We start from the raw sequence: 123,092 nt of genomic DNA, 5'->3' as shown, positions 1-123,092 counted from the left end.
ATAGAAAAAAACATTTGCTAAAACAAAAATTCGTTATTAAGCTTTTGTTCTTAAAAGAGAGAATTTTTATAAATTCCAACAGTTGTAAACAAAGACAGAGTTGTATCAGAGGAATGTCTCCTTCTAAACAGCATTCCTGTGTTCAGCTGGTCATTCGTGATGAAACACATTTAAGTATTAAGAAATTTTGATGAAGATTGGCAGGTGATGGTACGGAGAGAGAGAGAGAAAGAGAGAGAGAGAGAGAGAGAGAGAGAGAGAGATAGAGAGAGAGAGAGGAGAGAGAGAGAGAGAGAGAGGTAAAAAACATATATCTTCATTACTCTCCAGTTTTACCTTCGATGTAACTTAACCAAAATGATAGCTATACACATAAACAGGGAACAGAGAGAGAGAGAGAGAGAGAGAGAGAGAGAGAGAGAGACGGCGTTGGGAAGTTGGGTATTATTAAAATTTCATATAAAACTAATAATACCGGAAATATATATATTTCTCTCTCTCTCTCTCTCCTCTCTCTCTCTCTCTCTCTCTCTCTTCTTAGTAGTAATTAGGATCTTTTTATTGTGCCCCCAGAGAGAGAGAGAGAGAGAGAGAGAGAGACGGGGTTGGGAAGTTGGGTATTATTAAAATTTCATATAAAACTAATAATACCGGAAATATATATATTTCTCTCTCTCTCTCTCTCTCTCTCTCTCTCTCTCTCTCTCTCTCTCTTCTTAGTAGTAATTAAGATCTTTTTATTGTGCCCCCAGAGAGAGAGAGAGAGAGAGAGAGAGAGAGACGGGATGGGGAATGATTAGAATTCCTATGAAACTAACAAGACAGAAAGCATAAACTCTCTCTCTCTCTCTCTCTCTCTCTCTCTCTCTCTCTCTTCTTAGTAGTAATTAAGATCTTTTTATTGTGCCCCCAGAGAGAGAGAGAGAGAGAGAGAGAGAGAGAGACGGGATGGGGAATGATTAGAATTCCTATGAAACTAACAAGACAGAAAGCATAAACTCTCTCTCTCTCTCTCTCTCTCTCTCTCTCTCTCTCTCGTAGTTTGTGTACTTTAACTGCTTATGGAGTTCCGTGCCCTCTTTATGCAACATTAATCTTTCACATGGAAAGTGCCATAGCCTCTGTACCATGGTCTTCCACTGTCTTGGGTTAGAGTTCTCTTGCTTGAGGGTACACTCGTGCACACTATTCTATCTTATTTCTCTTCCTCTTATCTTTTTTTAATTCTTTATAGTTTATATATGAAATATCTATTTTGATGTTGTAACTGTTCTTAAAATAGTATATTTAAATTGTTCATTACATCTCTTGTAGTTTATTTATTTCCTTGTTTCTTTTCCTCACTGAGATATTTCCCCTGTTGGAATCTTTGGGCTTATAGAATCCTGCTTTCCAAATAGGGTTATAGTTTAGCTAGTAATAATAATAATAATAATAATAATAATAATAATAATAATAATAATAATAATAATCTAATTTATACAATGAGTACGTGTATGACATTATATATATATATATATATATATGTATATTTATACAAATATATATATATACATATATATATATATATATATATGTATATATATACATATATATACATACATATATATATATATATATATATGTAGTATATATATATATATATATAATATATATATATATATATATATAATGTCCCGCTCTGGGGAGAGAGATAGTAGTCATACCCTTTTGAGAAGGAGTACCCTGAGAAGTACACTCGGACACTATTAAGACTAATAATAATAATTTGTATTAATAATTAAATTAAAGTATTTTTTTCATTTTTTGACAGGTGTTGACCCAAAACGTTGGAGTGTTACTCAAAGTTGATCGTAGAGTTGAAAATTGCATCGAGGATTACCTGAGCTCCAAGCAACTCACATTCGAACAGTATCTCTATTTCTTGACGCATGAGGTAAGGGATTTCTAACGAGTTCATTTTCTATGTACTTAATTCATTTATAACTTGAAAACTAGTAGGATCATAGGATCAGCACTGGTGATGTTTTCTATAGTATTCTTTAGTCTAATTGATTTACTAGATGGCAATAGTTACTAATTATTTAATTAGTTTATAAGTTAAAAGCTAGTTCGTCATAGAATGGCAATAGTTTCTATTTATTTAATTCATTTATAAGTGAAAACCTACTATTATCATAGGATCAGCTCTGGACATATTTATAATATTCTTTATAGTTTATTTGACTCAAGATATGGCAATATTTACCATTCATTTAATTCACGGAGATATTATCTACGATACCATACTCACGATATGGCAGTAGTTGCTATCTATTTAATTCATTTATAAATAAAAAAACGAGCTATTCATAGGATCAGTGCAAGATATTATCTACAATATTTATTATCATTATTATTATTATTATTATTATTATCATTATTAAATGCTAAGCTACAACCCTAGTTGGAAGAGCAAGATGCTATAAGCCCAGGGGCCCCAAAAGGGAAAATAGCCCAGTGATGAAAGGAAACATGGAAAAATTAAATATTCTATGAACAGTAACAACATTAAAATAAATATAGACTATAAATACTTTAACAAAACAAGAGGAAGAGAAATTAGATAGAATAGTGTGCCCGAGTGTACCCTCAAGCAAGAGAACTCTAACCTAAGACAGCGGAAGACCATGGTACAGAGGCTATGGCACTACCCAATATTAGAGAACAATGGTTTGATTTTGGAGTGGCCTCCTAGAAGAGCTGCTTACCATAGCTAAAGAGTCTCTTCTACCCTTACCAAGAGGAAAGTACACTGAACAAATTGCAGTACCAAAGTTAAAGGGTCTCTTTATTTAGTTTAGTTGACTCAGAGCACGACAATAGCTCATAATTTAAGTATAATAATAAAAAAAAAAGTTTCTGGGGATATTTTTATAACATTCTTTAGTTTGATTTATTTTTAAAATGACATTGGTTCATATTTAAAATGTAATGGTAAAAAAACTTTTTTAATAAGAATTTTGTTTTTTAATTGATTCATAACATAAGATTGTCCATAAACTCAAGAGTGATAGTTATTATTATTATTATTATTATCATTATTATTATCATTATTATTATTATTATTATTATCTTGTTGTCCAGTCCTTCAAACTTTTAGAACTCTCTTGCTTGAGGGTACACTCGGGCACACAATTCTATCTTGTTTCTCTTCCTCTTGTTTGGTTAAGTATTTATAGTTTATGTAGAAAATATTTATTTTAACGATGTTACTGATCTTGAAATATCTTATTTTTCCTTGTTTCCTTTCCTCACAGGGCTTTTTTCCCTGTTGGGGACCTCTGGGTTTATAGCATCCTGCTTTTCTAACTCGAGTTGTAGCTTAGCAAATAACAACAACAACAACAACAACAATAATAATAATAATAATAATAATAATGATAATAATAATAATAATAATAATAATAATAATAATAATAATAATAATAATGATAATAATATAGAAAATATTTATTTTAATGATGTTACTGTTTTTTAAATATTTTATTTTTCCTTATTTCCTTTCCTCACTGGGCTATTTTCCCTGTTAGGGCCCTTGGCCTTATAGCATCCTGCTTTTCCAAGTAGGGGTTGTAGCTTAGCAAATAATAATAATAATAATAATAATAATAATAATAATATAACATATTTATTTTAATGTTGTTACTGTTCTTTAAATATTTTATTTTTCCTTATTTCCTTTCCTCACTGGGCTATTTTCCAATTTGGGGCTCCTGTGCTAATAGCATCCTGCTTTTCCACCTAGGGTTGTAGCTTAGCAAATAATAATAATAATAATAATAATAATAATAATAATAATAATAATAATAATAATAATAATAATAATTATTATTATTATTATTATTATTATTATTATTATTATCATTATTATTATTATTATTATTATTATTATTTTAATGTTGTTTCTGTTCTTGAAAAATTTTATTTTTCCTTGTTTCCTCTCCTCACTGGGCTATTTTCCTTGTTGAGGTCCCTGGGCTTATAGCATCCTGCTTTTCCAAATAGGGGTTGTAGCTTAGCAAATAATAATGATAATAATAAAAATAATAATAATAATGATAATAATAATAATAATAATAATAATAATAATAATAATTATTATTATTGTTTTAATGTTGTTACTGTTCTTGAAAAGATTTTTTTTTTTTTTGTTTCCTCTCCTCACTGGGCTATTTTCCTTGTTGGGGTCCCTGGGCTTATAGCATCCTGCTTTTCTAACTAGGGGCTGTAGCTTAGCAAATAATAATAATAATAATAATAGTAATAATAATAATAATAATAATAATAATAATAATAATAATAATAATAATAATTATTATTATTATTATTATTATTATTATTATTATTATTATTATTGTAATGTTGTTACTGTTCTTGAAAAAATTTATTTTTCCTTGTTTCCTCTTCTCACTTCGCTATTTTCCTTGTTGGGGTCCCTGGGCTTATAGCATCCTGCTTTTATAACTCGGGTTGTAACTTAGCAAATAACAACAACAACAACAACAACAATAATAATAATAATAATAATAATAATAATAATAATAATAATAATAATAATAATAATAATAATAATACTGTAACTGCAGAATTACCCAAATTGTCTTGGACATTGACTGGCCTTACAGACCCCACCGCCGGGCTATATAGCCCAAATTTATCAATAAACCTCAAATAATATTTCCAGGTGCTATTTCAAATACAAACCCACATCTAATATTTCCAGGTGCTAGCTGAAGTGGACGATGGCTCAACCCCTTACAAGGACCTCAAGCCACACCATGACATCCTGGAAAACACATTCTGGCTCCTGGGCAGGACCACTTTCCTGCAGAGAGACACTCCAGTGTTTTGTGAGGATTCCGTCTATAAGTTATTCCGCATCTTCTGTCTCCTCGCGGACAGATCCCCGTCTAGGAAGGGCCTCTTGCAGGTGGGTCTAGATGCTAGTATATAGGATTACTTATCATCATAATCATCATCATCATCACCTCCTTCTACGACTATTGACGCAAAGTGCCTCGGTTTGATTTCGACAGTCGTTTCTATCTTGAGCTTTTAATTCAATACTTATCCATGCATCATCTCCCACTTCACGCTTCATAGTCCTCAGTCATGTAGGACTGGTTCTTCCAACTCTTCTAGTGCCTTGTGGAGCCCAGTTGAAAGTTTGGTGGACTAATCTCTCTTGGGGAGTGCGAAATGCATGTTCAAACCATCTCCATCTGCCCCTCACCATGATCTCATCAACATTTGGCACTCGAGTAATCTCTCATATAGTTTTATTTCTAATCCTGTCCTGCCATTTAACTCCCAATATTCTTCTGAGGGCTTTGTTCTCGAATATACAAAATCTGTTGGAGGTTACTTATAGATACTGGGTTTTTTTTCAAGCTATGAGTGACAGACAGCAACTGATCTGTGTTGGTGGCTAGGTGGTGTTTGACTCAAGTGTTTCATTGACCTGTAATGGATCATTTAACAGGCTACATGTGCCTGAATGAGGCTATGAAATCCAACATGGAAAAGATGATCGTGATGCATTTATTCCTTACAAGCATCCATCTAATGACATGTTTTTGCATTTAAAAAGTGGATAACAGAGTAAAATTAGATAAATGAATATATAAATTAGTAAATAAATGAATAAAGAAACGCAAACCACTGATTAAATGTTATGGCAAGACCCAAGGATTAAGAACACTGATTGATTAGCCTCTACAATGTTTATAACGCCTCTGAAAGGCTGAAATCACTGGCTACACCACCCCTTGCACTTACTGCACTGGCATAGACAACAAAATGTCGGAACCCATCCGTCACTAGGGTTGTGGCAGCCTATTGGAAACGTCCAATAGGCTCGATAGTTTCTTGTAGTGTCTGCAACCTCACCATCCTTGTGAGCTAAGGAAGAGGAACGTCCCTGCTTGGCACTCTATTAGACGTGAGTTCGAGTCCTGCTCAAACTCGATAGTTTTAATTAGTGTCTGCAAACCTCACCATCCTTATGAGCTAAGGAAGAGGTTTGGAGGAGTCTATAGGTCTGCCTGCTGAGTCATCAGCAGCCATTGCCTGGCCATCCCTGGTCCTAGCTTGACTGAGAGGGGGTTTTGGATGCTGATCATATTGATATATGGTTAGTCTCTATAACTCAATTATTTTTAATGAGGCACATTTGCACTGACTCCCATGGGTGCCCTTTTAGCTCGGAAAGGTTTTCTACTAGCTGATTGGTTGGGCAAGATAATTCTAACCTATCAGCTAGTAGGAAACTTTTCCGAGCTAAAAGGATGCTGGACTTTTGCCAGCATATAAAAAAGTGCATTTCATAAAAGCATATCCATAAGAATAAACATCAAAATGATTTTTTTTTCATAGATACCTACCATACCTAAATTAAACAATTTAGTAAAAGGTATAGAAAATTGAATTCGTAAACGCATAATTATAAGAAGGAACATCAAAGTTACTTTCTCATAATTGTGAACTGCCTAAATTAAACACCTCAGTAAAAAAAAAAAAAAAAAAAAAAACATACATTTTGTTTTCTGAAGAGGAAGGGAGATTGTCCCTTCGAAAGCTCAATAAATTTCATGTTTCATAAATTGTTGGTTATTTTATTTATTTATTTATTCATTCATTTATAATTCTTTAATAAAAAAAAGTTACAATTTGTTTTCTGAAGAGGAAGGGAGATTGTCCCTTCGAAAGCTCAATATATTCAATTTTTCATAAATTGTGGGTTATTTCATTTATTTAATTATTTATTTTGTTTATTTATTTATTTATTTATTGATTTATTAACTTATTTATTTATTTATTTATTTATTAATAAACACATTTCTTTACATTCTACAGGTGACACTTAACATACAAGAAATGAGCGAAGTTACGAGATTTCTAGTGACCGCGCTAGGCAGAGAGTGGGACAGTCTGGACTTCCATCAACTAGCTTCCATAATCTCCTGCTTCACCTTTCCAGTCTTCCTCACTTTCCTGGAAGGTCGCTACGCCCAGGACACGGAAGCTCCAGCTCTCCAACAGGCCGTGAACAGCATCTACCGCGCCTTCATTGAACAAGTTTTGAAAAGGGTAAGATATTTCCAGTCTGATTCTGACGTTGGTAACCCTTGTTCTCTAGGCATACTGTCAAAGAGCCCCTGTCCGGAGAGAAGCTACGGGCAATCTGAAGCAAGCAAGGTGTGTGTGTGTGTGTGTGTGTGTCCTTAAAAAATAACGCATACCAATGAAGGAACCTAGATAAATCCTCCCTTTCTTTTGAATGAAATGCAAATGATTAATTAAATTCTATCTTATTTATTTCATAAAAATGTCTTATTTAAAATATTGAGTCCTTGATAGATCCTCCCTTTATTTATTCATTTATTCCATAAAAATTTCTTATTTAAAAAAGGAGTCCTAGATAGATCCTCCTTTTCTTTTCAATGAAATTCCACTGATTAATCAAATTCTATCTTATTTATTTCATAAAAAAAATTTGATTTAAAGAAAATTGAGTCCTTGATAGATCCTCCCTTTATTTATTCATTTATTTCATAAAAATTTCTTATTTAAAAAGGAGTCCTAGATAGATCCTCCCTTTCTTTTCAATGAAATTCCACTGATTAATCAAATTCTATCTTATTTATTTCATAAAAAATTTTGATTTAAAGAAAATTGAGTCCTTGATAGATCCTCCCTTTATTTATTCATTTATTTCATAAAAATTTCTTATTTAAAAAGGAGTCCTAGATAGATCCTCCCTTTCTTTTCAATGAAATTCCACTGATTAATCAAATTCTATCTTATTTATTTCATAAAAAATTTTGATTTAAAGAAAATTGAGTCCTTGATAGATCCTCCCTTTATTTATTCATTTATTTCATAAAAATTTCTTATTTAAAAAGGAGTCCTAGATAGATCCTCCCTTTCTTTTCAATGAAATTCCACTGATTAATCAAATTCTATCTTATTTATTTCATAAAAAATTTTGATTTAAAGAAAATTGAGTCCTTGATAGATCCTCCCTTTATTTATTCATTTATTTCATAAAAATTTCTTATTTAAAAAAGGAGTCCTAGATAGAACCTTCCTTTCTTTTCAATAAAATGCAAATGATTAATTAAATTCTATCTTATTTATTTCATGAAAATGTCTAATTTAGAGAAAATTGAGTCCTTGATAGATCCTCCCTTTCTTTTCAATGAAATTCCACTGATTAATTAAATTCTATCTTATTTATTTCATAAAAATTTCTTTGATTCAAAAAAAAAAAAAAAAAAAAAGACCCATGCCAATGACATGCCAATGATTAATCAAAATCTATCTTATTTGATGGCCAATCAGGGAAAGGTATACCAACGTGCATGGTGGGCACCTGTGTGGATAAGCAGAGAGCTGGAAATCTTACCTTGGGCAGTAATGGCGCCCTCCCAGAAGCTCTCCCCAAGAGCCGCAGCGATAGCCATTGTTGCAGGCAAAGCTCAAGTCCCCCTCACCCCTTCGGCGACTGTTCACAGTATTCCAGATGAACCTGATGCCAGGAGTTGCAGATTCACGATCTGCCTAGAGTCAAACAAACTAGTCCAGCTTGCAGCAGCAGACCATAGGTGAGAGTATTCCACAGTTTGCTTTGTTTAATAGCTTATGTACCATGTTCTTCCACTGTCTTGGGCTAGAGTTCTCTTCTTTGATGGTACATTCAGGCACACTATTCTATCTGTTTTCTTATTTCTTTTACATTGGTCTTCCGCAGTCTTGGGTTGGTCTAGACTTCCCTTGCTTAAAGGTACATTCAGGCACACTATTCTATGTTTCCTTAATTCCTTTACCATGGTCTTCCACACTTGGGTTGGGCTACAGTTCTCTTGCTTGATGGTACACTCAAACACACTATTCTATCTCTTTCCTTATTTCCTTTCCTCATTGAGTTATTTTCCCTGTTGGAGCTCTTGTGCTTATAAACATTCTGCTTTTCCAACTAGGGCTGTAGCTTAGCTAGTAGAAATGATAATAAGACTAGTCTTGGGTAGTGCCATAGCCTCTGTATCATGTTCTTCCACTGACTTGGACTTGAGTTCTCCTGTTTGATGGTACATTAAGGCACACTATTCTATCTGTTTCCTTATTTACTTTACCGTGGTCTTCCACAGTCTTAGGTTGGATTAGAGCCCTCTTGCTTGAGGGTACATTCAGGCACACTATTCTATCTGTTTCCTTATTTCTTTGACCAAGGTCTTCCACAATCTTGGATTGGGTTAGAGTTCGCTTGCTTGAGGGTACATTCAAGCACACTATTCTATGTCTCCTTATTTCTTTGATCATGGTCTTCCACAATCTTGGGTTGGGTTAGAGTTCGCTTGCTTGATGGTATGTTCAGGCACACTATTCTATCTCTTTCCTTATTTCTTTTCCTTACAGGGTTATGATCCATGCTGAAGCTCTTTGGCTTATAACATTCTGCTTTTCCAACTAGGGTTGTAACTTAGCTTGTTGTATTCATAATAATAATAGTCTTGAGTCGTGCCAAGGTCTCCGTACCATGTTCTTCCACTGTCTTGAGTTAGAGTTGTCTGGCTTGAGAATACTCTCAGGCACACTATTCTATCTGTTTCTTATTTTCTTTCCACATTGGTTATTATCCCTGTTGGAGCTCTTGGCCTAACATTCTGCTTTTCCAATTAGACTTGTAACTTAGCTAGTAGTAATGATAATGATAACAGTTTTGGGTAGTGCCATAGCCTCTGTACCATGTTCTTCCACTGTCTTGGGCTAGAGTTCTCTTGCTTGAGGGTACACTCAGACACACTATTCTATTTGTTTCCTTATTTCCTTTCCTCTGGGTTATTTCCCTGTTGGGGCCCTTGGGCTTATAGCATTCTGCTTTTCTAACTAGAGTTGTAGCTTAGCAAATAATAATAATAATAATAATAATAATAATAATAATAATAATAATAATAATAATAATAATAATAATAATAATAATAATAATAATCTGTCTCTCAGGAGTAAAAGCGAATGGCTGCGAGCTCTGGATACTGCCATCCAGTATTCCACAGATCCTATGCCCTACCAGTCCATCCTGAGCGCCATCAGAAAGAGCGAACACGCCGAAGAGGAGGCGAGGGAAACGGCCGAAAGGATACGAAGGGCGTCCCAGGCAGATATCATTGAAAACACGCAGGCGGAACTTATGGCCGAGAAACTGGTGAGTTTTGGTGTACGTTGGTGTGTTTGAGATTAGACTATTCCCAAACTGGTGAATATTAGTGAATATTGACTTGCCGAAGTTTATGATTCCGAAGCTGGTGAGTAGGCCTATTGGTGTATATTGATGTTGTTAAGTTTAGATTATTCCCAAACTGGTGAATATTAGTGAATATTGACTTGCCTAAGTTTAGATGATTCTGAAGCTGGTGAGTAGGCCTATTGGTGTATATTGAAATGCTTAGGTTTAGATTATTCCAAAACTAGCGGATATAAATATACATTGAGTTGTTTAAGTTCAGATGATTCTGAATCTGGTGAATATTGGTGTACATTGAGATGCTTGAGCTTAGATTATTCCCAAACTGGTAAATATGAATATACATCAACGTGTCTAAGTTTAGCTAATTCCTAAGCCAGTGAGTGGCCTATTGGTGTATATTGACGTGCTTGAGCTTAGATTAATCCCAAACTGGTGAATATTGACTTGCCTAAGTTTAGATGATTCTGAAGCTGGTGAATATTGGTGTATATTGACGTGTTTAGATTTAGATCACTCAGAAAATGGTGATTGTTGATGTATAATGACGTGTTAGGGTTTAGATAACTCCAAAACTGGTGAGTATTAGTGCTTATTGACACGTTTAAGTAGTTTAGGCCATTCATAAAATTGTGATTATTTGTGAATAATGACATGTTTAGGAGTCGATCATTCCGAAAATGGTGATTATTGCTGTATAATGGCGTATTTAGGCTTGGGTCATTCCAAAACTGGTGAATATTTGTGCTTATTGACATGCTTAAGAAGTTTAGGTTTTTTTTCAAAATGGCGATTATTGGTGTATATTGAATTCTTCATGTTTAAATGATTCCCAAATCGGATAGTATTGGTGGATATTAACTTGTTCAGGTTTAGATAATTCCGAAATTGGGGATTATTGGTGTATATTTCCGTGTTTAGGCTTAGATAATTCCGAAAATTATATTCCTTGGTGTATATTGGAGTGTTCAGGGTGTATATTGACGTGATTAGGTTTAAACAATTCCGAAAATGGTGATTATTGGTGTATATTGACGTGTTCAGGGTTTATATTAACGTGTTTAGGTTCAGATAATTCCGAAAATGGTGAATATTGGTGTATATTGACGTGTTTAGGGTGTATATTGACGTGATTAGGTTTACATAATTCCGAAAATGGTGATTATTGGTTTATATTGACGTGTTCAGGGTGTATATTGACGTGTTCAGGGTGTATATTGACATGATTAGGTTTAGATAATTCCGAAAATGGTGATTATTGGTGTATATTGACGTGTTCAGGGCGTATATTAACGTGTCCAGGGTGTATATTGACGTGATTAGGTTTAGATCATTCCAAAAATAGTGATTATTGGTTTATATTGACGTGTTCAGGATGTATATTGATGTGATTAGGTTTAGATCAATCCGAAAATGCTGATTATTGGTGTATATTGACATGTTCAGGGTGTATAATAACGTGTCCAGAGTGTATATTGACGTGATTAGGTTTAGATCCTTTCAAAAATAGTGATTATTGGTGTATATTGGCTTATTCAGGTCTAGATACCTCCCAAATCGGTGAATATTGATGATATATTAACCTCTTTCAACCAAGACAATACCCAGACAGCAAAACAAGATCAAACCATTGGACTCACAGTGATGCATCTCAACACATAAACACATTAAACGAATGAGTTATCCTGCCAGTGTTGCCAGATGGGTTAGTCTAAAAATCCCTAAAACTCGTGATAAAAAAATTCCCAGAACCACCCAAAAATCCCCATTTCCAGAAATATATTTTCTTCTAATATAGAAATTACTCACTATACTTCGTGTAATTGTAAGTAAACTAATTGCAACAATATAAAGGTTTACTCATCTGTTTCTTCTTCATAGAAATATGTACAAAACATCGTCACAAGTCATCCAAAATCCCCAAATCTAAGGATATATTCCCAAATATAGGAATTAATCCCAAAATCTAGGGATAAATCCCCATATCTGGCACCACTGTATAATCCTACTATTTCTGCTTTTTGTTACACCTCAGGCGAGAGCAGAAGCTGAAGCTGCCGCGAAGCAGGAAGCCGCTGCTCGCCAGGAAGAGGAGAAGAGGGTGACAGAGCTTCAGAAAATGAGGCTTCAGTTAGAGACGCTTCTGGAAGAGGAGACACAGGCGAAGAGGGACGAGGAGATAGTCAGGTAAGTTAGGAGAGAGAGAGAGAGAGAGAGAGAGAGAGAGAGAGAGAGAGAGAGAGAGAGAGAGAGAGAGAGAGATGTTTATAATCAGGTAAGGAATGTTAAAATATACCAGAAATTGTAAAATACACATCTCTAAATCTCTGGTAGAATTGCCTAGTGAAGAGAGAGAGAGAGAGAGAGAGAGAGAGAGAGAGAGAGAGAGAGAGAGAGAGAGAGAGAGAAATCTTTAATCAGGTAAGGAATGTTAAAATATACCAGAAATTGTAAAATACACATCTCCAAAACTCTGGTAGAATTGCCTAGTGGAGAGAGAGAGAGAGAGAGAGAGAGAGAGAGAGAGAGAGAGAGAGAGAGATAAAATGTATAATCAGGTAAGGAATGTTAAAATATATCAGAAATTGGGAAGATCATTCCACAACTGAACATCCTTTTTTTCTGTCTCTCAGGAACCTACAAGCTAGAGTCCTAAGCGAGGAATGGGAGAAGCGTGAGGAGCTGGAACGCCTTCAGGCGGAGCAGAGGAGGATGCTGGATGAGGAGAAGAAGAAGCGACAAGCCTTCGAAGTCCTACAGGAGGAGAAGGATAGCCAGCTCAGAGGTAAGGAAAAATGAGGCGGGTTTTCATAGGATTGGTTGATGAGACGTATGAAACTATTGTTCTCTAGTCTTTGGTAGTGTCATAGCCTCTGTACCATGGTCTCCCACTTTCTTAGGTTAGAGTTCTCTTGCTTGAGGGTACACTCGGGTACACTATTCTTTGGTTTCCCTTTCCTCAATGGGCTTTTTTCTCTGTTGGAGCCCTTGTGGTTGTAGCATCCTGCTTATCCAACTAGGATTGTACCTTATCTAATAATAATAATAATAATAATAATAATAATAATAATAATAATAATAATAATAATAATAATAATTCCTTAGCTCTGCACTGACACAAGATTAAACAGTTTATCAAAACTTTTGGACAATTGTCCTCCTCTTTAATATATTCATAATTAATAACATAAAACCAGGAAAAAAAACTCTAACAGAGTAGTTGTACATTATGGTATTGATTTTTCTTAGCAAATTCAACCTTTAAAAAAAATAGTAGGCCTACGCAATTTTATAGTGACAAATGGGTCCTTTCCAAAAACAGTATTCTACAGTAAAGTGACAATTGTTGACTTAATAGCAAATGTGCCCTTGCCAAAAGCAGCACACTACAGTACAGTCTATTTTTTGGGCTCAAGCTATGTCGTCCTGATGGAAGGTTCCTATAGGTAGCTTTCTAAGGGATATTTGGAAAGCTACCCATAGGAACCTTTCATCAGGACGACATGGCTATCTCACCCAAAAATAGATTTTTCGCTTCGCTCAAAATCCATTTTCTACACACGATCACTCAGGGTTTGGTCAATTTCTTGACATTTTTTTTTCAACAGAGGCTGAAAAACGATTACGAAAATTAGAAGCAGACAGATTACGATTGGACAGAGAGCTAAGGAGTGCTCGGGAGAAGATCGTCATGTCAGAGAGGGGGAAGGAGTTACTGGAAGCCAAAATGAAGGTTGGTTCTCTTCGAAACAATGTTTCATTTTCTATCATTTTATTTACTATTAGACTTACCGGTATTTGCTGTCTAATAGTCTTTAATAACCTTTTCTCTTAATGTTTTTCGATTTCATGTACAATTTTCATAAACATTCTAGTATTGTGAGTTTGTTAAAACTAAAGAATCTCTTCTCTGCAAAAGAACATTTGGCGAGAAACATTAGTAATGGAAACACAATAGACAATTTTTAATCATTGTTACAAATACTGTCATTTAAAATTAATAAAAAGAAAAATAACTAGAAAACTATAAATCCCCTTTAGCAATACATTCAACACTTTTACTATATTTCCTGTTCGTTACATCATGAAAAAGTTTAACTGTGTGTGTGTCATTTAAGCAAAGACACATCCTGCAAGGTAGAACTCAACCCTCAAGCCTTTATGAGCCTTTAACCCTTTCTATCTAAGGTCAAATTATTGAAAAACTGAACCCTCGACCCTTTCTAAACCTTTGACCCTTTCTCATTTTAGGTCAAAGAAAGTAAAAGACACATCCTGCAAGGTAGAACTGAACCCTTAGCTTAAGCCTTTGAGAACCTTTAACCCTTTCTATCTAAGGTCGAATTATTGTAAAACTGAACCCTTAATCCTTTCTGAACCTTTGACCCTTTCTCGTTTCAGGTCAAAGAGAGGACACCGCCTGTCAGAACATATTCCCTTCGACCTATCCGCAAAGAGAGAGGCAATACGCCAACTAGATCCTCTTCCTTCAATGCTCACGCTGCGCGCTTATTCAAATTCCGGTCCAAGGCGGAAGACAGTAACGGAAACGAAAACAGCAATGGGACGGTGGAGAGTGTGTGAAATATGCCTGCTTCAAATTATTAAAGAAAAACTTATTAATATATTGACAATAAAGACTTATCCGTATGCTGATTACTAGTTTTATTTCATTTAATTATTCTCATTCCTAGATTTTCATAAACATGTAGGCCTATAGCTTGCATTTACTTATGGGTCATGCGCTATTCAAGTCATGTTAGTAATTTAGTTTCAGTGATTATATACCCTAATTATCTTAGATATACCGTTAGTATTTTGTTAGCAATGGGCTGTTGCTTTCTCTACTCCCATAACCTTTTTAAACCTTAAAACAATTGATAAACGCTAACAAGATGATGCCAGACAATGTGATGATGCAAAATTTAATTCAAAATTTCGATTTATGAGATTTGGCCTTTAACCCAGCGTGGGGGAAGAAATGTAGTGAAAACAACAGTAAAGTCGATGATGGAAAAGTAAGTATAGGCCTACATCAGGAGGCCGAAAAGACACATAGAGTTTTAGGTAATGCTTTCAGTATACCATGTGAAATGTCCTAGGTAACTCTCATCAGAATGTAACTTGAAAACTAAAGAGGGAATTTACAAGCCCAAATTGAATGAAAGAAGATACATGTGTGTTTGTGAGCGTGTAGGCCTAAAGACACATAATATGTCCTCGTTGGAAGATGAAGTGGGCAAAACAATAGCAACGAATTGTTCTTAAACTACAATGAAGAGTTGTTGGTCGTGAGGTTAAAGAATAGTTTGTAAACATTATTCAATTATTAACTTCTTATTGCCAGATCTAGCTTGAGTTCCATGGACCAAACATCATGTCCGACGGACCAAACCTATATTCGGGACACAATTTCAAATTTAACTGATCCAACATTGAGTCCCATGGACCAATCTTAAAGTCCAAATGGACCTAACTTTTAAGTTCCATGAACCAAACTTCAATTCACACTGATTTATTTGTTTTGGCAAAGGTCTTATAATTAAAAGGTTTTAACTTCGTCGAAAAAAGTCTTCTTATTTATTTAGCTATTTTTTTTTTATTCAAGGCTATAAAAATCAACATAGTATCATTTTAATCATTTGTGGTCAGGGATCTATTTATAATAGTGCAACAAATTCAAGGAACCGCCTTCGACTTAAATATAGACTCAGACTCTATGAGATTAGGCCCATTAGATTGTTAAATTCTGTGTGATTAAGCAAGCCATTCTTCAGAATTACAAGCTTTGTCACATTTGTAAGCTTGTTAATTTGTTTTAGACTGTCCTACATTATATAAAACACAGGCTCTTGCGTTGGCAGTCCGTAAAGAAAAAAAAAAGAAAAAAAATGTTGGTTTCGGGAAACACTCGAGTTTCAGTATAGATATTTATTAGGATTTCATAAGACTATTTTAGATTTTAGGTTGGAATTAGTAAGTGAAAATGGTGACTAGATTTTAGAATAACTTTTTTTTCTTTTTAATTTGTCCTATAATACCTCAATGGTTTTAAACAAATGGATCTTGAACTCTTACTGAGTTTTTCAAAGAAGAAGTCAAGATTTGTTTTGGTTTCAAAGAAGTCAAGATTTTAGTTTTGTGTTGGTCTTGGTGGTCTGAGAACCTGTCAGCAAGTGCTCTCTCTCTCTCTCTCTCTCTCTCTCTCTCTCTCTCTCTCAGTGAAATCAGAAATAAGTGGTAGTTAACCTGCATTATATTTTAGCTAGAACATATGATATATTAATCCTGCGTTTCTCTCTCTCTCTCTCTCTCTCTCTCTCTCTCTCTCTCTCAGTGAAATCAGAAATAAGTGGTAGTTAACCTGCATTATATTTTAGCTAGAACATATGATATATTAATCCTGCGTCTCTCTCTCTCTCTCTCTCTCTCTCTCTCTCTCTCTCTCTCTGAAATAAGTGGTAATTAACCTGCGTTATAGCTAGAACATTTGATATATTAATCCTGCGTGTGAATTTGTAAAACGCGAAAAGATAGAAATTAAACTAAAAGTGATTGTGATAATAATCTAAAACAATTCTGCTGAATTGCTGAAGTTGCAAAAATTGGAAATATAGGTGAAACAGAAAAAAAATTGATCTGCAATGCTTAAATAGTATTTGTAGTTGGCATAAATGATCTATTACAACTCAAGTTTAAATACGTAGTGTTATTTCGTTAACCCAAGTCTCTTCTACGGATTTTACCAGATACGCAGACCACAACGAAAGTAAAAGTAGGTAAATACTTAAATACTTAGTTAAAACACTGAAATATATCCATTTGTTAAGTGATTATATTTTATATATTAAAGAGAAATCAGTAAGTACTTTTTAGAGAGTTTTAGGGAAGAAATTTAGAGTTGAATGTCTGATAGGACCAAGGCAATAGCCCTTGAACTTAAAAAAAAAAAAATAATAATTAATTAATGTTATTAAGTAAAAAATATCAAAAGGTTTTAGATAGCGAGAAAATTACGTGAAAGATTAATTATATAAATCACGAAATATTGAAAGTGCTTAGTAAAGAAAATATTCTAGTTCAAACTATTATTTAATGGAAGCTAAATAAGACTTTTTTTTAAGATTATTGAAAAGGTAAAATAAATAACTGATTTAATAGTTCAGGTAGTTGAAAGAACTGTAAGATAGATGAAAAAACATTTCAGTAGACAACACAAAACTTAAATTAAGGTGAATAGATAGAACGAAGTGTCAAATCAAGCCCGGTTGTGCACCCACTTTTATGCTTTCTAGTATGCCTTTGTTAATGCCTCCTTTCTTCCATCCCACTTCTTTTTCTTCCAACCCACTTCTTTTTTTCATCCCACTTCCTTTCTTCCGTCCCACTTACTTTCTTCCATCCCTGTTCCTTTCTTCCATCCCTGTTCCTTTCTTCCATACCACTTACTTTCTTCCATCCCTCTTCCTTTCTTCTATCTCACTTCCTTTCTTCCATCTCACTTCCTTTCTTACATCCCACTTCATTTCACCCCATCCCCCTTCTGGTATTCCATCCCACTTCATTTATTCCATCCCACTTCATTTATTCCATCCCACTTCCTTTCTTCCATCCCACTTCTTTTTTCCATCCTACTTCCTATGTTCCATCCCACTTACTTTCTTCCATCCCACTTACTTTCTTCCATCCCACTTCCTTTCATTCCATCTCACTTCCTTTTTCCCATCCCACTTACTTTCTTCCATCCCTCTTCCTTTCTTCCATCCCACTTACTTTCTTCCATCCCTCTTCCTTTCTTCCATCCCACTTACTTTCTTCCATCTCTCTTCCTTTCTTCCATCCCACTTACTTTCTTCCATCCCACTTCCTTTCATTCCATCTCACTTCCTTTCTAACATCCCACTTCATTTCACCCCATCTCCCTTCTGGTATTCCATCTCTCTTCTTTTTATTGTTCCCACTTCCTTTCTTCCACCCCACTTCCTTTCTTCCATCCCACTTCCTTTCTTCCATCCCACTTCCTTTTTTCCATCCTACTTCCTATGTTCCATCCCACTTACTTTCTTCCATCCCACTTTTTTATTCTATTTAATTTTATTCCATCTCACTTCTTTTTATTCCATCCCACTTCATTTTACTCCATCCCACTTCATTTTACTCCACCCCCCCTTCCTTTATTCCATCTCTCTTTTTTTTATTCAATCCAACTTCCTTTATTCCATCTCACTTCCTTCCTTCCATCCCACTTCTTTTATTCCATCCCACTTCCTTTTATTCCACCCCCCTTTCTTCATTCCATCTCTCTTTTTTTTTATTTAATCCAACTTCCGTTATTCCATCTCACTTCCTTTCTTCCACCCCACTTCATTTATTCCATCCCACTTCCTTTATTCCATCTCACTTCCTTTCTTCCATCTCACTTCCTTTCATTCCATCTCATTTCCTTTCTTACATCCCACTTTATTTCACCCCATCCCCCTTCTGGTATTCCATCTCTCTTCTTTTTATTCCATCCCACTTCCTTTCTTCCATCCCACTTCATTTATTCCATCCCACTTCCTTTCTTCCATCCCACTTCCTTTCTTCCATCCCACTTCCTTTTTTTCCATCCTACTTCCTATGTTCCATCCCACTTCCTTTCTTCCATCCCACTTTTTTTATTCTATTTCATTTTATTCCATCTCACTTCTTTTTATTCCATCCCACTTCATTTTACTCCACCCCCCTTTCTTTATCCCATCTCTCTTTTTTTTTTATTCAATCCAACTTCCTTTATTCCATCCCACTTCCTTTCTTACATCCCACTTCATTTCTTACATCCCACTTCATTTATTCCATCCCACTTCCTTTTATTCCACCCCCTTCCTTCATTCCATCTCTCTTTTTTTATTCAATCCAACTTCCTTTATTCCATCTCACTTCCTTTCTTCCACCCCACTTCATTTATTCCATCCCACTTCCTTTATTCCATCTCACTTCCTTTCTTCCATCTCACTTCCTTTCATTCCATCTCATTTCCTTTCTTACATCCCACTTCATTTCACCCCATCCCCCTTCTGGTATTCCACCTTTCTTCTTTTTATTCCATCCCACTTCCTTTCTTCCATCCCACTTCCTTTCTTCCATCCCACTTCCTTTCTTCCATACCACTTCCTTTTTTTCCATCCTACTTCCTATGTTCCATCCCACTTCCTTTTTTCCATCCCACTTTTTTATTCTATTTCATTTTATTCCATCTCACTTCCTTTTTCCATCCCACTTCCTTTTTTCCATCCCACTTTTTTATTCTATTTCATTTTATTCCATCTCACTTCATTTTATTCCATCCCACTTCATTTTATTCCACCCCCCTTCCTTTATTCCATCTCTCTTTTTTTTATTCAATCCAACTTCCTTTTTTCCATCCCACTTCCTTTCTTCCATTCCACTTCATTTATTCCATCCCACTTCCTTTTTTCCATCCTACTTCCTATGTTCCATCCCACTTCCTTTCTTCCATCCCACTTTTTTATTCTATTTAATCTTATTCCATCTCACTTCTTTTTATTCCATCCCACTTCATTTTATTCCACCCCCCTTCCTTTATTCCATCTCTCTTTTTTTATTCAATCCAACTTCCTTTATTCCATCCCACTTCCTTTTTTCCATCCCACTTCCTTTTTTCCATCCCACTTTCTTTTTTTCATCTGACTCTCTTTATTCCATCCCACTTCCTTTCTTCCATCCCACTTCTTTATATTCCATCTCACTGCCTTCATTTCATCCCGCTTCCTTTCTTCCATCCTGCTTCATTTCTATCATCCCACTTCCTTGCTTTCATACCATTTTCTTTCTCCAATCTGTTTCCTTTCTTCCATTTGGCTTTCTTTACTCCACCCGCTTCCTTTCTGCCATCCCACTTATTTTGCTCCACCCCGCTTCCTTACTTTCCTCCCATTTTCTTACTTCGATCCTTTTCATTTCTTCCATTTGGCTTTCTTTATTCCATCCTGCTTCCTTTCTTCCATCTCCCCTTCCTTTCCTCCATCCCATTCCCTTTCTTCCATCTCCCCTTCCTTTCCTCCATCCCATTCCCTTTCTTCCATCCCGTATCCTTTCTTCCATCCCGTTTCCTTTCTCCCATCCTGCTTCCTTTCCTCCATCCCTCTTCCTTTCTTCCATCCTGCTTCCTTTCCTCCATCCCTCTTCCTTTCTTCCCTCCTGCTTCCTTTCCTCCATCCCTCTTCTTTTCTTCCATTCTGCTTCCTTTCTTCCATCCTGCTTCCTTTCCTCCATCCCTCTTCCTTTCTTCCCTCCTGCTTCCTTTCCTCCATCCCTCTTCTTTTCTTCCATCCTGCTTCCTTTTTTCCACCCCCTTCCTTTCTTCCCTTCCGCTTCCTTTTTTCCACCCACCTTCCTTTATTACATCTTGCTAATGAACCTCTCGGCTTCTCCCTCATGCTGGGATTGAGGTGTTTCCCTGTTATACAGAGTGTTCTCCCTGGCCACAGTCCCGGGGCTTATGGCCCAAATTCATAGATTCGCTTCTGAAATAAGTGATAGGAACTTCCTTTTTGAACTTTTAACCTCAAAATGCAACTCGGAGGATTTCCCCCCAACTGTGTCTTGGCACTAAATGTCATCCCAACCCTAGAGCTTAACCAAATGCCCCATATGAAATAATCACCATCACTAAAAGGAAAAATGGTTGAATTATGGGGGTGCAAGAGATTTAGTCGCTAGTGGCACTTGCAACAGTTAACGATGAACGAAGGCTAATATGATTAAAAAGTATCCAGAGTGAGAGAGACCCAAAGTGGGGTCACGAGATTTTAAGAGAAACGTTGGATCAAGAATAAACAAATAGCGTATGCGATTATAACAGAATTAGTAGAATATTATGAGAATCCTCCCTAATATTACTCAAGACAGTAATGCATTGTACAGGAATAAATCAGAAAGGGATTATTTAGATTTCTCACTGTGAAAGCTACTCCCACCCCATCGCCCTACTCTCGTTCGACCAGTAGCAGGGAAAGCCGATGTGGGAGTATTGAAACCATGAGGATCTCATATATGTTTACTGTATTATATCAAGTCGTCTTTGTGTATTACAGCGAAGGGTTCAAGGTGATGAACTATTTTGCAATCATCTAACTATTTGTTAGCTTTCCATTCAGATCTATCAAAAAACCTGGAAGTTCAGAATGTTGAGTCAGCCAATGTAAAGGCGTAGGTTAGTTTTAGAAAAGCACTTGTTTCAGTCAAGATTTCTTCTCTAGTTGTAGGTTTCAAGTTGTACTCTGCAGTTTATTTTTTCCTCTGCTTTTATTACATTTAGTGTACATATACTACACAGTACTGATTACTGGTTTTAGTAGTTGATCCTACAGCCTTCCTAGTACAATATACACGAAATAGCTTATATTGTGATAAAAAGTTTTATATCGGGCCATCCAGTAAAGAAAGTACTACCAAGTAGGCTAAAAGCAATGAGGTTGTATGGGAAATTGGAAAAAAGGAAATGGAGTTATTGTAAAAAAATGTGCTGGGAATCTGCTACCATCAAGTAATGCCAACAGTGAACTGCACTTTCATCATTATTCCCCCATATACTGTGAATAATAGGTCTTGATTGTAATGGACTAGTAGCAGCTTTTACTATCTTGTACAGATAGATGGGAGTATGTAAAGTACAGTAGAATACCATATGGTTACTGTATTGAGCCCATTCATTATTTCAGTACCATTTTTCCTTAGATAGTTTATATCAACTGCATTTACGTAGGTTCGGCTAAAAAAACTGCAAGGATAGACTCGGGTAGAGTAGGGTAATATAGGCTAAAATTATGCCACGCCCTTTATCCATTAGTCGTTTACTTCCATTGTGATTATGGTGTATTAGCGATCACAAGTATTAGATTCTATTGTCAATAGCCTTCCGATGGATTAGTTCATACATATTTAGGCTTAAGACCAAGAACATTAAGGTTTTTAAGCTCCAACACATCTGATGTTGTAGTTCAAATATTTAGTTTAGGGAAGATTTCATTTTGAGATTTTTTTTTTAGCTGATGAATGCAAGAGTTGATGGGAGAAGTTTAAGAGGAAGGCCAAGGTTTAGATGGATGGATGGAGTGAAGAAAGCTCTGGGTGACGGGAGGATAGATGCAAGCGAGGCAAGAGAGCGTGCTAGAAATAGGAGTGAATGGCGAGGGATTGTGACGCAGTTCTGGTAGGCCTTGCTGCTTCCTCTGGTGCATTGAATGACCACGCAGGTAGCAGCAGTAGGTGATTCAGCGTTATGAAGCTTCATCCGAGGGGGATAACGGGGGAGGGTGGGCTGTGGCACCCCTAGCAGTACCAGACGAACTCGGTCGAGTCCCTTGTCAGGGCGGGAGGAACGTAGAAAGGAGAGGTCCCCTTTTCCGTTTCATTTGTTTGATGTCAGCTACCCCCCAAAATTGGGGGTTAGTGCCTTGGTATATGTATGTATGTATTTATTGCTCTTATTACCTTAGTTTTTATTTTTTTCCACACTTTATATTCTGTATTTCATAAGCTTACATTGCCACTAAAATGGCTTTTCCATCTTGTAGTATCATATATGCTTATCCTATGCCGAATAAAACCAGAAGAATTAGTTAATTTCACCTTAGCTCTTTTTATCGGATACCAACTACCGTAACCTTGGGTTTTTATTGTATAATTTACACTAGGCTACACTAAAACAGAATTAAAATCAATTACACCTTGGCTGTTTTTATCGTATATGAACTACCATAACCTTGGTTTTTTATTGTATAATTTATACTAGGCTACACTTAAACAGAAATAAAGTCAATTGAGGGATTAGACGAAGGAAAAATCTATTTTGGGCGAGGAACCTGTCGCCCAGTGAAATGTTCCTTAAAGCACCATTTCAAAGGTATAAATACTGCTAAATATACCAGAGAAAAAAGTTGCATGGAATGCCAGGAATATACCCAGCTCCCTCACCCCTGTCGGTATTAAAACTGGAGCGAGTGATACCACTACCAGAGGTCCCTTTCCAATTAGACTTCTCCCTCCTCAAAATCCCCCGTTACTGTGAGGTGTCGTTCACTACAGCTACTGCCCCACACAAAATGTAAACAACAACCTTCGGAACAAATTGACAGATTTTCAAATTTACAAAACTGATTAACAAAATACAAAATATTGCATTCTTCTTTTGACCTTAAGTTTGTATAAACTTACAGAAGTTTATTTAGTAACCAAACAGTTTTAAATACGAAAAAATGTCATATGACTACTAAGCCCCTCAGTGGATAATCCCTTTAAAGGTTAAAACATTTGCAATTTGAATAGTGTTGCCAACTCTGAAAGTGTACATAGTACTTTCGTCATCAGCCTTGACATCTGTCATCTGCCTTTTTATCTATGTTGAGTAAATCATTTTTTAATTTATGTTGTAATGAGACAAAACTGTAAGAAAGTACAGTAATTTATTAACAAAACATAAGTATTTATTAACATAAACAACTTGGATCCTATCATATACATTTATAAATCAAACCAAAAAGTAGCGATGTTGTTTTATACAAAATATAAAATAAAACATTTCCTTTAAACCATGCTAGACTTGATATATTTCATTATGATAAGGACGCTTTACATATTTAATAACTACCGTGATGCGCTTCCTGAAATGTCTTCCGGTAAATATTTCATCATCGGAAGTAAATTGTTAAAATTATCAAAAATAAAATGAAGACTACAAAATAAAAACATATTTCCTTCAATATGAAAAATTAGCATTAAACATGCATGGTGAATAATCAAAATATTCCACTAATTGACATAAAAAAAACAATGAGTGCATTAAAAAAGTCCTCAAAATAATCAACATTTTTGTTGAATTAACATTAAAAATCCCCTGAGGACGAGGGACATTTCGTTTAGTTCATCGGTTTACGACAAAGCTTTTAATATGTTGCTAGTGCAGAAGATACTAATAGGGCCCTGTAATACGGAGAGAAGATCGAACCAATCTAGAGCACTATGGACATGCCAGTGATGGGGAGGAGGAATCATAGATTTATGTAGTGAGGAGATAAATGGGTAGAAGAGAAAAGGGTTAGAAATAATGAAATAAGTTTGCGAGCAGCCTACCCTATATAAAGTGGGATAAAACAAAAAGTCAAAAGAAGTAGTAGTAGTACAGAAAAAATATCAAATTGCAAAATGCTACCAATAAAACTAAAAACTAATTTAGAAAGCAAACATGTACAGCAAATAATCTGTATAAAATAAATATTTTTCACAAAATATCTCAACGTTCAAATAGCTCATTTTTTCCTTTTCTCTTTTTCTGCTCTCTTCTTTAGATGCTTCTTCACTTTAGTTTTTCTTTTTTCAGCTTTGGCATCTTTGAAGGCCTTCTTCCTTTCTTTCTTCGTAGAGGGGGACTCTCCTCTCGGACGGATGATTGTTACCTTATTGCTCGATTTGTCTTCGTTACTCTCTCCATCTTCGCTCTCCTCGCTGTTTTCATCGTCTATCACAAACCAAGAATAAATTCTTAACTAGTTGCATAATCAATTTTAAATTATTAGCATTATAAAATTACAAAATTCCACTATTATTACTATTTGCAAAGTTACAACCCTAATTGGAAAGGAAGATGCTATAAGACCAAGGGCTCCAACAGGGAAAAGTACCCCAGTAAGGAAAGTAAATAATATACAAGAGGGGTAATGAACAATTAAAATAAATTTTGAGAACAGTAACATTAAAACAAATTACATATATAAACTGTAAAAAAGACTCATGTCACCCTCTTCAGCATAAAAATATGCTAAAAGTTTTAACTTTTGAAAGAGTTTAAAAGTTTTACTGCAGAAAAAACTCACCCGCACTACCATCAACACTGGATTCATCGTCTTCTTTAGGGAGAATGCTGGGAGTCAATGCAACCCCCGAAAGGTCCTTGTTCAAGCCAATGATGGTACGGTATGCAATGTCATCCTCTGTTTTGATGCCTTCTTTCAATTGCATGCGATCTCTTTCAAAATCAACTACCTAAAAGTAAAAAAGAAGTACTTTAGGAAAAGGTAAAGTACCCTTCACGTTATTACAGAAAATTTACACAGCATAAGGGATATAGACAAACAACTTCACTTTTACTATAGAAAAAGTGACTAGTTTATAGGTGCTAATTGTATCGGGAAAAACAACAGCCAGTAATGTATATACTTTTTAATGTATCGAGGCTCATTACTCTTACAATACAGTAATATAAAAACGGTAACATGCTGCCTGAGTGTACCTAGAAGACCCATTAAATTGGAGAGAAAGAGGTAAATGGCAAAAGGAGGAGTTATTGTAAAATCAATAATGCTCATGGAAGTGACTATTGAGGAGATATAAAAACAGTATTCGAGTGATTGAATTATCAGAAGATGACAGTAGTAGATTGGATAACAAGAGAGATGACTTGCCTTGATGTAATGCACATTTTAAATGAGGGAAAGGTTCTAGAGTACAAGTAACAAGAATAAATGTCCCTTTGTATTAAAGTTGAAGGTGACACGATACGGTGAGGGTTGTATGGACAATTAAATCTTCAAAGACCCAGATAAATGGAGAGTAGATGGTCAGACCTCTAAGGAGTTCTACAATAGAACCTATTATGATCATAGGACAACATTATTATAACTTTATTCTCTCCCAATAACACTATCTCAATTCTCTCCTAAATTTAAGCTATGTCACAAAATTTAAAGTAAAGTTACTTTATCTGCATTTACCATAAATACACGAAGGAAAATGTTATGATTAACATATACCAAGGCACTTCCCCCAATTTTGGGGGGTAGCCGACATAAAAAAAACAAAACAAAAAAGGGGACCTCTCCTCTCTACGTTCCTCCTAGCCTGACAAGGGACTCAATTGAGTTCGGCTGGTACTGCTAGGGTGCCACAGCTCACCCTCCCCCCGTTATCCACCACAGATGAATCTTCATAACGCTGAAATCCCTACTGCTGCTACCTCCGCGGTCATCTAAGGCACCGGAGGAAGCAGCAGGGCCTACCGGAACTGCGTCACAATCGCTCGCCATTCATTCCTATTTCTAGCACGTTCTCTTGCCTCTCTCACATCTATCCTCCTATCACCCAGAGCTTTCTCCACTCCATCCATCCACCCAAACCTTGGCCTTCCTCTTGTACTTCTCCCATCAACTCTTGCATTCATCCCCTTCTTTAGCAGACAGCCATTTTCCATTCTCTCAACATGGCCAAACCACCTCAAAATGATTATGATTAAATTAAAGATAAATCCCTAATACCTTTCCTTAAAGTATACCTCAACTCTATGTGACTACCAGTTGTAAAGAATGCAAATCTAATCATAGGTATGGGACATATCAGGAATAAAATTCATAAGGATTAGTCATGCCGGACACCTGCATTAGAAATAATAATTCAAATTGTGGTTTTGCAAACCTTGACACAAACTACAAAGAAAACTACTAAATCTGGTAGAGGTTATAGATTTAAAATCTATCAACATTTTGCCTGAGATATTGTTAATACTATTGCAAAATCAATAAAATGTTTGACAAACAGCTACAAGTGTACTGTTACCCACATCGTCAAGAGTTTTTGGTAGATAGACATTCTTGAAGACTTCTTCGTTAACCCTTTCATTATTACTCATCTCTCCCAAAAGCCTCGATGAGGCTACCTCTTGCAGTTTCTCTAAATACGCCTCCTTGTTTTCTTTGGTAATGGTTTGATCCACAATGAAATCAAATAACTCCTTCACTGTCATGGCTGGCACATTTTTTCTCCGGAAATATTCTGGAACAAGAGCATGGATTGAAAAACTAGCAATAACAAACTGTTTGAAAAGTACCTTGAAAAATTTTCCACCTCATCACCATTTGATAAAACATTAAATTATAAATTTCATGCTTTTGGAAAGGTATAAATTCTCCATTTTATTATCACGAGTTATTAATTCTACTAATACTAGTGTACCCAGGCCGTCGTAATGACTAAATATTTAGATATGCATGCACAAGCACAGATTCAACCCTTCCCAGCCCCTCCACTTGCTCTTCATTATTCAGGGGAGATTACTAATTACCAATATCAATTAGCCCTATCTCTATAGGTATAGTAAAGACCCAAAGGGTTCTTTACATAGTACAGTATCATGGTTTTCAGTACGACATATCATTCAACAATGTCCCTTGATTTGTAGAAATAAATTCAAAGAATTCCCTCTAATATCTAAAAATCCTAATTTAATTTACTGAAACAATATTGCACTTTGATACAGGATGGCTGCTTAATGTACAGCATGTACATACATACATATACCAAGGCACTTCCCCCAATTTTGGGGGGTAGCTGACATCAACAATGAAACAAACACAAAAAGGGGACCTCTACTCTCTACATTCCTCCCAGCCTGACAAGGGACTCAACCGAGTTCAGCTGGTACTGCTAGGGTGCCACAGCCCACCCTCCCACATTATCCACCACAGATGAAGCTTCATAATGCTGAATCCCCTACTGCTGCTACCTCTGTGGTCATCCAAGGCACCGGAGGAAGCAGCAGGGCCTACCGGAACTGCGTCACAATCGCTCGCCATTCATTCCTATTTCTAGCACACTCTCTTGCCTCTCTCACATCTCTCCTCCTATCACCCAGAGCTTTCTTCACTCCATCCATCCAATGACTAATTACTTTCGTTACTCCCAATAAAAATCTGTGCTCGACTTAATCCTGTAACCCATATATATTTTTTACTACTTTCGGGGCTTTCAGTCTATAGTTATTTTTCATCTAATTCCAGAAAATCTGCTCCTCTCAACTGTGACATCATGTCCTTAATAAATTCTTTCTGTCTTGAATATTACTGTTATGTGGAAACACAGGATTGTCAATACGCACTAATACAGAACTATAGATCTTCAAGCTGTCTACAGATCCCCTCAAGCAATTGAATACCCTCTTGGGTTGTTCCGATTAATAACAACTACAGATGAAACAAAGTAACCTTGTCATGACATCATAGCTCTGATACATTGCAGGAAAGTCATTCACACTCCAACCTCTGATATTTAAGTTGGTAACAAAGCTCTTTGGCAATAAAGCCTTAGAAGAGACCAAATGAGATGAGTAACAAGAAAGTTTTCAGTTCATGCAAGTAAAAAGGATATCTGGACACATCAGAGACTCTTCAGCGTCAGTCTACCAGGCTAAGTGGTGGGTTTTCTGTGGTTGGTGTCGTGGAATGGGTATCACTCCCCTCAATGTGTCTATTCCAACAATAGCAAAGTTAAATATACTTTCATAAAAATAAATTTTTTATGAAAATTCCATACCAGTTACATTAGTGCAATCTTTCCTCAAAAACACCAAGGACTGCGGATGGTCGTGTGTAACGCTTTGAGAGACGTCGATAATGTAAGCCCGTCCTCTGTGATACCTGGAAGGTGGAATATATATGATATACACAACATATTTAGCAAACACATTTATAAAGTTATCAAACCAAAATACAGTATGTAGGAGTTGCCGTTACTGCAACAAAGTATTTTTTTTATCCAATATTCTAATTGGTTTTAAATTTAAATCTTGAAGATAGAAAGTAGTCATAAAAGCAAGAATACAGTGGGTGCAGCTGAGGATCGAAAACACGGGGCAACGATCATTTACTAATGCTTACAGTCTACTTCCAGCAACTCCCTCCAAGTTAATTCTTTTGATAACCTAAGGGGTTAAAGAAAACTATAAAATCTTGTAGTTTAAGTCACCCAAGGGAAAAACTCACTTATTTAACCATTTTCCTTCAAATTCTTAGTTTAAATCAAGTTAGATTTAGATTTTTTAACAAAAGTGAACAAAACCTCTCTACAAATATGACCAGAACAGAAATGAATATCTTACTTACAAAATGTTATATTCACTCAGATCGGCATGCACCAGTCGACAATCTCGATACATGGTCCACATCTGCATCACCAAATCGTAATACAGCTCACGCGCTTTGGACTCTGATATCACTGCATCCTGTCGACAATAAAAAGCATTTAAATGCAACACCCTAATCTTGAAAGATCATATACAGTGTATTGTACTATCATTGATCGTGTTCCCTCTACACTTGAAAGAAATATGTTGTCCCGGACAGAGAGATTTGAAAGTACTGGTAGAAAGTAATTTGGCAGATCAGAAAGACATATGTTGTCCCAGACAAAGTTTTGAAAGTATTGGTAGAAAGTAATTTGGCAGATCAGAAAGACAAATGTTGTCCCAGACAGAGAGTTTTGAAAGTATTGGTAGAAAGTAATTTGGCAGATCAGAAAGACATATGTTGTCCCGGACCGAGAGTTTTGAAAGTATTGGTAGAAAGTAATTTGGCAGATCAGAAAGACATATGTTGTCCTGGACCGAGAGTTTTGAAAGTATTGGTAGAAAGTAATTTGGCAGATCAGTTGACCAAAAAACAATTGAAGTACCTTCACATAATAATGGGACAAACTCCTTCAAGAAATTGATAAAACAATATCGTATTATGGCATAACAATGAAAATAGTAGATAGAGGATATTCATCTGATAAAATGTCCTTTTCTGCAAAGTACACTAACAGACTGTGCTTTACAGTACTACAGCACATAATACTGTAATGCATTTGCAAGTTCTACAAGACTTTTAAATGTACACTGCTGTAAAATAATAACAGACAAAAGTGTCTCTCCATAGTACTTTTCAACAAGACTTTTCAATGTACACTTCTGTAAAACAATAAAAGACATGTCTGTCTCTATAGTACTTTTCGATAAGACTTTTAAATGTACACTTCTGTAAAACAATAAAAAACGCAAGTCTCTCTCTATAGTACTTTTCTATAAGACTTTTAAATGTACACTTCTGTAAAACAATAAGACACTCAAGTCTCTCTCTATACTACTTTCTACAAGACTTTTAAATGTACACTTCTGTAAAACAATAAAAGACACACGTCTCTCTCTATCGTACTTTTCACTGCAAAAGGATATCAAGTAGTGATCTAAACTAGCAAAACTGAACTTCAGTAGTCAAAAGAACACACCTTCAGTCTTGGCGCTGCAACCCCATTGCTTCCCAAGAACTCCATGATAAGCACAGGGGGTCTTACAATTTCAGGAAATGGGACAGGAAGCCCAACGGCATGAAGACGATTGAGATTGCCATTCTCTTTCTCGGCCCAAGCACGAATCATCTTCCTAGGGTTACTCTTGCCGTATCCATGTCGATACCTACAATCGCAATTTTAAGAAAAATAATGCACCCACAAACTTTTATCTTTACCTATAATCAATCAAATTTATGTGGATACCTACAATCGCAAATTTAAGAAAAAAACGCACCCACAAAGTTTTACCTTACCTATATTCAATCAAATTTCAACATTACTAACCAGCATTTGTTAAACAGTTAAATTACTTTCAATTAATGAATGATAAAATACTGTTGTAAAATAAGTCGAGTAAAGTCTTACCTATGATCGCCCGAAACATACTGGTCCCTGGATTTAAACGTAAGAACCGAGGTCTTGTAGATCTTCACTGCAAACTCCTTTCCCTCTTTATTCGTAGCATGATATACATTGGCTTCCTTACCCGTTGATATGCAGCCATTAATCTATAAAACAAAGTAGATTAAGTCTCACGACAAAGAATATAAATACGATACGACCATGAAATAAAGCCTCGGTAAATAAACCACGCTAAAAGAACAAGATAAAAGAAAACTTAAATCACCTAACATTCTCTTCCCCTTGGTCACTTCAATATTCTAATTATACTGTTAAAAACTTAAGATATAAAATATTCACTGAAATAGCAGGTCTCATAATAGACAGCATGCTATACACTAATCTATGGTATACATTACCTCTCACATTGATATCAATAAAATGAGCAGTTCTTATGATTTAAAAAAAAAAAAAAAATGTACAAGACAGGAAAACTAGGAATAGATGCTACTGGGACTAATTAATGATTTGAACTTTTCTCTCAATACATTTTTCATTGATCCCTGCCTTCTATATTATAAATTCACAAACTAATAAAGTAATCATACAAATGCAGGACAATAACACTCCCAATGAACTAAAAGAAAATCGATTGGGTCATTCTAAAATTATTTTAAAGATTTACAACTACATTATATTAATTGTACTTTACCTCCGAGATTGTTCCCTTGTTTAAGAATTTGAACAATATCATACGAGTTCTTGGGTCCAACACTTGCTCGACAGTTGCTCGTTCTGACTTGTCTCGAACTCTTTGCCTGAAATTCAAGAAGTTTCGTCAACACAAAATATAACCCTGTCTCGAACTCTTTGCTTGAAATTCAAGAAGTTTCGTCAACACAGAATGGAACCCTGTCTAGAACTCTCTGCCTGAAATTCAAGAAGTTTCGTCAACACAGAATGGAACCCCGTCGTCAACACAGAATGGAACCCCGTCTCGAACTCTCTGCCTGAAATTTAAGAAGTTTCGTCAACACAGAATGGAACCCCGTCTCGAACTCTCTGCCTGAAATTCAAGAAGTTTCGTCAACACAGAATGGAGCCCTGTCTCGAACTCTCTGCCTGAGATTCAAGAAGTTTCATCAACACAGAATGGAACCCTGTCTCGAACTCTCTGCCTGAAATTCAAGAAGTTTCGTCAACACAAAATAGAACCCCGTCTCGAATTCTTTGCCCAAAATTCAAGAAGTTTCGTCTACACAAAATAAAACCTTTTAAGTTAATGTTTCACTAAGAATTCCTTTGATTTATACAATACTTGAAACAATTAGCAATAAAAAAAAAAAATAATTTTACTTTCCATGCAGAGCAGTATATTAACTATTATGGTTGATCCAACGTTTCTTTATAGAAAAAGTCATAAATAGTCATCAAAACTAACAAAGCAGTACAGTATTATTATTATTATTATCATTACTGGCTAAGCTACAAGCCTAGTTGGAAAAGCAGGATGCTATAAACCCAAGGGCTCCAACAGGGATAATAGCCCAGTGAGGAAAGGAAATAAGGAAACTATAAAATAAATAACTAACCATTAAAATAAAATGTTTGAAGAACTAACAACAATAACATAAATCTTTCATATTTAAACTATAAAAACTTTAAAAAAAAAAAAAGAGAAATAGATAGAATAGTGTGCCCGAGTATACCCTCAAGCAAGAGAACTCCAAGACAATGAGAAAAGCCACAACAAGATGGCCATTACCTTCAAAGAACTAACAACATTAGCATAAATCTTCCATATATAAATTAGGCTATAAAAACTTAAAAAAAAAACAAGAAGACAAATGAGATAGAATAGTGTGTCCAAGTGTAACCTTAAGCAAGAGAACTCAAAGAATGAGAAAAGCCATAACAAGATGGCCATGTCCTTAATAAGAAGTACCATTTCATCATGGCAATTTCTTTCATAATCTGATTTGTCAACTTAAAAGCAAAATAATAAACAAAACTGTCAAAAATAATCTCTCTCACTGCGTTTATGAAGACATTCACCGCTCGCTGAATTTCCAAATTTCAGGTTGGCTTAATCCATTCAAATTTGAGTCTACGAAGCATTCAACCCTCTTAGGGTTGTTTATTATCAGCTAAGCATAGGAAATTTACTCTTGTAAACCATTTGAATAAATTACTATAGATAAGATGACAAATTTGAAGATAATTTGTATTTTTCCTAACCATACAAACCTTAGCTATTTACAATGGGTTTACTTTTAGCGCAGCTGAAATGACGAGGCAATAGTTTTTAACGAGGGTTAATTACCCCCGCACTAGTTAGCGGGGGTGGGGGAAGGGTAGCTTGCTACCCCTCCCCCCTCCACACACCGGTGACTTGCTTCACTTAACTTAGAGGTAGGACTTGACTTGGGGGTCAGGGATGGCGGGCACATATGTGTAAATAGCTAAGGTTTGTATGGTTAGGAAAAATACAAGTTATCTTCGAATTTGTCATTTGTTCCATAACCGAAATACAAACCACGCTATTTACAAAGGGTGACTTGCCCCTTAGGAAGGATGGAAAGTCCCCAGCCTTACTGACTTCGGCTTGCCCGGGGGCTCGATCCCTCAGTGAGCAGCACTAGAGAGAGGGAGCCCCTGTACCTCACAGGTTCCTAGCATCGCTAGGAACGAGTGGCCTACATAAGCAGTGTGAGGAGGGGAGTGTGACTCGTCCTATGAAGTTGACCTTGAGACCTTCAGATAGGAATTCTAGGATAGGACGTCCCCATACCACCTCGTCAGGGTATGGGAGACGCAACAGTATTAAGCTTAATACTAGGAGCACTAAGAAGCATGGGTTACCTGCAGAGGTCGAGGTCAGCTATGCGAGGACCGGGATGCTGCTTCCCCAAGAGAGGGGAGAATGAAGAAAAAAGTAAGGGTCAGACATACTCTTTCATTCACGCAGACTAAGACCGGGTAACAATGCCCTCAACCTACTGCTACTTGTCCAAAAAGGAGCCTGAGGTTAGACCAGCTGTTGTGCAGCCACCACAGGGCCGATAGAAAACGTATCGAGGCTCCTGTGGGTCACGTCTTGCAGGTAGTGGGCTGTGAAGGTCGTTTGACGCTTCCAGACCCCAGCTTGAAGTACCTGCGTCACAGAGAAGTTTCTCTTGAAGGCCAGGGATGTAGCAATACCCCTGACATCGTGGGCCCGAGGGCGACGTGACGGAGGGGGGTCAGGATTCAGGGCATGGTGGATAACCCTTCGAATCCAAGCTGAGATGGTGTTCCTGGTGACCCTCCTCTTTGTCCTGCCTGTGCTCACAAACAAAGCTCGCACATGAGGACGGACTGCAGCCGTTCTCTTCAAGTAGTACCTCAGACACCTCACTGGGCATAGTAGCAGCTGGTCTGGGTCGTTTGTTACAGAACGGAGACTCGCGATCCTGAAAGAGTCGAACCGAGGATCCGGCACTCCAGGATTCTGAGTCTTGGCCACAAACTCAGGGACGAACCTGAACGTTACCTCCCCCCATCCCCTTGAATGGGCGATGTCGTACGAGAGACCATGAAGTTCACTAACTCGCTTGGCCGAGGCCAAGGCGAGTAGGAAAGCCGTCTTCCAAGACAGGTGGCGATCGGAGGCCTGGCGTAATGGCTCGAAGGGAGGTCTCTTGAGAGACCTGAGGTCTCGAACCACGTTCCAAGGAGGGGGTCTCACTTCCGACTGGGGGCAGGTAAGCTCATAGCTACGTATGAGTAAAGAGAGTTCTAGCGATGAAGAAATATCCACGCCCTTCAATCTGAAGGCCAAGCTTAAGGCTGAGCGATAGCCTTTCACTGCCGAGACAGAAAGGCGCATTTCTTCTTGCAGATACACGAGGAAGTCCGCTATTGCTGGAATAGTGGCATCGAGTGGAGAGATACCCCTTCCACGACACCAACCACAAAAGACTCTCCACTTCGCTTGGTAGACTCCCTCAGAGGACCTTCGCAGGTGCCGAGACATTCTCTCCGCAACCTGTTGCGAAAAGCCTCTTTCCGCGAGGAGACACTGGATAGTCTCCAGGCGTGAAGCCGAAGCGAGGCTACGGCCCTGTGAGGGACACCGGAGTGGGGTTGTCTGAGAAGCTAGTGTCGTGGAGGAAGCTCCCTTGGGAGTTCCGTCAGGAGTTGCAGAAGGTCCGGAAACCATTCCGCGTGATGCCATAGCGGAGCTACTAGAGTCATGGAACAGTTGACCGATAGTCTGGTCCTGTTGAGCACCCTTCTCATCAGACAGAATGGTGGGAAGGCGTACACGTCGATGTTGTCCCACCGTTGCTGGAAAGCATCTTGCCAGAGTGCCTTGGGGTCCGGGACTGGTGAGCAGTACAGGGGCAGCTTGAAGTTCAAGGCTGTCGCGAACAAGTCCACCGTCGGGGAACCCCACAAAGTCAGGACTTTGTTGGCTATCTGAGGATCCAAAGACCACTCGGTACTCACTATCTGCGAAGCCCTGCTCAGACTGTCGGCGAGCACATTCCTCTTGCCAGGAATGAAGCGAGCTGATAGTGTTATCGAGTGGGTTTCGGGCCACCTCAGAGTCTCTACTGCAAGATGGGATAGCTGTTGCGAAAAAGTGCCTCCCTGCTTGTTGATATAAGCCACTACCGTGGTGTTGTCGCTTATCACCACCACGGAGTGACCCGCCAGGGACCGTTAGAACTGCTGAAGAGCCAGAAAGACGGCCTTCAATTCTAGCAGGTTGATGTGTAGGCACTTTTCTGATTCTGACCAAAGGCCTGAGGCCCTCTGGTTCAGAACGTGCGCCCCCCACCCTTCTTTTGACGCGTCCGAAAACAGAGTCAATTCCGGGGGGAGGACGAGAAGACTCACTCCCTTCCGCAGGTTCTCGTCGGCCAGCCACCACCGCAAGTCCGTCTGTTCCAGAGACCCCATTGGGATCAGAATGTCCAGGGAATCGGATCCTTGATTCCACCGGGACTTGAGCCGCCATTGAAGGGATCTCATCCTGAGGCGGCTGTTTGGAACCAGACGGGCCAGGGAGGATAGGTGGCCTAAGAGACGCAACCACGATTGGGCGGGGAGTTCTTTTCGCCTGAGGAAAGGTTCCGCCACCCTCCTCAGCCTTGCTATCCGGTCGTCTGATGGAAAGGCTTTGTGGAGATTGGAGTCTATTAGCATGCCTAGATAAACCAGTCGTTGGGAAGGCTGCAGAGAGGACTTCTCGAGGTTTACCACGATCCCCAGATCCTGGCAAAGATCCAGAAGCCTGTCTCGGTGCCGAAGAAGGGTCGACTCCGAGTCTGCTAGGATCAGCCAATCGTCCAGATAACGAAGCAGACGAATGCCGTTCTTGTGCGCCCAAGATGAAATCAGGGTGAACACTCTGGTGAACACCTGAGGAGCTGTGGAGAGACCGAAACACAGCACCTTGAACTGGTAGATCTTGTTGTCTAGGCAGAATCTCAGGTACTTCCTGGAAGACGGATGGATTGGGATCTGGAAGTACGCGTCCTTTAGATCCAGTGTACACATGAAGTCTTGTGGTCTCACCGCAAGTCTGACCGTGTCTGCTGTCTCCATGCTGAACCGGGTTTGTTTGACAAACCTGTTCAGAGCTGAGAGATCGATGACGGGTCTCCAGCCTCCAGTAGCCTTCTTTACAAGAAAGAGTCGACTGAAGAAGCCTGGGGAGCCGTCCACGACCTCCTGGAGAGCACCCTTCTCGAACATGGTCTTGACTTCGGCCTGAAGGGCCAGCCCCTTTGCCGATCCCATGGCATGGGAGCTCAACGACACTGGATTCGCTGTCAGGGGAGGTTGAGATGACGTGAACGGGACGCGATAACCTTGGCCGATCACTGAGACCGTCCAAGCATCGGCCCCGTGTTGCTGCCACCCGCGGACGCAACGCTGAAGGCATCCCCCCACAGGTGGACACGCAGGGGGACTGCCACCCCTAGGGCTTGCAGCCGCGGCCGCCACCCCTAGGAGTCTTGCCTCCCCTGGAGGACTTACCGCCCCTCTTGACCTTGGCTGGAAAGGGCTGGGGCTTAGACACCACTTTCTTAGCTGCCGGTGCCTGTTTGGGAGCCTTACGAGGCTGTTGGTGCTGTTGAGGGGGGCTGGAGGCTTATAGGGCCGAGTTGTAAGGGCCCTGTGGAGGAGGGAGTCCGTGCTGGATTTCCTCCACCTCTCAGCCGTTCGCTCCAAGTCTTGAGGCTCAAACAGGCTCTCCCCCAGAAGGGAAGCATGTCGGAGCCTACACACATCTACGGCGGGGACCTTCAGATGGAATCTCTCGGACACAGCATCGCGACGCTTCAACACCGAGTTGGCCCACAGGGTGGTAACCTGGTGCGCCAAAAACTCGATGGAGCGGGTGCCCGAGAGCAAGAAGGTCTCTAGGGCCTTCCTATTGGTCTCCTTGGACAAGTCCTCCGATCGCAATAGGATGCCCAGAGATCCTAGCCAGAAGTCCAGCCACGAAGTGGCCTGCATGGCACACTTAGCGACCTTCTCGTGGTTAAGGATCTCTGCCGCCGAGAACGACACCTGCCAGGCAGAGAGTTTCTCAAGGGGAACTCCCTTCGCCAGCTCCTCCACAGAGTGATGGAGAGGAAGAGCGAGGTTGTGCTCACCCAGGATCTCGAAATACCTCCTCTGCTGAAGGCGAGGAGGAGGGATGAGCTTGTTCCCGGCAGTGGAACGACTGGAGGAGGCAAGAAGTGCGAGCTGAGCGTTGGCCCTAGCCCTGGCACTCTTCAGCCCCCGAGACCAGGGCAGAGCTGCACTGGTCTTAGGGGCCTTCCGTACGTCAAACACTTCATCCAGAATCGTGTCTTTGCCTTCACGGGGGGCGATGACTGGATCCGTAAGTCTGTTAAGTAGCCTTATCAGGCTTAGGACCTGCCAGAAGGCATGTTCGGACTCTTGCTGTTCTCCTCCCTGCGGGCTGGCAGCTAAGTCTCCAGCCCCAGGAATCTCTTCCTGGGGTGATACGTGGACATTCCCCTGGGTAGCAGTGGGTTCCTGACGAATCCTTGCAGAGGATTTAGGGACGGTCTTGGAATCCTTGAGTTCCCTCCTGGGAGGGATACAGGATCCCAACAACGAGGTTCGAGGGGCCCCTTCCTCACGAGACGATTCTCCTGCCTGAAGCGAAGTCTCCCCCCCTGGTGCCGAGGGGAAGACTACCCCCCCACTGGACTCACCTGAGGACGGAAAGGCCTCGTCCACAGGAGAAGGAGAGAGTACTCGTGCAGGAGAAGGGACCTTCGAGACCGACCTCTTGGGAACCAACTTCGCCCTGGGGGAAGTCACCACGAAGTCCACTCCTCTCTTTCTCTTCAGCGTAGGAGAGACAGCCGCTGGTTTGTCACCCTGGCCGGCGAGTGCTAGTTTCATAACCCTCACTAACACCCGAGCCAGCGGACCAAACCAAGTCTGCTGCTCCAAGGACACAGAGTCCGAAATCCTCACTAAAGGGAAAGGGATCGGGCGATCCTTTGGAGTGGACACGACGGTACCTGCCTGAAAAGAAAGTGAGGAAGAATGCTGTACTGACCTGTCTTCGTCCTGCACTACCAACCTGTGCTTGGGTGGAGGTGATCCCAAGTGCCGTCTAGGAGCACGCGTCCCTGCTGCTACCACCGGCTGCGGAATTCGCCGCGAACGATGGTCGAGCGAGGGCGAGCGGTCGCGCAGGCGCGCAGTCGAGTGGGCGCGAGGGTGGGCAGGTAAATGAACACGTGTCCGAGGCGACAAACGCAAGCGTTGGCGCGACGGCGAGAGATCGTGCTGCCGCGTAGGTGAGGAAGATCGCTGGCGATGTAGATCCACAGGCGATCGATGACGAGCTGGTGAGTGCAGTCGCTCAAGTTGGCGATGGCGCGATGTGGTATGTCGACGCACTGGTGTGTGATGGTGAGCAGCATGCGCAGGTGAATGACCGCGTAATGGTAAGCGATGGCGAGCAGCATGCGCAGGTGAATGATCGCGTGACGGGGTGCGATGGTGATCAGCATCCACAGGAGGGCGATCGTTCAGGGTCGTGCGATGAGGAGCAGCATGCGTAAGCGGGCGATCGTTCAGGGTCGTGCGATGAGGAGCAGCATGCGTAAGCGGGCAATCGTGCAGGGGCGAGCGATAGCGAGCAGCATGCGCAGGTGGCCGATCGCGTGATGGGGTGCGATGGTGATCAGCATCCGCAGGAGGGCGATCGTGCAGGGTCGTGCGATGGCGAGCAGCATGCGCAGGAGGGTGATCGTGCAATGGCGAGCGATGGCGAGCGGCATGTGCAGGCGGGCGATCGCGCGATGGTGAGCTAGAAGCTGGCGAACCATGTTCCTTCAGGAGCGTTGGCGAACGTCGGCGCGCTAGTTGTCGCTGTTGAATAGGCGATACTAAGATCGCCTGTGCGCGCTGGCAAGCAGGGGAACGCTGGCGAGGAGGTAATCGCTGGCGCGTAGGTGATCGCTGGCGAGCTGGTGATCACTGGCGAGCAGAAGGTCGACGCGTGTCCTGTGAGAGGACAGGTGGCGCGGCGCGTTCACGAGCAGGAACGGGAAGATAGCTGGCGCGTTGGCGAACATGTGTTTCTGACACACGCGCAGCACGATGTTGCGTAGCCACAGGACCAGGCAGATGGTGAGCAGGGAGTTCAGCAGGAACTAAAGGGTGGTCAGAGACCGCAGGGCGAGGGTCCTCAAATGAGGCTGACGAGGAGAGTCCCCCCCCGGAGGACGAAGACCCAAAAAGGCGCCTCTTAGTCCCCCTGTAAGGGGAAGGGAGGCCCTTGTGGCGTAAAGGACGGTGAGCCTTACGGCGGAGGCGGCCTCGGGGGAGATCGTCGGGACCATCGGTCCTCCGAAGGGGAGTCTCCGTCAAAACACTTCCCTCAGAAGGAAGCTGAGCAGCAGTCGAGACCGAAGGACTCACTTCCCCCTTCGAAGGATGTACGGAAGGAGGAGGAGAGCCTTTAGCACCATCACCAGCAACAGCACCTGCGGCGGAAGGCCCAGCCACGTCGGAGGCCTCTGTCACCCCGACGTCGACAATAGACAGAGGGTCTACCTCTGCTACCACCGGCGACTGCTTAACAGCGGCCCCCAACGAGACAAGGTCAATAAGAGCGACCCTGGAGGGCAAGCCCTTAAGCCCCAGGGACGACCAAATCTGTAAAAGATCATCACTGGATAAGGCATTATCAATAACCTCCCCCGGAGGAGGAGGGGGAACCGCCTCGCTATGGGAGGCGACGCCCTCTCCCCCCACCGAAGGTCGGGAAACAGAACAAGGGTCTGCGCTCCCACTCGGCCGACTCTCCTTAGGAGGCGGACGAGGGGGAGCTTCGGAGGAGGTTTGGGCGGCGGAAGAAGAGTCCCGAGAACCTTCCTCCTTCAAGGCTAACCCCGGAGGAGAACGGTCTCTCTTGGACTTCTTCTTACGCCGATGGCCAAACCTCTCCCACTGGGAGGCAGACCACTCCCTGCACTCACGGCACATGTTCTCCTGGTCACACCGTCGGCCCCGACATTGAGGGCAGAGGGTGTGAGGATCCGTATTAACGTCCGACATGAAAGTCCCACAAGGACGGCCGGCAACTCCAGGGCATGTACGCATAGTAAAGAAAATAACTGAAGGTCAACTTCCAACCAATCACACAAGCTGAAAAGAAAAAGCAGAAAATTAAAGGCTGTCACGAAGGCGATGAGCAGACACGTCTGATCACCGCCGAGCCAAAAGTGAAGTGAAGCAAGTCACCGGCGTGTGGAGGGGTAGCAAGCTACCCTTCCCCCACCCCCGCTAACTAGCGCGGGGGTAATTAACCCTCGTTAAAAACTATTGGCTCGTCATTTCAGCTGCGCTAAAAGTAAACCCTTTGTAAATAGCGTGGTTTGTATTTCGGTTACAGAACAAATAGGTGTTAGAAAAGTAAATTCTTGACGTGATGCTAAGATGGATGGGTGGATGGAGTGAAGAAAGCTCTGGGTGATAGGTGGATAGACAAGAGAGAGAGGCAAGAAAGCGTGCTAGAAATAGGAATGAATGGCGAGCGATTGCGACGCAGTTCCGGTAGGCCTTGCTGCTTCCTCCAATCGCCTTGGAAGACCACGGAGGTAGCAGCAGTAGGAGATTCAGCATTATGAAGCTTTATCTGTGGTGGATAATGGGAGAGGGTGGGCTGTGGCACCCTAGCATTACCAGCTGATCGCGGTCGAGTCCCTTGTCAGGCTGGGAGAAACGTAGAGAGGAAAGGTCAGATATTTTTTCTTTTGTTTGATGTCGGCTACCCCCCAAAATTGGGGGAAGTGCCTTGCTATATGTATGTATGCATGTGATGCCAAGAATACTATAATGCTGTAAAGTACCGGTAATATCTTGCACCTTTATCAACTCCTTATACTGTATAACAGCTTATGCATTAAAATATAGAGCAGGCATGGCCAACTGCTTGTCAACCGAGGGCCGCATTTAACAGAGTGAGAGGACACATGATAGTACAGATGTGCAAAAAATATTGCATGCCCAATACAGCATACAGAACTGTATAATGAATTTTCTTCCACGTTTTATTTAGTTTGGTATGAAAATTTTACATAAAACTGACATCTTCCATCATTTCCAAATGGAGTTTACTTTATAAATATATAGAGCTCCAGTAACCTAGGAAGTCTTGAGGGCGCACAACAACACAAAGGGCTGCAGGTTGCCCATGCCTGATATAGAGGATATTAAATATCCTCTATATCCCTGATAAATTTTATGTGACCACTAAAAATATAACTTAAGTATTACATACATACATACACCAAGGCACTTCCCCCAATTTTGGGGGGTAGCCGACATCAACAAATGAAACAAAAAAGGGGACCTCTCCTCTCTATGTTCCTCCCGGCTTGACACTGTACTCAACCGAGTTCAGCTGGTACTGCTAGGTACTGTATTAAGTAATACAGTAATTAGTATCAACAAGTGACAATAACAGTGCTTATCAATTATTTGTACATCAGAATTATTATCTGAAGTTTCTTTTTTTTCAGCAGTGTCAACTCCAACCACCAGTAGCAAACGGTGTATATGCAGGACCAAAGTTTCTTTTAAGTGTAACTCACTGATATTATACTGTAATCCTTATAGGATTTGAATTTACCAAAGATGAACTACAGTAGGATGCAAATATGATAGACTGTGAGAATTATACCCAGTGGTGTACCACAAGTATCAGGCACATGTACCAATACGAATTGGAAGTTTGCAGGGCTGTAGTACTAAAGATTACCATCACTGTAATGACCAGCTGTGTAAACCATTGATAATATAATCTCCAAATTATGCAGGTACTGTAATTTCACATGTTTATCTCTCTGTGATAGAGTTTCGTGTTTAGCATACAAGTTAACTCTTGGTTTTGAAGGTATCTTGAAGCTTCAATGCGGGTACACAGTCCAATATTTTTATAATGAAGTTGATTACAGTAAGTCTTTGGCTTAGAAGAGAAACTAGTTTCCAAGTGTAGTAACTAATTTAGTTTTGACGTAAATTGGAACACACCCAAGTTGCTCACTCGCCTACGCTAATGCAGTCTACGTAATAATTTAGGATATAAAATAATTTTATGGCGTGAAAAAACCTAATAAAAAATCATTCAATGAAACTGAAAAAATAAATTCCCTTATATTAACTGCAAAGTATCTGCAAAAATGTTGCAAGTTAAGGACTAGCTATACTATGATTATCACGATTCAAATTGAAAAGAATAATTACCTACTTTTCCAGTAACATTACAGCCAACTCAGCTGCATCAACTTTCAATCATACACCACTTGCCTTCATTAACTGCTAAATGTACCACGTATACTTTATGGGAAAAGCATTGTAATTCTGAATTGTTCAAAGTGTACAACTAAACCCTTCAATTATACTTTCATAGAGCTGGCACGAAGGACCCGTTCATAAATGAAAAACTAAAATCAGGAAAAGATATTATTAAAGAAGCTGGACAAAAATTTGGGAGGGGACCCAAGGAACTAACAGATGGCTGAGCAAGAAAGTAATGTTACTTGGGATGAGTGGGCGATACAAAATACATAGACATTTACAGCATACTTTGCACCTCGGGTCAATAAATGTTATGAAAGGTATTAATTTACAGCACAGGCATATCAGAAAGAAAAGGAAAGCTTTGATGCATTTGTGACTAGACCTATGAATTTAGTAGTTTCATGTGAATTTATAGTTAGAAAATGTTATCATAGATCAAAGTTATTGCCACTGTACATCACAAGAGCTAAGAAAAAAATGACTGCAAGATAAAGATTTAACACTAGTAAAGGTATTGATCATAGGCAAATCACTGCATGTAGTAACACCCTGCAAGGACAATCATTACTTTACTATATGGTCAAATATTTAGTAAATACAAAACCACCGATGTAAAGTTTGTATATGCAAAAATGCTTGCAAAAACCACTTAAGCAAAGTACAGAACAAAATATCAAAAGTACAATAAGTCTTCTCAGTGTTCATAGAACTATAAAAACCACACTTCATACAAGGATGCTATAACGTATGACATCGGTACCTTTCATTTTCTGCTCTACGCTGACTCTCGGAGATTTTGTTAGTGACGTTTCCACCTAGTCCAACCAGACCCTCCAGTTTCTCGAGGCATATTTTTCCCACGTACTTCTTGAAAAGCTTTTCAGCGGGTTGGAATTTTTCTATCTGGAAGAGAAACGAGAGCATAATTATCTTAAACTTTTCCCTGAACAGGAACTTGATATAAAGTTGATTAATTAACCTATTAATTATATTCACAGCCGTTATGGATTAAAGACTGTGTTAAGTAATGCCTTAAACATACAAAGAACCCACAATAATAACAAGAATAACTTAAACTAAACAGTGTACAGTTCTTGTATATCATGCAATGTACCTGTCATATGTAATTCCTATCAACCTACTGTTATCAAAATAAATTTACATCGATAATTTAAAACACTTTTTACGATATGTCCCTCTAAATAATATACAGTACCCTATTTCCCTCGGACTGCCTGGGAATCTTAACCAGCATCCACTTCATAGCCAAATACTTTTCACACTTCCTTTACTTGATGAATCAGACACCAACAATGGTCGCATGCAAACTGGTTGACATTGGATCAAGGCAATCAAGGATATAATGTGCTGGCTGGTGACAAGGGGCTCTACGATAAGATTAAGCATCTTTACACACTATTACTGGTCTAAGAGTTATTTCTCAAACCAAAAATGAGTGAAAGATGATCGACATCTCCAGAGAGTCCCTAATCAACAGCTTTTGAATAAGAGAATAGCTGAGAATAGCAGAGTATAATGTATTATCAATAGCTCTTTCTGAACACTGCATTAGTAAGAGCTTGATTTAACCCGTGTGCATGGAGACCACTGTAATTGAAGTCTCGCCCGATACAAAAAGGTGTAGATTATACTGTAAAAGAAGTCCTGAATGATGCAAAAATACTTCTTTTTTTAAAGTCTACAGGATTATCTTTTAAATAGAAATAAAATGCCATTAATCTAAGCAGATGACTGTCCTCTTGTCTTCGTTCATGATAGCATGACCAAAGAATAACTTTTACAAAACTGTCCGTACCTAGTGGCTAAACAAGACTAGAAATGAGGTTGAAGCTCTAGAAACACTTTCTACCTGTACTCACCGTCAGTCTTGGCAGTTACCTGGTTGAGGGGTCTTTACAGATGTTGATAAAGCCTTAAATTGCCTTATGACTTTTACCATGGTGTGTATACTATCTCCACTTCAAAGTCTTGGTAACCCATAAAGTAATATCTGCTACCCTGATCAAAACCACAGACTATTTGTATTCCTAACAGACTGGATAGGAAAAGAAAATGCAATAAAAAGTGATAAAAAGACTTCTTACAAATAGGAACTGTCTCCTTTGCCTAAATTTTGGCCTGCTGTTTACCACCTTTGACGAACAGGGCATTCATGCTAACACAATCACAATTGGCAATTAAAATCTACAAATAAAAAATTTCTACTAACCTTCTGAGACCGAGCATTTGCATTACAGGTACCTGTGCTGTATTGACTATGATACTGCTTTGTTAGATCTGTGGAAAAGGAAAAAATATTAATACTGCAATCTCAATACAGCCACAGTATTTTTCCCCTTATCTATGTGATCATACAATGGACTATACATATGTAGTCTTATTCATACAAGTTAAAAATATCATAAACACTAACGGACATTAATTTTTTGTTTCCACAATAATAACATTCACATAGATTTATTTGAGCATATTTCATGACTTTTGACCATATTTACTCTTATAACTAATGTCTAGCTTTTCACTCAAAATTTCATTGCTTAGCCCAGTCTACACAAAATCTTCATATTTTACTATACTGAATCTTTAATCTTCAAATAAATAATTATTATTATTGTCATCATTACCATTCCAGCTACAACCCTAATTGTAAAAGCAGGATGCTATAAAGCCAAGACCTCCAACACTGGGAAAAATACCCCAGTGAGAAAAGGAAATAAGGAAGTAAACTACATGAGAAGTAATGAATAATTAAAAAATATTTTAATATCGGTAAAAACTTTAAAATAGATCTTATATAAACTATGAAGAGAGACCATCTCAAACAGTTCAACATAAAAACATTAGATGCAAGTTTGAACTTCCGAAGTTCTACACTGCGAGGACAATGAAATGAAACAAGTTGATTAATTGATGTAAATAAAATCTATAATCAAAATTCTTTAGTAAATTAATAATAATACTGTAGTAGTAGTAGTAGTAGTAGTAATAATAATAATAATAATAATAATAATAATAATAATAATAATAATACCCTGGGACATAACCACGTAAAGGAAAGAGCAGACGTGAAAAGTTCATAATGACGAACACAACTGCTTACAGTACAAACCTTTGCCATCCTCATCAACAAAATCTTCATAGTTGTAATCATCACTGCTATCTTCATAACGATTATTCTCATTCTCCTTATTGGCCAGATTTTTCTGTTCTACAGTTGCAGTGTTTGTTAAACTCTCTTCATCCCAGTCTTCATCATCATTTGGCAGAGATGTAACTGGGAGCTTCCGACAAGGCAGATAAGAACTTTCCCTGCAAGTTTAATAATTAAAATTTCTCTCAATACACTTTCTAAATTATAACCATCTCTAAATATACTAAAATACAGCAGAAAAACTTTGAAACCACAACCTTTAGTATCTACAAAAACTTTATGATTTCTCTCCATTCTCCTCAGACCTGCATACTCTCTGCCTAGAATCTCGCCAGGTATAAGAATTTACCTATAGACATACGCCAAGTTAACACTACAATGATTTGGTTATCTAATATTGAAAATCTACTAAGCTTTTTAATGTCATTTACAGTTAATTTCTACCTTGACTCCTTTATTATTATTACTTGCTAAGATACAACCCTAGTTGGAAAAGCAAGATGCTATAAGCCCAGGGGCCCCAACAGGGAGGATAGCACTAGTAACGTCGAGTAATTTAGGATGACACAGGACGTCAATGCTACCAGGCCAAAAGTCACAAGCCTGATAGCTATTTAGTCACAACCAAAATAACCTTAGTGTCAGTAGTTTTGTGTAAAGTCATTTTAAACTTTAAAGTTCTATTTTGTTAAACACAGAAATTAGAAAGGCAGTAAAATCTTGACCCGTAGAATTCTTTATTATTTCAGCGATAGAGTTGCTTAAAGGAGTTTATATGTATGTCTACGAGCTTTGTAAAGTTGAAAATCTTGAACTAATTAATGATTAGCCTAAACTAAGTATGACTGCTTTCACCTTTACCTAGTTTTCCTTGCCTTTCCTACAAGTCTTGATACTAATACTTTCATGTCATCAGACATTTTGACTGCTGTTCTTGTCTCATATCCACTCAGATTGTCAGATCACTATTTTCCAGCTACAGAAAAGCACAGTTCTCTATATTCTAATAGAAAATCTTAGTTTTCTTAATATACCAACCAAAACCTTCTTTTTGGTAGCGCCAATCTTGCTTGATGATTAGAGCAGTACAGTTCCTATGTAATGATCAGAAGTCTGGCTGCTTCAACAACAGGTTACTTTTATCAATTACAGCCGTTTCAAAATTGCTTTACAAAGTTTAAGGTTTCCAAGATTCGTATTTTTAAAACCAATCCTTAATTTAAAAACCTTAAATCATATCTTGGTTTGCAAGAATTAAAGTTAAGAAATTACAAATATAAAAGCTTTAAGAAGATGCCCTACTTGCGCCATAGGCATTTGCTATGAAAAAGACTACGTTCAACAGCATAGTACAAACAGACAGATTTAATATAGCCATACTTCCCAAACTTACAGCAAAGAATAAAGGAACGATATGAGAGAGAGAGAGAGAGAGAGAGAGAGAGAGAGAGAGAGAGAGAGAGAGAGAGAGAGAGAGAGAGAGAGAGAGAGAGAGAGAGAGGCTGGGCAAGAAGAGCGGTAACACGACGAGCAAGGTTTCGATGTTGGAACATATTACGTATTATGATATAGGTTAGGTACGGTCCAGGGGCTGAATCACCCTAGGCAAGGGCCAGACATGGAGCCTTAGTAGATGGCTGGAATGGACCGGGTTGGCATTTGATATGTAGGCAAATATTTACTATAGCCCAATATTCCTAATGAAGAGAAGGAGTGTTCCTCGTGTATTTGTTGCTACTTTGAACAGTTCTGATGTAAATAATTGCAGGGAAACAATTTTCAAATTCTAGTGAAAAATCACAAGAGTTGTGACAAAAAGCCCATTTTAGGAGAGAAATAAAACAAGAACACCACGTAACCTAACTAAGGAGCTGTATCCTTACCTGGGGGGGGGGGGAGAGTAATGCTAAACCACCCCACGATGCCCCCTTTGGCTCCTGTATCCTTAGCTTACCCTGAGACCAAGTCAACCCTATGGTTGCATCACAGCTGGCAACGCAACGCTAAATCACATTAGTAAAATTATAGATCCAGTCTAACCCTAAAGGAAAATAATTTTTTATTCAAAAATTTGTTCCAACGACCTACAGCAAAACCAAAGTTCACACCCGTCCCAACCAACTACATTCACCCCATACATGCTAGGCTAGTTTAGGGTCGAATACTTCTATACCCGTATTGGTTTCATTGTAGTGTATTACAGGGCAATGTAACCTAGGAAAACAACTACTTTTTCTTATAGAAAAAGTTACGCTCTCTTTGAAAATGACACTCGTTCCCGTCGCAAATGAATAGTTTCAGAAATACATATACATCTATATCCTCCAATAATGGGGGACCCCCAGTAGGAACTCGGGGTTTTGGGTGGGGAAAACATACTGGGGAATCGATATATAAACGTAAAACAAGCCTTTTCTTCTCTATACATTACCTTCTTGAAATTATAATAACAGGAGGAAAATACAAAACAGTATATATATATCTGGATAAACTTTGGAGGCGCCGTTACAAAGATTGTCATGAAAAAATATAGTAAACAGTGCTGCCAACGTCCAATGTAGATCAAATGTTATTTTGTGACCTGCCATACTACTAGGCTAGGTTAGGTGGGTTTGTTAGGTTCTGTGCCCTTTTTGTACTTTTTATATATTGAGTAAAACTTATATGGAGAAATTATTGAAAATACATATGGAAATATCTATCATTACTATCTTTAGTAATGTCAGCGTGCCGTTGGTAACTCTGTGTACCATACGTCAACGTTGGTAACACTGTGTATTATTGGTAACGTTGCTAATGTTATCGTTCGTTCGTAAGAGAAGTGACACCGTGCAACTCAAAGTTATCCGAATTGGTTGATTTATTTGTTCCCGATTGAAATGAACATCAAATTCGATTAATTCATGTTATTTACTATAGGAAAACAATTATATATCGTTTCCCCAGTATGTTTTCCCCACCCAAAACCCCGAGTTCCCACTGGGGGTCCCCCATTATCGTAGGATATGGATGTATATATATTTCTGAATTCATTTGCGACGGAAACGAGTGTCATTTTTGAAGAGAGCGTAATTTTTTCTATAAGAAAAAGTAGTTTTTTTCGTAGGTTGCATTGCCCTGTAATTCACTACAAAAATACCCCCATATATAAGATTGATATAAACCAGTCATATAATCCTTCGAAGGCATAGGATAAGTTGAACCCAATTTGCCTAAACCAAAAAGATACAGTAAGTCCTGAATTAAAATTACCCTGTTACAACCTACATTAAACATGTACTGACATTTCTATATGTTAATTAAACCTAACAATTAACCTTACTTTAGCATAGGATACTCATAATGACGTATACGTAATTAACATTAACTCACGAATCCTCGTCTGCATCGCTGAACTGCCCTTCGACGTAACTCATGGTTCTCCTCTCCTTTAGGCCCTACCAGGCTCTTCTGCAGGGTAATTCACAGCAAAGGGCAAGAAGTTAGGTCCTACTATTACCCTGCCGTAGGATAAACTAGTTTAATAGGGAACCAGCTAGTTAAATGATGCAATTAACTACCCAAACACGCGAGTTGGTGTTGTGGTAGGTAAAGAATAGTAGTAAGAATTTCTTCTTTACAACGGCTCTCTATCTCTGTCCACTATTGTGTTGGATTGTTGTAACCTAATTATCTTTGTGTGTGTGTGTGTGTGTGTGTGTGTGTGTGTGTGTGTGTGTGTGTGTGTGTGTGTTTATATTCTTAAAGTCTAAAGGCTCTTATAGTTACATTTTTGATATAGTTAAAGTTATTTTGAGAGCATTATGAATAATGCATTCTTTCACTTTACTATACAAAGTGTTTTTGTGTTGAACAAACTGACATAAGTGTTTTTTATAGTTCATATATAAAAGATCTGTTTTAATGTTGATACTTTTCTTAAGATATTTTATTTTATTTGTTCATAACTTCTCATATTGTTTGTTTATTCCCTTATTTTCTTTCCTTACTGGGCTATTTTCCCTGTTGGAGTCACTGGGCTTATAGCATCCTGCTTTTCCAACTAGGGTTGTAGCTTAGCTAATAATAATAATAATAATAATAATAATAATAATAATAATAATAATAATAATAATAATAATAATTCTCTTGCCTGAGGGTACACTCGGGCACACTATTCTAGCTAATTTCTCTTCCTCTTGTTTTGTTAAAACCTTCATAGTTTATATAGGAAATATTTATTCTAATGTTTTTACTGTTCTTAGAATATATTATTATTATTATTATTATTATTATTATTATTATTATTATTATTATTATTATTATTATTATTATTATTATTATTATTATTATTTTCCTTTCCTCTCTGGACTAAATTACTTGTTGAGGCTCATGGGCTTATAGCATCGATTATTATCATTATTATTATTTTTGTTATTATTATTATTTTCCTTTCCTCTCTGGACTATATTACTTGTTGGGGCCCATGGGCTTATAGCATCGTGTTTTTCCAATTAGGGTTGTAGCTTAGCAAATAATAATAATAATAATAATAATAATAATAATAATAATAATAATAATAATAATAATAATAATAATAATAATAATAATAATAGAAATGTGTACAGAATATCGTCACCAGTCATCCAAAAACCCCAAATTCAAGGATAAATCTCCAAATCTAGGTATAAATCCCCATATCTGGCACCACTGCTGCCACCTCGCAGGATATTGTTCTCCCATTATCCTTTGGCTACATCCCTTCTCTCACCTGTTTCCTGTTTGTGCTAAAAGCGTTTGACCTCTTCGTGACCTGACCAAAGAATGAATCAGCTCTGTCACAATTGACATACTTCATCTCAAGCGAGAAATTAGTGTTGTAACCTATCATGATAATTGATATTATTATTATTATTATTATTATTATTATTATTATTATTATTATTATTATTTGCTAAGCTACAACCCTAGTTGGTAAAGCAGGATGCTATAAGCTCAATGGTCACAACAGGGATATTATTATTATTATTATTATTATTATTATTATTATTATTATTATTATTATTATTATTGCTACAACCTTAGTTGGAAAAGCAGGATGCTATAAGCCCAAGGGTCACAGCAGGGAAAATAGCTCAGTGAGGAAAGAAAATAAGGAAATAAACTAATAGAGAAGTTTAAGAACAATATCAACATTAAAAATAAATCTTTCATATATAAACTATAAAAACAAAATAACAAGAGGAAGAGAAATAAGATTGAATACTGTGCCCGAGTGTACCTTCAAGCAAGAGAACTCTAACTCTTCGACTTTAATTACTTATAGCAGCTTTGTTGGCTTTCTGACATTCGCTAAGCAAGAACCCATTTGTATAGTAAATATTTCTGAAAACCTTACTGAAATTTCTTCTGTCATTAAAGTCCTTTATAAAGTTAAATATTCATTTAGAAGATGACCAGTAAGTGGCCCCAACACGCAAGAAGCATTGATATATATATATATATATATATATATATATATATATATATATATATATATGTGTGTGTGTATATATATATATATATATATATATATATATATATATATATATATATATATATATATATATATATGTATATATACATGTATATGTATATATATATATATATATATATATATATATATATATATATATATATATATATATATATATATATATATATATATATATATATATATATATATATATATATATATATATATATATATATATATATATATATATATATATATATATATATATATATATATATATATATATATATATATATATATATATATATATATATATATATATATATATATATTATATATATATATATATATATATATATATATATATATATATATATATATATATATATATATATATATGTTTTAATGCTAATATTTTTTAAAATTTTCTATTTCAATTGTCCACTACTTTTAATATCCTTTATTTATTTCCTTTCCTCAGTGGGCTATTTTTCTCTGTTGGAGCCCTTGAGCTTATAGCATCTTGCTTTTCCAACTAGGGTTGTAGCTTAGCTAGGAATAATAATAATAATAATAATAATAATAATAAATCTTCAGTACATACATCACGTAATCGGATATTGAATAATTTAATGTGATTACGGTTTCGTGAAAAATAATTGTTGATTCCACTAAGTATTGAATGCGGGCAATAAGTTGCAGCTTTGAACAATATAGCCATTACAGACGTTAAAATTCATTGAATTTAAGATTGATATATACTTTACTCACTTACTTTAAGGGCTGTTTTCCTGGTCATATCACACAGAGGCAAGAGAGCGTGCTAGAAATAGGAATGAATGGCGAGCGATTGTGACGCAGTTCCGGTAGGCCCTGCTGCTTCCTCCGGCCACCTTGGGTGACCGCGGAGGTAGCAGTAGTAGGGGATTCAGCTTATGAAGCTTCATCTGTTGTGGATAACGGGGGAGGGTGGGCTGTGCCACCCTAGCAGTACCAGCCGAACTCGGGTTGAGTTCCTTATCAGGCTAGGAGGAACATAGAGAGGAAAGGTCCCCTTTTTTCATTTGTTTGATGTCGGCTACCCCCAAAATTGGGAGAAGTGCCTCGGTATATGTATGTATGTATCACACAGAGTAACCCTGTGCACTACAGGATCTATAAGATCCGTTTTTTTCTAAAAATTCTTAGGTATTTAGAGTATCACATTGCGTATCCCATGTTAATTGTCAAATCCACATTTTTTTTCCATCTTAAGAACTGCTTTTCTGGTCCTATACTGGAGGGCAACCTAACTCTCAACAGGACTTTTCATAATTCATTTTATCGTATGCATTCCAAGGCATTCAGCATTTCACACCGCATTTTGCTCGTTAATTGCCAAATCCACACTATCGAAGCACTTCAAAAACAAGAAAGTCTTCAATTTCTTCTTGAAGGACTTTATATCTTCAGTCTTTCGGATAGTGAGCACTTGTATAGTCTTGTGGCCGCATGTTTGAAAGCCATGAAACTTACATTAGACAAAAGTTCAAAGTTGAAGCAAATGTTTTTATGTTGACCAGGCTGACATGAGTCTTTTTATAGTTTATAATTACATATCTGTTTTTGACGTTATTAATAGTTTATATAGGACATATCTGTTCTGACGTTATCACTGTTTTTAGAATAATTTATTGTTGATTTATTCTCATCATTTATTTATTTCCTTATTTCCTTTCCTCACTGGGCTATTTTTCCCTATTGAAGCCCTTGGGCTTATAGCATCTTGCTTTTCCAACTGGGGTTGTAGCTTGGCTAGTAATAATAATAATAATAATAATAATAATAATAATAATAATAATAATAATAATAATAATAATAATAATAATAATAATAATATCTTGGCTCCGATAATTTGAAATCATCTATAACTATTTTAGTATCTGCACGATTTTGTTGGCTGCACGATGTGTAGCAATTCGCTTAGCTATTTTGGACGCCCGGTACTGATAACTTGATGAGCTATTGCACATATCTTAAACTCTATATTATTATTATTATTATCATTATTATTATCAAATGCTAAGCTACAACCCTAGTTGGAAAAGCAGGATGCTACAAGCCCAGGGGCCCCAACAGGGAAAATAGCCCAGTGAGGAAAGGAAACAAGGAAAAATAAAATATTTTAAGAATAGTAATAACCTTAAAATAAATATTTCCTATATAAACAATAAAAACTTCAACAAAACAAGATGAAAAGAAACTAGATAAAACAGTGTGCCCGAGTGTACCCTCAAGCAAGAGCTCTAACCCAAGAGAGTGGAAGATCATGGTACAGAGGCTATGGCACTACCCAAGACTAGAGAACAATGGTTTGATATTGGAGTGTCCTTCTTGAAGAGCAGCTTACCATAAATCTATCTTTAATATGCAGCCAGTGTAATTCAATTAATACAGGAGTAATAACTAATAGAATTAATTTTCTTATTTATACAGACGACCAGAAATGTTAGACAATGAAAAACCTAATCAATTAAAAGCAAACAAGAAAAATACGAGAACCTATCAGACTGAAGAGCTAATTACCTCCGCCAACGAAGTTGGAAGGTTATGTTTTACCCCGTTGGTGTGTTTGTTTGTCAGTGAACACCTTCTCGCACACAATTTTAATCGTAGAGTAATGAAACTTGCAGGGATTAACTGTTATGTATAAAGTTGGAAATGATTAAATTTTGGAAGGTCAAGGTCAAAGGTCATGGTCACAGTCAAGCAAAATGTCCAATTCACGTAATCAACCATAAGTTTGGACATCGTTGTCACAGAGACTTAACTTGGTTCATATTTGAGTGTATGAAAATTCACGTCAATTAATACAGGTTAAGGTCAAAGGTCAAGGTCAATGTCGAGTAAAACGTCGAGAACTAAGCTGACGTGGCGGACGCCTGCGCTCTACTGAGTGCCCCTCAAGTTTTACCAGCTCTCGAGTCCCTTGCCAAATAGATCCTACATTACATAACTTGAAGATATTGTCCCAGAGTCAGAGTCATTTATTCATAAATTGATACATCTTATGGAGGTTTAAGAAATCGTTCTTATTGCAAAATTGTTAACTTTATACTTTTTTTTTTTATTTCAAACGTGTCTGTATGCATAATTAATTTTCTTTTTTTGCCTGTCGTTTGATGCGTGTGTTTTACTTTCGATATATATATATATATATATATATATATATATATATATATATATATATATATATATATATATATATATATATATATATATATATATATATATATATTATTACTAGCCAAGCTACAACCCTAGTTGGAAAAGCAAGATGCTATAAGCCCAAGGGCTCCAATAGGGAAAAATAGCCCAGCGAGGAAAGGAAATAAGGAAATAAATAAATGATGATAACAAATTAACAATAAATCATTCTAAAAACAGTAACAACGTCAAACTAGATATGTCATATATAAACTATTTAAAAGACTCATGTCAGCCTGGTCAACATAAAAACATTTGCTCCAACAAATTAAACTTTTTCCGTTGCTCCCAAATAAAAATTCCTAAAGGTACAATTCGTAGATATCAACCCGCAGAAGTCTCCCTTTGTCACATATGGCAGCTACTCCAATAAAAAAAAAGTTTAATAAAAACCAATATAGCCACTCCTTACTCTGGCTTGATTGTATGTCATATCGCCTACGGTTAAGACCATGAATAATGCGACGTCTTACAAGACTGAAATTGCATGAAATAAAGCTTCTCGGATGTAATTATGCAATGTAATTAATGAATGATGAATACGGCGAAGCCGTATTCATGTTACGTGTATGACATTCCACACTTACGTCATTAAATAAAAAAAAATGTCCGGTTGACATTCTCCATGAGCAGGAAACGTTCGATTTTAAAATGCTCATGCTTCGTAGCAAACGTTTTTCCTCTGGGTGCAGGCTGTTGCAGTCTGGTCGTGACAGGTTCTGGCATTGTTGCAGGCTAAGTCGAGTATTAAGGAAGCAGGCTGGCGCGGTTTTCCCATTAAGTCACGCGGTTTTCCAATCGCCATCGCATTCGGCGGATATGAACCAAGCGAGAAACCTCAGTCTTATCGCCTCGACATACTTGACATCGACTTCGCCTTCGTAAATGTTATAAAATCGTCCAGGGAAATATAACTATCGGAAAATTCTAAAATTTAATATATTTAAATTATAACTAGAATCAATTAGATTAAAATTATATATAATTTAATGATTAAAATGAAGAAATGAATCACAATTAAATCTAGCATCAAGGCATTCGGAGACAGTGTTGACGAACAGCGTCAGAATCTCAGTAATGGCGGCCGAGAAACTTTACACGATAAGAAACACCAGTAAATTTTAAGCTCGCACCGCCTTATATTAGTGTTAACTTGAATGAAAAAGCATCACATGACAACGCTCTCTATTCGTGCAAGTAAGATATGAATTAATTAGCCTATCTAATTAAGGAATAGATGGTTAAATCCCTTTGTTATGGTGTGGTGGCAAAACAGAGGCTCGACAATAATGCCTGGAGCACTTTAAATTGCACTTTCCAAGATGTCATATTTTATACGTCCGTATGCATTACTGCTCATTGCAGTTTATTGCAATTAAATATGGATGTGTATAATTAATGTTTTTGGTCAATGTTGATGTATATTTTACGAGAATGCCAATTTGACTCGAGTTTAACTAGGGGTTGTTGACTTGTAGCCTACGGTAGCTAAGATCGCACGGCTAAATAATTTATAACTTGAAGATTATGTTTATAAATTAGGGTAATTATGTTAATTGATATTTTCATGCCAGTTGTACCTGAGCTTGGTAGCCTAACCTATCTTGAGGTTGAATGCTATGGCAGCCTAACCTAGCTGAATCTTTTAATCATTCCAGTTTACTTAAAGGGTAGCATGCAGGTACTTCGGTCACTGAATTTTTGTCCGCCAAATGGTTTCATTGTAGTGTATTACAGGGCAATGTAACCTAGGAAAACAACTACTTTTTCTTATAGAAAAATTACGCTCTCTTTGAAAATGACACTCGTTCCCATCGCAAATGAATAGTTTCAGAAATATATATACATCTATATCCTCCAATAATGGGGGACCCCCAGTGGGAACTCGGGGTTTTGGGTGGGGAAAACATACTGGGGTATCGATATATAAACGTAAAACAAGCCTTTTTTTCTCTATACATTACCTTCTTGAAATTATAATAACCGGAGGAAAATACAAAACAGTATATCTGGATAAACTTTAGAGGTGCCGTTACAAAGATTGTGTCATGAAAAAATACAGTAACCAGTGCTGCCAACGTCCGATGTAGATCAAATGTTATTTTGTGACCTGTCATACTACTGGGCTAGGTTAGGTGGGTTTGTTAGGTTCTGTGCCCTTTTTGTACTTTTTATATATTGAGTAAAACTTATATTGAGAAATTATTTAATATATGGAAATATCTATCATTACTATCTTTAGTAATGTCAGCGTGCCGTTGGTAACTCTGTGTACCATACATCAACGTTGGTAACACTGTGTATTATTGGTAACGTTGCTAATGTTATCGTTCGTTCGTAAGAGAAGTGACACCGTGCAACTCAAAGTTATTCGAATTGGTTGATCTGTTTGTTTCTGATTGAAATGAACATCAAATTCAGTTAATTCACGTTATTTACTATAGGAAAATAATTATATATCGTTTCCCCAGTATGTTTTCCCCACCCAAAACCCCGAGTTCCCACTGGGGGTCCCCCATTATCGTAGGATATAGATGTATATATATTTCTGAAACTATTCATTTGCGACGGAAACGAGTGTCATTTCTGAAGAGATCGTAATTTTTTCTATAAGAAACAGTAGTTTTTTTCCTAGGTTACATTGCCCTGTAATTCACTACAAAAATACCCGCCAATTTACTATTCTAAGAAGCGTAGCAAAACGTACTGATTGCCAGAACAGGGGCAATGAGATGTTTATTTAGAGCAAAGACCAGGGAGCATTTGTATATCAACGGCCAGTTCCCCACGAGTTGATTAAAAATGGACATCAACTAACCTAAACATTCCCCCCTAACCTAACCTACAAGCCGTGTCCTTACCTACTTACCTAACGGTGGGGGGGACGGCTAATGCCCACCTGCGGCCCCCCCTTACACTGCCGTATTCTAGGTTAGACATAATACATACAGGTGGCCGCTATCATTCATACACCCCAAGACCAGTAAGTGAATAATTAAAGTTAGTTCATTGACTAATGCCTATGTAAACACACACTAGTAATGTTCTTATAGAGTTCCACCTAGCCAATGCTGGCTTTCAGTACATAGGAGCTTGACTTTTTTCTCATCGCAAGCGCACTGTGGAGCAAAAACCATTAAGGACTTGTCAAAATATTACCAAAATCTAATGGATTTAGTTCCGCCGTGCGCTTGCTCACTCGCTCGTGATAAGAGAAAAACTTCAAACTACTATGTACTGATAAGCGGTAATGGATGGGTAGGACGCTATTAAAATATTGCCCACACTTTTTAATGTTGGTGATGACTGACATGAATTGTATAACATAAGGCGTCTGTGAACAACGGGCCTGGAGATCCAATGATCTACACACTTACATATTCAGAATTGCGGTAAGGTGTAATATTACCTTTACACCTCTCAAATTAATACCCTGGTCTTGTTAGGTAGTCTTGTTTTCTTGGGGGAGGGTTAAATAGGAAAGTCATTGCAACCTATCTTATGGTAGGGTGAAACATGAAGTTCTGATGTTTACTTTTGACTGTGCATTTGTCAATCTTTGCCATAACCTCCCTGTGTATTTTCAAGAGGTGCAAAAATGTTAGATGAGTAAGGTTTGCTTAAAGCAAATGGGTGTTACAGACTAATACACACAAACAAAGCCACTCCAACACCTAAAAAACATAAGACCTCACACGTGCCCGAATGTTGACCTAACCGCGCCAGGACTCTTAGCTGATGAAAGGAAGGACGCTGTTGGATGGTACGATACATGAACATACACTACCGGGGTGTAAGGGATGTCAGGCAAGGCAGCCGATCAGGACTACGGTCTACCCCAAAGCCAAAGCAAAGTCCTTGAAAAAGAAGGCAACTATGCTTACCCTATACAAAATGGGAAATAATGCACGTTAATAGAAGATGATCATAGAGATCTAGGTAAATTTGATTAGTGGCACATGCACTCCTCAAATCAGTTTAGGATAAATTGATATATGCCTTTTGACACGAGGCAATATTTACCAAAATCAGGCCTATTATACTACCGTTGGATTTATATGTGGTATGGCTAGTTCTTACAGTATATATCTTCATCATTATCATCTTTGTTTACTGTAGGTTATATCTTTGTTACGGGCATCAAATTGGACCATATTATTTTTGTAATTTTACACCTCGCTTCATAAGAGCTAAGCAGGTTGTTGATAGCAGACACAGGTTGCCTCTGGTATAGAAAGGTGTCAATACTATTTTATTAAAATAGAAAACAAATGGCCTAAGGTTTAAGATACCTCTCCTATCTTTACCTACGTCGGTGTGTGTCTGTAGGCCTCGTGCGATCCCCAAGTTACTTCTACTATTACTAGGTGGTTGGATGACTCTCTTCTACCGTTCTACAACCTATTTGGAGATATTTGATGTTTTGTGAGGTAGAACAGCATCTCCTGGGTTAGTTTAAGTATATGGATGCCTCTCTTAAGTATCGACTATACATCCTTGGTTGGGTTAGGTGGAACGTAAGATTTTCAAAGTTTGCTAATGCTGGCACACAGGTAAAAATATTCAAATTGTCATATCGGCTACAGTTCAAATCTTTCTTGAATAATTTTTTATCAATTTATAATTGTAGCTCAATAAATAGCTCTAGTATATTTTATAACAAAAAATTTCACGTTGTTCATAGAGCAACCTACTTAATAGCTTACCTTACGTGTTATTGTATTTGATTTTTTTTAAACTATTATACTGTATTGTTTCTTTATTGATATGTATTTATCCATGCTCTTTTATACATTAATGCTCTTAGGTGTTTTTATTCGTCACCATCTTGTAAGCCCAATTTAGAACATACTAATTGTCAGTAATGCACATTTACCTTGTTTTTTCCAAGAGTATTTATTTTATCTGAAGAGTGAGCTAAGAGTAGCTCAGGACATCATAATGCTAAGAGAAATGTTTTTTTAGCATTATTCAATTGTTATACTGTATACTATGAAGTGTGAAGTAGGAGATGATGAATGGCAAAGTATTGATTTAAAAGCTCAAAATAGAGACGACTGGCGAAATCTGACCGAGGCCCATTACGTCAATAGGCGTAGGAGGATATGGTGGTGATGTTGACGATGATTTACATACAGGCTTATGTCCTTTGTTTTTCATATTCAAAAGAGATAAGTAGTGGACTTTATATGTATACGCTTTCCATTGCATACCAAAATACATCCTATCTTGACCTACTCTAGTTATTTATTTATCTTTATTGAAGGAAGTTGATTATCACTATGTATAGAAGCATCAGTGCATGCATTGGCTAAGTATTTATGGCTATATTTAATAGCCACAAGGTAGGCATAACCATATTCATTTGCATGAAAAGCAGAAGTTTCTTTTTTTTGCTATTAGCTGAATGCAATGAGACGTGACAAGCTGTCATAAGTCTGTCATTTCAAGGAAGCGCAGTCTCTGTAAGAGGCGTGGAGGTTGCAAATGTGTGTGGGATTAAGAGGCCTCATTCAAATTCAGCTATATACTATGGTTCAGAATTGATGTTGTACATAGTACAGTACTGGGTTATAGTAGATTTTCTACATAATTACGGGACTGTGTTACTGTATAGAATATAGTATATGAAACAACAACAATCTATGAGGAAAAACGGGGAAACGGGATTAAAACTCCTATTTAGGGACATTTGTCTTCTAGATCTGCCTATATAATCACAATAGGGTTCTCAGCTCTTTTGATCTTCACTGTTTGATTATGTTCTACTTTTTAGGTATCTAAAATATCTTAGTATATTTAGATTTTGGGATCACCGTAACCTCTTGAGACACCATTTGGAACAGTACAGACATCACCTCTGTATGTTTCCCTCAACAGTAATATGGCACTTTCTTGATTGTACTTTTTTATTTGATGCACTTCCAGTCACCATTATTACCTCTGCCAAGAAGTTGGAAGGTTATGTTTACCTCCTGTTTGTGTGTTTGTTTGTGAACAGCTTCTTGGCCACAATTTTATTTGTAGAGTAGTGAAACTTGCAGGGATTAATCTTTGTTTTGTTTTCATTGATTTTGTGTCATTTCCCTTCCATTCTACCTTTTAAGAAATTCCACCATCTTTTCCTTCGAATCTCCTTTTGACATACGTCACCTGCATACAATAGCTCCCCGGGCCTCATTTTCCACACTCCTTTATAGCTTTCTAAATGACTATCATTGGCAAAAGCCTTAGTGCTGATCTTCGATTGAGTTCAATATTTGTCTGAAGCTTTTCTGACATCCATACCACTTCCTTCATTATAGATGTAGTGATATGGTTGGGTAACAACACGTAACTCATGGAAGTAAGGGTCGTGCATTGTATTGTCCACTGGATAGGAGTTCGGCACTTTTTTAAGACTGTTAACCCATTGGCATTTCTACCTCTCAAGCCTACTTTCATGTACAGCCTTTATGCAAGCCTTAAATGCAACAGGAATTGATGGGTATATAATTTGAGAGGGTTTTTAGAAATGCTTGAACAATTTTCAGTCATCAATGATATTGGAATACCTTATGAGGATTTCAGAGGACTGTACAACTGGGTACTACAGTTACTGCACATTATGTTGTGCACTACTTGGCAGTGGTCCATCAGCTCCTAGTTGCACTCATTTTATATATTCTACAGTGTTTTACCTCATATTGTAATTCTAAGAGTTTTACCCGAGATCCACTTAGGCGCTGAATGACTTCAAGTGCCCCAGTGCCAGGCTATAAAGCTAAATTCTTGAATCCCATTTATGGTTGGAATGTATACTGTAATCCATAAGGCACAGAAATTTGCATCGTAGATTTTCTTGGATTTCTTTAAAAGTTAAGTTTCACAGAGACAATAAGTAGCTGTGACCAACAGTTTTTATGACACTTGATGCTGTAGTGTCCCTCTGTAGTGATAAGTTAAATGATTGGATAGGAAAGAAGTTACTGAATATGAAAAGAGAGTCAAGCATCTGCATTCTTATGAGTGATGAATTATCCCTTCAACAAGAGTAATTTAGCAATGGTATTTATTGTCATTACTTCCGCTAACGAAGTTGGGAGGAGGTTCGGTTTTTGCCCGTTTGTTTGTTTGTTCATTTATGAACATCTTCCTGGCCACAATTTTGCTCATAGAGTAATGAAACTTACATGGCTTATTTGTAATGTTGAGACGTGCAAGTGATTCAATTTCGAAAGTCCAAGGTCGAGCAAAAGGCCGATCGAATTAACTCTTACCTTAACCCCAAGTTTGCACATGGTTGTCACACAGACTTCAAATATGCCAACGGTGTAAATTGATTCTGGGAAAGGCAAACTGGTTTTGAGAAATAAGTTGCTGTGGGTGAGGTCTGATCTCATTTTATCTCGTTTTGAAGTTAATAAGTGTTAAGTAATACTGTATAACGCATTCTTATGATCTGCAAATTGTTTTTAAATATTAAACTTAGCCGGTGAATATATAATAGCTGACGTCTCCGACGGCTCGACAGATTCCAAAAACTCGCGAGCGATCGCCGTGAAGGTTGCGGGTGTGCCCACCAGCGCCGACTATCGGCCAGATACCGCGTATACTTGTAAACATCTCCAGTTCTTCTCTGTCGGTCTTGTCGACAAGTTGGTTCCACTCGCTTTATGACCTCGAGTTTTCTACCGAATTGGTGAAGTACTTGGTTTTGGTTTTATTGCTTTCGCCGTGTTGGATTATTCAATACTATCTTCAAAAGAAATGCTTTTGAAAGGAGAGGAAAATTGTTTTGCCCTTGCTTTTTTTTTATCTCTGGTTTTTCCATAGAGTAAAGATGGCCGACCCTTCCCTCAGTGTACGGAAGTGTGTTTAAGGCTTTTAGTAATTATTTTATCACGTTATAAATTATTGTTGATATTTATAGATTTTCCTCTATATATTTTATATCTCACCCGCCTTTATTAGGCCTCTTTGATTAGCTTTCCATTTATACTAAACGTCAAGATAAATTTTATGTTTTGTTTATATGCGGCCTTTACCTATTCCTCCCCTAGTCCGAGATGTAGGCGGTCCTAACTTGGAAACCGAAGTTAAACAACGTTGAGCCCATTCAACTTTTATTTTTGTTAAGTTTAAATCAATTGCTCTGTAAGAGTTATGAAATGAATATTTTTTTTAGAAAATATTTTAAGAAATATATTCTTTGAATAGTCTTCGTGCTGTTTTTTTTTTTTTTTTTTTCAAAGATGAACTAACGTTTGGTTTATTTATGCTTCGCAGTTTGCCCTCTATCGTTACGATAGAGAAAGAGAAAATCACGGTTTCACTTTGCAGAAAGAGTAAATCGATTTTGACGTTTGGTTCATTCTTCTTTCAAACTGAAGTGTTTTAGATACTAATTTAAAGGAACTTGTTAATTTTCAATTTCTTAGTCCTTTCAGTTTTTTCCTTTGGTCAAATAACCTGTTTATTGACGAAGGGTGAGTGGGCAATTCTCTTGTGTGTGACAAGAGAGAGAGAGAGAGAGAAAGAGAGAACGATCGGATCTTTATTCTCGTCCCAAGTCTCTGTACAAGGAGTTTGGGAGCGAGTAACGTTCTCGATTCAGTTTTTTACTCTCGTCCCAAGTCTCTGTACGGGGAGAGAGGATAAAACGATTTTAGTTTTTATTCTCGTCCCAAGGCACTGTACGGTGAGAGATTGAAAACGTAGTCTTTAGTGAACTAGTGTTTAGTCTCCTCCCCAGTCACTGATCCTTTTTAACTTTATATATTTCCGTTTTATTCGATATATATGTATATGTTTATTGATTTTTGCATGTGTGTTTCATTTTGTACTAATGTGCTTACATTATACGACTCATTTCGCAATTATAACCTTTTGATGTAAGGGAGAATTGCGTGCTTCAGGTAGATATCAGTTTTATTCATGCCTAATGTGAAATTATTGAAAAATACGATATCAGTGAAGTAAGTGCAAAAAAAAACATGTTCTGTTTTGCGGAGGGTTCGTTTGTTCGTGCTTGTCGCTCCCCTAGTCTGAGACCTCTTTCAGGCTCCCCTGCACCAGGGAGAAATAATGTCGTAGGACTTAAGGGGACGAGAGGCTTTAACCAATGTACAGACGTTCCCTCTTTGGTATCGGACGTTTCTCGTCAAGATCGCCCTTACCATAAGACGGGTGAGACTGTGTTCTCCTCGTCATCCGAAGACTTTTCGCAAAAGAAACCTTGGCGCAAGGTTTCTAGACCCTTTAAGCGAAAGTCAGTCCCTTCAGGACAGGTTCAGCGTCCTGGCTGTAGCCATTGGGACAGCTCTGACCCTTTGCAGTCGTCGGAAGACTGTTCGCCTATTAAACGCAAGCGTAACACGGGGTCCAAGGGTCGCGGTAAAGGCAATGTTTTGCCAACACAGACGTTACCGTCGTCTCGGCCCGTTCCGACTCCTGTTGATCCTAAATGGGTTGTCCTGCAGGACATGCAGACTAAGCTTGCCTCCCTTATGGAGAAGTATGACGTTGAGCAGGTTCACGATGAACCTTCGCTTTCGAGTCGCCGTTACGCTAAACGAGACTCTGGCCGTCAGCCGCCCAAACGAGCATTTACTCGTCCGTTTGACGTTAGTGCTGACGTTTCTTGTAATTTGAAACGTGATGTCAGTAGTTTTTCACGTCAGTCACGTGACATGGATCCTCCCTCGCTGCAGTCTCGTGTTGACTTTCAGCTGCTGCCGCAGTCTCGTGTTGACGTTCAGCCGCTGCCGCAGTCTCGTGTTGACGTTCAGCCGCTGCCGCCGCAGCCCCGACCTGACGTTCGCCGACCGGCTCAGTTGCCTCGACTTGACGTTGAGCGTCAATCACCGCAGTCGAAGGTTGTTTTGCCTGCTCAGTCTATGCAGTCAAGGCAGTTCCGACGAGACGTCGAGCGTCAATCAACTTCAGTTGTTGTTGTTGGTCAGTCACAAGGATTTCAGTCCTTTCAGCAGCGGCGTGACGTCGCTTCCTCTACTGCTACTGCTGCTCCTTTGCTTGTTGACATTGCCTGTCAAGCGTTGCCGCCGCGGCAGGTCTCTCCTTTTCATGAGACTCGGCAATTGTCGGACGAGGTTCCTCCAGATGAGGAAGTTGCTGATCCTCCTCCTACTGATATTCCTTTGGGGACTTTGTCAGACGGAGAGGAGCCTAAAGCTGCTCAGCCCTCTATGGACTTTAAAAAAATCATGCTGATTTTTAAGGATCTTTTTCCGGTCCAATTTGTAACTGCTGCTCCTCGTTCGCCTTCGTCAGAGTTTACGCTAGGCCTAGCTACTTCGAAGCCGTCGATTTCTAAGCTAGTGCTCTCTCGCTCTTCTAAGAGAGCTTTACGATTGCTAGGCGACTGGATGATCACCAGGAGGAGTTTGGGGGAGACAGCCTTTGCTTTCCCCCTTTTAAACTGGCTTCTAGAGCGAGCGTCTGGTATGACACGGGAGAAGTTCTCGGCTTGGGAGTTCCTGCCTCTGCCCAGGGAGACTTCTCAAGCCTCATAGACTCTCCCCGTCGCCTGGCCATGAGACGCTCCAAGATTTTATGGTCGGCTTCAGAGCTAGACCATCTCCTGTTAGGAGTTTTTCGAGCGTTTGAAGTTTTTATTTGTTGGATTGGTCCCTGGGGGCCTTAAGTAAGAAGGTCTCTCCAGCTGTCAATGTATTGCTGTACAATTATGTCATGCATGAACAAGGCTATCAGGGATGGCTCCAATGATCTGACAGCCACGTTCACTGCAGGAACAAGGCTATCAGGGATGGCTCCAATGATCTGGCAGCCACGTTCACTGCAGGAGTACTTAAGATGTAAGTGCGCTCAATGTGTTCATTGTCAAGACAAACTTCACGATGAAGACTACCAAATCTGTCTTGGCAGTAGTAAGGGAAGGCGACTGGATGGTCTCTCTCGACCTTCAGGATGCATACTTCCACATCCCGATTCATCCAAACTTTCAACAACATCTGAGGTTTGTGGACGGGAAAGTAATGTACCAATGTCGAGCACTGTACTTCGGCCTCATTCCTGCTCCTCTTGTTTTTACAAGGCCCTTGCAAAATGTAGCAAGCTTTCTACATTTTTTGAGGATTCAGAGCCTCCCTTTATTTTGACGACTGGCTAATCAGGGCGTCGTCATTATATCGCTGTCTGGAGAGCCTCTAATGGACATTAGACCTAACCAAGGAGCTAGGTCTCATAGTGAACGTAGAGAAGTCGTAACTTACAGTACCCCATCCCAGACTATTCTTTATTTGGGAATGGAGATACAGTGTCTGATTTTTCGGGCCTTTTCGTCTCCCACAAGAATGGAACAAGCTCTGTTAAAAGTCCTTCACTTGCAAGAGAAAAACAGTTGCTCTGTAAGAGTTTGAACTAGCCTTGTGGGAACTCTTTCATCGCTGGAGTAGTTTATCTCTCTAGGGAGACTCAACCTATGCCCTCTCCAATTTCGCCTAAACCATTGGATCAAGGAGAAGGGCTTAGAGAGTATCTCTTTCCCAATCTCCAACTCAGTCTAGACATGTCTGACTTGGTGGGACAGCAACAACAGACTTCGAGAAGGTCTTTCTCTTGCGATCAAGAACCCAAACCATGTGTTGTATTCAGATGCATCGGATTTGGGTTAGGGAGCTCCACTGGACAGTCTGGAATGCTCGGGTCTTGGATCCACGGATCAGAAGGAACTCCATTTAAGGCTAGTAACATCTCTCCTTTGGCGAGATTTGTGCAAGGAAAAATGAATGTCTTGGCTGACTGCCTCAGCAGAAGAGGACAAGTCATCTCCATGGAGTGGACGTTGCATAAGACTGTGTGCGAGAAGCTATGGATGACATGGGGTCAACCCACCGTAGATCTTTTTGCGACTTCTCTGACAAAGAGGCTCTCGACTTACTGCTTTCCAGTTCCAGATCCAGAGGCAGCCCACATAGACGCTTTCCTGCTGGACTGGTCTCACCTGGACGTTTATGCCTTTCCACCTTTCAAGATCCTAAACAAGGTACTGCAGAAGTTCACCTCTCACGAAGGGACCAGGTTGACATTGGTTGCTCCACTCTGGCCCGCGAGAGAGTGGTTCACAGAGGTACTTCTATGGCTGGTAGACATTCCAAGAAGTCTGCCGTTACGGATGGATCTCTTGCGACAGCCTCACGTAAAGAGATTTTATCAAAGCCTCCCCACGCTTCGTCTAACTGCCTTCAGACTATCGAAAGACTCTCTTGAGCTCGAGGGTTTTCGAAGGAGGCAGCTAGAGCGATCGCGACCGCTAGAAGATCCTCTACCATCAGGATCTATCAGTCGAAATGGGAGGTATTTAGAGACTGGTGCAAGTCCTCCTCTATTTCCTCTTCCAAGTGCCTCTGTAGCGCAGATTGTGAATTTTCTGCCTTATCTGAGAAACGGTCGCTCCCTCTCTGCATCCACCATTAAAGGCTACAAAAGCATGTTAGCTTTTGTTTTCAGGCATAAGGGTTTGGATCTTTCTAATAACAAAGATCTCCAAGACCTGCTTAAGTCTTTCGAGACTTCCAAGGAGCGTCATTTTTCAATATTAAACTTACCCGATAATCATGTAGCTGTCAACTCCGTTGCCCGACAGAATTCTATGGAGGGATACGCCAGCTATCACAATACTAGAAGGGGGTGTACTTACCAGCGCCACCTGTGGCCAGGTACTCAAGTACTTCTTGTTGACACCTCCTCAATTATTCCTCTGTCGTGCTTCCGGCAAGACGTTCTGGGATACGCTTATGTTCTTGGAGTATTTTCACGACTTTGGTGAAGTATTTCTCTTTGATTTCGGCTGTCGCTTTACTGGAAACTTCTATATTAGCTTAGTTAGCTTTTGGAATTAATTTGATTAATTATGGTGACGAAGAGAGTATGAACTCTCTTTCACCTTTAAATGGCCGACCCTTCCCTTAGACGGAAGTGTTGGTGTCTAAGAGAGTATAGACTCTCTTTCTTAATTTTGCTTAACAAAAGTTATAGATTTATTTTATATCTCTCCGCCTCTTATAGGCCTCTTCGATTAACTTCCTTTTTTTATAAACTTATTAAAATTAATTTTTATATTTGTTTATATTCGACCTTCCTAATAGTAGGCGGTCTTTTCTTGGTACCGAAGTTAATTAACATTGAGCCCGTCATTTCGGTTTTACCTGTTAACATATTATGCTATTTTAATGTCTTTGAAAGAATTTCTTTGATAGTCTAGTACTGTTTTCAAAGTTGAACTAACGTTTTGTTTTGTCTCTGCAGTTGTTGACGTTCAGAACGTTCAACTTGCGCTCTATCGTTACGATAGAGAAAGAATTTTCACGGTTTCACATTGCAGTAAGAGTAACCGTGTCTAGCGTTTTGTTCATTCTTTCTTAACTTAATGGTTTTAATCCTAATAAAGGAACTTTTCATTTTGGGAAATATTTCAGTTTTTTCCTTTAACAATAATATGTTTTAACGATATATATGATTGGGCTCTTCTCTCAGGTTCTAAGTCAAGAGAGAGAGAGAGAGAGAGAGAGAGAGAGAGAGAGAGAGAGAGAGAGAGAGAGAGAGAGAGAGAGAGAGAGAGAGAGAGAGAGAGAGAGAGAGAGAGAGAGAGAGAGATAGAGACGGAGGGAGAAAGAGGATAAACGTTTCATTCAAGCCTGCCAGGCGTACGAGTAACGTTGTTATCGTTTTTTGCTCTTCTCCCTAGTCTCTTTAGGGGAAGAAAGTAAACGTTTCTAGAGTGATCTAGTGTTTAGTCTCTTTCCAGCCACTGAATTATTTATCTTTCATTAGATTTTTCTGTTACATTGTAATCCTGTTTTCGCAATTACTAACTTTTGAGAAAGGATAGAATTGCGTGTTTCAGGTACAAACCACTTAAAGTTTCGAGTTCAGTGAAATAAGTGCAAACAGAAAATCAAAGTGATAAGTGATTAGCGCATAGTGTGTCAGTGTTGTGCGTGAGGGTACTTCTGTGCGCGCCAGTCGTTTTCCCAGTCCGGGACCTCTTGCAAGCTCCCAAGCCCAGGGGAGAAGCAATGTCGAAGGACAAAAGGGTTCAGCAGGCCTTGATCGGCGCACAGAAGTATCCTCGGTGGTTGTGGGCGTGTCTTACCGAGACCGTCACTCCCACCCGCAGACGATTGAGCCCTTATTTTGCTCGTCTGCAGAAGAAATTTAGGGGAGAAAACGCTGGTCTCAGGTCTCAAGACCTCTTAAACATAAAGTCCAGACCTATGCCAGACGTACGAAGTTAGAGTTCAACAACCCGGATGCAGTCATTGGGTTAGCTCTGACTCTCCTCAGTCATCAGTTGAATGTACTCCGCCTAAGAGGAGTAAGGTTCTGCCGCAACAGATCTCTGCTGTTAAGGCTTTACCTCAGCAGACCTTAGTGTCTGCCGACCCCAAGTTGACTCTACTGCAGTCCATGCAGTCACAACTTTCGGTCTTGATGCGTGAGTGTCGGGCTGAGAGTGTTGCGCCTCCGCCTCCGCCTACACTCCCTCCGCCTGCGCTCGCTCCGCCTGATCGCAGTACCACCTGCCAGGCGTACGATGTTGAGCCACGTTCTGAGTTGGCTGTTCCCAGTGGTGCTCAGCCTCCGCCTTCTTTAAGGCAACCTTTACAATGGGATCAGGAGGATTATACCTCTCTTCCTCCGCCTCCACTTGCTGCTCCACCAGTGATGCAACACTCGGTTGAGGTACAACAACCTCTCCCGTCCTTGAGTCAGTCTCCTCAGCTCTCGCTGCAGCGAGCTCAACCCTCCACAAGGCAAGCACCACTACACCTTAGCCTTGCGCCTCAGGAGCCTCAGCTTGTGAGACATTTACCTTGTTCTGCGCAGCCTCTACCTCATCGCGCTCCGCTCATACCACAGGAACAGGAACTTGCTACTCCGCTTCCGCCAACCGCTCAGCAAGCGCAACCCTTGGGTTCAGCCACTCATGCCAGGAGTCAGCCTCCTCCACCCATGCGCCTACCTTCTGCTACTTCCTTTGATCAGCCTTTGCAGACTGAGCCTCAGGTGTTCCCTCAACAGAGTCTTGAAGAGGAAACCACAACTATTGTTGTTCCAGCTCGTTCTGACTCTGCTGTTCAGCATACCTTACCTCCATTTTCAAACCTTATGATAATGGAGGTTATTTGTATTACTTATAAAAATATATTTGTATTCCTTGCAATATATTTTTAACAATATCGCAGAATATGGCAAAAAATATGAATCATGAGTTATGAATGTAAGGTAAATATTATGTTGATATTTAAACCCCATGCAAGCATGCATAAAGCACTCTAGCACTGGTCATGGAATTTCTGAGAAATGTTAAACGCCATGCACACGCTCTGCTTACCTTACAGCATGCTCTACATACAGCATGCTCTGCTTACAGCATGCTCTGCATACTACATGCTCTGCATACAGCATGCTCTGCATTCAGCATGCTCTGCATACAACATGCTCTACATACAGCATGCTCTGCATACAGCATGCTCTGCATACAACATGCTCTGCATACAACATGCTCTGCATTCAGCATGCTCTGCATACAACATGCTCTGCATACAGCATGCTCTGCATTCAGCATGCTCTGCATACAACATGCTCTACATTCAGCATGCTCTGCATACAGCATACTCTGCATACAACATGCTCTGCATACCTTACCGCATGCTTCTCAGTCACACATCTTTGGTTGTTGCCAACTCACTAGACTGTCAAGCAGTTTCATAACGTTGCCTTCTAGTCTGCTGCTTTGCACCAGTGAACCCTCACTGAGAGAACTTAGCTTTTCTAGGATATGGTCCCTGTAGATGAGAAAGTTCTTTTCTCCCTCCTTCTGATATTCCCTTGAGGACTCTGTCATTTGGAGGGAGCCTTTAGCTGCATAGCCTCCTATGGACTTTTATTTAAGCGTAACATGCTTCCAGGGAAGGTAATGGTTCCACTTCAGTCGCTAATCCCGTCTGTTACCACACCTGCTCCCATAGACCTTGAGCTGTGTTGCAAGACATTCAGTCCAAGCTTAGTCCTTGTTAGAGGATTTTTTGTTTACGGAGTCAATGTGTCACGGGGAAGACGTTCAACAACCAACAGAAGTGACTTGTTGTGACGCAGTGCGGCAACCTCAGCAACCCGATAAGGAGTTGTCTGTACGACTCAGACAGTCTAGACAGATTCGGGTTGTCACTGTACTTCCTCGCTTGCCCATGATTGACAGTTCACAGACTGTGCAGCAGTACCATGATCTTGTGTTCGGCTCCGTCAGACGACTGGCTTTTAAGAGCTCCCACAAGTCGTCGCTGTCTGGAGATTTTCAAATGGACTATGGATCTGACCAAGGAACTGGGCCTCCTGGTCAATTTTGAGGAGTCTCAGCTCGTTCCATCCCAGACCATTGTCTCCTTGGGTATGGATCTTCAGAGTCGAGCTTTTCGGACTTTTCCGTCGGCCCCAAGGATCTTCCAAGCCCTAGAATGCATCCAGAGCATGCTGAGAAGGAACCGATGCTCAGTCAGGTAGTGGATGAGTCTAACAGGGACACTTTCATCGCTGGCCCTGTTCATCGTGTTAGGGAGATTCCACCTCCCCCCCCTTCAGTATCATCTAGCTGCTCACTGGATAAAGGACATGACGCTAGAGACGGTCTCAGTTCCTGTTTCCGAAGAGAGGAGGTCTTCTCTCGCGTGGTGTAAGAACAGCTTTCTTCTCAAGGAAGTCTACCTTTGGCTGTTCAGAAACAAGACCGCCGTCTCCTCTCGGACGCATCAGACACGGGCTGGGGTGCGACTTTGGACGGACAAGAATGCTCGGGAACATGGAATCAGGAGCAAAGGACACTTCACATCAATTGCAAGGAGTTGTTGGCGGTTATTCTGGCCTTGATAAACTTCAAGTCCCTCCAGCTTAACAAAGTGGTGGAGGTGGACTCTGACAACACCACAGCCCTGGCTTACATCTTCAAGCAGGGAGGGACTCTTTCGTGGAAGTTGTTCTAGATCGCAAGGGACCTACTCATCTGGTCTAAAGATCGAAAGCTAACTGGTAACGAGGTTCATTCAGGGCGGTATGAATGTCATGGCAGATCACCTCAGACGGAAGGGTCAGGTCATCCCCACAGAGTGGACCCTTCTCAAGAATGTTTGCAACAGACTTTGGGCCCTGTGGGGTCAGCCAACCATAGATCTGTTCACTACCTCGATAACCTAGAGACTCCTGTTGTATTGTTCTCCGATTCCAGACCCAGCAGCAGTTCACGTGGATGCTTTTCTGCTGGATTGGTTCCATCTCGACCTGTATGCATTCCCGCCGTTCAAGATTGTCAACAGGGTACTTCAGAAGTTCTCCTCTCACAAAGGGACACGGCTGACGTTGGTTGGCTCCGCTCTGGTCCGCGAGAGAATGGTTCTTAGAGGTACTGCAATGGCTGGTCGACATTCCCAGGACTCTTCCTCTAGGAGTGAACCTTCTAAGTCTACCTCACGTAAAGAAGGTACACCCAATCCTCCACGCTCTTCGTCTGACTGCCTTCAGACTTTCGAAAGACTCTCAAGAGCTAGGGGCTTTTCGAAGGAGGCAGCCAGAGCGATTGCCAAAGCAAGGAGAACATCCACTCTCAGAATCTATCAGTCTCAAGGGGAAGTCTTCCGTAGCTGGTACAAGACCAATGCAGTTTCCTCAACCAGTACCACTGTAACCCAGATTGCTGACTTCCTGTTATATCTAAGGAAAGTAAGATCCCTTTCAGCTCCTACGATCAAGGGTTACAGAAGTATGTTGGCAGCGGTTTTCCGCCACAGAGGCTTGGATCTTTCCACCAACAAAGATCTACAGGACCTCCCTAGGTCTTTTGAGACCTCAAAGGAACGTCGGTTGTCCACTCCAGGCTGGAATCTAGACGTGGTCCTAAGGTTCCTTATGTCATCAAGATTTGAACCTCTCCAATCAGCCTCTTTTTAGGACCTCACATTAAAAACTCTTTTCCTCGTGTGCTTGACACAGCTAAAAGAGTAAGTGAGATCCACGCCTTCAGCAGGATCATTGTTTTCACATCTGAAACGGCTACATGTTCCTTGCAGCTCGGTTTTTGCTAAACGAGCTTCCTTCACGTCCTTGGCCTAAGTCGTTCGAGATCCCAAGCCTGTCCAACTTGGTGGGGAATGATCTGAAGAGAGTACTTTGCCCAGTTAGAGCTCTTAGGTACTATCTAAAAAGGTCTTAACCTTTACAAGGACAATCAGAAGCCTTATAGTGTGCTATCAAGAAACCTTCTTTTCCAAGTTCTAAGAACTCAGTTTCTTACTATTCAGGCTTCTGATTAGAGAAACACATTCTCATCTGAAGGAAGAAGACCTTGCTTTGCTGAAGGTAAGGACACATGAAGTGGGAGCTGTGGCTACTTCAGTGGCCTTCAAACAGAACCATTCTCTGCAGAGTGTTATGGATGCAACCTATTGGAGAAGCAAGTCAGTGTTCGCATCATTCTTTCTCAAAGATGTCCAGTCTCTTTACGAGTACTGCTACACCCTGGGACCATTCGTGGCAACGAATGCAGTAGTAGGCGAGGGCTCAGCCACTACATTCCCATAATCCCATAACCTTTTAACCTTTCTCTTGAATACTTTTTATGGGTTGTACGGTCGGCTAAGAAGCCTTCCACATCCTTGTTGATTTGGCGGGTGGTCAATTCTTTCTTGAGAAGCGCCGAGGTTAAAGGTTGTGATGAGGTCCTTTAGTATGGGTTGCAGCCCTTATACTTTAGCACCTTTGAGTTGATTCAGCCTCCCAAGAGGAACGCTGCGCTCAGTAAGGAAGACGATCTTATTAAAGGCAGAGTAACGGTTCAAGTCGACTTCCTTACCAGGTACTTATTATTTCATTGTTATTGTGGATAACTGATTATATGAAATACGGGATACTTAGCTATCCTTTAGTCTTGTACACTGGTTTTTCACCCACCCCCCTGGGTGTGAATCAGCTACATGATTATCGGGTAAGTTTAATATTGAAAAATGTTATTTTTATTAGTAAAATAAATTTTTGAATATACTTACCCGATAATCATGATTTAATCGACCCTCCCTTCCTCCCCATAGAGAACCAGTGGACCGAGGAATAATTGAGGAGGTGTCAACAAGAAGTGCTTGAGTACCTGGCCACAGGTGGCGCTGGTAAGTACACCCCCTTCTAGTATTGTGATAGCTGGCGTATCCCTCCATAGAATTCTGTCGGGCAACGGAGTTGACAGCTACATGATTATCGGGTAAGTATATTCAAAAATTTATTTTACTAATAAAAATAACATATTTCGACTCCTGCTTGGAACTTGGACGTGGTCCTACAGTTCCTTATGTCAGACAGGTTTGAACCATTAAATTCAGCCTCCCTGAAGGATCTTACCCTCAAGACACTTTTTTTTGGTGAGCTTGGCTTCGGCTTAAAGGGTTAGTGAGATACATGCTTTTAGCAGGAACATCGGTTTCTCCGCTAATAAAGCAGTATGCGCTCTTCAACTGTTTTTTTTGGCCAAGAATGAACTTCCGTCTCGTCCTTGGCCTAAATCATTTGAAATCCCCAGTCTTTCTGAGATTGTGGGGAATGAAGTTGAAAGAGTGCTGTGCCCCGTTAGAGCTCTTATTTTTTGTTTATCCAGAACTAAACCGCGACGAGGTTGTTCAGAGGCTTTATGGTGCTCCGTTAAAAAGCCCTCTTTGCCTATGTCTAAGAATGCATGGTCTTATTTTATTAGACTTTTGATTTGGGAGGCACACTCTCAATTAAGTGAGAAGGATCATAATTTACTTAAAGTCAAGGCTCATGAAGTTAGAGCGATAGCAACTTCTGTAGCGTTTAAGCAAAATAGACCCATTAAAAGTATTATGGACGCGACCTTTTGGAGAGGCAAGTCGGTTTTCGCTTTATATTACTTGAAAGATGTCCAGACTCTTTATGAGGACTGCTACACACTGGGACCATTCGTAGCAGCGAGTGCAGTAGTGGGTGAAGGCTCTACCACTACATTCCCTTAATCCCAATATCCTTTTAATCTACTCTTGAAATTTTTAATCTTATTTTTGGTTGTACGGGAGACTAAGAAGTCTTTCGCAATCTTTTTGATTTGACGGGTGGTCAAAATATTGTTTCTTGAGAGCTCCCAGATTAAGGGTATTGATGAGGTCCTGTTATAGGAGTGTTCACCCTGGTTATAGCAGATCCTGGGAGTCTTTCGGCATCCTAAGAGTATCGCTGGGCTTCATGAGGATAGCGGACTAATGAGGCAGAGTAATAATCAGAGTCTGCTTCCTTACCAGGTACCTATTTTTTGAATAATTGTCAAAAACTCTTGAGCATATACGCCTTTATTGTATTAATACTGGTCTCTACCCACCACCATGGGTGTGAATCAGCTATTATATATTCACCGGCTTAGTTTAATATTTAAAAATGATATTTTGATTATAAAATAAATTTTTGAATATACTTACCCGGTGAATATATAAATTAAAGGCCCTCCCTTCCTCCCCGATAGAGACCTAGGGGACTGAGAAGAACTGGAGATGTTTACAAGTATATGCGGTATCTGGCCGATAGTCGGCGCTGGTGGGCACACCCGCAACCTTCACGGCGATCGCTCGCGAGTTTTTGGAATCTGTCGAGGCGTTGGAGACGTCAGCTATTATATATTCACCGGGTAAGTATATTCAAAAATTTATTTTATAATCAAAATATCATTTTAATGTGTTTTAATCAAACCGTATATTTATTCCATTGTTTTACTTTTCAGTTACAGGGTACCATGATGAGTATTCCCGAAGGGCTGTTGAAGTTACGATGGAACAACCATCAAGCAACGTTCTGCCACATATTACATAGACTCCGGACTAAGGTTAGTTACCTTTGCTTATTATTGTTATTATTATTATTATTATTATTATTATTATTATTATTATTATTATTATTATTATTATTATTATTAATAGATAAGCTACAACCCTAGTTGGAAAAGCAAGGTGCTATGAGCCTGAGGGCTCCAATAGGGAAAAATTACCCAGTGATTAAAGGAAATAGGGAAGTAAACAATCTGAGAAATAATGAACAATTAAAATAGAATATTTTGAAAACGGTAACATGAAACAGATTGTTTTCATTCCAATGACCCACAAAATTCACTTTGGGTATGTACTTTTGAAATGCGAGCCTCACAACAAAAATCAAAAAGTTATAAACTAAATTATGGTAGTCGTGTTGTACATCATGTTAACCGAGTATTTTTGGTCTGGTGTAGCACTATCATAATTAGCAAGTTCTAGCAATAAGTTATTTAATTTTTAGTAATTAACAAAGTGTTTTCATGAACATATGCTTCCGGGGTCTAAGCAATGTCAAGCAGGGCAGCCAATCGGGACTACGGTCTACCCCAAAGCCAAAGCAAAGTCCTTCAAAAATAAGGCAACTGAGTTTACCCCATACAAATGGGAAAAAGCACCTTAATAGAAGAAGAAGGAAGTGTTTTATGCTTTTATTTTTGTGAGGAATACAATAGCTTGTTCATTATTCAAATAGATTGACATATATTCGTATTATAATGGGGTTTTTGTGTTTGTGCCTACACTAATTATCAGTTTATTTATTTACAGTACATGTACTGTAGTTGCTTAAATTACATAAATTCAAAGTGCCTGCTATATTGAAGTAAGATGTTTTATTTCAAGATGGGTAATGTCAATTTGTGTAGCTGTTGTTAAAATCTATTGTGTAAATCGAGTATAATGTAGCAGCCTGTGTTGTGTGGGCTACAGGTACTGTACAGTATAGCAATAACGTGACATACGAGCATAATGCGTTCCAGGACCGAGTTTGTTTGTCAATTTACTCGTGTCTCAAGCCAATTTTTCCCATATGAAATAACTGAAAAAAAAATTAATCCATTCCCGCCCTCTTAAAAACACCCAAATCAATTATGTAACAATGGAAATACAGGCTTTTAATTGCTATAATACTTTACATATTGTATTAGCTTTATTTACGAATGAAGCAGGCTATCATTGTCAACTCTTTGTGCTATGTGAAAGGTATTGTTTATTATTTACCAGCTGTCTTTCATCCAAAAGTCTAAAGAATAACACAGGAGAGTTCTGTAGATATGTAAGTTTCTGTGTACAATACTCTTGATGATGTAAGTCAAGTGATTTAGTGTTAATAATGTTAATGTAGGTGGTATGGTTCAACCTTGTAAAGGTTCTATAATGATATCAGTGAGGGATTTCTCAATTCACAGTGATGGCTCACAGGTTTTGTTTTTCCAAGTAATTGTAAAGATTTTCACTTAGGCCGAAGTGAATAGCGTCATAAGTTGGTTAGGAAAAAAATTAAGCGAAAAGGGAGGAAAATAAAAAGCAAGGAGGAATTTAGTTAGGCCTTGAAGGGGTCATGCAGAAAGTCTTTAGTACTGTAATTGGTACCTTCCCAGTAATTAATTACTTTACAGTACTCTAATTGGTACCTTCCCAGTAATTAATTACTTTACAGTACTCTAATTGGTACCTTCCCAGTAATTGATTACTTTACAGTACTCTAATTGGTACCTTCCCAGTCTTTAGTACAGTACTGTAATTGGTACCGCCCCATTATAAGTTTATTTTATGAGAATTCGGTGTAAATTCTAGCCAAGGTTTATTTAGAAACAAAAAATATTATGATTAAATGTTTACCGAGTAACTGGAACTTGCGTATAATTGGTATAAAGCCCTTTCCTTTGAATTTCCGCATGGTGTTCATCTGTGTCTTCTTGCAGCCCCGGTATGCAGACGCCACACTCGCCTGCGAAGGTCGGTTGTTTATGGTACACAGACTGGTGTTGGCCACCTGCAGCGACTTCTTCGACGAGATATTCCAGCAGACCCCTTGTGACAGCACTCGCGCGGTGATAGTCTTGAACGAAGCGCGGGCCCATGACATAGAATGTTTGTTGGATTATATGTATTGTGGTCAAGTAAGTTATTTCTTTGGTTTTTAGAGGATTTCCTCACTTTCACTCTCCAGTTTTGCCTTATTTTACTTCTTAAACTTTTTTTCTTAGTGTCTTCAATCTTGACGTGTCATTTCTGAGATTGCTATTTCTTGTCATAGTTTAGACAAGTAAAAGAGTATGTAGTTCAAGTTTTTGTTTTGAAACAGACCTGTGAAAAGATTAAGTTGAAGGAATAGGTCCTAGGAACATTCAATGCCCTAGGTAAACCAGTGATAGAATTGATAGACTAGAAATAAGTAGGGTGTTGAGAATGTATGATATAAAAGATAAGCTATTGTTAGTGATCAACGATTTTATTACGTCATTACAACTTGTAAGAATATAAAAACAGAAAAATGACTGGTGTTGCATAAGAATGAGTGAAATAGAGTTGTTATTTCTCCAAGTCTTATCATTTTTATGGGTATTTTAATGTGAGAGGCTGTAGGTGTAAAGTAGTGTAGTAAAAATAAGATGTGAATAAAGTGTCAGGGCAAATAGAGCAGAGGACCTCAAATTGGGTTGATAGATTGTGTGAAAGAGATATTATACTATATTAAGATAAAAGGTCTTTAATATTCTGGAAGCATGAGATTTCATACAAGATGAGGTGAATGGCACTGTATCTCTAGAGGGTTGATGTTTAGACTTTTTCTGGACCTAAAGAGTAATATCTATGATATGGCTGATATGGAAATGTTCTGCACAGAAGGTTCATCTATTATCCAGCAATTATATTATGAATATAGCAGTAATCTATGATTTGTTATCACAGCTCAATGGCGAAAAAAGTATACAGTACTGTACTTTTACTTACATTTATTATCAATTTCACCATCGTTGCACATTCTTCCAGGTCAATGTACGTCAAGCTAATTTGGCTTCCCTGTTGAAAACGGCTGAATGTCTGAAAATAAAGGGGTTAGCTGTCCCAGAAGCATCAGTGAACTCGCCTTCAAGTAAGTGTAGCATTTGTCTTTTGCTTAAATGTTCCGTAATGTAACCCGTATAATTTTCTTCTAAGTAATGAAACCCGTATCGTTTTCTTCTAAGTAATTTGAACTCCTGTTGTTTTCTTCCGTGTAATGTATACAATATCGTTTTCTTCTAAGTAATGTAACCCATAACGTTTTCTTCTAAATAATGTAACCCATATCATTTTCTTCTAAGTAATGTAACCCCATATGGTTTTCTTCTAAGTAATGCAACCCTTGTCGTTTTCTTTTAAGTAATGTAACCCATATCGTTTTATTCTAAGTAATGTAACCCATATTGTTTTCTTCTAAGTAATGTAACCCATATAGTTTTCTTCGGCCTCCGTCAAACTTGTTTATTAGATAACTTGTATGAGAGGGGTTATTGGCAGGAATATATGTTACAATAAATAAAATTTTTATGAATAGAACTTACCTGGCAGTTATATATACATAGCTAATAATCTCTATTTCGGCAGAATTTTTCTAAACGTGGCAACCGCCTTGTGGTGGTTGGGTGGTAACACCCGTTAAAGGGTGGTAGGAGGAATCATTCCCGTTTTCTGTTCTGCAGTTCATCTCTGCCGGCCGGATCGACAACATGTTGGTCCGTCATTAAGAGTTTTTCTTCGCTTTCCCTGCTCGGTGTACCAGTCTGCTTTTTGGTGAAGTACTCTGATTTGGGGTTTTGGCGATCGTGTTTTTTGTTATCTATTAGCTTTTTTGCTATTTTCATTATGAGTGAAAGTCATTACCGTGTCTGTGCGAATGAGGAATGTAAGGTGAGACTACCGAAAATGGCGGTAGACCCTCACACAGTGTGTTTGAATTGTAGGGGTTTTGTTTGTACCCTTAATAATAGGTGCGGGGAATGTAAAGTTTTGGATGAGAAGGATTGGTTGATTATGAAGCGCTATGTGCGTAAACTAGAGCTCGATAGAGTTAGGAGAGCTTCTAGGTCTAAGTCTAAGTCTGTTAGTAGTAAGGAAGACGAACTTAGTGTAGATTTATCTTTTGAACCTATAATTGATTCCTCTTTGGAAGTTGATCCTTCCCTTGAGTTAGTAACTCCTGCACCTCCTACAGGATCCGTATTTGCGGATGACCCTCGGTACGCTAGCCTGGCTGCCGAGTTGAAGGCCATTAAGGAACAACTGGAGGCCTTTAAAGGTAAGGATAGTGAAAGTGCTTGTGTTAGTGCAGTGGAGGTGGCAACTGACCGAACCTGTCATTACCCTAGGCCTAGACCTCTACCAAGCTCCCAGGACCAAGGGAGAAGGTACGTCGATGACCGAAAGGGGGTGAGAGGTATGTACCCTCGGTCAGCTGTCGCCTCAGACAGTCCTGTTGTCGATTCCCAGGCTGCTCTTGACCGTCACGGAAAAGACGTGTCAGATGTGTTGATTTCTTCTCCGAATTCGTCCAGACGTAAATGGAAGTTTGAAGCGTCAAGACCTACTAAGAGGAGATGGAACCGTGACGAACTGTCTCGTTCTTTCTCTCCCGGTTCTAGCAGTTATGAACCTTGTCCGTCGGAGGATGATTTCGACTCCGTGCCTGTGAAAAGGGCGAAGCCTAAGCCTACTGCCGAAGATCCTCCCCCTTCTACGAGTGTTATTCGTCAGCCCTCTCCTTTGGGGCCGCAAGACCCAGCTGATGTTGCTAAATCCTTTATGTCTGTCATGCAGGAACAACTTTTTACGTTAGTGCAAGCATTTAGCCGCCCTCACGCCCAGTCTGATAGACGTAAAGATGACTCCCCTATTAAGAAGTCTGCTTCTAAGAGAGAACGGAGTTCTTCTCTAAAGAAAACTTCTCCCTCTCTACGCCAGGATGAGGAGTGTGTGCTTTCGCAAGGCGATACTTCTTCTCGATATCAGGGCGATACGGTTTCTCATTCTCGATACCGAGACGATTCTTTATCGAACGATGCTGCTTCTCGTTCTCGATGCCAGGACGATACCGCCTCCCGTTCACGATACCAGCACGATACCTCCTCTCGTTCTCTTTGCCACGACGATACCGCCTCTCGTTCGCTACACCACGACGATACCTCCTCTCGTTCACGACGCCACGACGATACCGACCCTAGTTCTCGACGCCATGACGATACCGCCTCTCGTTCACGACGCCATGACGATACCGCCTCTCGTTCTCGACGCCAGGACGATACCGCCTCTCGCTCTCGACACCAGAACGATTCTGCCTCTCGTTCTCGGTGCCAGGGCGATACCAGCCTGCCTCTTCGGGACGATACTGCCTCTCGTTCCAAGGATTCTTCTAGCGCTGGACTCCAGGATGCAACCCATCTTTTGCAGGACGATTCTTTTGATCTGCCCTTGTCGGGTTCTAAGGAACCTTCTTCTCGTTCGAAGGATATTGCAGATGTGGATCAGGACCTCGAGGAGATTTCTGATGACGATGATAATCCTGCCGACGCTGCGGGAGATTACAAAGTTCTCTCTCGCTCCCTTCTTAAACTTTTTGGAGAGGAATTCCAACCTGCTGCCCCTCAATCTCCTCAATCCCAATTTAACAGAAAGAAGGCCAAGAAACAGTCGGCCTTCATCATGATGAAACTGTCGATTTCCGCAAAGAAGGCTCTTTCAAAGATTGATGACTGGATGATGGAGCGGAGACAAGCAGTTAAGACTTCCTTCTCGTTTCCACCAGCTCGTCTTGCTTCCAAATCGGGTATGTGGTATGCAACTGGGGAACCTTTGGGTCTGGGAGTGCCTTCCTCCTCCAAGGGTGACTTCTCTGGCTTAGTGGACTCTGCTAGAAGGCATGCTCTCAACTCAGCCAAGGTCATGTGGTCGATGTCGGAGCTGGATCATCTCGTCAAAGGTATTTTTAGAGCCTTTGAGGTTTTTAGTTTTCTAGACTGGTCGCTTGGGACTCTGGCAAGGAAAACTGACCAGATGGAAGGATCTAGGGACCTTACCAGTATTATGTCCTGTATGGAAAAGGCCCTTAGAGATGGGGCGAATGAGTTGGCTGCGCTGTTCTCAGCTGGGATCCTAAAGAAGAGAGCCCTGCTTTGCTCTTTTGCTTCAAGGTCTGTTACCATTGCACAAAAGTCTGAGCTTCTTTACCCCCCCCGTCTCAACATCTTTTTCCCGAGTCCCTGGTTAATGACATTATGCTTTCTCTGGCCCAAAAAGCCACCCAAGACCTTTTATCTCGTTCTGCTCGTAAGCCCTTGGCAGCTGCTCCTTCTTCTTCGAAACGGGAGGAAAGGAGATTCCAGCAACCCTTTCGGGGCAGGACTACTTCTTCAAGACCAGATTTTAGAGGAAGAAGGTAGGAATCAGGACCAAGATATACCAGGGGTTCTTTCAGACCTCGCTCCAGAAAATGAAGTTCGTCTCCTCCATACAGTAGGCGCAAGACTGTCAGGTTTTTGGCAGTCTTGGAAGAGGAGAGGGGCGGACATCTGGTCCTTCTCAGTCATCAAGGAAGGATACAAGATCCCCTTTCTGAAAAAACCTCCTCTCGCAGATGCTCCGCTGGCCTTAGTAGCCCGGTACTCAGATCCGGGGAAACAGAAGGCCCTAATAGACCTTGTCGACCAAATGCTAGACAAGGGAGCGATAGAACCGGTTTGGGATCTATCCTCCCCAGGCTTTTACAATTGCCTGTTTCTGGTCCCCAAGAACTCGGGCGGATGGAGACCCGTCCTGGATGTCACCTCTCTCAACGTCTTTGTGGAGAAGACAAAGTTCTCCATGTAGACGACTCAGTCGGTGCTGGCATCAGTACGTCCAGGGGACTGGATGGTGTCCCTCGACTTGCAGGACGCATATTTCCATGTCCCCATCCATCCGACTTCAAGGAAGTACCTGAGATTTGTAATGCAGGGCAAGTGCTTCCAATTCAGAGCTCTTTGCTTCGGTCTCATCACGGCTCCTCAAGTCTTCACCAGGATAATGGCGAATGTGTCAGGCTGGCTGCATCAGGAGGGGATAAGGATATCCTTCTATCTGGACGATTGGCTGATTCGTTCACGATCGAGGGAGAAATGTCTGGAGGATTTACGGAAGACTTTTATGATGGCTCAAGATCTAGGCCTGGTCATCAACAGGGAGAAGTCTCAGATCAGGCCGAATCAGACTATTCTCTATTTGGGGATAGTTCTGAATTCAGTTCTTTTTCGGGCTTCTCCCTCTTAAGGAAAGACAGACCAAGTGTCTCGTAAAAGTCAGAACTTTCCTGGACAAGACGAGGTGCTCAGCGAAGGAGTGGATGAGTTTGCTAGGGACTCTATCCTCCCTCGAACAGTTTGTCTCTCTGGGGAGACTCCACCTAAGGCCTCTTCAGCACTTTCTTTCGAAGACGTGGAACAGAAAGACGCAGGAAGACTCCTTTTCCTTCCCCATTCCAACAGAAGTCAAGAATCTTCTGAAGTGGTGGCTGGACCCAACCTTGTTAGGGGAAGGGATCTCCTTATTTTTTTATTTATTCTTTATTGACAAAACTTTATATACATTGTAGTACAATAATTATATTTAGTTTACACAAAACAGTGGGTTTTATTCTGTAACAATTATACATTTTTCCCATTACATTATAAAATATTTTGTCCAGAAAAATCATATTTTCTTCCATAAAGAAATATAAGGCTATTAATCAACCATCACAACAAACCCCTCATACGTCAACACCAAAACAAAACAAATATTTAATTATAAATCTTTAACACTTCAAATATATACTGGCACAGGTCAATTACATGGTTTTCTTCTCCAAACAATGCGTCTATGTTCGTATAATTAAGATTACTAAATTTCTGCCTCTTCGATCGTGACATTGTACATTCAATTAGGACATGCACTTCATTCTGTACTGTCTGTGAATCACAATTACACACTCGCAACTCCCTTGGAGTTCTACTCCACCTTCCCGTCTCTATTTTTAGGTCGTGGGACATTAAACGTAATCTAGTGAAGGCAATTCGTATATAGTCTGGTACATAAACATTTTCACTGTACACTCTATGCCTTTGCAAGGATCTATTTAAAATTTCTCTGTACGTATAATATTTTGTTGCTGTTTCAGGTTTATTCCGGATTTCATTTTTCATTTGGTCAAGGCTTGACCTGATGATGTTATCAACTAGACAAGAATTCAAAAATCTGTAACCGGGTGTATTTTCACTTCTGCAAGAAGAACCCAGACCTAGTGTTGTTTTCAGACGCATCAGAGTCAGGTTGGGGGGCAACACTAGGAAGCAAGGAGGTCTCAGGCTATTGGGAAGGAATTCAGCTGGGATGGCACATCAACAACAAGGAGCTGATGGCCATTTTTCTGGGGCTAAAGGCCTTCAAAGACTTGGTGTCTGGGAAGATTGTGGAGGTCAACTCAGACAACACCACAGCTCTTGCTTACATCAGGAAGCAAGGAGGGACTCACTCTGTGTCTCTGTTCGAGACAGCAAGAGAGCTCCTTCTTTGGGCGAAGGAGAACAGGATAAGCCTGCTGACGAGGTTTGTTCAGGGACAGAAGAATGTGAGGGTGGACATGCTCAGCAGGAAAGGGCAGGTCCTTCCCACAGAATGGACCCTCAACCAACAGGTCTGTCAGAGTCTCTGGAGGCTTTGGGGGAGACCACTCATCGATCTTTTCGCCTCCAACTTATCCAAGAGGATCCCCATCTATTGCTCCCTAGTTCCGGACAAGGAGGCAATAGCAGTAGACGCCATTTTGATGGATTGGACGGGGATGGACACTTATGCTTTTCCCCCCCGTTCAAGATCATCAATCTGGTAGTCAGGAAATTCGCTCTCCTCGATTCGGGACAAATGATCCTGATAGCTCCATTCTGGCCGATGAGGGAATGGTTCACGGAGGTGGTGGACTTGTTGATGGACTTTCCAAGAAGCCTCCCTGCAAGTCCAAATCTGCTCAGACAACCCCCCTTCGAGAGATATCATCAAAACCCCCTTGCTCTCAATCTGACTGCCTTCAGACTATCGAGAAGCTCGTCAGATCGAGAGGGTTTTCAGCGCAAGCTGCGAAAGCTATTGCCAGAGCGAGGAGGGTCTCTTCTCAGAGGGTCTACCAGTCCAAGTGGGAGACTTTTAGAGCTTGGTGTAAGAAGCACAAGATTTCCTCATCCACTACCTCTGTGAGCCAGATTGCGGATTTCTTGTTGTACCTCAGGCAGGACGCTAAGCTGGCTGTGTCCACTATCAAGGGGTACAAAAGTATGCTCTCTTCTGTCTGTCGGCATAGAGGCTTGGACTTGTCTAGCGACAAGGACTTACATGACCTCTTGAAGTCTTTTGAGACAACCAAGCAGGCCCAGTTAAAGCCCCCTTCTTGGAACCTTGATGTGGTTCTTAAATTTCTGTGCACCAAGAGATTTGAGCCCATCTCACAGGCTCCCCTTAGGGAGGTTACCAAGAAAACCCTCTTTCTTTTGGCCTTAGCAACAGCTAAAAGAGTCAGTGAAGTCCATGCAATTGAAAAACAGGTAGGCTTCAATCTGAATGGGGCAGTTTGTGCCTTAAGATTATATTTTCTCGCTAAAAACGAGAACCCTTCTAAGCCCTGGCTAAGGACCTTTGAGGTTCCTAACTTGACCAACCTAGTGGGTCAAGAGCAAGAGAGGCTCCTCTGTCCAGTACGAGCCCTCAAGACGTACTTGTCTCGCACGAAAAATGTGAGAAGCTCTTCTAGCTCCCTGTGGTGTTCTGTGAAAGATCCTCAGACGCCCCTTTCCAAGAACGCTTTGTCTTTATTCCTGAGGGAAGTTATAAGAGAAGCGCATCTCTTGTGTGAGGAGGAACACTTCGGACTTTTAAAAGTGCAAGCTCACGAAGTGAGAGCCATTGCGACCTCGCTTGCTTACCGCAAGAACATGTCGCTCCGTCAAATTATGGATGCGACATTCTGGAGGAGCAATTCTGTGTTCGCCTCTCATTACCTCAGAGAGGCGAGAGTGGATTATGAGAAATGCTATACCTTGGGCCCATACGTAGCTACGGCTTCTGTATTAGGCAAAGGAGTTACTACCTCCCCTCAACCTTAGTTTTGTATACTTGTGCGTAGGTTGGTGTTTTTTTATTGGTTGTCTGAGGACTTCGACTTGTGTACAGTCACCTCAGTCTAGTTAGATAATTTTTATCTACTTTGCAAAAGTTAGGTGGTTGGTTTGGTAAGGTTGCAATTTTTATTTTGGGCAATAGGTAGTCCTGAAGTCTAGTCAGATTGTTGGTCTCGCCCCGTTAACAGACTCGATTGAGTGTTTTCAACATACTTCACACCATATTTTTATACATTTATAAGGTGATTTAGTTTTAAAAGAATTTTGTTATAATGGCATTGAAGTTATAATTGTACCAGGTACTTGAATATCATTTATGTCTCAGACTCGCTCAATTTTTTCAGGTACAGTAATTGAAAGACGGCATATCACTGCTCTTCTTTAACATAATGTGAAATTGGCTAAATTGTTCAGAGATCATGAATATAGGATAATTGTTAGTGATAGTAATGTGTGTGGATGGGAAAATTTAGTCTCGCTTCAAAGTATTATCCTGAGCATTTATTGTGATTTTTGGTTATATTTAATCTATATACTCTTTTGTTTAATAGTTTTATGAAATCTTTATCTCAAAAGTATCATATATTATGATACTTTAAAAATGTAATATGATTTCCAGTGTATATTGTAGTGTGATGATCCAGTGCATGTTGCTGTACGTGCTAATAATCTCTCGCTTTACAGGCGTGAAACGGCCACAAGAATTTTCAACCCACGAAAACAATCCGGCAAAAAAGAAGAGGAAGAAGAGGTCTTCTGTAAGAAATTCTCCTCCCATCCAAAGTGGAAATGAGTATCCTGCCGAACCCATACCAGCCTCGGTTGCTGCACCGCAACAGGACTTCCCCACAATATCCATCCCCGAGACAAACCCGTCGCTAACGAACCTGGCTCTCAACCCCTCGATTCCCCTGACCGTTCCTCTCAAAGTGACCGTGCCCACGTCGGAAGGAGACAAATCCAGCCAGAAATCCGGTTGGCTCCAGATCGTCTCCTCGATGCGCCACGGAAACGAGACCGCTCAAGTGAATTCTCAGACGAACGAGTCCGTTTCATCAAAAAAGTCTAAACCGTCGCCACGCAGTGCAGCTCTGGATGTCCTTGCCAGCAATTTTCTCCAGGTATGCATGTTAGTTTTGTTAGTTTTTCATTGTGTGGTTTTTTAACTGAGTTGTTGAAAAGTATTTTTCAAGTACAGGTATAGTAATGCACTGACCTTTCAAAAGGATTATTTATGCATACAGATCTGTATACGGCAATCGGTTCCTCCGACGTGTAAAGTTGGAACGTACCTAAATGCATTACTTTTCGTGAGTGCTGAAGTCACTCGCATATGCTAATGCAGTAACAAAGCCATAATCTAGGACAAAATTTCCCTTTATTTCTGGAAATGTATCTAGGATTAAAAAATGGGACATACATACATATACCAAGGCACTTCCCCCAATTTTGGGGGGTAGCCGACATCAACAAATGAAACAAAAACAAAAAAGGGGACCTCTACTCTCTACGTTCCTCCCAGCCTAACAAGGGACTTAACCGAGTTCAGCTGGTACTGCTAGGGTGCCACAGCCCACCCTCCCCCGTTATCCACCACAGATGAAGCTTCATAATGCTGAATCCCCTACTGCTGCTACCTCCGCGGTCATCTAAGGCATCGGAGGAAGCAGCAGGGCCTACCGGAACTGCGTCAAAATCGCTCGCCATTCATTCCTATTTCTAGCACGCTCTCTTGCCTCTCTCACATCTATCCTCCTATCACCCAGAGCTTCCTTCACTCCATCCATCCACCCAAACCTCGGCCTTCCTCTTGTACTTCTCCCATCAACTCTTGTATTCATCACCTTCTTTAGCAGACAGCCATTTTCCATTCTCTCAACATGGCCAAACCACCTCAACACATTCATATCCACTCTAACTGCTAACTCATTTCTTACACCCGTTCTCACTCTCACCACTTCGTTCCTAACCCTATTTACTCGAGATACACCAGCCATACTCCTTAGACACTTCATCTCAAACACATTCAATTTCTGTCTCTCCATCACTTTCATTCCCCACAACTCCGATCCATACATCACAGTTGGTACAATCACTTTCTCATACAGAACTCTTTTTGCAATTATGCCCAACCCTCTATTTTTTACTACTCCCTTAACTGCCCCCAACACTTTGCAACCTTCATTCACTCTCTGCCATACATCTGCTTCCACTCCACTATTTGCTGCAACAACAGACCCCTAGTACTTAAACTGATCCACCTCCTCAAGTAACTCTCCATTCAACATGATATTCAACCTTGCACCACCTTCCTTCTCGTACACTCATAACCTAACTCTTACCCACATTAACTCTCAACTTCCTTCTCTCACACACACTTCCAAATTCTGTCACTAATCGGTCAAGCTTCTCTTCTGTGTCTGCAACCAGTACAGTATCATCCACAAACAACAATTGATTTACCTCCCATTCATGGTCATTCTCGTCTACCAGTTTTAATCCTCGTCCAAGCACTCGAGCATTCACCTCTCTCACCACTCCATCAACATACAAGTTAAACAACCACGGCGACATCACACATCCCTGTCTCAGCCCCACTCTCACCGGAAACCAATCACTCACTTCATTTCCTATCCTAACACGTGCTTTACTACCTTTGTAGAAACTTTTCACTGCTTGCAACAACCTTCCACCAACTCCATATAACCTCATCACATTCCACATTGCTTCCCTATCAACTCTATCATACGCTTTCTCCAGATCCATAAACGCAACATGCACCTCCTTACCTTTTGCTAAATATTTCTCACATATCTGCCTTACTGTAAGAATCTGATTCATACAACCCCTACCTCTTCTAAAACCACCCTGTATTTCTAAGATTGCATTCTCTGTTTTATCCTTGATCCTATTAATCATTAATCTACCATACACTTTTCCAACTACGCTTAACAAACTAATACCTCTTGAATTACAACACTCATGCACATCTCCCTTACCCTTATATAGTGGTACAATACATGCACAAACCCAATCTACTGGTACCATTGACAACACAAAACACATATTAAACAATCTCACCAACCATTCAAGTACAGTCACACCCCCTTCCTTCAACATCTCAGCTCTCACACCATCCATACCAGACGCTTTTCCTACTCTCGTTTCATCTAGTGCTCTCCTCACTTCATCTATTGTAATCTCTCTCTCATTCTCATCTCCCATCACTGGCACCTCAACACCTGCAACAGCAATTATATCTGCCTCCCTATTATCCTCAACATTCAGTAAACATTCAAAATATTCCACCCATGATGGGACATGTAAGACATCAATATTGAAAGATCGGTTGAAGCAGTAATGAAAAAAATTATAATATTCCTTTATGAGAGCTGTCTTGTATCCTCAAAAAAGAAAATCACATCAAGGACATAGATCTTGAAAGATCAGTCAAAACAGTAATGAAAAGATATTTCTTTGTCTTTGTGAGAGCTGTGTTGTATCCACGAAACATAAGTCCTGAAGTGTTGTTTGACGATTCACAACCATTGATTTGTCAGAATTTATTTTGATATCTTTAAGGGCATGCCATCTTAGATACTGTCTGTAGGAAAAGGCCACTCTCGTGTACCAGATTTGCAGGAGTAGCTCAGTCTTTCCCATTATTTTTTTAAGGTTGTAATTTGGAAAAGATTTTTAAAATGAATAGAATCAGGTGATAAGAGAAGAGCAGTACTGTAGTGTAGTATTGATTGCAAAGGGTTGATATTAATGGTTTAATTACCCACAATTTCCAATAAGGTACTTTGTGGTGTTTGTTCTTGATGGTTTTGCCTGGAGTAAGATAACTTCTTTAGTTGTTTTGCCATGTGATTATGTCCATTTTTTATGAAGGCAAGAGTTTTTAATTATACAATTTCTCTAAGTATTTGCTGCATTTGGTAATATTAAGAATTAGGATAATTTTCTTATAATAAAGTTTCTCCATAACAATTTACTTTTCTAGAATATGAGTGCTGATTGTAACTTAATTTTATGAGTAGATATACTGTAAGTGCAGGTGGATTTAAGTTTTCAGTTTTTGGTTGGATACTTAACTAAATGATTTTTCAATCTAAAATTGTCAATACTCATACTTCTGGTAATTAGTTATATACAGTATCCATGATTTCATTACAGACTGAAATAAAGGAGGAAGTAAAGGATGAAGTCAAACAAGAACCCCTGTCAATACCCTTGGGACCAGATGATCCAATTGAAGAGGACAACAGCTGGGAGGGTTACAGGGAGTCTCATGCTGCCGAAGACTCGGAGACTTATCCTAAGGTGTCCTCGGCTCTGCAGCCTCCCCCAGCATTACACCCGGTTTCCAGCGGGAACTTGAATCACGCTTCGTCAGTCTTACCTCTGGGATTCTTTCGTTTGGGATCGTATGCTGTGGTGAGTGGTCTTTGTTGTGTCCTGTGTTTATCCCGGTGAATGCCATTGGATGCGTTTTACCTCTGGTTTTTCTAGTTCTCTCTGCGCCATTGGATGTGTTTTATTTCCAGTTATTGGTTCTTTCTGCACCATTGGATCTATTTTATATCTAGTTGTTTTAATTTTTTCCTCTTTATTTATTTACACTTGAATATTTTACAAAATATGTATCATTCTATAGCAATTGAGAAGAAATTTATTCAGCTGTATGATAATATTGTTGTAAAGTCCTATCTTTGGTCGCCTTTGTGCAAAGATGAATCAAGCAAAATGTCTCAAAAAATTCCTTGGAACTTCAGTGCCAAATTATTTGGTGAGAATTAACGCTAAATGGGTTAAGTATTGAGTTTTTAGTTTTCTATGGCTTGTTTAAAACGATTGGTATTTGTGATAATGGAAATTATAGCAACAGAAAGTTGATGTTGGACAGCTAGGTTGGAGATCATTGGAAGACAGTAATTAAAATGACAAAGTTATACAGCTTTTGCTGAAGGAACGTTGCAAACTTGTTTATTACCGTCTTCAGTTGTGCATACATGGCTAAGAGGAGGTTAGTTCTTCTACCGGGAAAATTTTGACTAAAATGGTCTCAATATTGTAGGTATTATGTATTAAATTAGAGTAATACAGTACAATAGGTTAATGACTTGAAACTCATTAAACTCATTGCAGCAAAGTGGTGGCCAAGCTTGGGAAAATTCCAGCCAGTCTCCAGAGCCCATTACGCAAGAGGCTTCTCCAAGTGCCAGTCAAGGTGGAATGGTTAGTTTTTAAAACTTGCCTTTGATTTGTAGATATTGCAGAAGGTCCACTCAACTTACAGACATTCGGAGATACAAATACAAATCCAACTGAAAATAACGAAGACAAAATAAAGAAATAAATACTGTCGTCATCGGCTTGTACTTGTATCCGAATATCATGGTTTTCTGTCGCAATAGAAGGTTAAATAGAGGAGAGGGTCATAGTAGGTTAGTTATTGAGGGCGAGCCTTCTTATTTCTCGTAAGACCAATTTGTCAGCCCTCTTCCCAATCACATGAATACTGTACATACATACATATACCAAGGCACTTCCCCCAATTTTGGGGGGTAGCCGACATCAAACAAATGAAACAAAAAAGAGGACGTCTCCTCTCTACGTTTCTCCTTGCCTGACAAGGGACTCAATCGAGTTCGGCTGGTATTGCTAGGGTGGCACAGCCCACCCTCCCACATTATCCACCACAGATGAAGCTTCATAATGCTGAATCCCCTACTGCTGCTACCTCCGTGGTCATCCAAGGCACCGGAGGAAGCAGCAGGGCCTACCGGAACTGCGTCACAATCGCTCGCCATTCATTCCTATTTCTGGAACGCTCTCTTGCCTCTCACATCTATCCTCCTATCACCCAGAGCTTCCTTCACTCCATCCATCCACCTAAACCTTGGCCGCCCTCCTGTACTTCTCCCATCTACTCTTGCATTCGTCATCTTCTTTAGCAGACAGCCATTTTCCATTCTCTCAACATGGCCAAACCACCTCAACACATTCATATCCACTCTAGCTGCTAACTCATTTCTTACACCCGTTCTCACTCTCACTACTTCGTTCCTAACCCTATATACTCGAGATACACCAGCCATACTCCTTAGACACTTCATCTCAAACACATTCAATTTCTGTCTCTCCGTCACTTTCATACAGAACTCTCTTTACATTCATGCCCAACCCTCTATTTTTTACTACTCCCCTAACTGCCCCCAACGCTGCATCCTTCATTCACTCTCTGACGTACATCTGCTTCCACTCCACCATTTGCTGCAACAACAGACCCCAATTACTTAAACTGATCCACCTCCTCAAATAACTCTCCATTCAACATGACATTCAACCTTGCACCACCTTCCCTTCTCATACATCTCATAACCTTACTCTTACCCACATTAACTCTCAACTTCCTTCTCTCACACACCCTTCCAAATACTGTCCCTAATCGGCCAAGCTTCTCTTCCGCGTCTGCAACCAGTACAGTATCATCCGCAAACAACAACTGATTTACCTCCCATTCATGGTCATTCTTGTCTACCAGTTTCAATCCTCGTCCAAGCACTCGAGCATTCACCTCTCTCACCACTCCAACATACAAATTAAACAACCTCAGTGACATCACACATCCCTGTCTCAATCCCACTCTCACCGGAAACCAATCGCTCACTTCATTTCCTATCCTAACACGTGCTTTACTACCTTTGTAGAAACTTTTCACTGCTTGCAACAACCTTCCACCAACTCCATATAACCTCATCACATTCCACATTGCTTCCCTATCAACTCTTATCATACGCTTTCTCCAGATCCATAAACGCAACATACACCTCCTTACCTTTTGCTAAGTATTTCTCGCATATCTGCCTAACTGTAAAAATCTGATTCATACAACCCCTACCTCTTCTAAAACCACCCTGTACAGTACTTCTAAGATTGCATTCTCTGTTTTATCCTTAATCCTATTAATCAGTATTCTACCATACACTTTGCCAACTACACTCAACAAACTAATACCCCTTGAATTACAACACTCATGCACATCTCCCTTACCCTTGTATAGGGGTACAATACACACACAAACCCAGTCTACTGGTATCATTGACAACACAAAATACATATTAAACAATCTCACCAACCATTCAAGTACAGTCACACCCCCTTCCTTCAACATCTCAGCTCTCACACCATCCATACCAGATGCTTTTTCCACTCTTGAATACTGTAATAAAACATTATATCATTCAGTACAATAAGCAAAATAACATTTGTAATAACCTGATATCTATTTCATATGAAACCTGACCATTTGTTGACTTTTGTAGCTGGAAATCATAGACATGGGCTTTAGGTTGGGCGCACCATAGGCCAAAATTCAACTAGTAAACAAATCGACCTACTCACAGCTTCTTGGAACCAGTTAACCCTTTTACCCCCAAAGGACGTACTGGTACGTTTCACAAAAGCCATCCCTTAACCCCCATGGACGTACCGGTTCGTCCTTGCAAAAAAATGCTATAAATTTTTTTTTTTTTTTCATATTTTTTAAATTTTTTTTGAGAAAATTCAGGCATTTTCCAAGAGAATGAGACCAACCTGACCTCTCTATGACAAAAATTAAGGCTATTAGAAAAATTTAAAAAGAAATATACTGCAAAATGTGCTGGGAAAAAAATAACCCCCTGGGAGTTAAGGGTTGGAAATTTCCAAATAGCCTGGGGGTAAAAGGGTTAAGTTTGTGAGTTGAGGGCCTTCTGTAAGGTTAATCATTTGAAGTCATGTACCAAAGGAATTAGGATTAGTTTTGAAGGTGTGTGCTTGAGTAGTTTGAATTAGTTTTTTGCTGAAGTTTTATAATTGAGTAATTAGAATATTTTCTGCAGAAGTTTTTCACTTTAATAAGAATTGATGCGTTTGTTTGTCTCGCAGGTTATATTTATGTATGAATTATCAAGGGTCTTAACTGTGGTAAATAAATATTGTTTTTCGAGATAGCCGTTTCTGTTTTAAGTTCCAGTTATACTGTATTACAGATCAGCTACTAAGTTTGGTAGATGGGAGTTGATCTTGGGAAAGACACGTCGTAAATGATTTTGCCTTTCTTTTGCTAACTTAATACCGTTCACTTGATTGCTATATATTTTGAAATAAATAATTTTAAGAGATGATTTTGTAATATTGTAATTTGTATTAAGTATTCTGTAATGGTTTTATGAAAGTTTTTCTTAAGCTTAATTAAAATGTAGAAGTTTTATGCCCTGTTCTAGAGGCATGACGAAGGAATATTAACAAAAGCCTTAACTGTACAATTCAATTATCCAGTTCATTTTCCTTGTTATTTATTAACCAATTTATTTTATCATTCATAATGTTTCTTTGTTTGATATTTATTAATGGGTTAACCAACACTTTTCAGAATCAAGCAACCATGTCACCCAAGCTAATGCCTTACGCAAGCTGTGCTAACTGCGGGACAAACAACACAAAGCTCTGGCGTCGCAACGACAAAGGTAACGCGGCTCTTTCGATGCAGAAGTTTCAATTTGGTTCAACATTCGTATATTTTTATCATCATCATCATCTCCCACGCCCACTAACCTCAGTTAGATTTTGCAGTTGTCTCTATCTTGGGCTTTTAAATCAATACTTCTCCATTCATCATCTTCTGCTTTATGCTTCTTAGTCCTCAGCCATATAGGCCTTGGCCTTCCAACTCTTCTAGTACCCTGTGGACCCCAGTTAAAAGCTTGGTGAACTAATCTTTCTGTGGGAGCCCAAGGAGCATGTCCAAACCATCTCCATCTACTCCTCACCATGATCTCATCCACATATGGCACTCGAGTAATCTCTTCTATAGTTTCATTTATAATCCTATCTTGCCATTTAACTCACAAAATTCTTCTTGAGGGCTTTTTTCGCAAATCTGCCAAATCTGTTTGATATTGTATCATTGTCATTCCATGACTCATGTCCATAACGTATTACCGATATCACTAAACTAATATATATCCTGATATCTTAGATAATAAATGAAATAATCAAGTGGTTTTAAGATTTTCGTTACTTTCAGGGGAAATTGTTTGCAACGCCTGCGGATTGTATTTCAAACTGCACGGCATTAACCGGCCCAGCCACCTGTTCAGGACAGCGCCCATGACAAGACGAAGGAATCCAAAGAAGAAGAAAGAGGAGTCGTTCAGCAAGATCCTTCCGTCTCTGAATTCCAAGCAGCACGCTGGAATGTCGGACATGGAAAGCGGAGGTGCTGAGCTGTTAGAACACAATGGTAAGTGACAAGAGTTAGTTTGCTAGTAGATGTTTGAGTGTTGAAAATAATTATCTCTGTTTAGAGGGTTATATTTTATATAAAAACTATTGGTTACTTGACCTTTTGCTCTTCAGGATTTCTGGTGGTATACAAACTTTTTTTAATCGATACAGAAAGTCCTCAACTTTAAAACTTAATAGGTTATATGTAAGTTGAATTTTCGCCTCGGGTAGTCTTCACCTCAAAAGTCGACAAAATACTCCCATTTCATATTACAAATGTCTCATCTTGCTTACTGTACTGCATTAAATTATATTATATTATTTTATAATATTTTATTATGAACTTTTAATACAATATCTGAGTTTTATGATTACAGTTGTATTTTGTTCGAGGACCTTCTTATATCAGTGTAACCATTTTTTCTTCAACTTATTCTCATGTGCCTAGATGAAGGTCAACAAATTCAAGTTATTGATTGAAATATGGAAATAGGCGAGACGTTTCATCTGTCGAGGGGAAATTTACAATATTTAACCATGCTGTACTTTTAACACAATGAGAAAGTGTCACTATACCTACGTACTTGCAAAATTCAGGAAAGGAAGGATGGCATCATGCAATTTGCTTTACCATACAAATGATGCATCTAAAAGTGTGTCGTCACCTATGTTGTTTATCCTCCTCATGGACTTTGTCATGTGTAGAACAGTCAGAGATGGTGGAGAAGGATTGGACTGGATTGGTGATAGGAATTTAACATACCTAGAGTATGCTGATGATGCTGTCCTTCTTAGCAGAACACCACATGATTTGCAACGCTTGCTTACCAGAATGCATGAAATATCACACGAGGTGGGGCTGAAGGTAAATAGAAGAAAGACAGAGATGATGAGAATGGAGTATGCAGAGGAAGATGAAATATCATTAGAAGGAGAGAGGATTAATGAGGTAGAATCATTTGATGAAAACAACAAACATTATGATAAATACGATAAGAGAGCAGACAAGATGGATAAGTTATCCGTTAAAACAAAGTACCCGAACATGTATAAAAAGGCCCATCTATGACCTCGCTTTCCTCAACATCCAGTATAGCTTGCGTACTTAAGAGAATGCAGTATTCCATAAGTATGAAGTTAGAATTATCATCATTAGCCTAAAGAGTTTTGCAATCACTGAAATTCAGTAAGTTGAAGTCTGCTAAGTTTAAGTACGTGTAACACTATTTTGAGAAACTGGCTACATTTTATTTATCCAGAAGTTCTTGGTTATACTTTAAGCGTCTCGATTCAAGTTTCTGAAAACTTCAGCGTTATTTGTATCATTGGTTGGTGTCGTGTGGACATCCAACATAATTCAAAGGCAAGGAGATCTAAAATACTGGTGAATGGGGCATATTCTTGGAGAAGAGTTTTGCAATCACTGAAATTCAGTAAGTTTAAGTACCAGTATTTTGAGAAAAAGGTGACATTTTATTTATCAGGCTGAATTTCTTCCCAGATGTTCCTACGGAGAGGGAGAATATCCCAGAGACGGATCCTCAGGACGGGCTGGCCGTTTTGAACGCAGCGTTGACTCTAAACTCGCTCTTGGCCAAAGCTAAAGCTCACCAGGCATCTCAGATGGTTTCCCCATCCTCAAATAAGGTTAGTTTGAAATGCGGTTAGTTGGGGAACGTGCTGTCATCATGGAAGACTTTATTTCGCTTAAACTGTCTTATTTTCAACACAAATGTCATCTCTTACTGGTTTGTTTTAGAAATAAATGTTGGGGTATCATTTATCATTACTGCTTTATACTTTTAACTTTTTTATACATATTTTTAATGATTTAATGTATTTTTTGTCTTGATGTGGATGTAATGGGTTAGGAGCTCATTGTATTTTCTCTTAAAATGATATAGGAGAGCACAAGATTTGTTTGCAAAAATTGAGGTATTAGATGTTTTAAAAGGCCCTAATTCTTTTTAGTTTATTTTACCAAATTCATATTTTGATGAGTAAATTTTGTGCTCGTTAGACGAACTTATTTTATGTAAGCATATTGCTACTGCTATACTTGCTGGCCAAGAAGGATGAAGACTTTGGACTTTTCACTGATTCATGTTCTTCACTTTTTAAATGTTACTTAAAAGAAGAGGGTTGAGCATTAAATAAAAATGTGATATATTTTATTAGCTTATAATGATTAGAAATTCTCTCACTCAATAAGATTTTCTTTGAAGTTGAACAATATATTTTAATGTAGCCATCAAACTTATTGAATTAAATATTGTTTCCAGGGGTTGTTAGAAAATTATTACTTATTCTCTTACTCAAAAAATTTTTCATTAAGATTGAAGAATATATTTTGTATAGCTTTAGTTTCAGATAATGATTGGAAATTCTCTTACTCGAAAATTTTTTATTTTGAAGTTGGAAAATATTTTTTTTTCTAGTTTTTAATCTTATTTAATTTAATTTGGTGTTCAAGGGTTGTCATGTAATGATTAAAAATTCTCTTAATCAAAAAATTTTCCTTTAAGGTTGAACAATATTTTTTTTTTACAACCGTAATCGTATTGATTGTAATTTTGTTTCTAGGGGTTGCCAGATTATTAGAAATTCTCTTAATCCAAAAAATTTCCTTTAAGGTTGAAGAGTATTATATTTTATAGCTTTTAATGTTATTGAATTCAATTTTGTTTCCAGAAGTTAGATAGTGATTAGAAATTCTTACTCAAAAAATTTTCCTTTGATGTTGAACAATTTTTTTGTATAACTATTAATTGTATTGAATGTAATTTTGTTTCCAGGTGTTGCCACATGATTAGAAATTTTCTTACTCAAAAAATTTTCCTGTAAGGTTGAAGAATATATTTTATAGCTTTTTATCGTTTCAAATTCAATTTTGTTTCTAGGGGGTGTCAGAAGTAAGCGAGTCACGCCCCCCTCCTCCTTTACTGAAGATTCCTGTACCAGTAACTGAAATAGAATCTCAGGGTACCGAGGAAGATAGCCCTCTGGATCCGGGAGGAACGACGCATCCTTCGGGACCCCACATTATCATCAAGTCCAGTCCTTCAGTGCCAAGCCAACAACAGGATGACGAAGGCAGGAAAATAATCTCTCAGCTACTAGATAAGTAAATTGATCCTTTTATATTTACTAAGTATTGTATTGAAACACTTACGTGTTGGTGTAAATCTTGGTCTTAAGAAATTGTACAGCTTTTGTATCGAACAGAAATTATACCGACAGTACTGCTGACAAAGTTCCTCTCTTGATTTTACACATTTAAGCTCAAAATATGCCACTATGCATCTTCAGGGGAAGAGAGAGGATCTGAAATTATTTTCCGACCGAAAGCTTCAAGCAACGCCAGTTTTAGCGTGTGCGTATGTATGTTTTGGGGTGGGTGTGGTTATCTTCATCTCATTAAATCAGTAAGGTATACTTTCTGCTTTAAACTTTATTCTTTAAGTTTGTGAGTCTCACAAGTGTTTGCATTTCAAGGAATATATATATGTAACATATATTCACTGCTTTAAAGATGTCACCCCCAACTTGGCAGATACATATCATCTCCAGAAATGATAAGTGGAATCTCGTAAATTGTATGCCATAACTTAAGAGAGATGGGAGAGTATTTTTCACATTTGATATGTACATTTGTGTGTGTATGTTCTCTATATGTTTTTTATAGATAAGACTGTGAAACGATGCTTTCTTTATTGTACGAGAAGCTTGACTACAGTTCTTGTGGTTTGTTTTTAACTATTTATTACAATGACCTAACAAGGGTTCAATCATTTTTATCAATTGTGATACGTGAATGACATCAAAGTTACTCAGTACTGTACTGTAATTTGTTTTGTTTTGATTTGCCCTAACGTTAAATAGGAAATACGTTGGAGATGCATAATTGATATTATGGAATACTTACTGTGACCTGAACGTTCATGTTGGCGATAACGCCGTTGATTTTCGTTTTAAACAGTTTTCCGGACTGGTGAGAACTTTGTTGATTGAACTCCAAAGAGGTTGAATAAAGGATAAGCTTTAGCTTTAATCTTGCTCAAGCAGTCACTTATGAAGTTTGTTACCTCAAGAATTCAGGGTCCATATAATCCTCCAAAAGGCCTCTTGATACAATTACTTGCGGGATGCTGTTATTTCTGATTCAAGTCCTTTTAATGATTGGGATGCTGTACCTTCTTCACTTGGTTTTTGGTAGTTCTCAATATGTAAACATTGAAGAACCTTATTAACCTAATTAAGAGAGAATTGATAATTGTTTTGTAATTTTGTTAAAGATGTAAACATTGAATTGAAGAATCTTATAAACTTGATTAAGAGAGAATTAATAATTGTTTTGTAATTTTGCTAAAGATATAGTAATACCTTGGGATATGAAATTAATTCGTTAATGAGTGGGTTTCGTAACATAATTTTTTCGTATGGTGAAATAGAGCCAAATTCATTTGAATTGTTCAATATACCTAACCTAACCGTGCTAATTTTGTATCGTGAGTATTTTTTTTCGTAATATGAGGCAAAATATCCTAAGGTTTTACTGTGTATAAACTTTGTTATCATTGATACTGGTACAGTATACCGATCTAGTTTTGCTATGACAATAATTGCTTGTTGTTGCAAGCAGGTGATTTACAAGTAGACTTGCGTTTTTCACCTGCTTTCCCTTTAAAGTTTTCTCATCTTCTCACCATACACTGATCTTGTAGTTCTAGTCTTTCTTGTAAGTCTTCCATTTTTTTTGCACCTTTAGATAGTAGATATTTAAAAACCTCCGTGAGTTGCTTTCGAGGGGTTAATTTGATCCGCTCCACAGCTTCCTCGAGGTGCGCATAGATTGAGACCCTTAACTTTCTACTTAATTCAAAGTGTCACTGCCTTTTAGAGGATTATTTGGAATAGCTAACGGGAAAACTTTTGACTCTTGAGCCATTTTCTCCAGTTATTTAGCATTATTCAAAAATTTGTGATGTCTGAACTTAGGAAATGTACAAGAAAAAGAAACAGTGGTTACTGTAATTTATAATCTACTTAAAAAAAAGAGAAAAATAGTGTCTTAAATGTCATACTGTATTTCTTCTTGTCATATACATTATACTCAAAACATGATATTGTTTCTAACATGGTAATGCTCAATATTTTTATTGTATTTCTACTTAAATACTTTGCTTTAAATTTATTGTATATTCAGTAGATAGTATTAATGTCAACAGGATAGCATGTGTCACGGAGCTACCGTACGGGGCAGAGGGCTGCTCAAGGCATGTCGTCTGCTCTTCGCGTATGTGACGGAGTAATGGTTAATGTACTTTTAAGTTGGATTTGTGAAGCTATAATACATTTAGTTTTAAGACTTGGGCAGCTCTTTTTTTATGTCCATATTTATGAGGTTGTAAATGTCCATGTCATCGTATTTTATTTTTTCTTGAAAAAGAGGTAGAATTTCGGCACAAATTCTCTTGTTATCTGCTTTAATACTTTTAGGGAAAGGATAAGAATTGGGAATGTCAGGGGGTTTTTGTATTTCCCGACCACAGTATTTTTTCACTAATGTGCCCACGGAGGAATGGTGCGCATAAAACGAACAACTGCAGCTTGTGTACTAATAAATTTTGTGTGTAATTTTTTCACCTTTATATATAAGAGAAAAACTTTCGAAGGAACATTGCGATACCTGTGTAAATACTCTTACTTAGTGGTACTGAAATTAAAATAGTTTTCCAACAGTGGTCCTCTATAGTTGATCGCGGATAAGGAGGACTTACTGTACTTGGGTTTGATTTATATATATTTTGGTGTACAGGAATTCTGTCTAGGTTAAAGCGTTTGTTTCTTTCCGAATGTACGTTTTTTTTGTGGCTTTTGCCCATTCATTTTGAATTTGATTTAATCACTATATTTTAGTCTCATTTTCCTTTTTTAGTTTGAAGTCTTTTGGAAAATCATCTCATTTTCCTATGTCAGTTTGAAGTCTTCTGGAAAATCATCTCATTTTCCTATTTCAGTTTGAAGTCTTCTGGAAAATCATCTCATTTTCCTATTTCAGTTTGAAGTCTTTTGGAAAATCATCTCATTTTCCTATACCAGTTTTGAAGTCTTCTGGAAAATCATTTCATTTTCCTATTTCAGTTTGAAGTCTTCTGGAAAATTTATTTTTTATTCTGCTCCAGGCTGCTGTATTGAATACAGATTTCATATCAGAATGGAGATGTGTTTGTGCGTGTGTAAATGCGTAGGTTTACCTCTTCTGAAAAATCGTTTTGAATGGTATGTTTATGCCAGGAAATTGAACCTCTTCTTAGTGGTTAGACTCCTATTTATTTATTTATTTATTTATTTCTCAGGCAAATCCACCTTCTCGTGTAATTTGTGATATGTAGATGGTTAAATTTAATCGATACTATTGTCGTAGTGTTTTACCACTAGACGTACAGCAACGAATTTTGGCAAATGGCCTTTTTCTTTAATGCTTTGGTTTTAAGGTTATTTTTTGGGATCTGGTTCCTTTGAAAGGTGAGCTCTTTGCGCTAAGAGAGTTGTTTTCAGAATTAATTTTGCTGTAATAGTAGTTGGCAATCTGTCCCTCTTTTTAACGATTTTGATTAATTGTTTTCGAGCCTCTGCACGCAATCTCTCCTTCCTTTGTTTGTTCTTCCCAGTGCCTTGGCTGTATGTCCTCTTACAGTAATATTTCTCCCTGCAGTCTTTAGTTTTATGGAGCACCTATTTCACATGTGGTATTTGTAAGATATGTCGACCAGGATATTTTTTTTTCTGTTTAGTCTTAAGTGTTAAGTATGCAATACTATATTACTTGACATTAGCTAATTGCAAGTAATATACGAAGGGCTACTTATAAAGTTTGCAGCTTTTTACTTTATTTTAATTATTTAATCTTTTTAGTTTTATGCCAAAGGATTAACCATGATAAAGGAAGCTCTTATGCCCGGATATTCTCGGCCCCGTTGTTGAGGGCCGTCATAAATCATTTAATGATCTTGATAAATGTACAATGTCCTGAAATTTTTGTTCCTAATTTTTTTTTATTTTGAGTGTAATAGGATGAATATTTTTCACCCCCGAAATGGTTAGATATATTTTGGCGGGTTGCTACCGCCCAAAAAAAAGGAAGTTTTGACATTGTATCATTAATCCATTTCTCTAGATAAGTATATTTTGGTCCCAGGTTAAACCAATTTGTTACATTTGGATGTGACCAGAAGCGCCTAACTCTTATCTTTAATAAAAGAAAAAAACCATATATCATGGATAGCCCCTTCAGCTTTAGGATTAAATGGTGACATAAGTTATTCGTAGTTATTATACTGTATGTATTTAGGTTTGATGGCCTGCTAAATATTTCTTTAACTTAAGTCTTTGTTTTATGGGTGTATACTAATTCTTATGCATGTTTTATTTCTATTTATTTATATTTTTTGTGGGTTCAGAATTGTTGCTCGACGAATGCTCCCGTGGCAATTCCAGCGGTCGAATTAGTATCTGCGTACGTGCGTTTGTGAGTGCGCGTGTGTATGCGTGCGTTTTACAGGCCAAAGACTTGCCCTGTTCAGCAGAAACCTACCTCTTATGTGTGGGTGTGTGAGATTGTATGTATGCGAACACTGATGTCTTTTCTTCTTAAGTTGCTTCTAATTTCAATCGCAAGAAAAACTGGCAAATCCAATTTAGTAGATTTGGTCGTGGTGGATATTGTTTCTGATCAGTTGTAGTGTAATTTTGTTTATAATTTTGGAATTTATATAATTATTCAAATTATCTACAGTATGTCACTTATAATTTCAAAGCACTGATAAAACATAAACAATGCTGGCTGTGGTTATGGTTACTGGCTGTCAAACTAACGTAGGTAGATTATCATTCGTCGTTAATCTTTTGGAGCAAGAAAAATTCTCTCACAGTTGCCTTTGGCAAAAAGAAAAAGTCTCTCTCTCTCTCTCTCTCTCTCTCTCTCTCTCTCTCTCTCTCTCTCTCTCTCTCACACACAGTGGTCTTTGGCGAAAAAAAACCTTACTCTCTCTCTCTCTCTCTCTCTCTCTCTCTCTCTGGCAAATCCAATTTAGTAGATTTGGTCGTGGTGGATATTGTTTCTGATCAGTTGTAGTGTAATTTTGTTTATAATTTTGGAATTTATATAATTATTCAAATTATCTACAGTATGTCACTTATAATTTCAAAGCACTGATAAAACATAAACAATGCTGGCTGTGGTTATGGTTACTGGCTGTCAAACTAACGTAGGTAGATTATCATTCGTCGTTAATCTTTTGGAGCAAGAAAAATTCTCTCACAGTTGCCTTTGGCAAAAAGAAAAAGTCTCTCTCTCTCTCTCTCTCTCTCTCTCTCTCTCTCTCTCTCTCTCTCTCACACACAGTGGTCTTTGGCGAAAAAAAACCTTACTCTCTCTCTCTCTCTCTCTCTCTCTCTCTCTCTCTCTCTCTCTCTCTCTCTCTCTCTCTCTCTCTCTCATGAGTGTTCCCAAGATAGATTCAGATTCACTGTTAATGTAGTCAAACTTGTCTTTAAGTATTGTCGAGAGCAGTTTTGCAAGGAATCCAAAATGATAAGATATAATGATGAAACTAAACAAAGAAATCTAGTTTTAAAAAGATAATCATCCAGCTACTCTAATTTTTATGATGTGATTAATCGTGAGGGAATATCTTTTCCCTCGACTATACATCTTATCATATTCATGTGTAAAAATAGAAAAATCTTTAGTCTTTTTTGTTAGTTTGATACTTGTCTTAGTTGAAAGGTTGAGCTAAACTTGTGGAAATTAATGTTTGATTTTATTAGTTCATATTTCATAAACTCTAGGTCTTTATTTCAACACTTATAGATATATATTTTGTTGTTATGTTCAATCTTCTCATATTTCATTTTTTGCAGTTGTCAATTTTTATGTAAAGGTTTTTCCTTTTATTTTATAAGCTCTTCATTCTTTGGTTTTATTTCTATGATTAGAAGAGAATTCCTTCCCAGCTCCAACTGCCTTGAGATCCATCATCGAAGGATGAAAGTTAATTTGAAATGATAACGTTTTCTGATTACTCATGATTCTTATTCTTTTGTCAGATTTGTGCATTGTTATTCAGTTTGGTCCCCTTGGCAAGTTCACATCAAATAGGCTGTTCACATAGGTGGGTGTTATTTAATGCTAAAGTATTTTAATTATATCAGTATGTTATTTTAGAAGAGTTAGAAGACCCAGCCCTACGGGGCTGAGGACCATGAAGCGTGAAGTAAGAGATAATGAATAGATAGGTATTGATTTAAAAGCTCAAGATAGAGACGACTGGCGAAATCTGACCGAGGCCCTTTGCTTCTAATAAGATTGTATTGGATTGTAAATGAGGAATTAAAATGTGAAAGAACGGTTAAGCAAGTGGGGAAGGTGATTGGAAAGAGAAAAAAAGGGAATCTTATGATAAATAAAAAGCAGTTGGTAGTTTGTATTAAAGGGATCCTACAAGGTATTTTTATAACTGCCTGTAGTGCAATACTCAAAGCTCTATTTCCACAGCTATATTTTTTACGTGAAGCATGTTAGGCTTTCCTCCGTTCCCATTTCATTGCTGTACCTTACTTCTGTTCTTTCATTCCTGAAAATTACTCATTTTAAACAATAGAATTATTTGTAAACAACTGGCACAGTTTGCCATAAATCCAGCCAATGACTTCAGTATACCATTCTTCGCCATGCTAATTAACAGTAAAGATGTGAGATTGGTCGATCATAAGTAGTTTTGGGATTCAGTCGAAGAAATGAAGTCAGTGCCATATTTATTTGTGGGGATATAAAATTATGCTACCAGGATTCATGTTTCCATTCCCAAGATGTAAAGGAATTTAGATATTGGTATATTAAAATACTCAAATTTGTATTAACCATATACTGTAATGAACAGACCTGTTTAGATAAATGATGGAATCGAGGCATTCCTTGCTATTTTACTCGTTGCTTCATTGTATTCTCGGCCACAATTACATAGTTGGGAGATTGCTCGTGAGTGGCAGCAGCAAGGGACACGCTATTGCACTCACACATGAGCAGCCACGATTTGGTTCTCCCTAGTTCTAGCTTAAGGCAGTGATATACCACAATAACTTGTCTCGTACTACCGCCATTCTTGAGCAACCATCATAGTCTTTTTGCGGTGATGGTCGAGAAGACGATCTGGTATCGAGTAAAAGGCTTCTCTAATTGCAAGGGAACGCAGAGGGGCGACAGTGACTCGTTCCGTCACTTATTTAAACTGTTCCCCAGCATTTGTAGATGTACTTCAGTTGTGGAAATTACCTTTGTTTGATATAAATTTGTATTAAAATGGTTTTCTCAAGTACTGTACTGTGTTCATGGAATTGTTTCAAAGTGCTTTTACTGTATTGAAATCAGATGGACTACAGTGGTCCTTATCTAAAATTTAGTGTATGTGAAATATATCTGAATTGAAGTTACAAGACAGATTTTCTGAATTTTTGAAATGTTATCAAATTCTTTTATTTTACAATTAAATAATAGATAGATTTTTTGCAGCTTCAAGATTTTTAAATGATTTTGGATTTTTTTATCTTTTTTTGATATGAAGTTAAATTAGTATTGAGATCCACATTTTCTTTTCTTTAAAATTAGAAAAGCATCAGTTTTGTACTGTCTTATAGTATAGTTCAGTATTCTAGAATGTTGTCTGGCATTTTTACAATTGCAATTCTGAATGGTTCACTGTGATGGTATGTTATTTTTCCCCTTCTCACTTCTTTTATACTGTGGAGCAGCTGTAGCGACATGAGGATTGGGACACTTTTCAAGAAATGTCGGCCATAACGTCCACTTCGCGAAATTCTCGTGAAATGGACTTCAGATATTTAAGCCATTAAAGTTACAAAATTTTTCGTTCTGCGATAATGAAAATACTCACTAGATGTTAGACAACTATTGTTAATGTCTTCTCTCCTGTAATGTATATAGAGAAAAATATTCTCGTTGCCGTAGATGTGCATGTTTGAATTCTGAATTCATTGTTAAACCGTAATATCTTCATTTGTACCAGCACATGTGCCTTTTATTTGAGCTACGGAACGACAAATGTGGCGGAAACAAGAAGAGCAATTTTTTTTTGTAATTTTTAGCCATTATTATCAATATTTTAACTGGTCGTGTATTTGACGACCTTGTCGGTCTATGAATGTGTTTGGAGCAGCATTAAAATGTCGTTTGGTAATGACTTGTTCAAGTAGGAAATTAACTAAGTTTTGTTAACCCTTCTTACTTTTTAGATTTAATTATTACTGTATTTGCAAACTAGATAATGAAACTTGATATTTATAGGATTATGAATTACTTATTTGTAAAAGATATATTTTTATTTAATGGGAAATTCCAGATATGTAATAGTTTGAAATTGGATTCTCATAGGTAAAGGATTCACCTTGTTTTGTTAAAGCTGTTAGATTAACCATTCATTCTAAGAAATAGTTATTGTCACAGGTTTTACATTTAGTTTGTTATTTAATCGTTCATCAGTTGTGAGGTTATTAAGAATATATTTTGTGTGAATATGTTTTCAAGTATATACTCTTGGTTCAACCAATATTCTGTCTTGGATGATTTGTGAATTACTATTGAAATTAATCCGGGAGAAATTCTGAGATGAAAAATTTCTAACCTTTTGTCTCGACAATAAAGACGAAGTGTGAATTTGACAATAAATCTAAAACAATACTTTTTCTAGTTATCAGCTTCATATTGTAGGGGAATTTTAGGGGTTGTTATCAATAGCTGTATAAATGCTATCATGTTTGGTATACCTCATGCACATTACCATTGTAATTACGTAATTATAATTAGGATTGTACAAGTAACACAAAAGACTTTTAATTCCTGTCACAAATTCTTGCTGGGAAAGATATGATTTCGAAGCGTCTTTTCATTTGCTTCCACGAAGATGTTACGAACTATTTCCTCACAACATGATAGATCAAGCCATGCCTTCAAGACAGAGCCTCTTGTTTTCGTTTTCTGGCAGTGTTACAGGAAGGAGATTTGGTCGCTCCAGATCAATCTACTCGCAACCATCCAATCCAATGATCAAAAGTAATCGTTAAGACTTCAGTGCTCTTCGAATCTCAAGATATTTTAGGATAAACCATATGTATTTTTGAAACAAAGTATGTCAAGGGTAACGTCTGGTATTACCGGTGATATATGTACGTTCTTTGTATTTTTATGTAAAAGGAGGTAATGCACATAATTTTTCTACCTAATATTCAACTCTGGGAATTAATGTATCTTCAGATAGACTGTATCAGGTCATGGCTATGCTAGCCATTAGTTGTGGACCCTTGACTAATTTTGTGTCGACACTTTCTGATACTGGAAGCTGCCTTTGGAGATTTTGTACATTCTTGTACATATGGAAATATTGTGAAAAAAGGGGTATTTTCTTCCTTTACCAAATAAAAAGTTAAAATTTAGAATTTTGGTTTCTTTGAATTCCCTCATGTATTTTAGTATAGCCTATAAGGATGTCCGCAACTTATAAACTTGATAGGTTCCAAGTTGTCTGTAAGTTGAATTTTGTTAAATTTTAGACTATGGTAGGCTTCACCTAATTGGGTCATGTTTAAAAAATATCAAGTAAATACCCTTGACCTAAGTGGGTCAAACATTTAGAAAAGAAAGTCAAAAGCCCTTCAACTGATTGGGTCAAATATTAAGAAAAATAAAAACAAACTATGCCATCTGTGTTGGGTTTTTCATGTTGATGAATTGTAACCGAGTTATCAGTTTTACTCAATCCAGAGCACTAGTGCCTAGCCATATGCCCAAAATTTCTGTCTATGCCTACTGTAGTACATTATTTTGCATTAGCAAGTGTTAAGTACATTTACACCAAACAATAAGTGAAAACATTAAAGATTCAAAACAATAAAAGAATATAATTGTAATTATTGTTATTATTATTACTTGCTAAGTTACAACCCTAGTTGGAAAAGCAGGATGCTATAAGCCCAGGGGCTCCAACAGGAAAAATAGCCCAATGAAGAAAGGAAACTAGGAAAAATATATTTTAAGAATGCATCAACATTGAAATAAATATTTCCCTATGTAAACTATTAAAACTCCAACAAAACAAGAGGAAGAGAAACAAGACAGAAAAGCATGAGCAAGTGCACCCTCAAGCAAGATAACTCTAACCCAAGACTGTGGAAGGCCATGGTACAGAGGCTTATGGCACTACCTAAGGCTAGAGAACATATTAAAATGAGAAGGTAATTAAAACAACTTGATAATGGTACTTCCTCTGAAATAATTACAATGATGATTTAGATTTGGTTGAGAATTTATATTATCACTAGCTAAGCTACAACCTTAGTTGGAGATGCAGGATGCTGTAAGTCCAAGGTCTTTAACAGGGAAACTATTATAGTGTGGAAAGGAAACATGGAAACATAGAATAGTGTACATGAGTGTACCCTCAAGTAAGAGAACTCTAACCCAAGATAGTGGAAGACCCTAGTACAAAGGGTATGGCACTACCCAAGACTAGAGAACACTAGTTTGATTTTGGAGTGTCCTAGAACAGCTGCTTACTGTAGCAGTTGAGATAAACTTGAAAATAATTTTTTTAAGATAGAAATAATTTGAATAAAGATGAAAACAATTCATCGGAGGCTGCCAATACTGTATAGCTTGTTTATATATCTGATGCAAGAGTTCATAAGTTGAAGAAAATTTTTAACAACATTGATGAATGGTTGTAAATCACTTTAATTCTCAAGAAATGAAGACCATTTCAAGGTTTGAAGGTCACTCATGAATGGCAGAGGCAAGGGACAATGACATTGCCCTAGCAATCAGGACAATGCCCTAGAGACTGACCATATATTATATGATCAGCGCCCAAGCCTCCTCTCCACCTAAGCTAGGACCAGGGGAGGCCAGGCAGTGGCTGCTGATGACTCAGCTGATAGACCTATAGGCTCTCCCAGACCCCCCAACCTTAGCTCACAAGGATGGTAAGGTTGCAGACACTAATGGCACTAACAAGTCTGAGCTGGACTCGAACCGCCGACTGGCAAGTACCAGGCAGAGACGTTACCAGTCAGGCCACAGCAACCATTTGTGGCCATCTGGAAACAATCAGCTGGACGGGAGTTCAAGACTAGCTCACACTCAATATTGTAATTTCTAATAGTGTCAGCAACCTCACGATTTCTTGTGAGCTAGAGATGTGTTTTCTGGAGTCCGTATGTCTATCTGCTAAGTTATGAGCAGTCATTGCCTGGTCCTCCATGGTCCTAGCTTGGTTGGAGATGGCAATTGGTTGCTGATTATGTGTATATATGATCAGCCTCTAGGACATTGTCCTGTCCCTTGCTTCTGTCATTCATGAGCAACCTTTAAACAAAAGAAAAAGTTTGTGCCAAGCAGATTGCCTGTCAGTGTGTAGATCCTACTCGGTGGTCTTTGCAACATCGTTTGTTCCCCCTTTGTAGCCTTCGACCTTATCTCTCCTCCTGCTTCCTTTCTTGCATCTTGTCTAACCATTTTTATACTTATCAGTGCAACTGCCTGGTTTACCCAAGTTACGAGTCGAGGCTAAATTGTCTCCTCGGCCCCAGTGGCCTAAATTCATGAATCTATTCCTTATGAGTGTAATGCCATCATTACACCTTATGCGGTATACTGCGGGCATTACTTGGCCTCACAGTCCCCAGTGCTGTGGCACAAATTTTTTAATGCATACAGGAACAATAATTAACCAAGAGGTCAAAGGTCAGTTATCAATATATACTCAAAATGATGTTTAAATATTTAGATAGATAGACATACATACACAGGTTCAATTCCTCCAACCCCCTCCCATTTTCCTAACTACAATCCTATAGTTCGGCAATTTGTGGGAGAGAGTGGTTAACGAGTATACCCCTCTGGGTACCCTCCCTCACCAGGGTATGACTTAGACACACACTTGCTCCTTATTATATAGGGGAGGTAATCAGAAGTCCTAAATAAAAATAGCAGTTTCGTATTGGTAAATTAAGTAGGAAGAATATTGTGGTGAATATCAAGTCAACCAGAAATACTTGTAGGGTGAGCAATTATTTTTTTCTGTTTCATTTGTAACCACAGAAGTCTCCTGGACAGTCAAACTCAATATCCAAGACTCATTCCAAAAACTTGAAAAAGGTAGAGACGAAAGTGTAGCTAATGCAGAGAATGAGGAAAATAGCAAATATTTCAAGTTATTTGAGAATTGAGAGATTCAGGATAAAATCCAGATGTAATTGTATTAATATGGAAGCAGATAAATACATCTGAAATAAACGTCTTAATACGGTTGAGGTGAGTCCTTATGAGGGTTAATACTGTCAGGAAAAATTACTACGAGAAAATTGATTGAATTCACAGTTAAGATGAAAGAGAAACTATAGAAGCAAGTGGAGGGGAAAGGATTCTAAAAGGGCAGATTTTAAATGTTTGATGGAAAAAAGATAAAAAATGTTTGCCTTGCGCGCTACAGTTGTTTTAAATTCGTGTCAATGATATACACAGAAATATGTGTTTCTCGTTAACCATTTGTAGTGTTGTAAAATAAACGGGGAAAAATTGCAGAAATCATATATAATGGTTAAATCATTGCCTTATACAGGCCTACTATATGAAAGTTAATTAATCTTCCGTAATATCGTAAGTAAGTTCTCTGAACTGAGACGAAACTATGTTGTTAAACCTAGTAAATATATCTTTAAACATTTTAGTTGTTTTGCAGCAAATTCAACATAATTTTATCATTAATGACAAGTATATTGAAATGCAATATTTATTTATTGTCAAATTAGTTTTTTTTGTATCGAAAAAAATAGCACACCAATGATCTTCATTAATTACCAAACAGCATAGTACACCCCCCCCTCTCTCTCTCTCTCTCTCTCTCTCTCTCTCTCTGTGTGTGTATGTGTGAGAAAAACTGCTTTACTGCATGTTGGTGTCAGTTGAATTACCATAAACTCTCTCTCTCTCTCTCTCTCTCTCTCTCTCTCTCTCAGTGAGAAAGAACTGCCTAACTGCATGTTGGTGTCAGTTGAATTACCATAAACTCTCTCTCTCTCTCTCTCTCTCTCTCTCTCTCTCAGTGAGAAAGAACTGCTTTACTGCATGTTGGTGTCAGTTGAATTACCATAAACTCTCTCTCTCTCTCTCTCTCTCTCTCTCTCTCAGTGAGAAAGAACTGCTTAACTGCATGTTGGTGTCAGTTGAATTACCATAAACTCTCTCTCTCTCTCTCTCTCTCTCTCTCTCTCAGTGAGAAAGAACTGCTTTACTGCATGTTGGTGTCAGTTGAATTACCATAAACTCTCTCTCTCTCTCTCTCTCTCTCTCTCTCTCTCTCTCTCAGTGAGAAAGAAGTTTATATAATGGTGGGCCTACTTAAAAATTTCTTCTTCTATCAAGATAGTATAATCGAATATGACATTTTACCATAGCTACAAAAATCATTTCTAATATGTATAAATACATTCAGTACAGATATGCTTCAAATTATAATCTTTAAAAGAAATGTTTTTGAAAAAGAATTGGTAAAATTATTAGTTTGTTACAGATCATATATTATTTTCAGGCTTAAAATCCACCAATTTAGATATATTCCTGATATTTTTTTTTTTTACACAAAACCAAGATGAAAATGTAAGTTTTATCAGAAATATTTGTATTTAATATATAAATTTAGAAAAAACTCTAAGTTTCAATACTGCTATTGGATTAATTTTCCTCAAGTTTTAAGTAGCATTTTTGTATTTATTAAAATAAATATTAATTATAAGTCCTTCGAGAAAAGATTTCAGTAACCAAACTGGGAAAGTCAACTCGTAAATCAAGTCTCACCATTTCATGAAATCTTTACGGGTTTTGGAAGTGTGTGTGTGTGTGTAGTTGCTGTGTGCGTTTGCGTGTGGATGAATGCGTGTGTGTACTTTCCTTCCACAACTATACAGTATATGAAAATGTAATCATTTAGTCTGCATTAGTGTTTTCAGAAAATGCCTCGTGTGGAGACGAAACTGTACACACACACACCCTATATATATATATATATATATATATCCAAATTATTCAGTTTTTTAGCAAAAAGAACTATAAGCAAGACTACTTTCTCCTCCATATTCAGTTTTTTTATTCTTTATCAAACCACGAATAGACACATCATTAGGCCTACAAATTAATAGTTAATTTCCCAAATTGAAATGTTGATATCAAATAATTCTAATTCTAACAACGCCTTTGTTTACTCTTCCAAACAGTCGTTAACGGCCATAACGACTTTAACGACCCCAAATTGGTTATTCGGAATGCCGGAGATTTTAGAACTGAAGGGAGTTTGCTTCTTAAGTGATTGGCTTTAGGTAAGCTTAAATAGTTCTAGATTTTGGTGAGTGATATTGTTCCCTCTCCTTGCAGCTACGTTTTGGGGGATTTCTGGATTACTTCGTGGATTAACGGTACCTCGTGAGTTGGTATTATTTGTGGATTATCCTTACGTTGTGGATTAGTTTGACTTCCGTGAATATTATTGGATTTCTGGATTACTTCGTGGATTAACGGTACCTCGTGAGTTAGTGTTATTTGTGGATTATCCTTACGTTGTGGATTATTTCTAGTCCTACTTCCTTGATTATTATTCGTTAAAGGATTACTTTTACCTATGATTAACAGTTAATCTGCTGTGACTTTGTGGATTACTGCAATTTTTTTAATTACCCTATGACATTGAATTAGCCTACTGTGACTTTGTCTTCTCACTAAGTCTTTGTAGGCTTTTGTGACTTTTATGAACCGTGACTTTTGGAATACACTTTGGGTATTACGTCGACTTGGTGTATCGATGTGAAAAGGAATTACTGTGAATGTGGATTACCAAGACTTTGTCTATTACTATTACTTTGACTTTGTGCATTACTGTGACTTGTTGTGACTGTGCTATACTATGACACTGTGCATTACTGTGACTGCATGACTGTGACTTTGTGCATTGCTGTGACTTTGTGCATTATTGTGACTTTGTGTATGACTGTGACTTTGTGCGTTAGTGTGCATTGCTGTGACTTTGTGCATAGTCATAACTTTGTGCATAGTCATAACTTTGTGCATGACTGTGACTTTGTGCGTTACTGTGAATTTGTTCATAAATGTGACTTACTGTGACTTTGTGCATTGCTGTGACTTACTGTGACTTTATGCATTGCTGTGACTTACTGTGACTTTATGCATTGCTGTGACTTACTGTGACTTTATGCGTTGCTGTGACTTACTGTGACTTTGTGCATTGCTGTGACTTAATGTGACTTTATGCATTGCTGTGACTTACTGTGACTTTATGCATTGCTGTGACTTTATGCATTGCTGTGACTTACTGTGACTTTGTGCATTGCTGTGACTTACTGTGACTTTGTGCATTGCTGTGACTTACTGTGACATTAGGCATCTCTGTGACTGTGCATTGCTGTAACTTACTGTGACTTTGTGCATTGCTGTGACTTTGTGCATTGCTGTGACTATGCATTACTGTGACTATGCATTGCTGTGACTTTGTGCATTGCTGTGACTCACTGTGACTTTATGCATTACTGTGACTTTATGCATTACTGTGACTTTGTGCATTGCTGTGACTTACTGTGACTTGTGCAGTGCTGTGACTTACTGTGACTTTGTGCATTGCTGTAACTTACTGTGACTTAATGCATTACTGTGGCTGTGCATAGCTGTGACTTTCTGTGACTTTGTGCATTACGGTGACTGTGCATTGCAGTGACTTACTGTGACTGTGCATTGCAGTGACTTACTGTGACTGTGCATTGCAGTGACTTTTTGCATTACTGTGACTGTGCATAGCTGTGACTTTCTGTGACTTTGTGCATTACGGTGACTGTGCATTGCAGTGCATTACGGTGACTGTGCATTGCAGTGACTTACTGTGACTGTGCATCAGTGACTTACTGTGACTGTGCATTGCAGTGACTTACTGTGACTGTGTTTTGCAGTGACTTACTGTGATTGTGCATTGCTGTGACTTACTGTGACTGTGCATTGCAGTGACTTACTGTGACTGTGTTTTGCAGTGACTTACTGTGATTGTGCATTGCTGTGACTTACTGTGACTGTGCATTGCTGTGACCTACTGTGACTTTGTGCATCACTGTGACTTTTTGCATTACAGGGACTGTGCATTGCTCTGACCTACTGTGAATTTTTGCATCACTGTGACTGTGCATTACAATGACTTACTGTGACTGTGCATTGCAGTGACTTGCTGTGACTTTTGCATTACTGTGACTGTGCATTGCAATGACTTATTGTAACTGTGCAGTGCTGTGACTTTGTGCGTTACTGTGACTGTGGATTGCAGTGACTTGCTGTGACTGTGGATTGCAGTGGCTTGCTGTGACTGTGGATTGCAGTGGCTTGCTGTGACTGTGGATTGCAGTGGCTTGCTGTGACTGTGGATTGCAGTGACTCGCTGTAACTGTGGATTGCAGTGACTCGCTGTGCCTGTGTTTTGCAGTGACTCGCTGTGCCTGTGTTTTGCAGTGACTCGCTGTGACTGTGGATTGCAGTGACTCGCTGTGACTGTGGATTGCAGTGACTCGCTGTGACTGTGGATTTCAGTGACTCGCTGTGACTGTGGATTGCAGTGACTCGCTGTGACTGTGCTTTGCAGTGACTTGCTGTGACTGTGTTTTGCAGTGACTTACTGTGACTGTGTCTTGCAGTGACCTACTGTGACTTTGTGCATCACTGGGACTATGCATTGCAGTGACTTACTGTGACTTTGTGCATTACTGTGACTGTTCATTGCAGTGACTTACTGTGACTGTTCATTGCAGTGACTTACTGTGACTGTGCATTGCTGTGGCTTACTGTGACTTTGTGCAATACTGTGACTGCATAGCTGTGACTTACTGTGACTTGGTGCATTGCTGTAACTTTTTGCATTACTGTGACTGTGCATTGCTGTGACTTACTGTGACTGTGCATTGCTGTGAATTTTTGCATTGCTGTGACTGTGCATTGCTGTGACTTACTGTGACTTGGTGCATTGCTGTGAATTTTTGCATTGCTGTGACTGTGCATTGCTGTGACTTACTGTGACTTGGTGCATTGCAGTGACTTACTGTGACTTGGTGCATTGCTGTAACATTTTGCATTACTGTGACTGTGCATTGCTGTGACTTACTGTGACTGTGCATTGCTGTGACTTTCTGTGACTTACTGTAATTGTGCATTGCAGTGACTTTTTCCATTACTGTGACTGCGCATAGCTGTGACTTGGTGCATTGCTGTAACATTTTGCATTACTGTGACTGCATTGCTGTGACTTACTGTGACTGTGCATTGATGTGACTTACTGTGACTTGGTGCAATACTGTGACTGCATAGCTGTGACTTACTGTGACTTGGTGCATTGCTGTAACTTTTTGCATTACTGTGACTGTGCATTGCTGTGACTTACTGTGACTGTGCATTGCTGTGAATTTTTGCATTGCTGTGACTTACTGTGACTTGGTGCATTGCTGTGAATTTTTGCATTGCTGTGACTGTGCATTGCTGTGACTTACTGTGACTTGGTGCATTGCTGTAACATTTTGCATTACTGTGACTGTGCATTGCTGTGACTTACTGTGACTGTGCATTGCTGTGACTTTCTGTGACTTACTGTAATTGTGCATTGCAGTGACTTTTTCCATTACTGTGACTGCGCATAGCTGTGACTTGGTGCATTGCTGTAACATTTTGCATTACTGTGACTGCATTGCTGTGACTGTGCATTGATGTGACTTACTGTGACTTTGTGCAATACTGTGACTGCATAGCTGTGACTTACTGTGACTTGGTGCATTGCTGTAACTTTTTGCATTACTGTGACTGTGCATTGCTGTGACTTACTGTGACTGTGCATTGCTGTGAATTTTTGCATTGCTGTGACTGTGCATTGCTGTGACTTACTGTGACTTGGTGCATTGCTGTGAATTTTTGCATTGCTGTGACTGTGCATTGCTGTGACTTACTGTGACTTGGTGCATTGCTGTGAATTTTTGCATTGCTGTGACTGTGCATTGCTGTGACTTACTGTGACTTTTTGCATTGCTGTGAATTTTTGCATTGCTGTGACTGTGCATTGCTGTGACTTACTGTGACTTGGTGCATTGCAGTGACTTACTGTGACTTGGTGCATTGCTGTAACATTTTGCATTACTGTGACTGTGCATTGCTGTGACTTACTGTGACTGTGCATTGCTGTGACTTTCTGTGACTTACTGTAATTGTGCATTGCAGTGACTTTTTCCATTACTGTGACTGCGCATAGCTGTGACTTGGTGCATTGCTGTAACATTTTGCATTACTGTGACTGCATTGCTGTGACTTACTGTGACTGTGCATTGATGTGACTTACTGTGACTTGGTGCATTGCTGTAACTTTGCATTACTGTGACACTGCATTGCTGTGACTTACTGTGACTTGGTGCATTGCTCTAACTCTTTGCATTACTGTGACACTGCATTGCTGTGACTTACTGTGACTGTGCATTGCTGTGACTGTGCATTGCTGTGACTTACCGTAATTGTGCATTGCAGTGAATTTTTCCATTACTGTGACTGGGCATTGCAGTGACTTACTGTGACTGGGCATTGCAGTGACTTACTGTGACTGGGCATTGCAGTGACTTACTGTGACTGGGCATTGCAGTGACTTACTGTGACTGGGCATTGCAGTGACTTACTGTGACTGGGCATTGCAGTGACTTACTGTGACTGGGCATTGCAGTGACTTACTGTGACTGGGCATTGTAGTGACTTTGTGACTGCATTGCAGTGACTTACTGTGACTTTTTGCATTACTGTGACTTTTTGTATTACTGTGACTTTCTGTGACTTTTTGCATTACTGTGACTGTGTATTGCAGTGACTTACTGTGACTGTGCATTGCAGTGACTTTTTGCATTATTATGACTGTGCATAGCTTTGACTTACTGTAACTTTGTGCATTACTGTGAATTTTTTGTGCATTACTGTGACTTTCTGTGACTTTGTGCATTATTGTGACTGTGGGTAGCTGTGACTTTCTGTGACTTTGTACAATAATGTGACTTGCTTTGACTTTGTGACTTGCTGTGACTTTGTGACTTGCTGTGACTTTGTGACTTGCTGTGACTTTGTACATTACTGTGACTTACTATGACTGTGCATTACTGTGACTTGCTCTAACTTTGTGCATTACTGTGACTTGCTGTGACTTTTGCATTACTGTGACTGTGCATTGCAATGACTTACTGTGACTTGGTGCATTACTGTGACATTATGCATCACTGTGACTGTGCATTGCTGTAACTTACTGTGACTTTGTGCATTACTGTGACTATGCATTACTGTGACTGTGCATTGCTGAGACTTACTGTGACTTTGTGCATTGCTGTGACTCACTGTGACTTTATGCATTACTGTGACTTTGTGCATTGCTGTGACTTTGTGCATTGCTGTGACTTACTGTGACTTGTGCAGTGCTGTGACTTACTGTGACTTTGTGCATTGTTGTAACTTACTGTGACTTAATGCATTACTGTGACTGTGCATAGCTGTGACTTTCTGTGACTTTGTGCATTGCTGTAACATTTTGCATTACTGTGCTTGTGGATAGCTGTGACTTACTGTGACTTGGTGCATTGCTGTAACATTTTGCATTACTGTGACTGTGGATAGCTGTGACTTACTGTGACTTGGTGCATTGCTGTAACATTTTGCATTACTGTGCTTGTGGATAGCTGTGACTTACTGTGACTTGGTGCATTGCTGTAACATTTTGCATTACTGTGACTGTGGATAGCTGTGACTTACTGTGACTTGGTGCATTGCTGTGAATTTTCGCATTACTGTGACTGTGCATAGCTGTGACTTACTGTGACTTGGTGCATTGCTGTAACATTTTGCATTACTGTGACTATGCATTACTGTGACTGTGCATTGCTGTGACTTACTGTGACTGTGCATTGCTGTGACTTGGTGTGACTTACTGTAATTGTGCATTGCAGTGACTTTTTCCATTACTGTGACTGTGCATAGCTGTGACTTACTGTGACTTGGTGCATTGCTGTAACTCTTTGCATTACTGTGACTGTGCATTGCTGTGACTTACTGTGACTGTGCATTGCTGTGACTTACTGTGACTGTGCATTGCTGTGACTTACTGTGACTGTGCATCACAGTGACTTACTGTGACTGTGCATCACGGTGACTTACTGTGACTGTGCATCACGGTGACTTACTGTGACTGTGCATCACGGTGACTTACTGTGACTGTGCATCACGGTGACTTACTGTGACTGTGCATCACGGTGACTTACTGTGACTGTGCATCACGGTGACTTACTGTGACTGTGCATCACGGTGACTTACTGTGACTGTGCATCACGGTGACTTACTGTGACTGTGCATCACGGTGACTTACTGTGACTGTGCATCATAGTGACTTACTGTGACTATGCATCACAGTGACTTACTGTAATTGTGCATTGCTGTGACTTACTGTGACTGTGCATTGCTGTGACTTACTGTGACTGTGCATTGCTGTGACTTTTGCATTACTGTGACTGTGCATAGCTGTGACTTACTGTGACTCTGTGCATCACAGTGACTAACTATGACTGTGCAATATTGTGAGTTTGGGCATTGCTGTGACTTTGGGTATTGCTGTGACTTTGTGCCTTGTTGTGACTTTGCGCATAACCATGACTTTTCGCATAACCATGACTTTTTGCAATACTGTCTTTGTGCATTACTGTGAATTGCTGTGACTTTGTGCCTTACTGTGAATTGCCGTGACTTTGTGCATGACTGTTACTTTGTGCATCACTGTGACTTGCCGTGAATTTGTCCATCACTGTGACTTGCCGTGAATTTGTCCATCACTGTGACTTGCCGTGAATTTGTCCATCACTGTGACTTGCCGTGAATTTGTCCATCACTGTGACTTTGTGCATTACTGTGACTTGCCGTGAATTTGTGCATAGGCCTAACTGTGACTTACTGTGGCTTTCTATGACTTTGCGCAATACTGTGACTTTGAGGAACAATTTGACGTTGTGAAACACTTTGACTGTGACTTTGTATTACTTTGATTTTGTATATAACTGTGGATGACTGTGACTGTGTGGATCACAGTGATTGTGACTATGTGCATCACTTTGACTGACTTTTCAGTGACCATTGATCCCTGTGAATTTGTGGATTATTATGACTTTTTGGATTATCATAACTGTGGGTGATCAACTTTTTAGATATTTAGATGGTGGATCACTGTCGTGGATCACTTTGAATCTGACTTGGTGGCATACTCCGACTTTGAGGATTACTCTTGGCAGTGATTTTGTGGATTACTCACAATCCAGGTTGTTGTTACTTTGTGGACTACAGAGACTGAGGTTACCATTTGATAACCAATTCCAGTTAAACCTGGATTTTCTTTTAAATTTAAATCGGATGCTGGTGTTGCTCTCTTGTTTAATTTTGTTGATTACTACGCATATTTTTTTTTTTCGGTAATTTGGCATCGTGGGTTAGGTCCGGATTTAAAAGCTTAACCCTATATACCCTGGAGGTTTTAATTTCTTAATAAAACTGCAGTTTGTAAACTTACCATTTGATTATCTCTCTCTCTCTCTCTCTCTCTCTCTCTCTCTCTCTCTCTCTCTCTCTCTCTCTCTCTCTCTGTGGATAAATTAGGGGTCTTAGTGATATTAGGTATCGTTGTATGTGCAATAAAGGTTACTTCTATTGGGCGTACATTTTTATATGTAAATGGAGAAGATAAAGATTGTATAATCTTTGATTGAGACAATAAATAGATTAGTCATTTTATATGGGTTCACCCTACTTTTATTAATGAAGCGCAGGAAACTTAAGGATTATTTAAGAATTTCAAAATGATTACTGTAATTAGGAAATAATGAGAACTTTAGTGTAGTTATAGTTACTACTTTGAAACTATAATTGGTGAATAGAGTTGCTAGGTATGACTGAACTAGAATATTCCGAGAAAGATTCAGAGGAGAATAGTCAAACTTTTCTTGATTTTTAAAACCTGAAATATCCATCGCAGTACCCCTCACATACGTCCTACATTTTCCATTGCAGTATCCGGTACGTACGTCCTAAGTTCCCCTTCATGGTATCTGTCGCTTATGTCCTACGTTTCCCATTGCAGTATCTGTCGTGTATGTCCTAGGTTCCCTATCACAGTATCTGTCGCGTACGTCCTATTTTCCCCGTCGCAGTATCCGTTACATGTCTTACATTCCCCATCGCAATATCGGTCACGTACGTCCTACGTTCCCCACCACATTATCGGTCAAGCATGTCCTACGTTCCCCATTGCAGTATTTGTCGCAGATGTCTTACTTTCCCCATCGCAGTATTCGTTACAAACCTCCTACGTTCCCCATCGTAGTATTGGTCATTTACGTCCTAAGTTCCCCATCACATTATCAGTCATGTACGTCCTACGTTCCCCATCGCAGTATTTGGGCATGTACGTCTTGCGTTGACGTACTTGACCAATGCTGCCATGGGGAATGTAGAACGTACGTGTCTGATGCTGCGATGGGGAGCGTAGGACGTACGTGGCTGATGCTGGGACGGGGAGCGTAGGACGTACGTGGCTGAAATTGGGACGGGGAGCGTAGGACGTACGTGGCTGAAGCTGGGACGGGGAGCGTAGGACGTACGTGACTGAAGCTGGGACGGGGAACATATGGTAAAAATATATACCAGGTGTTATCTAGCGTTTATATTGGTGAGGGAAATTTGCATTATGCAATGAGGTTTTAGTTAAAATAATTGTTAGTTAAGAAATGATTAATCATAGTACTAATTATTTATTGGTTATAAGTTCTCCTAATATAAATCATATCCTTACCCTTAAATAGTGATTTTTTTTGGTTTTGAAAATAATAATTTAAAACTTATTTACTCTTAAAACTTAAAATTGTTAAATAAGTTTTAGGTTTTGAAAGCCATAATTTTAAAACTTGGTTAGTTGACAAACTTCCTTCACAAAAACTGTGATATTAGAGAGAGAGGATTCTGCAATGACACATTTTGCAAGAGGACGGACAAGATAGAGAAAAAAAATAACTTAAAATAACTATGTTTAGAAATATCTTCCACAATCTCAGCTGCTAACATGTAGCTAATGAACAGCACGTCAAAACTGTCTGCATGTACAGCATAATTCACTAATTAAATTTATCAGTAAAGTACTTCATCATGGGTTTATATTTGATCTGTGACCTTTATGGCATATTTTCTTCCATATAAATGCCATATAGTTTGTAAGTTTATCATAATCATCATCAGTTCCTCTAACGCCAATTGACACAAAAGGCCTCTGTTAGATTTTGCCAGTCATCTCTATCTCAAGCTTTTAAATAAGTTATTGTCCTTTCATCATCTTCTACTTGACGCGACGCTTCATAGACCCCAGCCATGTAGGCCTTGGTCTTCCAACTATAGTGTAAGTATATAGAATATATATTAGATATTAACTTCACTATTCGTGCTAAGCCTTAGACGTCAATCAACTTAGTTATCAACACTTTGTTTCAAGGGGGAAAGTTTACAATGCTAATGGTACTTGAATGATAATGGGCCATTGTTCTGAAAGGAAGATAAATCTTATTTTTACACAAATCTCATTCTTACACAATAACTCATGGTATGATATTCTTCCATTTTTCTTTGCGTTATCTTAGATAAGCATAAATTTTACTGATCACTTATGATTGGCAGATGTAATGGATCATTTTAATTAAAGCATGTGTGAATGTTTGACATCTGCGTTAGTCTTATGACTTCTTGCAACCTATTGTATTGGAATTTTGATTTCAACGTGATAAATACTCTTGTAAATCATCATCATCATCGCCTTCTACGCCTATTGACGCAAAGGGCCTCATGTTAGATTTTGTCAGTCGTCTATATTATGAACTTTTTAATCCATACTTCTCCATTCGCCATCTCCTACTTCACGCTTCATAGTCCTCGGCCATGTAGGCCTAGGTCTTCCAACTCGTCTATACTAAATTTTGTTTTAAATGAGGGGCATTTGCACCGACTCACGGTGCCCTTTTAGCTCGGAAAAGTTTCCTGCTATCTGATTGGTTAGAGTTATCTTGTCCATCCAATCAGCGAGCAGGAAACTTTTCGGAGCTAAAAGGGCACCCCTGCGAGTCGGTGCAAATCTGCCTCGCTTAAAAGAATTGGCTAGTTTCTTGGGGAGCCCAGCTGAACGTTTGGTGAGCTAATCTTGACAAACAAAGCGAGTTGCTTTTGTACAAAACTTTCTAATAAATTGCCAACCCATTTAATGAACAACACATGGTACATAGTACGAGATCTATTAAAGAATATCCAAGTTTATTTTGGTCAGATTAATGTTTAAAGAATTCTGAGAGTGCAGGTTTAAAGGTCACTCCTGAATGGCAAGGGACAGGTCAGTACCATGCTAGGACCAGGAAGGGTCAGGCAATGGCTGCTGATGATTTAACAGGTAGACTTATAGGCTCCCCAAAAAACTCCCATCCCTAGCTCGCAAGGATGGTGAGGTTGCAGACACACTAGTAGTGTTTGATCGGGTCTCGAACCCCTGCACAACAGATTGCCAAGCAGGGACTTTTCTATTAGGTTACCACTGTTAAACAATTCATGTTTGTACGGCTTATAAATGTTTAGTTTTGGAAGACGCTCGTAGTAATTTCATAATCATAAATTGTGTGCATGATTTGATATCGGTGGATATTTCAGGGCCAAGAGTTTGTGGAAGTTTCTAGTGGTCATAATAGTAATCCTACTGGAAGAGAGATTACTTTAGGTTTTATGAGAGTTTTCTGTTTATATTTTGTGAAGATTCTAGTGGTCATAATGGTAATCTTGCTGGAAGAGATTACTTTAGATTTTATGAGTTTTTTGTTTATATTTTGTGAAGATTCTAGTGGTCATAATAGTAATCTTGCTGGAAGAGGGATTACTTTAGGTTCTATGAGAGTTTTCTGTTTATATTTTGTGAAGATTCTAGTGGTCATAATGGTAATCTTGCTGGAAGAGATTACTTTAGATTTTATGAGTTTTCTGTTTATATTTTGTGAAGATTCTAGTGGTCAT

At 39.0% G+C, this 123,092-nt stretch overlaps 3 protein-coding genes across 5 annotated transcripts in view; 2 read left to right on the top strand and 1 right to left on the bottom strand.

Moving 5' to 3' along the window:
* LOC137656372 (switch-associated protein 70-like) overlaps positions 1 to 14,941 on the top strand; it is a 15,767-nt gene extending 826 nt beyond the window's left edge. Inside the window, exons 2-10 of the mRNA XM_068390547.1 lie at positions 1,814 to 1,936; positions 4,766 to 4,972; positions 6,898 to 7,131; positions 8,386 to 8,648; positions 10,045 to 10,246; positions 12,321 to 12,472; positions 12,919 to 13,070; positions 13,894 to 14,018; positions 14,687 to 14,941. Coding sequence (XP_068246648.1) covers positions 1,814 to 1,936; positions 4,766 to 4,972; positions 6,898 to 7,131; positions 8,386 to 8,648; positions 10,045 to 10,246; positions 12,321 to 12,472; positions 12,919 to 13,070; positions 13,894 to 14,018; positions 14,687 to 14,869 — 1,641 coding nt within the window. The 3' untranslated portion in view covers positions 14,870 to 14,941. The remainder of the gene's footprint in view (positions 1 to 1,813; positions 1,937 to 4,765; positions 4,973 to 6,897; positions 7,132 to 8,385; positions 8,649 to 10,044; positions 10,247 to 12,320; positions 12,473 to 12,918; positions 13,071 to 13,893; positions 14,019 to 14,686) is intronic.
* Positions 14,942 to 23,734: 8,793 nt separating this feature from the next.
* On the bottom strand, positions 23,735 to 49,385 carry RIOK1 (RIO kinase 1). 2 transcript variants are annotated; one of them, XM_068391020.1, is made up of 12 exons: positions 49,164 to 49,385; positions 45,750 to 45,949; positions 44,850 to 44,917; positions 43,380 to 43,522; positions 31,494 to 31,599; positions 30,806 to 30,948; positions 30,377 to 30,563; positions 29,215 to 29,333; positions 28,646 to 28,749; positions 26,894 to 27,109; positions 25,159 to 25,323; positions 23,735 to 24,803 (listed from the first exon to the last, which is right to left on the bottom strand). In XM_068391020.1, exons 1-12 carry the CDS (start codon positions 49,205 to 49,207, stop codon positions 24,595 to 24,597), a joined length of 1,704 nt encoding a protein of 567 aa, XP_068247121.1. In that variant the 5' UTR covers positions 49,208 to 49,385; the 3' UTR covers positions 23,735 to 24,594. The 2 variants fall into 2 exon arrangements, with proteins under 2 accessions (XP_068247121.1, XP_068247120.1); XM_068391019.1 differs by having other exon boundaries at positions 25,159 to 25,327; positions 26,898 to 27,109.
* A 6,202-nt stretch (positions 49,386 to 55,587) lies between these two features.
* LOC137656756 (uncharacterized) lies at positions 55,588 to 100,216 on the top strand. 2 transcript variants are annotated; one of them, XM_068391016.1, is made up of 11 exons: positions 55,588 to 55,728; positions 75,320 to 75,421; positions 77,330 to 77,527; positions 78,402 to 78,504; positions 86,252 to 86,688; positions 89,747 to 90,007; positions 90,719 to 90,808; positions 93,990 to 94,083; positions 94,644 to 94,859; positions 96,345 to 96,490; positions 97,744 to 100,216. In XM_068391016.1, the coding sequence occupies exons 2-11, from the start codon at positions 75,332 to 75,334 to the stop codon at positions 97,969 to 97,971; spliced, it is 1,863 nt and encodes a 620-aa protein (XP_068247117.1). In that variant the 5' UTR covers positions 55,588 to 55,728; positions 75,320 to 75,331; the 3' UTR covers positions 97,972 to 100,216. The 2 variants fall into 2 exon arrangements, with proteins under 2 accessions (XP_068247117.1, XP_068247119.1); XM_068391018.1 differs by lacking the exon at positions 90,719 to 90,808.
* The last annotated feature ends 22,876 nt before the right edge of the window (positions 100,217 to 123,092 follow it).

The sequence above is a fragment of the Palaemon carinicauda genome, chromosome 17 (genome assembly GCF_036898095.1).
Source record: "Palaemon carinicauda isolate YSFRI2023 chromosome 17, ASM3689809v2, whole genome shotgun sequence".
NCBI lineage: Eukaryota > Metazoa > Arthropoda > Malacostraca > Decapoda > Palaemonidae > Palaemon > Palaemon carinicauda.
This window is presented reverse-complemented; position numbering and strand designations above follow the sequence as displayed.

Excerpts from the sequence above, each read along its gene's own strand:
- RIOK1 (XM_068391020.1), bottom strand. The coding sequence starts at position 49,207 with ATGAGTTACGTCGAAGGGCAGTTCAGCGATGCAGACGAGGATTC. Across the intron at positions 45,950-49,163 it reads AGCGATGCAGACGAGGATTC|GGAAAGTTCTTATCTGCCTT; the intron begins GTGAGTTAATGT and ends TTAAACTTGCAG. Across the intron at positions 44,918-45,749 it reads TGTTGATGAGGATGGCAAAG|ATCTAACAAAGCAGTATCAT; the intron begins GTTTGTACTGTA and ends CCTTTTCCACAG.
- LOC137656756 (XM_068391016.1), top strand. The coding sequence starts at position 75,332 with ATGATGAGTATTCCCGAAGGGCTGTTGAAGTTACGATGGAACAACCAT. Across the intron at positions 77,528-78,401 it reads ATTATATGTATTGTGGTCAA|GTCAATGTACGTCAAGCTAA; the intron begins GTAAGTTATTTC and ends ACATTCTTCCAG. Across the intron at positions 78,505-86,251 it reads ATCAGTGAACTCGCCTTCAA|GCGTGAAACGGCCACAAGAA; the intron begins GTAAGTGTAGCA and ends CTCGCTTTACAG.